Source organism: Talpa occidentalis, unplaced genomic scaffold (genome assembly GCF_014898055.3).
Source record: "Talpa occidentalis isolate TD23 unplaced genomic scaffold, MPIMG_talOcc4v2.1 talOcc4.15, whole genome shotgun sequence".
In the NCBI taxonomy this organism is placed as follows: Eukaryota; Metazoa; Chordata; class Mammalia; order Eulipotyphla; family Talpidae; genus Talpa; species Talpa occidentalis.
In genome coordinates this window covers 10,992,035-11,104,846 of record NW_023601543.1, presented here as the reverse complement: position 1 = coordinate 11,104,846, position 112,812 = coordinate 10,992,035, and the positions used below count along the sequence as shown (strand labels likewise).

The 112,812-nt window shown below is 45.0% G+C and overlaps 4 protein-coding genes, 1 long non-coding RNA gene and 1 pseudogene across 9 annotated transcripts; 3 read left to right on the top strand and 3 right to left on the bottom strand.

Annotated features, from left to right (window-relative positions):
- Positions 1-207: 207 nt before the first annotated feature.
- On the bottom strand, positions 208-1,622 carry ETDB (embryonic testis differentiation homolog B). Of its 2 annotated transcripts, none has more exons than XM_037511898.1 (3): positions 1,554-1,622; positions 1,298-1,367; positions 208-573 (listed from the first exon to the last, which is right to left on the bottom strand). In XM_037511898.1, the coding sequence occupies exon 3, from the start codon at positions 520-522 to the stop codon at positions 340-342; it is 183 nt and encodes a 60-aa protein (XP_037367795.1). In that variant the 5' UTR covers positions 523-573; positions 1,298-1,367; positions 1,554-1,622; the 3' UTR covers positions 208-339. The 2 variants fall into 2 exon arrangements, with proteins under 2 accessions (XP_037367795.1, XP_054551518.1); XM_054695543.1 differs by lacking the exon at positions 1,554-1,622 and adding an exon at positions 1,464-1,540.
- Positions 1,623-7,332: 5,710 nt separating this feature from the next.
- Positions 7,333-21,066, bottom strand: LOC119245870 (zinc finger protein 449-like). 3 transcript variants are annotated; one of them, XM_037511896.2, is made up of 6 exons: positions 20,824-21,066; positions 17,263-17,710; positions 15,286-15,490; positions 12,724-12,786; positions 10,199-10,336; positions 7,333-8,151 (listed from the first exon to the last, which is right to left on the bottom strand). In XM_037511896.2, the coding sequence occupies exons 2-6, from the start codon at positions 17,614-17,616 to the stop codon at positions 8,120-8,122; spliced, it is 792 nt and encodes a 263-aa protein (XP_037367793.1). In that variant the 5' UTR covers positions 17,617-17,710; positions 20,824-21,066; the 3' UTR covers positions 7,333-8,119. The 3 variants fall into 3 exon arrangements, with proteins under 3 accessions (XP_037367793.1, XP_037367791.1, XP_054551517.1); XM_037511894.2 differs by lacking the exon at positions 7,333-8,151 and adding an exon at positions 8,174-9,920; XM_054695542.1 differs by lacking the exon at positions 7,333-8,151 and adding an exon at positions 9,736-9,804.
- Positions 21,067-38,554: 17,488 nt separating this feature from the next.
- ZNF449 (zinc finger protein 449) lies at positions 38,555-58,200 on the top strand. Of its 2 annotated transcripts, none has more exons than XM_037511892.2 (5): positions 38,555-38,606; positions 46,694-47,141; positions 48,862-49,066; positions 54,726-54,839; positions 55,038-58,080. In XM_037511892.2, the coding sequence occupies exons 2-5, from the start codon at positions 46,788-46,790 to the stop codon at positions 55,919-55,921; spliced, it is 1,557 nt and encodes a 518-aa protein (XP_037367789.1). In that variant the 5' UTR covers positions 38,555-38,606; positions 46,694-46,787; the 3' UTR covers positions 55,922-58,080. The 2 variants fall into 2 exon arrangements, with proteins under 2 accessions (XP_037367789.1, XP_037367790.1); XM_037511893.2 differs by lacking the exon at positions 46,694-47,141 and adding an exon at positions 46,549-46,633 and having other exon boundaries at positions 38,565-38,606; positions 55,038-58,200.
- Positions 58,201-65,570: 7,370 nt separating this feature from the next.
- Positions 65,571-65,830, top strand: LOC119245871 (small integral membrane protein 10-like protein 2A). Its single transcript, XM_037511897.1, has one exon. The coding sequence runs from the start codon at positions 65,571-65,573 to the stop codon at positions 65,805-65,807; it is 237 nt and encodes a 78-aa protein (XP_037367794.1). The 3' UTR covers positions 65,808-65,830.
- A 175-nt stretch (positions 65,831-66,005) lies between these two features.
- On the top strand, positions 66,006-68,898 carry LOC119246516 (uncharacterized). The gene is made up of 3 exons (XR_005125511.2): positions 66,006-66,110; positions 66,918-67,186; positions 67,637-68,898. It is a non-coding gene; the product is annotated as an uncharacterized LOC119246516 (long non-coding RNA).
- A 23,064-nt stretch (positions 68,899-91,962) lies between these two features.
- Positions 91,963-95,017, bottom strand: LOC119246445 (ribonuclease P protein subunit p40-like; annotated as a pseudogene).
- Between the last annotated feature and the right edge of the window lie 17,795 nt (positions 95,018-112,812).

The window sequence follows — 112,812 nt, the reverse complement described above, 5'->3', positions numbered from 1 at the left end:
CTTGAGTGGCCTGGAACTACATAGCTATTGCTTTGCTTTTAGTTTCAATTAAAGGCAGAAGAAATCTGAAGTGCAGAGTGGTTTCCCCCCCACCTCCTGTGTCTGAGAACTCCTGCAGAGACCGTCAAAGTCAATAGAATCCCCTTTCCATGCAACCCAAGAAAGTCATACTGGTGTAAAAACATAGCAAACCAAAACTGAGTGAAAACACAGCTTTTATTTTAATAGAAGGAGTTTGTTATGCGAAACCACTTTGGGGGGTTTCCCTAATGTGGGGGTAGGCGTGAGCAGGTAAGTTGTATGACTTCCTGGCAAGGGCCACCTCCATCCTGGTCTGGCTTATGTCATCATCCACAGCCATTTTGACAGATCAAAATCACTTCGCTGCCTCCCCAGCTGGCGACTGATTAAAAAGTTCAGCACATTTTGGGAGGCCTGGGCACGTTTTACGTGTTTATCTGCCGTCTTGGTGATACTCGGCGTGGGCGTGTTGGGGCCGACCTCAGAGTTTGCTTTATCCATATTTAGTTGACCCTGCGGAATTATTTTACCGTAGAGCACAGCCACGAAAGCCTGAAAAAGATGGTGAAACCAATTAAGCCAGGGGACCCAGCTTCTTGGCCTGCCACCTCCCTTTCCCCTCCCCCCAACCCTTGCTTCAGCAGCAGTCCTAAGACATTGTTTCGCGGCATTGTCTGATTTGCAAGGCTGACCTCATCACTCCCTTCACTGCATCTCATGCAAGGACTTGGGTCTAAAATCTCGCTTCACCTCCACTGACATATTTTTGATTCCTGTTGCCGGTAGATTTTCATATACCGTAGATATGACCGGCTCACCATCATGGCTATTCTCATGTTCTCTTCTATTTAATTGGATCATCGGCTCACCTCAGGGCAAAATCCTCCTGAGGTGCATGACCCTGCTTGCACTGAATTCATGGATTTATTTGGGGAAGAATTGATAGGATTACAAAAATCAGTCTTCCTATCCAGCGCCAATTGGTATTGTTAGGGTTGAAACAGGAAACCCATAAACTAAATTCAGGCATACACTGCTGAGGGGAGCAGCGGGCGAGACAGGAGAGGTCTCCGGCGCCATGTGGCACCCTCGCGGGCCGGCCGGGATCAAACCAGCGCTGCAGAGGCTGCAGACAGCTTCACAGCGCTGCGTTCAACCACCTGCGCCACCAGGGGAGGCCCTCATAAATAAATTAAAAAAAAATAAAAAGGAGTAATCTCAGAGCCATAGATAGCCAGATGTGGATACAGAGATTGAGAGGAGTAGAAAATCCTACCTGAAATCTACTTCCTTTGCAGATCTCTCTGGGCGATTAGGTCAGGAGGCCAGACTCACTGACCATTACCCTGTGGAAACACAATGAACACTGGTGAGTAATTTTGACAACTCTTCCTCCAGGAGAAGCTGTAGTGGGAGAGGTCAAACCAAGGAAGACCTCTGACCCCGAGATAGCTGGGTGTCCAGACAGATACACAGACGGTACCCAAACACGGGTAATGTCATCAAACCTCTCTTCCAGCTCCCCTACTCACAATGCTGGGTCCTCAACATGGAGTCACTCCAGTGCTTGTGACCAGAGTTTGAGTGTTGCCACGGGGACGACTAGGTTCTGAAGGCCATTGTGACTCCCTGTGATTCCATTTGGTGCTGACCTAATCAGGACATGGGACCCAGGGAAATGGTGGGGGGGGGGGGGGGGGAAGAGGGGAAGCTTTCCTCTCCCATTTTTTTTTTTTTTTTTTGCCTTCCCTTCTGGATCAGTTGCTGCACCTGCAGGACTTGTGGTTGTCAGTGGTCAGGGAGGTAATAAATCTAGATACAGAAAGAAAATGTGCCACCTTTATCTGCTCTCAGCAAGCTCCTTGGGCTGACGAACTCTGACCCTGCTGTGGAATGGCAGGGCGAGCACTGCCGTTTGTCCGAATTAATAAAAATAACAGCACATGCAGAAGGATGGGACCGCAAGACACCCCGTGGATTGGAAGTGATCGAGGAAGAGTTGCATGAGTTTGGGGGGGTGTGGAGGGTGATCTCTCACTCTGGTGTGTTTTCAACCTTGCTGTTCTTGCGTTAGTCCACCCAGTCTAAGGAGACCTGGCCCGGCGGGTAGACAGTGCAATTAAAAGTCCACTCACCTGGCAGTTTGGCTTCTAGCTCTGTTTCTAAAATGCGTAGCGATTTCCATTTTTTAATTAAAAGTTGACTATCTCTTTTTCTAGTATTTAAACAGCATGTTTAACTGTGATGCTGACTGGCACCTGCTCTATCCTGTCACTTCAGCTAAAAGAAGCGTCTTCTGTAGTTCACATTCATAGCGGTAGATTTGCTGCATGGACGGATGTTTGTTTCAACACTGGCAATACCTCCGTTGAGTGTCACTGCCTTACCGTGACCATGTCCCGTTTCCAGGGTACCAGTCCACGCACTCTTGTCAATGGACAGGGTGAGCAGATGGCTGCATTCTAACAGGTACGATCCAGTCACCCTTTCACCTTAGCGTGTGAGCTGATGCTCCTGAGGACAGGAAGGGTCCCGAGACAAGGACAGGGCAGGACTCCAGGCAAAGACTTGGCAGAAAAATTGCCTTTTGATCTTGCAGTTCCCATGCCCTGCTAAAGAAGAGATTAAAAACCTGATGACATTCCTTGAGGACACCCGCTGCATAAATAAATTGCCTTGGCAGGCAGATTTCACTGATATCCCGCAGCCTGGGCATCCTGAGCTATCTTTCCAGGGCTTATCAAGTTGGCTGTTATGGGGAAAAAAGGGGTTACTGACTCAGAAAAGAAAAGGGAGTCACAGATCCTGAGACCAGACTGCTTTGAACTGGAGCTGCAGGCACATAGCTGCCAAGGTATGTTCACTCTGGAGATGGTGACGAGCCCTGCACAGCCACAGAGCTGCGGCTGACGGGTGCCCACACCCGGATGGGCAACAATACTGGACTTTCGTCAAGTCCACCCTCCTTGCTTTCTCAACCAATGAAATGTCATTCCTTTGTTCTCAATCTCTAGCCTGATACCCATGTAGATCCTTAACCTGGGCACCGCAGAGTCTCTCACTCCCAGAGAGTCTCTGTAGAGTTCTCTTCCTTTGCTCTTTTGCTAACCCACAATGCCCCACTCCTTGCCTGCCCTCACCCATGTCTGCGGAGTCCTCTGCTCAATCTTGCTTGAGCAGGTGGTCTCAAGAGCCTCTCCAGGTGTGCGAGGGGGCCGCTCTATTTTCAGCGGGTGGAGCAGCAGACAGGGCCGAGCTCTCCCCGGGCTTATCTGCCCATGTCTTTGCAGGATGGGATCAGGCTGCGGGACCCTGGATGCCCGGCCTTGTCTGGGGCACCCTCGACAGCAGGCGCACCGTATTGCTGCTTTCTCAACATTGGCAAGGGTGGGAATATCGTTCATCTGAATCCTGGCTTATCTGAGATTTCTTAAAGTCTCGATAACAACTGAGCCACTTGTCTTTGCGTAGCGCTTGGCACTCTTTCGGATACCCCAGCTATTTGTAGGGTACAAAAATGAAAGACTCCCTAGAAAAATGAGCATACGGAGGTTTTACGTCATTTTGTCCAGTGCGGTCCTTTGACTGTTGGGTGTGTTTAGGAGCGTAGTGCGCACATGCCCACCTGTCGTGGGACGTGTGGTTTCAGCAAGAATGCCCAGAGAGGGTCCAACTCATAACTCGCACAAGTACTTCCTCAGCTTTTCCTCATTCATTTACTCACATCTGAACGTCAGTCAGCCTGGACTGGATTTCGGCGCACAGGCCGAGAGAAGGAGCCAACCTTGTTCCCTCACCGCTACCCACTCGTCCTGCGTGGATGCAGCAACAAGGTGTGTGTCTCTCTCCGTCCCGCCAGACCAGCTCTCCCGCTTCCCTTGTCTTCCCTGCAGAGCTAACAGACTGTGCTTTTTCACACGCCCAGGAAAGAGTTCAGTCCAAAGATGACATCAGCGCTGCTGACCACCAGGTGATGGCAAAAGCGCGCTGGCGTCCCGCAGGCTCTCCAGAAGCTTGTGTCTGGAGGGTGGACATGCTGCCCGGCCCACTCCCCTTCTGTCCCCCTGTGTCTCCGGATGGGTGGCCCTGTCCTCCGCCAAAGAGCAGGACGCTGGTCTTGCAGACACGAGGGTGCTGCCCTCCTCGGCGCGTCCACAAACGGCAGACGCCGTCCTTCTCCTCCGCCTCTGTTTCCTTCCGTCGGCCAAGGGACCCGAGACTGGCAGGCACCGGTGTCCGTGTCACGAAGGGGCTCATGCCCGGTCCCCGCAGAGCTGAAAGCCAAGGTGAAGAGAGGAAGGAAATGGAAGCAGAAGGAAATGCCCCCTCTGCCCCAAACACCAAACCCCCCAGGCACCCCAGTCTGCTGGAAGTCCCTATCTCCTGGGTGGTGACTGGCAGGGAAAATCAAAAGAATTGAGAGAGGGCGCCTTTGACAGGAGGCCCGGGGCAGGCATTCCTCTGAGAGCTGGTGTGAATTCGGGACCACAAGAGGTCGGAGGACCTAGATCGAGCTCTCAGACGAGGAAGCCAGTGGCGGTGGCGACAGGGCCCAGATCCTGGAGCTTCAATCCACAGTGCCATGAGAGGCGGGACATGACCATGGGATGGGCCCGGAGAGCAGGTGAAGGCTCTTGGAGCCCAGGACCGGCCACCCCAGGAAGAGCCTAAGTGGCAAGTCTAGCATTTTGATGGAAAGAAATTAAAACACAAAAGATCCCAGGTGAGGTTTTGTCTGGGTGACGCCCCCGAAGAAGGAACTCTCAGGGGCAGTCCTGGCGGTGGGGCCAGGGCTGTTGTTGATGCATATGCACATAACGCCGCAGAACTGCTTTTCCTTTAAAGTGTTTTGTTTCGCTTCATAACTTTATGGCCGCCTTTCTGGAGCCCTCAGAACCTCACCGGCACTGGCCAGACGTCAGGCTCCATTCTTTTCTGCCTGAGCCGCCCCCAACACCACCCCCCAGTCCCCTAGGCTAGTGATTAGTTCGTCTTTTCACTTGCTAATCTCTGAGCAGTGCAGGGAAGGGTTTCCCAGCCTCTGGGTCTGGAAGGGTAGAGAGAGGCAAATGAGCTTCCTCCCCCCACCAGCAACAGAGGGATGAGGCCATTTAAAAAACCACTACAAAATTATCTTGACAAGTGTTTGCACCTCAATAAACGAAGCTTCCGCCAGGAACTTTGGCACAAGAATTTCCCCGCTGAGAGCTTCATCTCATAGAAATGCACCAGGCAAGTGGGCAGCATTTTGGGATAAAAATCTAAACATCCAGCAACGTGGAGCTGCGACTGTCTAAGAGGGCACGTCCACTCAGCGGGGCCATACGGCGCTCTCACTCTCTTGTTACAGAAACATGTTTGCCATCACTATAGGCAGCTTTCATGCAGTTTTTAATGCAGTTGTGCAATGCTAAATGTTGCTTTTAAAATGATGGCTCTATGTTTGTCCGTAAAACACATCAGGAATTTCTAGACTGCTTTCAGTTGTCTCTGAACAATGGAATTTTGAGTGATTTTTAAAAAGATTTATTTTTATTTATTCATGCATACAAGAACTGGGGTGTAGGCCAGAGGTGCGGGGGGTGAGAGGATTTACCAGAGACAGAGTGGGGAACAGAACAGGCGGACCTACTGAGATACACCGCTGAGGGGAGCAGCTGGCGGGACAGGAGAGGTCTGCTGCGCCATGTGGGTTAGCTCTGTAGCCTGGGATCTAAGGCATGTCGCCGTGGGCTGGAGATAGCTTGATAGTGCTGAGACTTTAATCCCTGTGCCACCAGCGAGCCCACCCTCCCGCCCCCGCACCCCCTCCCCCGCCCCCTGCCCCCTTGGGTAAGTGTTTGCTGCCATGTGCTGAAATGTTTTTTCTACTTTTTCAGAGATAAACCTGCCATTTTTGTAATTGAAAAAACCATCAATTAAGGACTATTACAATTCCAATGTTCCAAAAGACAAAAGCAAACACAAACTTCCCTATTGCAGAAAATGTAAAGCCCTGGTTGGTTGGTTGGTTGGTTGGTTGGTTGGTTGGCTGGCTGGCTTTAGAGCCCTCCCCAGTTTGAGTTTTCCTACTTCATCCCTCAGGGCCTGATCTTGAATCCTATGGTTTGCTCCCTAGTCTCCTATCTCTTGTTTGTTTTTCCCCTGTCTTCCAGCTCCTGCCCACACCCACCTTTGCTAGGTGAAATCTCATCTTTCACAGCTCAGGTCAGTGCTGACATCCCCCTTTAGATGCCCCTATGGTCTCCGAATCTGAAACTTTCTCCCTTCTGGGATTTCCTACAAAAACAGTTTTGAACTAGCTTTTGTAACCATTTGTCAGAGCTAGCTTCCTCAGCTATTTTTCCCCCTATTGGCCCCCATTTGATTGTGAATATTGTGAATTCCTGGAGAACAGGGGAAGCTTATTTGAAAAATTTGGATACAAATGGTATCAGTCAAGTAAATGCTTGGGCAATACTTTTGCATGCGGTTAATGACATCCAAAGCTCGGGTATTGTTTTTCCCATCATCTGACATCTATAACTTATATGTCACATAAAACATAGTCCTAGTAGTTAAGGACAGTGGCTTGGAAGCATTTATTGAGAAACATTGTTTTAGGGATATAAGTTCCGATTTTAATTATTTTGTTGTGCTTGAAAAATAACTGCTTTCTTTGACAGGTGGATGCTCTCTCTAATAATCTTGGTGTAGCTGGGCCAGCGGACTCTGGTGCAAAAGTTTTCATTGGTTATATTACATCTGTTAGGAAAGATGCCATCTAGATTCATAAGAAATTCACTCTCGATATTTTTGAATGTAGGATCTGTATTTCCAACCTCAAATCATTTGAGTGATATCGTTTAATTGTCTAGATTAGATTTCAGATACTATCTCAGGGGTCAAACGAAGACAAGCTTGGTCTTTAAGAGGATTTCAGCACTAGAACAATTTCGACCCGGACTTGGCTGCAGTCCTTGACTCTTCAGTATTTCAGTTGGACCTTTGGAGGGAGATGGAATGTACTGCACAGTGACAAATACCTCAAATACTTCAAATCTCCTGCTATCAATATATTCTCACTGAGTGCGTTGCTTGTACCTGTGGGCATGCACGCAGTCACTGTTCAAGTGTACTTTGTTTACACTGAAAGGTCTATTTTGCTTATGCTCTTTGAGTCTAAGCAGCTGCTAGGTAGCCTGGGTAGCAAAGCGAAGGGAGCTCAGTTGTCCAGGCTCTTGGCTCTTTTACTTTCCCTGTGGGTACAATCCAGGAGACTGAACTTGTTATAGAGCAGCCCCGATACTAAACGGGTTTCTGCCTGTGGGTCCTCACCCGCGCGCTTTAAAGGGACTTATGAATACTCTACTACAGACACATGCAAAAGGGTTAATAAAAGGTTTATTTACAAGAGAAAAAGAAATAAGGAAAATATACAACTCAGGGAGAAAATAGGGAAATAAAGTCTTTAATGCGTCCTACCCGATCCGACGACCAGGAAACCCAAAGTCACTCTCAGAGCTGGCAGGATGCTGCGAGCTGGCGGAGAGCCAAAAATGGGGGATTCCCCAAAGCCCACGTGTCTGCCTTTTTGTATCCACCTGGCTGCTTAACCCCACCCTCAGGTCCCAGCCACCTTCCCTTTGGTGATGATGGGATGTGGAGTTCCCAGTGTCTTTGACTTTGACCTAGGGTGGGGGTGGAGTCCACAAAGCCTATATGGAATTAGCTTTGGGACATCCTTTTTCCCCTAACAAACTGAGCTGTGTCTTCAGATGGGCACTCTGTCAGGTCTGTTGGGAAGGTGCTTTATGGGGCTAGGGTGGACCAGTGAGACCAGATGAGTAACCCTGCTGAATGAGGATGGGGGCTGTGGAGGGAGGGTCCAGGTTAACTTCAGAGAGAGCTCTTTGTTTGACATCCTGGTTTGCAGAAGCTAGGAGTCTCCTATGTCCTCAGCCTCCTGCTGTCCCTGGTGACGTTGATCGCTGGTGACTCTTGACAACTGCTATAATGTCCTCCTGAGCACCAAACACGCCAATGACATGCAAGACACTGAGTCACAAGAATGCACTCTATGGTCAGCTGTGTGCCCTACTAGTGGGCTGCATGTTTGCTATGGTCTAGCATGTAAGTCTTCAAGAAACTCTAAATGAAATTAAAGCAGAAACAAAATGAACTCCATTTATTAATGACAAGGTATTACAATCAAGAATTGACAGGAAAATATCAACATCGGCCAACTTGGGGCAAAGAAGAAATAAAATGACCACCACAGTAGCAGACAGTTGCATGGACAACTCTACCACGCCCTGCATGGGGAACAGGTAACTTTTGAACTTAAATGCATTGGGCTAAATAATGCATGGGCATGGCAGAGGCTACAGAGGAATAATCGTGTCAAGGACGTGGTCATGACTCACTTCAGGGAAGCATCTGCATGTTGCTGACAATGAGTCAGTGGGAATGAAAGGGGAAAGGCATGTACTTTGCAGGTGAATAAAATATTGCACAGACGCAGGTCCATGGGGCGGCTCCCCGTGACTGGGACACTGGCCCTAGACCTGAGAGGAAAGTCGCCTGTGCATGCGTCTTAGTTACACGTGCGCTGTAGTCAGCTAGGGACAAGTACACTGTCGTCAGCTAGGGAGAAAACATTTTCATCAAAATGATTCAACGTGATTCCTCTAGACAGAAAGAAACCAAATGCAGGGCAGTGGCAACAGCTGGCAGCTACTTCAGGATCTACACACCTTGGCAGATGGGTTTTAAAGATACCAAAGCACAAAGCCATTCTTAGGCAGACACAAACCAAACTGTCTTTCCAAGACAGCCTGGAGCAGGTTAAGGCTTTCATGAATGAGTTTCGATTTGTTGAGCTGTTTCCCTCAACAAATTCTCTGAAAATTCTTTTCTAAAGTGAACTGCTGACCTGGGCATCCCAGAGAGGAAGAGGAGGGCCAGCGTTTGAATGGAGGGGAGAGGGCACAAAGGACTATCAGGGAGGACTATCTGTGCTTTGGTTGAGGGAGAGTTGTGGGGAACACTCCGAGGGCAGATATCCTGTACTGTCACAGTATTAATAAAATGTTAAATAATGGCACTCTGTTTAAAAAAAATGTGAAAAAAGTAAAGCTAGCTGCTTGGGCATATTAGGGCTGCTTTCTTTCAAAAGCACGTGAAACAATGAGCAAATCTCTATGACTTTTCCCTTGCATGCTTCTTCAAATGAGAAACAAGGCTTGCTTTGTGTTTATAGGTATTGCCACAAGACTCACATTCATATGGCCTCTCTCCTGTGTGTGTTCTATAGTGCAAAGTAAGACGCATCTTTTGCGAAAATTTTCTCCCGCAAATGTTACAAATGTTATGGAGTTTTCTACCTGTGTGGGATTGCATGTGTCTTACGTAATTTGGTTTATGGCATATAATTACCTTACACAAATGGCAACTGTATATTTTTCTATCAGAATGTATGATCCGGTGCAGCGCCAGCTCTCTCCGCTGACTGAACCTAAGGTTACAGAGACTGCATTCATAGTGTTTCTCACTATTGTGAATCCAGTAATGCCTCCTGAGATCTGACATACGAAGGAATCTTTTCTCACAAATAGTGCATTTGTGAGGGAGCTCTCCAGAGTGAATCTTCACGTGCCCCTTAAGCAGTTTCAGGGTAGCAAAACATTTCCCACACTGGACACATGAGTAAGATTTCTCACTGGGACAGCTCTGCTCAGGGGCTCTGGGGCCGCAGGGTTCTGGCACCTTGGCGCGCTCAGCTGTCTCTCCTAGACAAGGGTTCTGAGAAGGGACAGGCACTGTCATGTCGCTGGGTGGCAGCTCTGTGGGGTGTCTCAATGGATTTTCAAGCTGCTCCGAGTTTCCAGGTAAATTGGGACCAAGGAGCACATTCCTGTCTACAGAAGCATAAAATGGATAAATACTTTGCATGTTTTACCCTTTGCACATATTTTCTTCATTTTCCCTCCCAATAGCCAAGCCTGAGGGCAGAAACAGAAACTGCAGATGTCACCATCCTCCAGGGAGAAAGGCTAGATAGGGGCTAAGAAGAGTTATACCCATCAGCTAGTGGGAAGACAGAAGGTTACCAGCGACATCCCAAACCACATTACCCTGGGATTAAGGGGAGTTTTTCTTTTCTTTCTTCCCCAACACCCGATGGCCCCTCACCTACCTACGCCGGTGCCGTAGAATCCTAGTTTCACGTCATGAGGATTGTGTAGTTGCTCCTTTGGCCAAGGCTCTTCTCTGTCAATTACTGGGAACCTCAGCTCAGGGTCTGGAAGGCGGTGTGCTGGCCACTCTGGGGGTTCTGGTCACAGGAAAGGCAGGAGGAAGGGGGGTGGGAGTCAACACAGGTGTCTCCAGAGTCAAAGTTGTGTCTGGGACATGTGGCCTCTCAGTGCCTACCTCCTTCCTTCTCAGGTAGGAGTCCCTCAGAGCAGGCTCTCACAAGCCTTTTGGCTTTGGTTTAGTTTTGAGGGTGTAGACAAGAGCACATTGAAGGGAGGGGAAGTGCTTTTGTGCTGAGCTCAAAGCTATGATGCTCTTCCACTCTGAGGCACGAGAGTGACCCATTCTGGGCTGAACACACCGAGTTCCACGTCTATCTCAAGAACGGAATGATTTAAACTCAGAGCCAGAACACAGAGCCAAGCTTCCCCAAATGTTGTCCTTTCCAACAGAAACACTCTCTTAGTGAGTCCCAGGAGTGCAGAGAGAGAGGTAAAGAGCGGCTCTAAGGAACTAGAATAATCTCAGTAAGAGATATTCAAGGAAACACAGCAACAGAACTAACTGGCAACGAAGACATCAGAACCTCTGGTTCAGCTGAAGTCTAGAAACTGGTTCTCTCAAAATAGCCCAAATACCATCAAGCACCAATTCTCACTGTCAGTCTGAGGTCCGGAGTGAGGAGTTTGGAACCTCATGTGTCTGGGCCTCACCACCCCTGTGCTCACAGACAGATGGCCTCTGTGGCTGCGTCATCTCCACGCCCCTTCCTGGCCTTCCTTAGCTCTGCCACGTTGACCAGTCTGCAAGGAAGTGTGGGTCGGATTGATGGCAATGCTGCGCGATGTTTATAGCACAAGCAAAACCAACTAACAAGTTTGTTTCAACCGCTTATTTTGAATTTTCATGGAGAAAAGGCCGAATGGATCAGATGAAGAGAAATGAAATGCATTTAAACCAAAAGTTGCTGAACGCATCACTTTGTTTTTGTTTGGGTGTCATGGCTCAGCTTGGAAAGACAGCATGGGAGACACCAGCAAAACTGGAGACTATGGCTCAAAAGAAAGCTGCTTTCGAGGTACAGTGGGAGCCAACTGAAAGACTGGAGGGTGAGAACCAGCATGAGGGGAGCAGAAACCCACAGGCCAGAACATCCCCCAATAAGGGAGACAGGAAAGCCAGTGTTCAGGATGGCAGGATGTGTTCCTGTGGTTTTCCCTCCTGCGCCTAGAGCCTGGACGGGAAACTTTTTTAAAAAATTATTTATTTATACAAGCACTGGGTACAGCCAGAAGGCGCGAGAGGGTGAGAGATATCACCAGAGCCAGAGCAGGGAACAGAACAGGCAGACTGACGAAATACACTGCTGAGGGGAGCAGCAGGCAAGACAGGAGAGGTCTGCCGCGCCATGTGGGACCCTCGCCGGCAGCCGGGGATCGAACCAGCATTGCAGAGGCTGCGGGCAGCTTCGCAGCCCAGCTCTCAAACGCTGCGCCATCAGGGGAGGCCCTGGACTAGTAACTCTTAAGGCTGCAGATCTCATCATACGTGGCTTAGACACCGGCTGCCCTTTGGGTGGGAAGCAGCCAAGATGGGAAGACAGAGGAGTTCAAACAGCCCTAGAGGCCCAACCTCGCACTCAGAAAATGAAACTGGGGGCCAAACAGGCAATTGGGCCACGGGGCCTGGCCAGAGTCCGGCTGCTCCTTTCTGTGCAGCACTAGCATGGGGGCACCCACAGCTTCCACCTGGTCCTCACCCAGCTAGCACCCTGGATGCAGCTTTCAGAAGCCGGCCCAGTCCTGAGCTTCCACCTACATGTTAGACTCATGCCCTTCTTATATGTGAAACATCCTCAGGCTCCACAGCCTCGGGTGCTCTTACCCACCACTCCCCCGACAATCAAAGCTCTGCTCCTGGCTCTCCCAGTGCTTTGCTGTCCCAACCTGTTCAGTAGCCTGTATCAGCTAAAGCATGGGGATGAATATGCAGACACACTGATAATTCCAAATTGCACCAAGACTGATAATTCCAAATTGCACCAAGGTCCTGCTGATCATTGCAGGCTAACACACAAAATATAGACTTTCAAGAAAGCTGTGCACAGATCTGGAGATGTAGGTAGCCCGAGAGTGGAATATGGATGACATTGTTTTGTAGGACTGGGCTATGACCAGAATAGATACATCCTGCTTCCTGTGGGTTTGTCCTGTTTGTCACCTCCATCCAAAAGAAGACAGAGCCCACATCTGCTACAGGCCCAGCTCTTGCCAGAGAAGGCACAAAGTATGGTGCCTGGAGACATTCAGTCAATGCAGAAAGGGAGACACAGTCATCATCAGCGATCACACTGAAAGTGTCTGAGATGAATTCTCTGGGGACATGGGCCTACCCAGCCAAGGTAAGCTCCTACTGAAGGACAGGAAGGGACCAAGGCATCCTCTCCAAGGAGAGGGGGCGTCTCACCTGTGCCTGTCCCCACGGTTGGCCAGCCTCCGGGAGAAGAGACATGCCACTGGGATTGGAAACCTGCAGAAAAGAAAAGCCATAGGTAAGCCCTAGAGTAAGAATATCTACTGGCTTTAGGAGCAAATGGGTCAAAGGGTGTAGAATATCTATTGTGATGTGGCTAGAGAGGGCACTGCAAAGCAAGGAACCTGGCAAGGTACCTGGAAGTGACAGGTCAGGAATTCACATACAGTGGCCTTTTCTGATCTGGTGTCTGCCAGTGTCTGCAGGGAACCCTGTGCTTCTGCCTGTGTGTAACCACTGCCGATCAGGCCGCCACCCTAAGGCTTCCATTACCATGTATTCTACAGCTCTTGACTTGCACATCTGTCTCTCCTGAGTTGCACCTCCACAATGGATCCATCTGCACTCCCAATTCCTCATGCTCAAATCTAGCTCACCAGTTCTGAGCCTCCTCCTGTTCTCTGTGTCAGGGAACAATAGGCCATGTCCATGGCCACTGGCCGGCAAACAGGATGCCAATCTTCACCATCTCTTCCTCAACACCCCGGTGACCAGTCCATCACCAAGGCCTATCCATGCCCAGGCTAAATATCTTTGGAATCCTGCCCTTTCTGTGCCATCACCACCACGTGACCCTACTCTAGGACATCAGCTCCCACCTGGGTGATCGCAGCCGCCAGCCCAGCGTGTCCCTGTATCCTGTCTCACGCCTTCCTGGGCAGAACGGTCATGTAAAAGGCAAAGCCACTGTTCAGCTTCCCCTCCTTAGGAGCATCCAGGGGTTCCCCACCTCCCTGATAATAAGCATAACTTCTCAACACAGCTGACTAAGTGTGCTAAGTACTTCTTCCCAGTCCAGGATCCTCTTCTCCCTCCTGCCCCTTGGATGGCCCCTCTGCCCCTACCCCCGCAGCAGGAGCTCTGCAAACTGCCAGGTCCTTCATGACTCTGGGCCTGTGCACATCTGTGCATGCTTCCCACACCCTCTCTCCTCCCACTCCTCCACTCAGCAGGCTCACTGCAAGTCTCCCTAGAGGATTCCACCCACATGCCCCCTTTTTCAGGTCTTCTACCCCCTTTGCCAAAAGCTGGCGTGGGGCCCCTCCTAGGAGGTCCCATAGCATCCCACCTGTTCACGCGTCCTTTCACAGTCTGTCTCCATCACATCCCGTACCCACTTACAGATCTGAATTGACCGCAGCAGCTCCAGTTCCAGGACGCCAGGAACGGGTCATCTTTGTGCTGTACTACTGACCCCAGGGTCTGTACTGTGCCTGGCTCTCAGCAGGTGGGGATATTTAGCAGTGAAATGAATAAGCTTTAAATGTGCGAAGTGGCAAAGTTGCTAGGCCCTGGTTGAGCTACTTATGGGTGGATGAGATCAATATTTAAAACTTGGACTGTTCTCAATATGTTCCTTTTGTATGTCCCTTTAGTTTTCTTGCTACTTCAGTCTGCTGAAGGTTCCAACATGTGGAAGCTGTGGCAGAGACCGTAAAGGGAGGGGTTTTGGCCAGGCCTGGGCCATGGCTTTTATGGGAGGGGGCAGGAGCTGGGTAGAGACAGGGATCACGGGTAGCAGTGAAAGAAATCCCCAGCGAGAGTGAAAGGAACCAGCACTATTGGGGCCTGCTGCCCCTTTCCACCTGACTTCCTCCTTCTAGTCCTAAGCCAGGCCTGCCTGCAGAGGTGCTTCCAAAAGTGGTGTGCAGGGTGTTCACCTGGACAGCTGGTTAAACATGCACCCCAGGGGGTCCTGACAGGACAGTGTGCTCAGTACTTGCAGAAACTCTGTTGGAGGTTTTGATGGAATGAGATAAGGAGTGATTGAACCCTCTTAAATGATCTGAAAAGAGTAATGGAATAAAGAATTAACTGTGAATGGGGCTCTTGGGGCATAAAAGCACCTGAGGTGCTCGGCAGCCCCAACATCGCTGGTGCCACTGATCAAAGTTTGCTGCAAAATCAGCCCTTCCCCAGACTACCCATCCTGCCATGGCTTTCTTAAAACCTTGTGACATTCTTCTCAGGTGTCCTAACAGGTCAGTGGCTTAAGGGGTTCTTAATGTCCTGCATCTAACAGTCCTGATGCCCAGCTAGTCCCACAGCGATGTCCCCCTCCTCTATCAGCAAGGACCATTTTCAAGGCTTAATTGGTTCTGAGCCCAGCCCCAGCCTTGAAGAGCTCTGGAGCTCTCACAACAGAAACCAATGAAAGGAATTGAATCCTGGGCCTCCCCGGTGGCGCAGCGGTTGAGCGCTGGGTTGCTAAGCTGCCCGCGGCCTCTGCGGCGCCAGTTCGATCCCCGGCTGCTCCCCGGCCACCTGAGGAGGGTCCCACATGGCGCGCAGACCTCTCCTGCCCCCCGCTGCTCCCCTCAGCAGTGTACTTCAGTCCTTCTGCCTGTTCGGCTCCCGCTCTGGCTCTGGTGAATTCTCTCACCCTCCCGTGCTTCTGACTGTACCCAGTGCATGTATAAACAAACAAACAAACAAATAAATAAACATGCCTCTATTAAAAAAAAAAAAAGAAAGGAATTGAATCCCTTGTCTTACCCGGGTCTGGAAAGGGCTGGCATTCCCCAGCAGCTGTGTAGTTCAGCTCCTGAGGCCCTGCCTGTGGCATCCACGCCTCTGCCATTGCAGCCTCCGGGGCAGCTCCCATCACTTGGAGCGGGGCTGAGTCCAGCTGCATGTTTGGTGGAATGTTTTCCATTCCCACTGGTGCCAGTTCTTCCAAGAACATTTCCTGGCTATCGATCTGGGGGAAATGCCAGAATTCGTCACTGTAAAATCAACACCAGCACTGCCCAGGGGCATTTCATGCCAGCCACCCTGTCATGTTACATGTGGGGGTAGCCATAGGATGAAAACATGAAACACTTGAAATCAATTTGAACATGTATGATCTAACCCAATATAGCTAGCAATCAGAGCTTAAGAATGTAATGTTAGCAATTATTGAGAGAGTTCCCCTACTTCATTCATTACACTGAATCTTCTGAAATGGGGGACACTCAGAGTAGAACTCACTTTGAACTAGCCACGTTGAAAGGGCTCACGAGCCCCCCTTGGCTAGAACTACCATACTGGGCAGTGCCTGACTAGACTACACTGTAAAATCTCACAGGTGAACCAAACCAAGAAGGCAGACAAAGGCAGGAAAACCATGAACTCCTTCCATGCTAGGGGTACCGAATAGTTCGTGAGTCTCCTGTTCAGATGGTCTAACGGGAGAGCCCCATCAACACACAGGCTGTGTGTCCCTCATGCCCACCCAGAAGCACTTCCTTCTTGTCCCAAAGAGTTTACCCTGTGCTCAGCTATGGCCTACCGCCAAGAGAGGCTGTACTAGGTAGTACCGAACGCAGGCCAGTGCCCGTCCTCATGGGGTACTGGTAAAAAGAACCTGTGAACAACCTCACTGTTGCTCATAAACTTAAAATTCCTTTCTTTTGAATAATTTTTGCATAACTTGACATTCACAGGAATGATCCTCTGTGGAAGTCAAAGGAAACCTACCCTACGTGTTAATAGTGCAGACGGACCAGGAGCTACTTGCCACTTTGGAAATCACGTGACCAGCAGCGACCTGGCTCGGAGTGGGGCTCCCTCAGGTTACAGGCAGCCTGGCACCTTCCCAGGTGTCATCATCAAGTGTGGTCATCCTCCAACTTGCTGAATGCTTGTTAGTTCATAATCAGCTGCCAGCCTCTTCCTGCCTAGATATCCATTCAGACTCTACTGGACTCGGGGCTGGCAAATTTCCTCATGTACAGCCAAAGTAACACTAACATTTTGTAGGGGGAGGGGCGTGCATTTGTTCTGTTGCTTCTCTTTCCATCCCGTTTTGAAGCAACTTCACAGTAGGAACACAGTCCAGTAGTAGCAAAGGGCATATGAAACAGGCCAGGACTGAATCTGGCTCCCTAGGTCTTAATATCAAGAGTTTGCATGCATGAGACTTGTAGGTGTTGGATCTGTGAATTTCATTTAAGGATATTTAGGGGATATTACACCATATTTGTTAGGGTACAGATTTTTTTTTTTGGATTTTATTTTATTTTTTTTCTTTTATAGAGGCATGTTTTAATTATTTATTTATTTGTTTGCTCCTTTGTTTTGTTTATACAAGCATTGGGTACAGTCAGAAGTGCGGGAGGGTGAGAGAATTCACCAGAGCCAGAGTGGGAGCAGAGCAGGCAGAAGGACCGAAGTACACTGCTGAGGGGAGCAGCGGGCGGCAGGAGAGGTCTGCGCACCATGTGGGACCCTCCTCCGGTGGCCGGGGAGCAGCCGGGAATCGAACCGGCGCTGCAGAGGCTGCGGGCAGCTTCGCAACCCAGCGCTCAATCGCTGTGTCACCGGGGAGGCCCCAGGGTACAGATTTTGAGTAAAAAGTGAGACGCACTGACCCATGTGCTCATTTTAGAATAAGAGAAAAATGCAAAGACAGTGAAGAAATGTTGGGGTTCAGACTGTACCTGATAATAGTCCTGGTCTAATTGCCACCAACCTGCTCTCTTTTCCTACCTGCCGCTCTGGTGTCTTCATTTCCCGCTCCAAGATTTCTATGAATGCCAACATCATTTCTGTAGGTCGTAGGCCAAATGACCTCACACGGGTCTCTATCTCTGGGGGCAGAATACTTAGGAATTGCTCCAGCACTAGCTGCTCCAGGATTTGTTCCTTGGAACGCATCTTTGGCTTCAGCCATTGGCAGCACAGCTCCCAGAGTTTGTTGAAAGCTTCATGAGGCCCCGCTGCTTCTCTGTACTGGAACTGCCTGAAGCGCTGACGGAAGACTTCACTGTCAGTATCATGTTCCTGAGACAGGGAGCCCTGATTCAAGGAGGCCTGGATCGCACAACCCAGGGCCACAGCCATCGCCCCCTGCTGGCAGTCTACAGTTTCTCTGGGGCCTCAAGTCTCAGACTCCAATTTCTTTCTTTCTTTAGAGGTCAGGGGGAGCCACCTACAGCTGAGGGCAGGAAGAAATGAGAAAGGAGAAACAGGAGTGGTTACCAGAGGGCATACTTACCCCCTCAACCTGCTTACTTTTCACCAAAGCCCTAAAGCAGCCGCTCATTCTCTTTTTGGTGGCTTTGACAATCTGGTTTCTCTTCCTAGAAAAATGCACACACACAATTCTGCAGCCAGTTTCAAAAACATCCGCATGATGCTCAAGACCATACACAGACCCTCTGGAACTGTGCTGTCAGATACAGTAGACATTAGTTCCCTGTGACACTTTCAGGTTCAATTCATCAAAACTGAAAACTCAGTAGCTCAGTCACATGAGCCACATTCCCAGTGCTCAGCAGACATTCTTGCAGAATTCTCTAGTGGACAGCTCTTCCAGAATTCCACGGACCCCCGGCTAGAACCCCATGACTTCCATGACCCCCAAGGAATGTGCCGGCCTTACCCCCACTCCCAGGCTAGCAGCAATTCTCTTGTGGTTCTGAAGATTGCTAAGCCACAAGCGAAATGGGGCAGCAATGCACACAACACTGGTGAATAACCCTGAAAGTCCATGTGTTAGGGGGAAAGGATGTCCTAAAGCTAATTCCATACAGACTTTGTGGACTCCACTCCCACCCCAGGCCAAAGCCAAAGACACTGGGAACTCCAAATCCCATCCCCACCAAAGGGAAGGTGGCTGGGACCTGAGGGTGGGGTGAAGCAGCCAGGTTGATATAAAGCCAGACACGTGGGCTTTGGAGGGGGTCCCCCATTTTGGCTCCCCGCCAGCTCGCAGCGTCCGGCCAGCTCTGAGAGTGACTTTGGGTTTCCAGGTCGGGGGATCGGGTAGGACGCATTAAAGACTTTATTTCCCTATTTTCTCCCTGAGTTGTCCATTTTCCTTCTTTCCTTTTCCCTTGTAAATAAACCTTTTATTAACCTTTTGTGAGTGCCTGTAGTGGAGTATTCATAAGTCCCTTGTAAGCGCGCGGGTGAGGACCCACAGCCAGGCAACCCGTTCAATATCAGGGCTGTCCTATAACACATGTAGCTCTGAGCAACTCTGAGTACCTTCAGTCACAGACTCTTAGGCTAGAGCCCTGCTCTGCAACAGCAGCAAATGATCAGCCCCTCTTGCTTTTCCCCTGGTGCCTGCACTTCAGCCAACATCCCTTGACCCTCATGCTGCAATAGCATGCCAAGGGGCTGTGTCATGAGACAATGACACAGCAACTGGGCAGGCAGTGGGACTCTGGTCTGCGTTCATAAGGAAGGACATTTATCCCACTTATCCTGCTCTGTACAGGGGCTGTTCTAACCCCCCTCGGGGTTCATTTAGCCCCACCCAGTGTCAGGAGGTGAGGACTAACTAGAGGTACAGAATAGAGATGAGGGGACTGAGGTCTGAGCTCAGGGGAACTGAACACATCGTCCCAGGTCACAAAGTCAGTGCCAGGGAAATGGTGATGAGGTTCGATCCATAGACCCCTGCAAGGCTCGCTCTCTGAACAACAGGCAGATGTTCTTAGTTCAACTCAGAGGTCACAGAGCTGGTCACATGCATGTGTCCACAGGTGACAAGGCGGGACCTGCCCACCTGCCATGGGTCCTCTCCCTGTATTTGTTGAAAAGCTCGGGTACTTGTTCCCTTTCCTGGAGTGGGGACAAGTGAAAAACCCTCCTGACTTCCCACCCAATCATGCACATCCACTCTGTGTCCCCATATTCCCCTTCACCCGGACCTTCTCCTGGACTTGGCAGCCGATTGATCTTTTAGACATGATAGCCTTTTGCAACCCAGCCCTAATGCTTCCATTTGCCTCCGGAGCATAACCCCAGCATCTACTTCATAAAATGCCCGCCCAGGGGCCTCCCTGGTGGCACAAGGTATTGGGACGCAGCTATGAGGCTTTCCACAACCACTGCAGCAGGAGTTCAATCCACGACCAGGGAGCTACCCACATGGCACAGCAGACCTCTCCTGACTAGACCGCTGCTCCCCTCAGCAGTTTATTTCAGTCAGTCTGCCTGTTCTGTTCCCCATCCCCAGTCTGGCTCTGGTGAATCCGCTCACTCTCCTGCACATCTGGCCTGTACCCCAGTTCTTATATATATAAATAAATAAATCTTTAAAAAAAATGCCCTGCCCCAATCCACATCTGACCCCATGGAAAGTGAATGTGCCTGGCACAGAGAAAACGCTCAAGAAAGTCCATTGCTTCTGAGGATTGGTTCCTAAGAAGCTTCTTTTCCCTCTGCTGAGACGCCCACGGTGGCTGGAGGGTGTCTGGGGACCTCGTGGTTTGAGCTGTGGCCCCACCTTTCATCCGTGGCATGCTCACAGGGGCAGCCCTCCCTTGAGGACCCAACCGTCTCCTATGTCTGCCAGAGCCTGACCCTATAGGCTTGTCTCCAGGGGCCCTTTGGCAAGAAAACTTCCCCGCGGGGGTGGATGGCTTCTCTCCAAAGTTTGCTCAAGGCACCCGCATTCACAGGCCCAGGAATTAAGGTGTGTGAAAAGAAGGGTACTGGGGGAAAGGCAGGGGGCCAAGTCCCTAAAAGCCTATACACCTGCGAACAGCGGGTGCTGCGGAGCAGGTGCGGTGTTGGAGCGCTCCTGGGGGGGATTTCCCGCTGTTTGTAGGAGGGCCCCCTGTTTTGTAACGCTCTGGGAAGTGCTGGCTGTTCCCAGGGGGAGTTTGAGGGGCCCTAGTTGGACAGGGTCGGGGTGAAAGGTTGCTGTTATCTGCGCTCGCTGTCCTTGTCAGTACAGAGACCTTGTCAGACCGCAATTTCGGTGGCCTGGGCATGTCAAGCCTTCCTGATACCTGCGCAGTGTGGAGGATGCACAGGAGGCACTGCACGTCGGGCTCTCAAGTTCCTGAGCCCGTGCAGGACGGAGGCTCAGTGCTGACTCTCTAGTGGAGCCCTTTGGCAAGGCGCCTCTCAGTCGGGCCCTGTGGAAAGCTAATTCATGCGGTCCGTGGACCCTACCCACGTTCATCACTCCCGTTGGCCCCTGGCGCCGGGTCTGGGGAAGAGGCGCCAGTGCTGGTGACCCTCGCCAGTGGAGGATCCCCACTACTTGCGCCCAAGCCCCAGGAATGGACAAGGCCCCGCCGTTCCTACCGATGTTCACCGCCTCCAGGGAGTTCTTGCTTCCTGATGCTGCAGGTCTCACCACCCCTTGTGCGCCGAGCTCTCCCGTGTGTTCCTGGTACTGGCAGCCCGAGGTCCCGACTTCAAGCCACTAAGGCAGAGGCCCTATTTTCTGCCCGGGAACACCAGGACCCGCACAGGGCTAGGGTTCAGGTGCAAGTTCAGTCTGAAACCGAGATGTAGGGAGAATTGGGAGCGCTCTAGGTAATAGCCTCTGCGCTGCGGGAAGGGTAAGATTTCTCGGGAGAAGTCGTTTAAAATTTAGATTTCTTTACCCCACCCCCACATCCGGAGGTGATGGCTCTGAGGTGGTCTCAAATGAGGTCATCTCAATAAAAGCTTTGTGGATTTTGTAAGGTCCTGGTTGCCATGAATTTTGCATTTTTTAGTTTTTTGGAGGTCTCTTGTGAGACTTGAGAAAATTCAAGCTTGAGAGAAATAATGGGCCGGGTAGAATGATTCTATTACTTAAATTACTAAAATGTCTCAATAATTTAAACATAAATTTATCAAATGGCCTGGGGATTCCACTCCTTTGTAATATTCAAGGCAATGCAAAATATATGTCCACACAAACAATTATACACAAATAGTAATGCTACTGTGTTCACAATAGCTAAAGAGGAAATAACACATATGTCCATCAGTTGATTATTGGATTAAAACAGGGCCATAATATACAATGAAGGAGTATTTGACCACACAAAAGAATGAAGTAGTGATGCATTTTACAGCATGTGTGAATCTTGAAGACTTACTCTATGTGAAAGAATTCATGAAGGCAAATTGGCAAATTCATGAAGCCAAAACTGAGATTATTTGTTACTGGGGCTGGTGATGTGGCTAATGATGTTGGGTGATGATTGTTGATCGATACGTGTTTTCTTTGGAGAGTGATGAAAGTGTCTAATATATGTGATATTTGTTGCAGAGTTTATGGATATACTAAAAATCACAATATTTTACATTTAAAAGGTTGATATTTATGTGTTTTAAATTTGTCTTAAAGTTCCCCTGAACCTTTATTGCCCCTGTTTCAAAAAAATTCTCTGCATTTCAAAATATCTTGTTTTTAACTGAAAGTTCTCCTTTCACCTGATCATCTCAGATGATCTCATAGATACTTTGGACTCAGATGAGAGATTCCCCTGCCTTTGAATGAATGCCAGGTCCGACGTACCAGGAGCCCGCAGTTCCCTGTGTGTAACATTCATTGCAAGGTCCCATCATTGCTCCATCCACTCATTTGCCTCAGCCACTACGGGGGTCAGGCTTGCAGGGGAAGTTAGATGGGTGGGATGGGGGCATTTAGGTGAGGGCACAAGGAACCTTTGGAGCCTCTGCTGCCAACTGTGAGCCAGCTCTGGGAAGGCAGCCTGGCATGCATCAAATGCAGCTGTGGTAGCAGCCTGTTACGGTACTGCCTGGAACCAACCTGACTGCTGGAATCCCAACAGAGCATGGCTACATTGACCTTGGATTTAGGAAAAGCTCTCCCAAGAACCCACCTAAGGGCACTCTACCTGCTAGAAAACTGGTTTTGATGGGCACCTTTCTCATCACCACAGACTCCTTCCAGCAGGCAGGTGCTATCTACAAAAGTAGGCAGATAACTTCTGAATATTGGCATACTGGTATTCCTGCCCACTCCCCACTCATTTACCACCTGGGCGCCACCTTCTATGCTTGCAAATGCTACCATTGCAGAAAGACACAATCCTAAGGAACATTAATTCTGCTTACAATATGGGGTTACTTCTAATATTCCACACCTTAACCTTAGAAGAAGAATCACACAAGAGAGAGTTCAGCTTTAAGACATAGAGCAGAAAGGATGGCTGGGGGGTGAGGATTTCTGCAGTTTGCAGATATTTAACAAACAATAGCCAGATTTTTTGAGACCTTCTTGAAGAAGTTAACTAAATTTGCATTTAGCCAATTAAGATATGCTCTATTTTACATTTCCAGGCTCAGGCTCTTGACAAGTTTTTCCACTTGAATATGTGTAGGAGGAGTAGCAAGCTTCTCTGTATGGAGAAGCAGCAGGTTATTCCATATGAGAAGCAGGAGGGAAGTGTTGCTGCCCTTTTTAGAACTGAATATTTCTTTTAAATAGTCCTCATTGAAGGACTATTTGTGACTGATAGTATAACAGGTTATTTTAGCTTCTGTTCTGTGAAAAGAGTAAAGGATTCCAACAAAGGATTTTAAGGTAGGTTTTTTTTCTTGCACCCATGTTGTTGATTGCTAAATGTAATGGCCTGATTATGACCCTGAATAAATGTGTCTTAAAAAAAGCCCATTTATTGTCAATTTTTCTTGTGGTGGAAGAATGCAGTCCGTCGAATTTCTTACTATTGAGTAATATATTTAGTAATTTCAAATATCTAAGTATCTTATGCCCTACATTCATTTCGACCTTTGTGCTCTATTCAAGGCCTTGGAAAAATAAAAGGTTGGTATGGGTGCATGTGTAATATTTTTACTTGCTTTTTTTGACTTAAAAATTCCTGCTCAGAACAAGTTTTGAAACACTTTCTCTGTTCATCAGTCTTTGGCCAGCTCTGATATGGTTCACCAATATATTGTCCAACATACAATTTGGGTCATTTCTGTCCTCTCTATACCAAGATGTATCATACCTTTAAACTAAACTAAACTAAACTAAACTAAACTAAACTAAACTAAACTAAACTTTCTTTCTTAAGAAAAATGTAGCTATGTGGCCATTATTTAGAGACTATAAATCCAGTTTTGCACCTTGTATTCCGAAGTCACTCTGCTGAAAATGGCAAGACTCAGCCTGGATACATAGAGGGCTCGACCTCCAGTTTTATTTTCTGTCCTACTTTGCAAAAAGTGACTTATAGTCAAAAGAAATTAAAATGTCAAAATCTTAAAAATAAACAAAAATTCTCCATAACATCTCTAAGTGGAGGCATTCATGAGAAATACTGGAAGTATAAAACCATGATGAGCAAATAATGCCAGCTGCAGATGGAGAAGAAAAAAATACTTTAGAAATATCACCATATTTAACCACCCTTATAGTAATTTATTTCAAAAGAACATTGATGGATGCTAAAATCATTGGGTGAAACACTGCAGGGGGAAAAAGACATTTACACACGCTCAGATGTTTTATTTATAATAAAGAGGAAATTATCCATGAATTATGGACAAATCTTGTGACACTTTAATGTTTAACTTCAGCCTAAAAATGAAGAAAAAAATCAGACTAATCTAAATTTAGAGATATTCTGCTTGGGGTGAACTTTTCAAAAAACATTGCTATGGTGTAAGATGAAATGCTAGAGAAGAGTGGATGTGTACTAGATTAAATTAGACTCTGGAGACATGGCAAGTAAACGTACTATATACTATAAGCTCTGACTAGAAACAAAATACGAAGGATGATATTGGGACATTTGGGGAATTTTGATTGTGGACTGAGAGGATACAGTTGTTGCTAAAAAGGTAAGTGTGTGTAAGAGAGAAAGATACACACAGAGAGAGGATCAAATACAGTAAAATGGAAGCAATTGCTGAGGATAGGTAAATGGCATCTGGGTGTTAATTGTACTATTCTCTCAACCTTCCTGTTAAGTTTGTCAGCATCAACACCTGAAAGTTGGTGGAAAATTCAGTGTACGTAAAAGGACAAATTCAGGTAACTGAGGTAGAAGTCAGCTCAGTCCACAGACAACTTCTATTAGCTTAGGAGTCACATCTGGGGCTCCACTCTGGGCCTTGAGCTCTGGAGGATGATTTATGACCTTTCAAAATTGTGTCTTCAGCATCTTGGCACAATTTCCAGAAGAGATGCCAGTAAATGTATAAGGGAGTATGCCTTCTTCCAGGTATGCTCCCAAGGAGTAAGGGTAGAATGAGTTCTGGTGTCCTAGGCATCACATCTTCAGGCTTTTGTGTTTCTAGAAGAACCAGATGACTAGAGCTGCATCAACAGATTGCCTGGTAGAACTGAGTATCTTTGACTGGAAGTCGTCCCCTGGCAATGCCCTTTGGGTCTCCCTTCCCTTTTTTGGCAGGAGAGAACAAAGCTTGCAAGGCTCTCTTTGCTGTCCTTTTTTTCTCCTGTCATTGACCTGAGAGAGCCAATAAAACATCAAGTGGTTGATGTTCTTCATGGTCCCCTCCAGAATGGGACCAGGTTTTCTGTTGCCACTTTTTATCCTTGATGTGATGGATTATGTTTATCAACCTTCAAATGTTGAACCAGGCTTACATACCTGATTTATGTTTTCAGCTGTGAGAAATTCCCAGAGTTCTTCTCCCCACTGTTGGCAACCTTGGATATGACTTGATTTGCTACCATTGGCTTGATCAGAAGGCCAGACCATTGTCAATACCCCAAAAGTCTGTAATAATTTGCAGATTCAGGGCCTCCCTGGTGGCCTAGGAGTTAAGTCTCAGCAGTATCACCACCACAGCCTGAGAGCCTGAATTCCATAGTGGGCCCGGGAGCTAACCCACTTGGCACAGCAGACCTCTCCTGACTCGCCCACTGCTCCCCTCAGCAGTGTATTTCAGTGGATCTACATGTTCTGCTCCCCACTCTGTCTCTGGTGAATCCTCTCACTCCCTGTACCTCTGCCCTACACCCCACTTCATCTACACAATAAATAATTTTTAAAAAATTATAAAAAAATTAATTTGTAGATTCAAGAGATTGTTGGCAAAGGCATCTTAGTATTAAGACAACTGCCTAAAACTCAACCAAATGTGCTGACTCTTTATTCCCACCCTTTTTGGAGACTTCTTAGTCAATCTCCATCATTTATGCTTGAGGTGATAAGGTCTATGAACTCTTTACTTTTCAGTCGGTTGCTGCCAAGGTCCTTATTGTTAAGCCAAGGGTTCTCTTGTAGTGGCCCTGCACTCCTGTGCTCTTGGGGTGGCCAGCCAGGCCCACCTGGCTGGGTGCAAACCTAGCCACTTCCCTCCCTCCCCCCACACCAGCCCCACCCCAGGACCTGGGCTGAGAGCACAGTACTAGAGGAGCCAACACCACCCCTGGAAGTCCAGACTGGATGCCTGCACAGAGCCTGGATCTGAACTCCACCCCTAACTTTCAGATGTGGGAGAAGGCTGCTGGGAAGGGGTGTGGCAGAGCCGCCTTTGTTTTAGGAGACTTTAAAAGGGAGTGAGGGCCCTGGGCTTGCTATTTTTTCGTCAGAGCTCCTGCAGAAGGCAGTTTCTCCTCCCACCACTTGGATACACACCTTTGAACCTCCCTCCTCGCAACCCAGCAGAGGGTAAGCTCCCCTTACCTCAGCAATGGCAGGCCTCTGCCCGTACCCTGCCATCCCAGTGGTGGCACCTTGTCCCTCATCCTCTGCTCCACTAGTTTTTCCTCTCTCTCTAACTCATTGGTTAGAATAAATTATCGTTATTAGCTGCATCAAAAGCCCTTTTGTTTGCATTTGTGGAAGCAGGCAGCCAGACCCAGAACCTGTGAGAGAGGTTCTGAGCTGATGAAAGCTTTTAGACCCTTTGCCCTGTAAGGGTTCCAGGAGAGGGATGGCCTACTTCAGCACTGTGGCATTTGACAAGAGAATGAATATAGCAAAAGCTCTCTCTCCTGCAAGTGGGATGTGACTGAAGGGCTAGCTTTCCCTCTACCATGTAACAGAGAGATCTTTGTGTCTGTGCCAAACTTGTTGGGTATCCCTTCCACAGCTCAAGTCCTAATGGGTGTGGAGAGTTATAGAATCAGGGCTATTTCCAGGAGACCCTAGGATGTGGCCACCAATTGCCACCCTTATGGCACAAAGCCTGGGGCAAACCACTTGCAACAGAAGATCAGGGGTGACTTACGGCTATAAATTATAGGTGGCTCAGAGACTGCCAGGGGTATGAAAGATAGTTTCTAAAAGTTCTACAGCAAATGGTGTCCAGTGGGATGGCATGTACTTCTAGGAGTGCCTGCTTGTTATTGTGTTGCAGTCTGGACAAATTATATGGTCTTGTGTTGGAGGGTTCCCAATTCAAAGTGGCCTTATTTGAAAGTATCAGCATAAATGGGCTTAAGCAAAAATTTTATTTATTTATTTTAAAAGATTTATTTATTTATGTATACAAGCACTGGGTACAGTCAGAAGCGTGGGAGGGTGAGAGAATTCACCAGAGCCAGAGCGGGGAGCAGAACAGGCAGACTGACAGATATACACTGCTGAGGGGAGCAGCGGGCCGAGACAGGAGAGGTCTGCGCACCATGTGGGACCCTTGCCGGGCAGCCGGGATCGAAACAGCACTGCAGAGGCTGCAGGCAGCTTCGCAGCCCAGTGCTTAACTGCTGCGCCACCGGGGAGGCCCTTAAGTAAAAATTTTAAATGAGGAATATGTCATCTCCAGAACCCCAACATGACTAGATTTGTTGCAGTTTTTTTGTTTGTTTGTTTTTAATGTTGTGGGTACTGAGAAGATATGTTTCTAGCTGTTTCAGAGTCAGAGCAGATATGAGGATAGAAGCAGTGGGTGTAATGATGGGGAATGTGGGCAGCCAATGGAAGCTAGAAAAAGCAAAATGGTGGATTGTGCCCTAGAAGTCAAAAGGGTAATAGTTCTGCTGCTCCACTATAGACTGGTGACTTTCACAACAGTAAAATCATATATTTTATTATTTTAAGCTACTGGTTTGTGATAATTATTACAGCAGCAATGGAAAACTAATACAGGGGACTTAATGGGTGATTTTTGGCATCAAGGTTGAGGAGATCCACCATGATGTGTCATTTATTTTCTCCCAGTTTAAGAAAGGTCAAATTTTGACTATTAAATGGAAACATAGTAAAGGTAATTGCCACTCCTTTAAATAGATCATGCATAACAGGGCTCAATACTTTAAAATCTTGTTTTAATTTGTATAAGACTTCCTTAACTATTTTGAGCAGGAGAAGGGGAATTTCCATAGGGCCCCATTTTGTCAAAGCATTTGTAATTGCCAAAGACATAATTTTAATTTTTCTAAAAAATCATTGGTTGGAGCATTCATGCCCACTGTGGGATATTTTAGGGCAATGTGTACTGTCACTATCAAAAATTTACACAAGACTAAAGTTCCCAGGTACAACTGTACTTTGAAAAGCCCCAGTACTGATTAAGGCCGTGAGTGTTTACCAGTTGGTACATTTTAGCAGATATTAAAATTAATTCCAAAGCCATAAAAACTAATCACCATGGTTTATTCTTTTTTTATGTATATATATTATTCTAATAAATGTTAGATTTCCCATTGGGTTAAATTGTGGACCTCCCGTTCAGCTTTTAATTTATTCCCACATATCCAAGTTTGTTTTTTAAGGTGAGTACCAGATATATTTCAGAAGGTCCCCTCTACCCTGCTCATATTTATAACTTTCTTCTTCTAGAGTTTCAAATTATTATCATAGATAGGGGCTTGCCTATTTATGATATGTCCCTACCATAGACAGGAGCAATGACTTCTTTACTGGGTTTAAGAATTCTAGGCTTAAATCAGGTTTAAATTAACTCCTTGGTTGGACCATAGGGGATCAGTGAGTGTTTTCCCCTATAATCCTGAGGATCAGGAGCTCTGTTGCAACAGAAAATTGACAGAACAACAGCAAAGGCATTTGGTAGGGTCCTAATGAGCCATATGCTTTTAAAAGTGTGAAGTCAGTATGCCACAGAATAACTACTCTTCCTCCCCACAAGTCACCACCCACAGGGATTGTATATTGCAAAGGAATTACTCTTTCCCTTGAGTGTTCTGTGTAATGGAGGCCAATGTGTGGTTGAGATTGGTCAACCACACATTGATCATAGGGTGAATCTAGTGTCAGTCATGGTTAATGCTGGAATTGAGACACACGATGCAATTTGAGACACACAGATATGTCTGTAACGAGACACATGACCCAAGATTATTTAAAGGAGGACCTCGAACCCCATAACTCTGTCCCTAAATGATAATTGTTGAAATTTCCAAATTAGGTTAGTTAAATCAATAACCGAGGCTTGGTGGGACTCATCACATGCAGGACAAAATTGCACAGCTCAAACAGCAAGTTTTCCAATAGGCAACAGGGCTATGTGCACCCTTTCAGTTGGTAGCTCAACAGTCAGGAAGCCAACAGTGGCGCTCATTTTCCAGCTATCCTGCTCACTATATCAATAGTTGTTGCAAACCTCAGAGATGCAGTGGATGCCCCCTCCTCTCAAAATTTGGTTTGGGTATCCAGACGGATAATGCCACGCATGCACCAACAGTGTTTTAACAGACTGACTAAACACATACTGAGGTTTTCTGAGGAGAGCAGCACAGACTTCTCAAGATGGGAATTAAAATCTATCAGCAATGAAGCTGTTCGCAGTCTCTGCAGCGCGGGTACAATTCCTGGCCAGCCAGGGAGATACCCACATGGCGAGGCAGACCTCTCCTGTCTTGCCTGCTGCTCCCCTCAGCAGTGCTTTCAGTCTGTCTGCCTGTTCTGCTCCCTGCTGCCTCTAGGTGAATCCTTTTACTCTCCCATGTCTCTGGCCTGTACCCCAGTTCTTGTATAAATAAAAATAAATCTTTAAAAAAGAAAAAAAAATCTATCAGCAATCAAACATCAAAAATGGGGTAAGATTCTTTATTACAAACATTTTCTTTTTTTTAAAGATCTATTTATTTATGCATACAAGAACTGGGTTGTAGGCCATTGGTGTGGGGGTGTGGTGAGAGGATTCACCAGAGACAGAGTGGGGAGCAGAACAAGTGGATTGACTGAAATACATTGCTGAGGGGAACAGCGGGTGAGATAGGAGAGGTCTGCTGTGACATGTGGGTTAGCTCCCTGGCTGGGCATTAAACTCATGGCTCAGTGGCTAGCAATAGCTTGACAGTGCTGTGTCTTTAACCCCTGAGCCACCAGGGAGGCCCCTATGAATATTTTCTTGGCAAACTCTAGGGTAAGAGCGATTAGGACTGCACATTGTAGATAAGAAAATAAGACTTGGAGAATACAACACAGGTAGTTCATATACTGGCATTTTATAGACGTCAACAAGGGATTTGGACACAAATTTACTTTATGTCAGTGCATGTGTCTTTGATATGAGGTGAAGTGGGAAATGTTTGCATTAACACAAGTTGATTTCCAAAGCAAAGAAGCTGGATTCTTGAAAAATAACAATATACAACATACACAAAATTAACAATATGTCACACCAAATGGGTGCACTATACAATTACCCTCTATATTTCAGGGTGTTACTGCTATTGTTTTAAGCCTCATTCCAATTGGACATGAAACTGACTTTATGTCAGTTCTCTTACTGCATTACTTAGAGATATATTTTCTTGCCTGAAGACACACATGTACCTTTCTGCCAACTATGGACAGAAAATGAAGGTTGGCATGTCTGTAGCCTATGGAATCTCATGATCTTGTGTCTGACTTGGGGTATACCTTCAGTATCCTCAGCAGCAGTGCTTCAGACTTACATGCCCATATTGGCCTTCATCTGGGTCACAGGCAGACCTGGGATCCCCAGTTCCAGGGAGAGCTGGAATTGAGCTCTCGATATGCTACAAAGAGCAGTTGTCCTAGCTCTCTGGGAGTAGGGTGCCTGCTGAGTAATTATAGCTGAGGTTCTCACCAGCAGATGCTGTCAGAACTTTCAGGGGGCATAAATGATGTGTCCTGTCTTATGTGAACACAGTACTTACATAGTCAAGACTCTAACCATCAGTCATGGGGTAGAAACCAGCTTGAGATTCAGGGAACCTGTCCCTTCTAAAACTGTGAGCATCACAAACTTTGCCTTACTCTTCCAAGACCTCTTCTTTGAAAGTGGGGTGGAGAGGAATGCCATTAAGTGGGTGAACTTTGATATCCAACTGATATCACTTAAATCACAGAAGTTGGCTGAGAGGACCACAGTGGTGAATACTAAGGCCATCTGATCACTGTCTGCTTGCAGACACTGTTCTGAGAGGTTTAATAGTAACATCTCATTTAATCCTTATAAATACTTAAGGGAGGAAATGTTATCATCCCTACTTTACAAAAAGAGAATCTGTGGATCAGAGAGGTTAAAAGAGTTCTCTGTCATCACACAGAACTAGAAGTAGAAATCAAACAGCCACTTCTGTTTGTAGAATCATTTTACTAATGTGGGAAAATGTTAGTCCTCCACATAACTATTGCCCAGTAGGATTGGGGTTCAAGTCTATTCATTTTGTGATGGCAGATAAAGACCCTACATTAACTTGCTGTATATGAGTATTTTAAAGAATTATTCCTTTATTGTAAGATTTTTATTTGTTTTATTTATTTTGCGTAGAAGAACTAGGGTGTGGGCCAGAGGTGCGGGGATGGGGGTGAGAGGATTCACCAGAGACAGAGTGGGGAACAGAACAAGCAGATCCTCTGAAATACACTGCTGAGCAGAGCAGTGGGCAAGACAAGAGGTCTGCTGAGCCACGTGGGTTAGTTCCCTGGCTGGGGATTGAACTCAGGCCGTTGCGATGGGCCTTTGCCATGCTAGTGCTGAGATTTAACCCCTACGCCACCAGGGAGGCCCTGTATATGAGTATTTTACCCAGACCATGGGAGTTATTTTGAGCAGCTACATTTCCTAAAAGAAAAACAACTGGTCTGGAAAGAGGCAGGAAGGATTAAAAAAAAATCTCTTTTTCCTCCTTCCACCTTAGTGGAATCTGGCCCTTAGTCACAAGGCCTGATTGGTTAAGCACCAAGAGGAATGCCAGTGACTTCACAGTGGCCCTTAGAACCTTGTGAACACATGCAATGGCAAGATCTGAAAAACGGACACCAACACCGTCTAGATGACTTTGAGTCTGGGCTGAATAGGGTGAGTGAGAGGTGCTGAGAAAGGGAGCAGGTATTACATATATTTAGCTATCATCACCCAGGTATCCAATGTCAGAGCTCTTCCTTGGATTATGCAAGATGTCTCCATTAAAACAGCACCTCTGGGGGCCTCCCTGGTGGTGCAAGGGTTAAGCCTCAGCACTATGAGGCAATCTGCAGCTAGGGAGATTGAATCCCGCCCAGGGAGGTGACCCACAGGGTGCAGCAGACCTCTCCTCAGCAGTGTATTTCAGTCAGTCTGCCTGTTCTGTTCCCCACTCTGTCTCTGGTGAATCCTCTAACCCCACCCCACCCCCACTCCCACCCCCCAGCACCTCGGGCCTATACCCCAGCTCTTGTATGCAGAAATAAATAAATCATTAAAAAATAAAAACAGCACCCCTGGGAGAAATAGTCCTAAAGTATTCAATGTGTTTCAGAAGGTTCTCGGGGCAATGGTCAGTGACTGTGGTCTTAAGATCCAATCAATCAGTGAAAGCTGCAAGGGAAATCAGCCTCGGGTAGGATTTTGTACTCTTCCTTGATCCCTAGGTCCAGCCTTGACAAAAAAATTACTGCTTTTTAAATACTAGTTCATATAAACAGGGTGTCAAATTTCAGGGAGGGACCTAAGAATGGAGAACAAGTATCACCCCCCCCCACTTCTCTCCTGAGTGAGAGCTCTTCAAGTCACAGCCCTCCAACTCCATTTGCATAGTGGGTCTCTGTTTGTTTGTTTCTTTGTGGGTGGGGTCCCTTTCTTCTGAACCCCAGTGCTTTCTCCAAGAGGAAACAGGCTCAGCCTGGGTCAACCTGCCTTGGTGGTGGTGCCTCTCTGTTTTAAATCTATGCTTCGGAGGAATCTTGTTTTATATAGTGATTTCACAGAATTCACTGCACATATTTTCACATTCTTGGTATAGAAAATACAAGAATTAACATTTTTATGGATTCACTGATAAGGGCTCCACTGCTCCCTGCCTGTTCTCCACCATCTCACACCCCTATATGGGAGGAACTACCATTAGCAGGTGGCTGTAATTCCTCCAGCTCTTATTCTTTGCTTACAGAAGACTCTGTGAAGACAGGTAAATGGGATGAGATACATATTGTTATATTTTTCCCTTTGACAACTTATGTAGCTAATTTTTGGTGGAGGGTTAGATGGTCAGTCTAGTCTCTTGCTGCAGTCAACATTCTGGCACATGAAACTGTACCAACATATTCTTTAGGGTAAACAAGAATTAGAGTAGAATTGCTGAGTGAAATACTATGAATACTTTTTCTCCAATTGGTTTTGTCTTGTTTTTGATGTTTTATTTATTTTTCCCCCGCCACCACCCCTTACATGCCTTTGTCCTTTTCCCTCTCACTTCCCTCTTAAGACCAGAGTGAGTCCTCATGTTTGTTATTGATGTGCACTGGTCTTTGAAGGTGTCCCAAGTACTGAACCATCTGCAGCATAAATGTCCAGTCTCTGCTTTTATCATTCTAACTTGTACATATTGTTTTTCAAGTTTCTTCAACAACCAATTCATAGTCTTTCCATATTGGTAGATGGAGGACCCTAAGTCCTTTTCTTTTCTTTCTTTTTTTTTTAAAAGATTTATTTATTTATACAAGCACTGGGTACAGTCAGAAGTGCGGGAGGGTGAGAGGATTCACCAGAGCCAGAGCGGGGAGCAGAGCAGGCAGAAGGACTGAAGTACACTGCTGAGGGGAGCAGCAGGCGGCAGGAGAGGTCTGCGCGCCATGTGGGACCCTCCTCCAGTGGCCGGGGAGCAGCCGGGGATCGAACTGGCGCTGCAGAGGTTGCAGGCAGCTTCGCAACCCAGCGCTTAACAGCTGCGCCACCGGGGAGGCCCCCTAAGTCCTTTTCAATCACTGCATCTTATTTCCTGTTTATTAATGTACTATAATTTATTTATATAAGAAAATTAGAATGAAAATATGCCAATGGAAGAGAAGAGAGATTCTAGATCCAGGCCCTTGTATATGATAGAATGAAAAGAATGATAAGATTGCATTTCAAATTAGATGATGCCCCAAGGCAATGTCTTATGACTGCTGCTGATATAAGTATGTGTGTCGTGGAGAGATAGCAGGGGAAAGAGGCCCTGGCTCCATTGGATGAACGGTTTCATCATCTTTTTCAGGTTTCCTTGGCTGTGTCCTCTCCCTGAAGTCATCTGTGGTGTCAACTAAACATGGATAAAGGACACTCTAAAGTCGGCCCCAGCATGCCCAAACCAAGCACCAAGAGGAAGGCAGATGAATACTTAAGACGCACTTCAGCCCCCCGTAATATGATGAACTTTATAGTGGGGAGGCAACTGGGGAGGCACAGAAATGATTTGGAGCTGTCAAAGTGGCTGTGGATGATGACAAGAGATTCACCAGGGTGGCGTTGGCCCTTGCCAAAAAGTCATATAACTTACCTGCTTATGCCGATCCGTGTACTTGAGACTCCCAAAAGTGCGGTTTAGAATAACAAACTCCTCCCTGGTTTCAGCTGCTAAAATAAAAGCTGTGTTTTCACCCAGTTTTGGTTTGCTGTTTTTACTCCAGTACAGCTTTCTTGGGTTCCATGGAGAGGGGATTCTATTGACTTTGACAGTCTCTGCAGGAGTTCTCAGACACGGGGAGATGGGGAGACCACTCTGCACTTCAAATTTCTTCTGCCTTTAATTGAAGATAAAGCAAAGAAATAGCTATGTAGTTCCAGGCCACTTAAGGTCCCAAGACTCTTCCTCCTAGGCTGGTGACTGAAGAATTACAATTCAGGAAACACATGCTATATAGCAAGTTACAGCCAAGTCTGTTGAAGGAATTTTGTTTTGTTTTGTTTTGTGTTTGTTGGGTGAGGGACTATATTTATGTGCAAGGAGTGCAAAGAGGGAGACATATGGCCAGAATTCGAGCATTACACTCATTGGCTTGAGGATAGGGAGAGATTTCTTGGTGGATACTCATTGGTCAGGAAATAAGTGTTCGATTTCTATAAATCAAGTATTAGGGGAAATCAGTTGGAAGTTCTTAAGTTCAGTTGTTCTAAAAATTCTCCAATTCACATCCTCTGGTTCCATTTTAGATTTTGAAATCCTTTCACACTATGAGGGAGCATATCCACTTTCCAGTCCTCTGTCATAATTTAGTTCACAGATATATCACACTGGTCTATGATATTGATGATGATAAACTGATTGGACCTAGCAAACAAGAAGCAGCAAATACTCTGAGTGTCCATTGGCTCCAGCTTGAAGCTCAGTGATTGTCATGCTGTTTCCAAATACAAGGAACCTCAGAAAGCATTCTGTTCCCAGCCCATTGTTTGTGACCTAGGATCCATCCTGCTGTCACTTATCATCACAACAAGGCACAATGGAAAGGATATGTCTTCAACAAGAAACCAGTCTATTCCTTTGGACCCAAGAAGAGAAAATGATGGTGTAAACTGGGGGCGGGGGTGTGAGTTCATGTCTAAGGGGTTGTTGAAAATGGATGCATATGATTGTGGTGGAGAGTATGGGGAGAGGGTCTTTTCCAGTGCACACATTTCTCCCACAGATTTTAAAAAAATATTTATTTATTTATGCATACAAGAACTGGGGTACAGTCCAGAGGTCCAGGGGGCAAGAGGATTCATCAGAGACAGAGTGGGGAACAGCACAGGCAGACTGAAATTTACTGCTGAGGGGAGCAGCGGTCTAGTTAGGAGAGGTCTGCTGCGTCATGTCAGTAGCTCCCTGGGGATCGAACTTGTGCTGCAGTGGATGCGGATAGTTTCATAGTGCTTCCTCTTAACCCCTTGCGCCACCAGGGAGACCCTCCCATAGATTTTTTTTTTATGCACTTCACTCATCCCTCCCCCACTCCCCACCTTTTCCAGATGCTCCCATAGCTCTCTGCTACATAAGCTAACTTGAGAGGCACTGGGGACAGTAGCCTTAAAGCCTCAGTGCCAAACTTTCTCAGTTTCACCAGACTGCTGACCCAAATATACCAGCTAAGAGTTTTAAGCACTAATTACCTGTCAACAGTGTGATCACATGTATATGCTGCTCTCCCTCTAATTCTCAAAACAATCTCAGACGCCATTTTGCAAAGGAGGGGGGTTGACATCCAAAGAGGAATAGGAACATGCCTAAGTTATATAGCGGGGAACAGATCCAGGATTTGAACCCCTGTGATTTAAATCCAGAGCTGACAATGGTTATTGCAGCAGTCACACTGCCTCTTTGTGGAAATAGGTACTCTTCACTGTTCCCTCTGCGTCCTTGGGAGGAAATCTGGAGTATGATGGAGCTGGAGGGGATAATGCTAGGTGAAATATGTCAGAGAGAGATGGTGTCACTAATATGTGGAATATAGAGGAACCAAACTAAGGGTCAGATGAAGAAAAGCTTAAAAACCAACACTTGAAAGCTGACAATAGAACTGAAACATCCACAGGGAGGAGGGGAGGGGAAGATAAGAACAAAGAGGGAAGGACGCACAATGGTCTGTGGTGGTGGACTATGGGTGAGTTGGTGGTGGGTGCTCTGCCATTTCAATACCTGGCAGGGGTATCCTAATATTACCTCAGAAAGAAGAAAGAAAGAAAGAAAGAAAGAAAGGAAGAAAGGAAGGAAGAAAGGAAGAAAGAAAGACAGCGAGATAGAGAGTTGTTACCAATTGCCCATCTTGGTTTCCCTTGGCCAATAAAAGGAAACAGAGTTTGAGAAGGAAAGTAGTTTAATTTGACAACAAATTGAGGAGTTGAGGAAGGCAACAGACTCATATCTGAAAAACCACAGTCCTGCTCTTTGGTAGGGAGCAGCAGTGTTTATCCAGAGTTACAAAGAAGTAGAAGGGGAGCATGGGCAAGGGTTAGTATGTTCCATTCTTGTGATGCAGGCATCTGGAGATTTCTGAGGAGATTAAGGCTGGCACCAGCTTGCTTTGCTATCACCTGGTGGTTAACAATTTTGATACTATCATCTTAGGGAGGTTCTTTCCCCTTGGAATGTAAGAAAACAAGATCATTAAACCTAGAGGGTAAATAAAGAAGACAGGAATGCTTATCTGGTGGGACAGGAAGGGAGACATGTCCTTTATTCCTGTAAGAGAGAGACACAGAGACAGAGAGACAGAGAAAGAAAAGAAAGGGGGGGAAGCAGAGGAGGAAAAGACAGACCTTGAGAATGAAAATTCCAGGCTAACTACATAAAGTGACTTGCCCAAGAAAGGTCTATCCAGGACAATCAAGAAAATCAGAATGGGGAAGTAAGACAGTATGATGTCCCAAACAGAAAACATAAAATTAATCTCTCCTTTTTGCTCCCTCCTGTTGCCTCAGTCTGGCAAGCGCTCTCTGCATATGCTCTGGAGTCAAGATAAAGCAGTGAACAGATCCAGAATTTGAACCCCTGTGATTTATCACAGGATTTATCACAGGGGCAGCTGCTGTCTTCTTTGGAGCTTGGTGGATGCAGCTTCTGTACCCTGCTGTGGAACTCCTGGGGTTGGAGGGTCAGAAACTGCTCCAACACCAGCAGCTCCAAAATCTACTCCTCGGTGCGCATCTGACGTCGAAGTCACCCATGGCAAAGCTCCAGCAGCCACTGGAGTGTTCCCCCAGGACTAGAGCCTTTTGGAAACTGAATGCTCAGAAGCGTGGATGGGATGCGTTTACGCTGGGCCCTTGGTCGCGCAGGGGTAGCTCCTGGCTCCAGGTGCAGATACTCCCGTGGTTTCACAGCCAAGAGCTCTTTTTGCTCCAGGAAACCCGGACCAGACACCATCGTCAGTCTCCCCGACCATCTTGGCCCTGAAACCGGCTACCAACGTCAGCCAAGTTACCTGGCGCCCTTTGCGCCAAAAAATAACATTGGCAGGAGTCGGCGTGCCCGGGGTTCCAAGTCCCAGCCCAGGAGCCCAACTCTAGGCCCTGCGGAGCTGTCTCCGGAGCCTTGCCCTCGCTGACTTGGGGACCGTGGGGTGCCTGCCTCTGGTCTTGGTTCCACTAGGGCCTCCCGGAGGCACAATTACAGGGAGCTCCCTCCTCTCTGTCTTGGACCCTGGTCCCAACGACTGGCCCTGGTCCCACCTAGGAAGTCCCAGCACTAGTTTGGCGTCCAAAGACCAGGAGGGCTGGCGCCGGCCAAAGTGAGAATTACGTTTCCCGAATGACAGCATCGCATCAGGCCAGGCTACGCCTCACTGGCGACCACCCAGAAGGGACAATTTGACTCCAGGGGACAGGAGCAGAGAGGGACCAATAGGAAGACAAGGGGCGGGGCCATCCGGTGAACCCAAAGACCTCGGACAACTCTGGTAGCTGCAGAAGGCGAAGATGAACGCGCGGGGTCGCTGGGGGGCGGCTGCTGTCTTTAAGAAAATAAGCGAGCTCATGGCTTCTGACCCACTAGCGGAAGACCGGAGACTGAACCCCCAGAAAGCTTATTAGAATGCGAACTCCCGAGCTCAAGCGAGCTTCAGTGCGTGAGGGTGTCGGGGTGGTGCCCAGAAATTTGAGTATTTAACAAACTCTCCCCCCAAAATTCTTCCTACACAGAGAGCGTGAGAATCAGTAATCCCGTCATTAACAGATTTAAGAAGAATTTAACCCGCTCCCGTAACTCGAGGGTTGATGGGAGAGAAGCTCTCACCCGCATCAAGACCTAGAACACGCCCCGCCAATCCCTGGGGAAGAGATTTAGGACCGGAAATGGGGTGACTTCCTAAGCCACAGAATCCTGCAGCAGGCCAGGGAAAGTCACAGCCTCTCCACGTCAGCAGCCTCTGGGCCCGGACGGCTGGGCGGACGGCGCGAGGCCTGACGGGAGGTGTAGTCCGCCGCGAGCCCGCGCGCCTGCGCCCTGGGTAGTTGCACCCGGTGAGCCTGAGAGAGCCGTGGGCGCTGAGACGGTGAGTCCCGGAGCGGCCAGAGGGCGTGGCCGTCCCTGGGGCGCGGGCGCGGGTAGCGGGGCTCCCTTCGCCCGCTCGGGCTAACGCTAACGGGCTGCCTCCAGTCCTGACTAGGCGGCGGGTGTGGGGAGGAACGGCGGGCAGCGGGCCCCTGTCCGGCCCGGATCCCCTCCCCACTCCCGGCGACCCGGCCGGGCCTTCCCGAGGGGCAGCTGGGCTGGGAGCGCCCCACCAGGCTGCAGGATGTCCTCGCCTGGGAGCGCTCGGGGCCGCTCCCGCGCGCCCAGCACCCGATTTTAACCAGCTTGTAGGCTTTTAGGGACGTGCCCTCCTCTTTTCCCCCAGTACCTTTCTTTTCACACACCTCGACCCCTGGGCCTGTGAGCGCGGGTGCCTTAGCAGACTTTGGAGAGAAGCCATCAGGCCCGCGGGGAAGTTTTCCCAAAGGGCCGCTGGAGGGAAGCCCGCAGGGTCGGGCCCTGGTAGATACAGGGAAGGGTTTGGGTCAGTCAGGGGAGGGCTGCCCAGCTGTGAGGCTGCCTTGGATGAAAGGTGGGGCCACAGCCCCAACCACACGATCCTGGGTGCCCTCCAGCCACGGTGGGGGCCTCGGCTGGAGAAAAAGAAGCTTCTAGGAATCAATCCTTAGCAGCAGTGGTCTTTCTTGAGCATTTTCACTGTGCCAGGCACATTTGCTTTCCATGGAATCGGATCCGGATCCGGATCCAGGGCGGGGCATTTTATGAAGTAGATACTGTGGTTATGCTCGGGAGGCAAAGGGAAGCACCAGGGCAGGGTTGCACAAGGTTATCCAAGTCTAAAAGATCAATCGGCTGCCAAGTCCAGGATAAGGTCCGGGTGAAGAGGAATATGGGACAGAAAGTGGATGGTGGGAAGTCAAGTGGGTTTTTTACTTGTCCCACTCCAGGAAAGGGGACAGGTACCCGAGCTTTTCAACAAATACAGGGAGAGGACCTAAAGCAGGTGGGCAGGTTCCGCCTTTGTCACCTGTGGAGACATGCATGTGACGGTTAGGGATAGAAATTGACTCTCCCCCAGCCCCCTGAGAAGCACAGCTGCATCTCTGCCACCCCACAGTACAGCTGGGCCTATTGCTCTGTTTCAAGGACCAGATAAGGTCTAGCAGGTCTGGGAGGCCTGGGAAGAGTCTTAACTACAGTTTTCCCCAGACTCCAAAAGAGGGAAGGAGGGAGGGGGAGTTTCAGTTAGTCCCCGAATTGGAAAGAGGGATGGGAGCAAAGAGGGACCCCTCTGAACCCAGAAAGGAAAATCCTTGAAAACCTACCGCTTTACTGGTTGGCAGAAGGGGGGGGGGGGCTCTCCCACTTTCTTGAGATGCCCACTGCTTGCAGTTCTCTGTCCTATGGCTTTCTAATAAACTTTGTTGCTGGCTCTATCCTGGTGCTTCGTGAAATTCTTTTCTTGAGAGACACCAAGGACCCTCGGGTGTCAAGGTCCTCAACATGTGACAGCTGTGAAGGGATGTTTGCCCATGCATTTTTCACCAAATCCCCAAATTAAGTCCTATCAGCATTCATTGAAAGCAAAGGACAGTTAAGTGGTGAACTAAGCTGTGCCCTGCTGGTCCTTGCTCTCTTCTCCATTCTCCTTTTTTTCCTCTGGCTTTCTGTTCTACTTCTGACCATCTCAGGACATAATCTCATCTTACACTTGGATGGTAGCTTCCTGGTTTTGGGGTAACAGGAAAGCCCACACCATGCAGATTCAAACCTCCTTGGGTGGGACCTCACAGTCCTCTTGGAAGGCTGCCAGGGGTTACATCCCTGTGCTGAGCAGGAGTCCCTGAGGCCACTCTGTTCACAACCCCCTTCTTCCTTACTAACTACCTTAACCCCTCTGCCCCTGGTTTGGATTTCAGGGAATATGGGGCCCAAAAATCCTCTCACTTGTTTTCCTACAGGCATATTTGGAAGGCTGGTGTCAGAGATGGAACTGTCCTTTCTGTGTTTCCACCAGTCTCTCTCAAGCATATTTTCTTGTGGCTGATTCCTTTTGAAAAGTTTTACAGTCACCTCCATGACTCACATCTTATCACTCTGCTCCCTGGCCTCCTCTCACCTGTCATCTTTGCCTCTGCCCTGGCAATCTTGGCACTTAAATCCTCTTCTCCTTTGTTCCATGTGAGCCAGTAGAATTCGAACAAGGCATTTCTGGAACAAAACCTTCTTTCTCTTACTTAACTTTCTTAATGCCCAGAGTCATGGTATACATCCAGGAGCCCCTTCTCTTATAGTGGGACATCGTCTACACAGGTCTTATCTCTCTGGTACCCCAGGTAGGTGCAAAGAGTGGACACCAAAGCTTAAAGGGATCCCCTTGAATGTGGGGCCAGGCAGAGCCCCCTTGCATGCAGGGCCAGATAGGGAGAGAAACGACTTGTCTTTCTCCTTCAGCTCTGGACAATGATCCCATCCCTACTTTTAGGTAATGGGAAATGTTTTATTTACACCAGAAATTTACCCAGAAATTTACCCGTGGGCTGTATTATTCACCATTAATCAGTTAAATTTAGATTCTTTCAAGAAAAATTCATCTTTCTCTATAATGTGGCCTGGCCACGAGACACATTGAAGGATGGTAAAACGACCTGAGAATGGTATCTGAACTTGAACACTATTTTATCATTGAATCTTTACAGCCTAGGTTGGGAAAGTGTTCAGAACTGGCTTATGCACAGTTTTTTTGTTTTTTTTTTTTAAAGATTTACCCATTCATGCATACAAGAGCTGGGCACAGGCCAGAGGTGTGGGGGGTGAGAGGGTCCACCAGAGACAGAGTTGGGAACAGAACTGGCAGACTAACCAAAATACACTGCTGAGGGGAGCAGCAGGTGAGACGGTAGAGGTCTGCTGCGCCATTTGGGTTGCTCCCTGGCGGGCCGGGGATCGAACTTGTGCTTCATAGGCTTCGGATTGCTTCATGGTACAGTGCTTAACCCCTTGCGCCACCAGGGAGGCCCTTATGCATAGGTTTTGAGTGGCAATCAGGTATTGACTTTAAAATACAAACTCGGTAACAAACATTTGGGTAAAAATCTTTTGGGGTTTGAGACAATTAAGAAAATATTTGAAGTCACTTTTTTCCGAAAATCCTACTTCTCCCCTTCACTTTCCTCTCAGTTCCACTTCCTTATGGTAAAGATAATAAAGCCCCATTATTGTGGTGATCCAGGCAGGAGGCATGAGTGTTATGATACTAATCATTTATTGGAATGTAACATCCCAGGAGAAAAAACTTTGCTACAGAGACTAAAGAAAAAAAATCAAAAACAGAGTCTTTAAATTCAAACTGCTAGAACTTTTTATCTCGACTTTGCACTTTTATCATGAGTTAAGGATAGTGGTTAAAAAAATTAAAAATCCATATAGCAAATAGGCACGGAGAACAAACCAGGAATAAGAAGGTATTTTCTGGATTAAAATATAAGGAACAAAAAGACATGAGGTTTATTTTGGTAACGAAAAGAAGCAATATAGCATGTCATAAAAGGTCCATGAAAGTTGATAAAAGTTTATGGAATGAGGGTAAGAAAAAGAAAGATTTCAAATATTATGATTTATTGATGTCAGTTTCACTGGTTTGAAATTCTATCCTAGGAAAAGCTAAAACTGTAATCATTTAGGTATTATGTCTTTCAATCTAAAGGAATAATATAACAGTTCTTATAATTGTTTGCAATTTAAGAATTAGAAAACCAAGATTTTAAGAGTTAAAAGTTCTAATTAAAGGACAAAAATATTTTAAACTATTGTCAATAAACTTTAAGTAATCTTAAAATCTGGGACTTCAGCTAAATTGTCTTTAGGTAAAGTCTCATCAGCAAGAGTTGAACTTTATTAAAAATATATTTGCATTTTGAGTCATTGCTGCTCTGTTTGACTGGATAATTAAGTATGGTTTTGTGGTAATCTGTATGAATGTTTAAACTTCCCCAGAATCAGAATACTAAAAGTCTTTAATTAAAAAGGAAACTATTGGACATCCGACAGGAACTCCTAGGTAACATTCCCCTAGGAGGAAATTGTTCCCTCCTTGTGGGAAAGATAATAAGCAATGAACTATAGGGAAAAACTTCAGGGAAGCATTGTCACATAAGGAAAAATATTTAATGTGGCTGACTATTAATAAAAATGTCCAAAAATTATATCAAACTTCTTTGAAAACCTACTACATTCTGATATACTATTACTGGTCATTTCTGAGTCTTGTTCTGAAATACTGTATGCCACCAAAAGTTGAACAAACTTTCTTGTCAGTTGCATTATAATCAGATCTTTAATTATGGGCATTTTAAAGTCTTATGCCATTTACAAAAAATACTTATTCTAATGTTTTGTTTTCAGAGCATTTTGCAGGAAAAACACTTTGACTTTAAAATTCAGATTTATCATGGATCTGAAAATAAAGTGCAAGTTATAAAAAGGAACTGGATGCATAATAGTTGCTAACAACAGGTTAAAATAAAGATGAATCTAAATAAACTCTAAAAAATTAAGAAAACTTTTTCTTCTTTTTTTTTAAGCTATGACCTACAGCCATGGTTAATTACATTTTTTTGTAAACAGACCTGAGCCTTTGCTTTTCTCTCCCTGACACCTTAAAACTTTCACTAAATATTCTGATATCTCATGGTTATTTGTTTTTGTTTTTTGCATAAATCCAGTAAGATTCTTTCTCCCCTCTCTATAATAGACAGCTGGAAACATGGTGTTTTACCAAGGCTTTGTCTGGAATATTATGTTTTCAGGAAGCAGATTAATTTCAAAGCCAACAAAGAAATAACCTGGGACCTCGTTAAGGAGTATAGCTGGTCTATTGGGAGGTTAAAGAAGGTCACCTTTGGCAGGCTCAGAAACTATAGGACATCTTGGAAACCTCAAGAGAAGAGAAATTTGTGCAAAGATGCTGGTATTACAGACAAAGTGTGATGGTGAGACCTTGGCCTGGTCTTAAGCCTTAACAAACTGGCTGTTTAAGGGCTCTCAATCTGAAGTTCCTTATAATGAGGTACAGCAAAGCAAAATTTAAAGGTCTGCATGGTTATTTCTATTCTTGCTGAATTTATGTAAATTGGCCAAGCATATTTAAGATAGACTTGGCTTGCAAATAAATTAATTTTGTTGTGATAAAACTAGTGTGAAGACAGAGAGAAAACTATATTTCAGTAATATACATTTTTTTGTAGACATCAAGTTTTCATGCCTCTTAAATATTTTGAGGTTTTGTAAACCTGTAAACTAGACAGGAAATTCTTTGCACAAAAATCTAGTTATATAAAATAATCAAATAATTTCTACGTTGTAAAGTTTTTTTTTAAGTTTTTTCCAGATTGGCCATTGCCCCAAATTTCTCAAGATTTAAAAAAAAAAAAAACACTTAAAGGCAGAGGACTGTAGTGGAGGCTAAATTATTAAATCATTCTCAGATTTTAAAGAACACAAGAAAAGGGCCTCCCCTGGTGGCACAGCGGTTGAGCACTGGGCTGCGAGGCTGCCCGCAGCCTCTGCAGCTCCTGTTCGTTCCCCGGCCTCAGGAGAGGGTTCCACAAAATAAATAAATAAATAAACAGACAAACAAACAAATAAATAAATAAAAGAACACAAGAAAAAAAAATGATTAACTTTTTCTCTTTGAGATTTGTATTTACAGACAAGTAATACCAGCAACCTTGAGCTGAGCTCCAGGGTTGTGTGGAAACTAAAAACACAGAAAAAAAACCCAGCCTCCTAGAGGTGGGGCAGTATTAAAACACTGAATCCTACTCTGGACTCCTATTATAAGCAGTCTTTTCTAATTGGTTTGGATAAATTAATGGACTCATTTAGTCTTGTGGCTACTGTTAGTGAAATATGCTTATCACTTTTGATCTTTGACCCTTGCTTCTTAAATCACTTAGTCCCCTTCTCTAAAAGGTTGAAGTTCAAGTGGTGTCAAATCCATGGAACTGGCTTACAAAATAGTCATCTTGGGTTTATCTTTTGAATGGTGCCTTTTAAATTTATTAAGTATCTCTTTCAGGATGCATAGTATAGATGATTGTCTTACAGGACCCTCAAACTGCCCCACTCTTGATGGGACCTAATGTGAATGCCCAGTTCTTCAGTTAATATCCTAGGGAAAGCCTAGGGACCTCAGAGCAGGGCCCACAGGCAGGGACACTGCCCGTTCCCAACAGGAAGAAGCTTCAGCAGATTAGACCTAGTCCCTTCACACCTCCAAAAGATTTTGGTCCTTTGTCTCCGGAGGGGGGAATGTTAGGTATAGAAATGGGTTCTCCCACACTCCCCCAGAGGAGCACAGCTGCATCTCTGTCATCCCACAGTCCAGCTGTGCCTATCGCTCTGTTTCAAGGATCAGATAAGGTCTGGGAGGCCTGGGAAGTCTTTTTTAATTTTTTTATTTATGCATGCAAGAACTGGGGTGTAGATCAGAGGTGCAGGAGGGTGAGAGGACTCACCAGAGACAGAGTGGGGAGCAGAACAGGCAGACTGACTGAAATACACTGCTGAGGGGAGCAGCGGGCAAGACAGGAGAGGTCTGCTGCGCCATGTGGGTCAGCTCCCTGGCTAGGGATCGGCCTAGTGCTGCATTGGCTGGCAGTAGCTTGATAGTGCTGAGACTTAACCCCTGCGCCACCAGGGAAGCCCTACCTGGGAAAAAAGTCTTAAGTACAGTTTCTCCCAGACTCCAAAAGAGGGAAGGAAGAAGGGGGAGTTTCACTTAGTCCCCGAATTGGAAAGAGTGATGGGAGAAAAGCATGCAGAATGAAGAGGGAACCCTCTGAACCCAGAAAGGGAAATCCTTGAAAACCTACCACTTTACTGGTCAAAGCGGTTCTCCCACTTTCCTACTGACTGCCCACTGCTTCTTGCAGTGTTTGGGCTTATCATTTCTAATAAACTTTGTTGCTGCCTTTATCCTGGTGCTCTGTGAAATTCTGTTCACTAAGGACCCTCAGCTGTCACGGTCCTCAACATGACCAGCTCTATGACCACAGGGAGGGCACTAAGGACATCTGCATGTTGGTTGGAGACTTGAGCCTTGCAGGGGTCTATGGATCGAACCTCATCACCATTTCCCTGGCACTGACTTTGTGACCTGGGACGATGTGTTCAGTTCCCCTGAGCTCAGACCTCAGTCCCCTCATCTCTATTCTGTACCTCTGGTTAGTCCTCACCTCCTGACACTGGGTGGGGCTAAATGAACCCCAAGGGGGGTTAGAACAGCCCCAGCACAGAGCAGGATAAGTGGGATAAATGTCCTTCCTTATGAACGCAGACCAGAGTCCCACTGCCTGCCCAGTTGCTGTGTCATTGTCTCATGACACAGCCCCTTGGCATGCTATTGCAGCATGAGGGTCAAGGGATGTTGGCTGAAGTGCAGGCACCAGGGGAAAAGCAAGAGGGGCTGATCATTTGCTGCTGTTGCAGAGCAGGGCTCTAGCCTAAGAGTCTGTGACTGAAGGTACTCAGAGTTGCTCAGAGCTACATGGACTTTCAGGGTTATTCACCAGTGTTGTGTGCATTGCTGCCCCATTTCGCTTGTGGCTTAGCAATCTTCAGAACCACAAGAGAATTGCTGCTAGCCTGGGAGTGGGGGTAAGGCCGGCACATTCCTTGGGGGTCATGGAAGTCATGGGGTTCTAGCCGGGGGTCCGTGGAATTCTGGAAGAGCTGTCCACTAGAGAATTCTGCAAGAATGTCTGCTGAGCACTGGGAATGTGGCTCATGTGACTGAGCTACTGAGTTTTCAGTTTTGATGAATTGAACCTGAAAGTGTCACAGGGAACTAATGTCTACTGTATCTGACAGCACAGTTCCAGAGGGTCTGTGTATGGTCTTGAGCATCATGCGGATGTTTTTGAAACTGGCTGCAGAATTGTGTGTGTGCATTTTTCTAGGAAGAGAAACCAGATTGTCAAAGCCACCAAAAAGAGAATGAGCGGCTGCTTTAGGGCTTTGGTGAAAAGTAAGCAGGTTGAGGGGGTAAGTATGCCCTCTGGTAACCACTCCTGTTTCTCCTTTCTCATTTCTTCCTGTCCTCAGCTGTAGGTGGCTCCCCCTGACCTCTAAAGAAAGAAAGAAATTGGAGTCTGAGACTTGAGGCCCCAGAGAAACTGTAGACTGCCAGCAGGGGGCGATGGCTGTGGCCCTGGGTTGTGCGATCCAGGCCTCCTTGAATCAGGGCTCGGTGTTTCAGGAATATGATACTGACTGTGAAGTCTTCCGTCAGCGCTTCAGGCAGTTCCAGTACAAAGAAGCAGCGGGGCCTCATGAAGCTTTCAACAAACTCTGGGAGCTGTGCTGTCAATGGCTGAAGCCAAAGATGCGTTCCAAGGAACAAATCCTGGAGCTGCTAGTGCTGGAGCAATTTCTAACCATTCTGCCCATGGAAATAGAGACCTGGGTGAGGGAACATTGCCCAGAGAATAGAGAAAGAGTTGTGTCACTGATAGAGGACTTACAGAGGGAACTTGAAATACCAGAGCAGCAGGTGAGAAAAGTTTGGGGTCTTGGTAATTAGACAAACAGAAGTAGGAGAGACATCTTGTATTAGATTAGACATGCTATAAGTGAACCCCAAGATTTCCCCTCAATTCACCTCATTTTTACTTCAGATGGAGTTAGCAGTATGGGCAGTGATTCTCAATTAGTAAACTCAACTCCTTTTATTTTTTTAAAGATTTATTTACATTTATTTATGCATAAAAGCACCAGGCTATAGACGCAAGGTATGGGGGGGTGGGTGAGAGAATTCGCCAGAGAGAGAGTGGGGAGCAGAACAGGCGGATCTACTGAAATACACTGCCAAGACTTTAACCCCCGCACCACCAGGGAGGTCCTCAACTCCTCTTCTTTAACAAATATTTGATAATATCTTCTTTAGTATCCTGAAAGTTGATTATGGATAATATAACCTACTTAGCTACAGAAAGTTGAAAATATCAATATAAGTGCTTTGTGGTCTATAGTCCAAATGCAGCCCAAGGCCTGTTTATAGCCCATAAGCTCATAATGGTTATGAACTTTTAAAAGTTTGATTACAAAAGGAAGAGGAAAAACAAAACAGGCAATAGACCAACATGATCTGTAAAGCATAAAATATTTATTCTCTGGCTCTATGTAAGGAAAATTGCCAGTCCTGAATCCAGTAGAGTCTGGATGGATATCTAAGCAGGAAGAGGCTGGCAGTCGATTATGAACTAACAAGCATTCAGCAAGTTTGAGGATGACCACACCAGAAGACTTGATGTCACCAGGGAAGGTGACAGGCTGCATGTAGGCTGAGAGAGCCCCCACTCGGAGCCAGGTTGCTGGTGGACATGTGATTTCCAAAGTGGAGGTTTAAGCATTCCTGTGAATTTCAAGTTTTGCAAAATTTATTAAAAAGAAAGGAATAATTTTAAGTTTATGAGTGACAGTGAGGTTGTTGACAGGTTCTTTTTACCTGTTGAATACTGGGGGTGGTGTGTTCCACAGTCGTTAGGGACCTCAGCGGTTCCGCACTGTGAATTATAATCCCATGTCCAGCCCACTAAATTCCAGTGGCCACCCCCAACATCATAGCCCAAGTGCCCCATGAGGACAGACACTGGCCTGCGTTCAGAACCACCTTGCACAGCCTCTGTTGGGGGTGAGCCATAGCTGAGCACAGGGCAAATTCTTTGGGACAAGGAGGAAGTGCTTCTGGGTGGGTATGAGGGACACTCAGCCTGTGTGTTGATGGGGCTCTGCTGTTAGACCATCTGAACAGGAGGCTCCCAGACTTTCTGGACCCCCCTAGCATGGAATGAGTTCATGGTTTTCCTGTCTTTGTCTGCCTTCTTGGTTTGGTTCACCATGTGAGATTTTAATCCGAGTGGTCTAATCAGGCACTACCCAGTATGGTAGCTCTAGCCAAGGGGGGCTCCTGAGCCCTAGCAACATGGCTAGTCCAAAGAGAGGTCTGCTCTGAGTGTCCCCCCATTTCAGAAGACTCAGTGTAATAAATGAAGTAAGTGAACTCTCTCAATAATTGCTAACTAATTACACTCTAAAGCTATGGTTGCTAGATATATTGTGTTAGATCATACGTGTTCAGATTGATTTCAACTGTTTCATGTTTTCATCCTATGGCTACCCCCACATGTAACATGACAGGGTGGCTGGCATGAAATTCTCCTGGGCAGTGCTGGTGTTGATTTTACAGTGATGAATTCTGGCATTTCCCCCAGATCGATAGCCAGGAAATGTTCTTGGAAGAACTGGCACCAGTGGGAATGGAAAACATTCCACCAAACATGCACCTGGACTCAGCCCCGCTCCAAGTGATGGGAGCTGCCCCAGAGGCTGCAATGGCAGAGGCGTGGATGCCACAGGCAGGGCCTCAGGAGCTGAACTACACAGCTGCTGGGGAATGCCAGCCCTTTCCAGACCCGGGTAAGACAAGGGATTCAATTCCTTTCATTGGTTTCTGTTGTAAGAGCTCCAGAGCTCTTCAGGGCTGGGGCTGGGCACAGACACCAATTAAGCATTGAAAATCGTCCTTTCTGATAGAGGGGGGGGGACATCACTGTGGGACTAGCTGGGCACCAGGACTGTTAGGTGCAGAGGCATTAAGAATCCCTTAAGCCAGTGACTCTGCTTAAATAATGTTTCTAAGAATCATTATTTTCTTTTCAATATTTTTTTCAGTGTAGTAAAATACATACAACCTTAAGAATTGCCACTTAATGATTTTTGTGTGTACAGTTCAAATATATTGAAAACATTTTTAATGTGAAATCTTTACCGCTGTCCATCTTCATAGCTATTTTCATCTTGTCAAACTGATACTGTATGCCCATTTAATCAAGAATTCCCCATTCTCACCTTCCCTGTATTCCCTGGTTACCACCATTCAATTTTCTATCTCTATAAATTTGACTGCTCTGTTTATCCATTAAATGCAGTCTTACAGTATTTGTCTCTTTTGTGACAGGCTTATTTCACTTAGCGTGGCCACCTCAGTTTTTTGATGTGGTAGCATATGTTAGAATCCGTCCTTTAAAGTTTGAAAAATATTCCACTCTGTGTGTGTGTGTGTGTGTGTGTGTGTGTGTATGTGTGTATCATATTTTGCTTATCCACTTTTCATCAAATATACATTGGGTTGCTTCTAGATAGGCTATCATGAATATGAGTGTACAAATATCTTTTTGAGACCCTACTTTTACTTTTTTGGGTATATAATCACAAGTAGAATTGCTGGATCATATGGTGATTTCATTTATAATATTTGAGGAATTTGCAGTCTTTTCCACAATAGTTGTACCTTCTCAGATTCCTATCAACAGTGTACAAGGGCTCTAGTTTCTCTACATACTCACCAATACTTGTTATTTGTTTGTTTGTTTTTTAAAGATGTATATATTTATGCATACAAAACTGGGGTACAGACCACAGATGTGGAGGGTGAGAGGATTCACCAGAGACAGAGTGGGGAGCAGAACAGGCGGATCTATTGAAATACACTGCTGAGGGGGGCAGCAGGTGAGACCGGAGAGGTCTGCTGTGCCATGTGGGTTAGCTCCCTGCCAGGGGACGGAACTCACACTGCGGTGGCTGCTGATAGCTTGATAGCTTTGAGACTTTAACCCCCGCGCCACCAGGGAGGCCCCCTGTTTTTTTTTAAAGATGTATTTATTTATGCATACAAGAATGGGGGTACAGGCCAGAGGTGTGGGTGGTGAGAGGATTCACCAGAGACAGTGGGGAAGAGAACAGGCAGATTGACCAAAACACACTGCTGAGGGGAGCAGCAGGCGAGTCAGGAGAGGTCTGCTGCACCATGTGGTAGCTCCCTGGCCGGGGATAGAACTCATGCTGCAGTGGCTGTGGTTAGTTTCATAGGTTGCGTCTCAACCCCTTTTGCCACCAGGGAGGCCCAGGTTTTTGTTTTTTTGATAGTAACAATTTTAATGGATGTGAAGTGCTATCTCATAGTTTTGAATTGCATTTCCCTAATGGTTAGTAACATCTTTGCTTGTACTTATTGGCCATCTGTAATCTGATTGGAGAATGTCTGTTGAAGTCCTTTGTACACTTTTGAATTGGGCCATTTGCTTTATTGTTGTTGAATTCTAGATTTCACCATATTCTGGATATTAATCCCTTATCACATATATGATTTGCAAATATTTCCCCCATTCTTTGGGTTGCCATTTTACTTTATTGATAGTATCTTTTGATGAACAAAACTTTTAAATTTTCATTAATTACCCTGTTTAGGTTTTATTTATTTATTTATTTATTTTTGCCTATGCCTTTGGTGACATCATTGCCAAGTCCAAAGTCATGAAGCTTTTGACCTCTATTTTCTTCTAAGAGATTTATAATTTTAGGTTTTACTTTTAGGTCCTAAATCTACTGTGAGTTAATTTTGTATATGGTGTTAAGTAATTGTCTAACTTCACTCTTTTGCAGATGTATATCCAGTTTTATTAGCACCATCCATTTTCAAGACTGGCCTTTCTCCTTTTTTTAAATTAAAGTCTGAAATAACATTGGTTTATAACATTATATAAATTTCAGGTGTACATCATTATAATTCAACTGTATATTCTACATTAGAAAGTATAGTTTCCATCCATCACCATAAAGTTTATTCCCTTTGCTCATTTCACCCATTCTCCCATCTCTCTAACCCCTCCGGGTAACTACCATTCTATTCTCAGAATCTAAAAGTTTTATGTTTTTTGTTAACTTTGTTTTTTATTTTCCACATATGAGTGAAATCATATTGTATCTTTATAGGATACATACTCTTTCCTTCTATCTTTAATGTTCTTTATCATTGACTTCTTACAATTTTTTTATTTACTATTCACAATTGGTTTTTTTACTTATCTTGGTATGGATCTTTTTGCATTTAGATAATTGGGTGTTCTGCTAGATTTACGAGCTTGTATATTCAGTTCCTTCCCTCGGTTTTGGGACATTCTCAGGTATTATCTCTTTAAGTAAAATTCTCTGCTCCCTTCTTTCTTTCTTCACCTTCTGGGATACCCATTACCTTATGTTCATGTTACCTTTCCTTATGAAGTTGGATAGTTCTTATAGAGCGTCTTCATTTTTAAAAAATCTTTTTTACTTTCACCTGAGTAATTTATAGATTTTTGTCTTTGAGCTCACAAATTTCTCTTCCTTATAATCTGTTCTCTTTTCAATGCTTTCTCTTGCATTCTTCTTCATCTCATCTATTGGAATGCTGGTAGAGGTTGTGTTGAATCTGTAGATAAGTTTGGGAACTATTGCCATATTAACAACATTACATTTTGTGATGCATTAAATGGGATACTTTTCCATTTATTCAGATTGAATTTAATTTTTTCAAAACTACTATTTTATAGTTTTCTGAGTATAAGTTTTATATGGCTTTTGTTAAATATATTCCCAAGTATTTTATTCATTTTATGTTATCATCAATGGAACTGTTTTCCTAATTTCATTATATACATTGAAAGTATATAGAATTACAGTTGATTTTTGTGTATTGATCTTATATCCTGTATCTTACTTAATTGTTTATTAGTTTGAATTGTTTTAATGGATTCCTTAGGATTTTCTATATTGAAGATTATGTTACCTAAGAAAACTGATACTTTTACTTCTCATGTTCCTATATGGATGCTTTAAAATTACAATTTTTGGGCCTCCCTGGTGGCACAGGGGGTTAAATCTCAGCACTATGAAGCTATTGGCAGCCACTGCAGCACAAGTTTGATCCCCGGCCAGGGAGCTACCCACATGGTGCAGCAGACATCTCCTGTCTCACCCGCTGCTCCCGTCAGCAGTGTGTATCAGTAGATCTACCTGTTCTGCTCCCCACTCTTTCTCTGGTAAATCCTCTCATCCCTCCCCCACCTCTGGCCTGCACCCTAGCTCTTGTATGCATAAATAAATAAATCTTTTAAAAAAAATCACAATTGCCTTACAAGGGCAACTGAGCCCCTAGTATTCACGACAATACTGAACCCAAGGTAGAGCATCCATCCCACAATGGAGACTGAGTGAAAAAAAGCCACAATTGCCTAGAATTTGGTAGCTGGGCCTAGTATGAGGAATTCTGAAGTCCTGTCCCTCCTAGGAAGATACCATTCTGAATAGAAACTAGGAGCGAGGGTGCTCAGGGCTCTTGGCTATTCCTGCCTAGAATAGAACTGGGAGGATGGTTCAAGGGTTTTGGTTGAAAGACCTAAGACTCACTGTTCTAGTGAATTGTACATTTTTCAAAAATACATGGTTGTTAACTTGTTATATGACCTCAAGGCCATTTGAGAGACTTTACTGTTTGGTCATTTTTTTTTTAAAGATTTATTTATTTATCCATATATACAAGAACCGGGGTACAGGCCAGATTCGTGGGAGGGTGAAAGGATTCACCAGAGACAGAGTGGGGAACAGAACAGGCAGACTGACTGAAATACACTGCTGAGGGGAGCAGCAGGCGCGACAGGAGAGGTCTGCCTTGCCATGTGGGACCCTCGCCGGCCGGCTGGGATCGAACTGGCACTGCAGAGGCTGCAGACAGCTTCACAGCACTATACTCAACCGCCTGCATCACCAGGGGATGCGCAACTGTTTGGTTATTTATTTACAAGATTTATCAGGAAGTAGGTCTGCATAGTTTCTTGTGATATCATACCAGAACTCTAACTCCCTCACTACATTTAAATCATAAGTCAGTATTTTACACCTAAGACTTTGGTACTCTGCTTCTTTCAAGTTTCATTTTACTTCCATTTTTACTTTATGGCAATTTTCCTTTGATCTGTGGCCTCCACTTTGTTTGACTTGGGCCTCCATACCCTTTCATTTGACTCTTAGCCTTGAAATTAAAAACCTAAACATTATTGTGAATTTAGGCAGAATTTTATTTAAAATGCATTTTTGCTTCTTAAATTTAATCGATATTTGTCTATTATCCATGAAAATATAAAATGAGGTATTTTAGTCCACTATGTTTTGAAATTTAAAATTTCTCCCAATTAACAAATTAACTTGCTAATATTAAAAATACTGGTATTTAAATATCATCCTACACTTAAATGTCAGATCAATTATTTCCAACCCACACTTCATTGCAGACCAAAACACTTTGCCAAAGTGAGGAAGGGGCATGGGAAGAGAACAAAATCAACAGAGACTATAGATGAGAGGGGTGGTAGGATACATGGGGGCAGTGAATGTAGAAAGTTTTTGAGGTTGTCCTTAGACTGACAGTGAGATATGCTGAGTTATTTGGGTTAATTTCAAGAAAATCCATTTCTGGATTTCAGAGGAAACAAACATAAAAACTACTTTTGCTGGTTTCCAACTCAGTGAATTTTTTTAAAGATTTATTTTTTTATGCATACAAAAACTGGGGTATGGGCCAGAGGTGTGGGGGTGGTGAGAGGATTCGCCAGAGACAGAGTGGGGAACAGAACAGGCAGATTGACTGAAATACACTGCTGAGGGGAGCAGCAGGTGAGTCAGGAGAGGTCTGCTGTGCCATGTGGGTTGCTACCTGGCTGGGGATTGAACTCGTGCTGCAGTGGCTGTGGACAGCTTCATAGGTTGCGTCTTAACCCCTTGCGCCACCAGGGAGGCCCTCCAACCCAGTGAATTTTAATTTGAAAATCTTAACTGAAATAACTCCAGTAAAAAGTTTCATAACTCTTTCTCTTTACTTGGTACTCAACAGCAGCATTTCTCAATTTCAATATGCTAAAAGTTTATGAAGATTTACATCACATTTTAGCTCTTTCTAAGTAAATGTTATCAAAATAGATACAGAAGTAATTTAGTACATTGATTTTCAGCACAGAATTGATTCATTCTTCTTCCAGAGATTAGAGAACAGCCTTGAATTGAGCACAAAAGGATGTTTTCCTCATTTCTGTTGTGTTCTTATCTTTTAAAAAAAGACTTGTAAAAGATTTCAGGTAAAGTAATAATAGTTGAGGAGGAAGTAAATATTAAGCAACAATATGTATATATCCAAGATATCAACATGAACTTTGGAAAACCCTTTGATAACCCAAACTGCCACATTTCTCATCTTTATTATGACCAGGATATCTAATACCAAAGCTTGATATGAGCTTCCCATTGGAGAATAGAGAAGAGGAATGGGTGAAGGAACTACAGGAGTCCAAAGAAATTAAACAATTACTTGACTCCAAAATAGGTAAGTAATTGTTCACTGATACTGGGGAAGAAAGATAAGAAAAATTCAACTTTAATAAAGGTAAGGAGTTCTGCATATTCTTACTTTTTGGCATTGCCATATTTTTACTGATGGTTTCATATGCCTTTTCATTTTCCCTCATATTCCTTCCTCTATGGGACACTGACATCTGCAGCTTTCTTTTTTTCCTTCCCTCAGGTTTTGAGATTGGAATAGAAAATGAAGAAGATACTTCCAAACAGAAGAAACTGGAGAATTTGTATCCATTTATTGTCACTTTAGAGGGGAATGCTCTCCATGGTCCTATTTTGCAAAAAGACTATGGACAGTTAGAAAATCAATGGGAAACCCCCCCAGAGGAATTACCCACAGATATAACAAAACTTGTCGATTATCAGAGCCCCTCCATAGGAGAGAAACCTGAGAGCTCCAACGTAGAAGAACCTCTCAACCCTAGACCTCATAAGAAAAAGATTCCAGGAGATAAACCTCACCGATGTTCTCAATGTGGAAAATGCTTTGCTCGGAAGTCACAACTTACTGGACACCAGAGGATCCATTCAGGAGAGGAACCTCACAAATGCCCTGAATGTGGGAAAAGATTCCTTCGTAGTTCAGACCTGTATAGACACCAACGACTTCACACAGGGGAGAGACCCTATGAATGCACAGTATGTAAAAAGCGATTTACTCGGCGGTCACACCTTATGGGGCACCAGAGAACCCATTCTGAAGAAGAAACATATAAATGCCTTGAGTGTGGGAAAAGCTTTTGCCATGGATCAAGTCTTAAAAGACATCTAAAAACTCATTCAGGTGAAAAACCTCATCGATGTCATAACTGTGGGAAAAGTTTTAGTAGACTAACAGCCCTTACTTTGCACCAGAGAACCCACACTGAAGAGAGACCTTTTAAATGTAATTATTGTGGGAAAAGCTTTAGACAGAGACCAAGTCTTGTTATTCATTTAAGAATTCATACAGGGGAGAAGCCATACAAGTGTAGTCATTGTTCTAAGAGCTTCAGACAGCGAGCAGGCCTTATTATGCACCAAGTCACTCACTTTAGAGGACTTCTTTAAGAATTGTTAGGAAAAACAGGTCCTACAGAAATTGACACTAACTCAAAAACATCTTTACTACAACAGCCTGTTTGTCTTGGAAGAACCTTTTTGTTTTGGCTTATAAGAACAGCTTTTTCCCTATTTTTAAAACCAAACTTCCAAGGCATATGAGTTCAAGAGTATCTACCCACCTACTCTTGTAACTTTCCTAGCTAGATTTGATTTGTTCTGTCTCCACAACTATTATTTTTTATTACAATGAATTTTTTTGTGTGTTCTAAGCCAATTGTATCATAAATGTAAGTATAAATCATATAAATGATGACAGTCCTTTCCAGAGTAGGGTCAATACAATAGGTGATCATGTATATCTGACATGTCTATTATAGCAGCACCATAATTATTCTGCTGTCATTATTAAAGGTAAATTATATTAGTTCAAAGTTTTATCATGTCCCAAGCAGAAAGAAAGGAGACAGTAGATTTTGTCAAAAAATAAAAACGTGTCAGGAGCACAAGGATGAAGGTGGTGTTATTTTCCTGGTAAGAACTGGGTTATTTCCATGGAAATTTTTTGTTTAAAGAAGTTGGGATTTTAACCTTTTCTTTTGAATTATGCAAAGTTTGATAGTCCTCTTAGTTGGCTGTCTGTGGTGATGCTACTTAGAGCTGAATCTTAATTTGATGGTTTGTTTTGTTCACAATAAGTAAGCCTATGTGGAAGAATCCACTTGACAACTGAAATCCTACAAGTAGAATTTCATTTAATTTAAACTGGCTAAGGAACTGGTGTCCTGATTTTTTACTCTCCTTTGGCATTCAACCACTTATTTCTCAGTGCTTTATAAATTTTATCCATTCTTTAATTCAGTGTTTCCTTAAGTGTGCACCACAGAACAATTTGTTGTATGAGATTTTCTGCACATAAGTTTGGGGATCTCTTCCTTCTGTTCCCCTTTCTAGATTCACAACTGCAGAACAGCTTTTGAGACTCTCTGAGAGGTCTCCAGTAAAGGGGAAAAAGCACCTTTTTTGGCTCATTGTTTTGCAAATCTATTCGACCTCAGAACCATTTTTCATGCACACCCAATAATAACCCACAAAACTAGTATTCTGCAAATATTCCTTGAAAAACACTGCCTTAAACAAATATTTCTATGGCTATCAGTATAGTCTTGATGTTAATCCAGTTGTTTCAAGGGTGTTATGAAAAGTTCTTTAAACATATATACTTTTATGTAATACACACACACATCATTTTAAGGAGGTGAGGGGTCACTAATTCAGGTAATTTACAAGTTGCCCAGTGATTCACACCCTCTTTGAATTTTACTTATAATCAAAATCTCTCTCTCTCTCTATCTCTCGCTCGCTCACTCGCTCGCTCGCTCTCTTCCTCTCTCTCTCACTCATATACATATTGCTATTTATATAAATATTCTCATATAACCGTGATAGTGACTCAGATTTCTGTAGCAAAGAAAGAATTCTCTGTCAGTTAAAGCTGTTAATACATGAAAATATTCATTCAGCCTAGTTCCTTGTTATAAAATACAAGCTATAGGACATTCAAGTATTTTCCCTTATAAAGATACCAGTCATCCTTTCCTTAAATTAGAATTAGGGAAAGTATATATTTTTTCTATTCCATTGAAGTTCTTGGAAGTGATATTTAATATAAATATTTTTGAGGTATCTACTATGTGCCTAACAAGTCCTGTTCTAGGCTTAATGGAAATTAGTGAAGAAATTAATTCATGGGTCAGGTTCATAAAGAGTTTGTAATATCTTTAGTTAAACCAGAGTTGGGAAACAAATAAACAATGCAAGAGAGTTTGTAATTAAATGCCAAATTATATCACATGCTAAAGCCAGGATGTGTCTTTAATTCTTGTCATCCAGGTCCCTGTATGATGCTGCTATAAATGTAGGGTTAAAATTGAGATCCCAGTAGCAATAAACATGTAACATGGGAGGAGTCTGAATGTAGAGATGAAAAATACCGAATGTAATGGCTTCTCTTTTCTCTCTTGTGGAATTGCATTCAAACCAGAACAGTGCCTTAAAATGGATGTGCCCAACTGTCTGTATCTATGCAATACTTTAATAAAATGTAAATGTGTATGTTCTTCCTGCTTCAATCACATTAACTATTTGTTTGAACAACTAAGAGCTGCTTCCTTGAACAGTTGCAATAAGCACCACAATTGCCTCCTGCCCCACCCTAAGTTGGAGCTTTAGTGCTGGGTTTATGCATCAGTTTTAGCATTGAATCAGTCAATTTAGTTATTAGTAGGTTAGTTACAATTATAGTATGAGTTGCATTCCTCCCCAGCTCATCTTTATTTTTTTTTTTTTTAAAGATTTATTTATTTATTTATACAAGCACTGGGTACAGTCAGAAGCATGGGAGGGTGAGAGAATTCACCAGAGCCAGAATGGGGAGCAGAGCAGGCAGAAGGACCGAAGTACACTGCTGAGGGGAGCAGCGGGCGGCATGAGAGGTCTGCGCGCCATGTGGGACCCTCCTCCGGTGGTGGCCAGGGAGCATCTGGGGATCGAACCAGAGCTGCAGAGGCTGCGGGCAGCTTCGCAACCCAGTGCTCAACCACTGCGCCACCGGAGAGGCCCAGCTCATCTTTATTATAAATACACATCACATCACTGGATTTTACAAAGTAGAGAGCACGTATTATTCATTTATTTTTTATAGTGCCCGATATATAATAAGCAGTAGTAAATATCTATAACATTGAATCAAGAAATGTGTGACGCAGTTCTTGGAAACTTATAGTTGAACATTGCATGGATGTGTCTAATTAATTTCTGAGCATTTAGAATAGATAAGAAAAAAATACAGTACCTACATTGTATGTCATACATCCTTAATGACCTTTCAGTCAATGATGGACCACATACTTGAAGATAGTCCCAATAGGCTATATCATATAGCCTAGGTGTATAGTCGGCCATCTAGATTTATATAATCACGCTTTATGATTTCACAGTGATAAAAATGCCTAATGGTGCATTTCTCAGGTCACATCCAAGTTTTTAAGGATGCAGACTCTACCATGCAGACTCTAAAATATGTTTAGGCCCTGCACAGTGTAAGCTTTTGATGTCCACCACATTTTATTTTAATTCTTTGTTGTTTAATGATAAAAACTTTTTTTAATATGTTTTAATGTTTTATATATTAATATTTGTGAAATTCTTACTACTGAGGGATCATTGACTTTTTTTTTTTAAGATTTATTTATTTATTTATACATACAAGCACTGGGTACAGTCAGAAGCGCGGGTGGGTGAGAGAATTCACCAGAGCCAGAGCGGGGAGCAGAGCAGGCAGAAGGACTGAAGTACACTGCTGAGGGGAGCAGCAGGGGGCAGGAGAGGTCTGTGCACCATGTGGGACCCTCTCCGGTGGCCGGGGAGCAGCCAGGGATCGAACCGGCACTGCAGAGGCTGCGGGCAGCTTTGCAACCCAGCGCTCAACCGCTGCACCACCCGGGAGGCCCAATAAAAACTTTTAAAGATTTATTTATGCATACAAGAGCAGGGGTACAGGCTAGAGATGCAGTGGGTGAGAGGGTTTACCAGAGACAGAGTGGGGTACAGAACAGGAAGACTGACTGAAATACACTGCTGAGGGGAGCAGCGGGCGAGACAGGAGAGGTCTGCTGCGCCATGTGGGTAACTCCCTGGCCGGCTGGGGATCGAACTCGTGCTGCAGAGGCTGCGGATTGCTTCATGGTGTGGTGCTTAACCCCTTGCGCCACCAGGGAGGCCTAATGATAAAAACTTTCAAGGCTATGGACTCTCCTCTAAATATGGCTTTGTTCACATTCCAAAGTTTTTAATTTATTTTTAAAAAATATATTATTTATTTATTTGTAGAAGAACTGGGTTGTAGGCCAGAGGTATAGGGGAAGGGGATAAGAGGATTCATCAGAAACAGAGTGGGGAGCAGAATAGGTGGATTTACTGAAATACACTGGTAAGGGGAGCAGCAGGCAAGACAGGAGAGATCTGCTGCACCATTTGTGGGTTAGCTCCCTGGCCAGGGATCAAACTCGGGCCACAGGTGTGATAGCGCTGAGACTTAACCCCTAGGCCACAAGGGAAGCCCCACACATTTCATAGTTTTTAATATATGTTTGTATTAGTCAGGATTCTTGAGAGAAATAGAATCAGGAGATTTTAGAAAGATAGATAGATAGATAGATAGATAGATAGATAGATAGATAGATAGATAGATAGATAGATAGAAAGAATAGAGAGTATATAGATTGATCGATCCAAGAGATTACTCACAGAAATTGGCTCACATGATTATGAAGATCAAGAAATCCCACAATATGCCATTTGCAGGCCAGAGGAAATGGAAAACCAGTGGTCTAAGTAGTTTGAGGCTAAAGGCCCAGAAGCTGAAGCCCACAGGTGGATGTCCCAAAGTCTAGAGGCCAGAGAACCAGGATTTCTGATGTTCAAGGGCAGGACATCCCAACTCATGAAGAAAGTGAGGACTCTCATCTGCTTCTTGTTTTATTCTCACCATCAACAGATTGGATGATTCCCACCCACATTGGCGAGGACAAATCTCTTCTCAATCTACTAAAGACAATACTAATTTTTTCCCAAAAAATACCCTCACAGATATATCCAGTAATAAGATTTTACCAGTTACCTAAACATCCCTTTGCACAGTCAAGTTGGCACATAAAATTAACCATCACGGTATTATTAATGATTCCAAAATTGTTATTGCGGTTTTCATTATAATATTTGACCCAAGAGCTGTATAATATTGCCATTTTCCTCTTAATTTATGGTTTTGCTATATTATGATAAAAAATAAGGCTCATTCTATTTCTGCTTTTAACATTCTTGTAGGTACTTTTAAGACTTTACATTTGATAAAATTTGGTAAGTATACTAAAGACCCTAGAACATAAGGATTCTACTTTTAGGGTACAAATTTACAATACAGTCCTACACCTCTCAATTACTTTAATGTCTTTAGGAGCAACCTTGGTGTTTGGGAAGGGGTAATGACATAGAAGAGATTGGGTTGCCCCCCCCGCCAATTCTGCCTTTCTGCCTTTTTACACTCTGTTCCCTTAGTAAGAGGAGGGGTGTTTGGTATATGTTCTATGAATATTAGCAGCTAAAACAGGAGGCTAAAGTACACAGGAGACTCCTAGCTTCTCCAAACCAGGATGGCAAAGAAAGCGTTCCCTCTGCATCCACAGTTGTCTGTCCTGAAGGCAGAGAGAACCTGCAGGGGTGCCTAAGGTCTCCACAACAGTGGCCCTGCTGAATCAGTAGGATTGGCTCACAGTGTGCTGAGGAGGCTGTTTAGGCTACAATCCAGGTAGTCAGGGGGCAAACATCCAGGTGACTCGGCCCCCAAGAGGCCACTGTCACCATGGGGAGGAGAGACATCCCACCTTGCCCTCTTATACCTGCAGCCACTGTAACCAGCATTAGAGGAAGAGTCAGGCTCCTCCAGGACACTGCATAATCTTTCTTCTATTATTTTAAAGATTTATTTATTTATGCATATAAGAGCTGGGGCACAGGCCAGAGGCATGGGGGGGGGCAGTGAGGGAATTCACCAGAGACAGAGTGGGGAACAGAACAGGCAGATTGACCAAAGTACACTGCTGAGGGGAGCAGTGGATGAGTCAGGAGAGGTCTGCTGTGCCATGTGGGTAGCTCCCTGGCTGGCCAGGGATAGAACTCATGCTGCAGAGGCTGCGGACAGCTTCACAGGTTGCATCTTAACCCCTTGTGCCATCAGAGAGGCCCCTCTTCTATTTTTTTAAAGATTTATTTATTTATACATACAAGAACCGGGGTGCAGGCCAGAGGTGTGTGGGGGTGTGTGTGTGTGAAAAGATTCACCAGAGACAGAGTGGGGAGCAGAACAGGCAGATCTACTGAAATGCACTGCTGAGGGGAGCAGCAGGCAAGATGGAGAGGTCTGCTGCACCATGTGGGTTGCTCCCTGGCCGGGGATAGAACTCATTTCACAGTGGCTGGTGATAACTTGATAGCACTGTGCCTTTAACCCCTGTGCCACCAGGGAGGCCCATGATCTTTCTTCTAGAAACCATCTTGTTTCTAGCCCAGTGATATGGGCTGAAGAATCTTAGAAATAAAGTTCACACTTAAGCTTTGGGGCTGCTGTTTCTTTGCTAACAGATATGGAACAGACAGGAAGATAGCTCATCTCTTAGTCTCTCCCAAGCATTAATAATCAGTTTATTTAGCTCCTCCCTCCCCCCACTTCTGGGATTTTAACTACTGGAGCTGCAGGGGCTTGGGGTGAATTCTTTCCTAAGCAAAGTGATATATAGGTTAGTTCCTATATAGGTTAGCTTCCTAATGCAAGCCTTTTCCAGCTTGCATTTCCATTTCTGCACCTTCTAGTGTGATGATCTTGTTCCTTCAAGGAGTAAACAACACATGCTTTGAAGTGGACTTGTAGGCTTTGAATATCTTATTTTTGATGGAAACCACATCGAATAACCTTATACAGAAATGGTGTGCTTGTGGGTCACAGGCTAAGATGGTTTAGAAACCCCTGGATCTGACTGCTCTTTGTTTTTTTCCACTTATTTTCTGCGGTCTTTATACATGTAAAATTAGAAACATTAACATCAATAAAATCTGTAAACATTTTCTCCTGTCAATCTGTCTTTTCTCAGTTTAATTTAAAGGCCTCAAGTAAAAATCTTAAAGCTTTTTCTTCCTCTACAAAATCAATAGAAGTACAATAGGCATTTGACTACATATAACATTCATTCAGGATAAAACTCAGTAAACCAGAAATTAAAAGGTACTTCATCAATCTACAGAGTGTCCACAGAAAACCTACATCTAACATCAACTTAGGGAAATGCAAATTAAAACCAATGGAATGCCACTTCACTCACACTAGAATGACAAAAAGAAAAAAAACCCAGTCATTGAAACATTTTGGTGAAGATGTAGAGAAATTGAATCCTCATCTAATTGGTGGGACTGTAAAATAAATCGAACAGCCACTTTGAAAAACAGTCTGGTAGTACCTCAAACCGTTAGCATATGTTAGTTAATTGAAGTTAGCATATGACCCAGAAATTCTACTCCTAGGTATATACCTGTTAAAGCTAACAATTAAGTGGGTATCCCTCTCCCTGACTCCAACTACAGGGCACAAGCCAAGAGTCTGGATTCAGCGGGTCTGATCCTGAAGAATCTGTGCCCAGGAGAAATGCCGTCTTTGTGAAAAAGCAGCATTTTGGAAACCACTGCCTCCAGACAAATCAGTCACTTCAAAGAATGCCAACTCTGCAATATGTAACCTTGCTAAAACTCCCAGTTCCCAGAAGATAAGACTTATTTACTTTATTTAGATAGGGTAAATTTTAACAGCGCTCTTTGTTTTCCTAAAAGCATAGACAGCATCAGAGAGATACATTAACTGAAGCCCTACAAGGATTTTTCTTGTAAGAAATTCCTGAAATGCTACAAGTAACCTCCTTGTAACTGTATCTAATTCCCACTGAGAAGCTCAGAATTCAGGCACCTTTCCAAGAGCTGTCTGGCGGCTGTTCCCGGGGCTCCTCCGTTGATTTTTCAATAAACTTACTCCTGCTAGCCTCAATTTATTTACGCTGACAAACCCAACATAGATGAAACATATATATACACAAAAACTTGTATCAACATGTTCATAGCACCATTAATCATAATAGTAAAAATATGGAAGCAACCTGAATATGCATCAACTGATGGATGGCTTAATGAAATATGACCCATCCTTACAATGGAATATTATTGGACAATAAAAAAGTAATGAAATAATGATGCATCCTGCAACATGGATGAACCTTAAAACAGTATGCCAGGTGTAAGAAACCAGTCTATCATACATGAAATATGATTCTATTTGTATGAAAAGTACAGAACAGTCAAATCTATAGTGATAGAAACTAGATTAGAAGTTGCCTATAGTCTAGCTCACCAGACAGAGAGAATTACAAAGAGCCCTCCTGTGGTCAGGACCAACCTCAAGACTACCCCTGTGAGGGGGTCCAAATTTAACAGGATCAGACAATCGATCGAGTGATTGATGTTCCAGAGCATTGTCAAACCCATTAGAGCAATCGGCCAACAGTTAGTGAACCTGATAGCTGGGTGTGATCACAGAAGGAGACAAAGAAAACATTGCTAAAGCCACTGTCATCCTGGTGTGACTGTGCATACGCTCAAGTCTGCATACTCCAAGGGACATCAGTGGCTTCGCAATGGGAAAGAAATGCTTTAAAAAATTACCCAGCCAAGTCATTAATCCGATAAACAAGCAAACAAGAAGTCCACATGGTGTCCATATCTAGACCTGCTCTAATATATTTTCCAAAGTGTCCATCTTTCATCAAAACATCACAGGGAAGGTGATGTCAGTGAAAATGACAGAGTAACAATTTTTGGAAATTCTCTCTTCCAAAATGGCAATAAGAATGGGACAAAGGGCCTCCCCTAGTGGCGCAGAGGTTGAGCGCTGGGCTGCGAAGCTGCCCTCTACCTCTGCAGAGCCGGTTCGATCCCCAGCCGCCGGCGAGGGTCCCACATGGCGCTCAGACCTCTCCTGCAGCACCTGCTGCTCCCCTCAGCAGTGTATTTCGTCAGTCTGCCTGTTCTGTTCCCCGCTCTGTCTCTGGTGAATCCTCTCACCCTCCAGCGCTCCTGACTGTACCCAGTGCTTGTATAAATAAATAAATAAACCTTGAAAAAAAAAAAAAAAAAAACCTCATTTGCTTTCCTCTAAGTTGTATACATCTCTCCTCACCTTCCCCTATGAAGATATTATATAAGCTGTCAGATCTGCCTATCTGGGTATTCATTTTTTTCCCCCACTGTGATGCCCCTCACAGAAGCATTTTTTAAATTATTACATTTGTATGTCTTTTCTCTTGTTAATCTGCCTGTTGTATGTTTATTTCATGGACCGAGAGGCTGTACACTATGTATAATGAATCTAGGAGGATAGATTGCTATAGAGGTAAAGGAGACAGACAATGAGGCAATCCACCAATAAAGAAGTTCAGCTGACCAGCAAACCAGCACAAAGAAAAGGCGCACGTGTAGCTTCGGGACCCTCGGGGCAAAGGTACCCGAGAAATGCGAATGAAAGAAAGGTCCCCGGGGTGGGCGGCCGAGGCTTCTCTGGACACAGTGCGGGGTGGAGGGGGCGGGCGAAGCCCCCCGGACGGGCCTGCGCCCCGGAGGCAGCAGGGCGCGGAGACCTCGCACCCTCCCTCGGCTCCGGCTCCGGCTCCGGCTCCGGGCGGGACGCTCCGCAGAGGCCCTCGCCGGGGAGCCCCGCCCGCCGCCGGCTCTGCGGCGGGGATCCCGGGGGGGGGCTCGCCCGGGGCGGGGGCGGGGGCGGGGGCGGGCCCGGGGCGGGGCGGGGCGTGGCTGCTCGGGGGCGGGGCCCGGCTGGCGGCCGCCGGGGGCGGGAGGCGACCGGCGGGCGGGGGCGGCGGCTGCGGGGGCGGCCGGGGAGCGCGGAGGGCGCCGGGCGGGCGCGTCGCTGGGGCCGCGCGTGCACCTGCCCGCCGCCGGCGGCTCTCGCTGCGCTGCGGGGTCGGCGCGGCCTGCGCGGGCCGGGCCCATGGCGGCGTCCGCGGCCCTGTCGGCGGCCCTGTCGGCGGCGGCGCTCTCGGGCCTGGCGCTGCGGCTCTCGCGCTCGGCCGCGGCGCGCGGCTCCTACGGCGCCTTCTGCAAGGGGCTCACGCGCACGCTGCTCACCTTCTTCGACCTGGCCTGGCGGCTGCGCGTCAACTTCCCCTACTTCTACGTCGTGGCCTCGGTGATGCTCAACGTCCGCCTGCAGGTGCGCATCGAGTGAGCGCCGCGGCCCGGCGGGGTCGGGCGCCGGCGGGCCGGCCCGCGACGGCGGGGGCGCCGGCATGAGGGGCGGCGGGGGCCCCGGGCCCGCTAGCCCCGCGGGGGGACGCCGGCCGCCCGGCCCCGCCAGGCCCCCGGCCGCGGCCGCGACCCGCCCCCCTGCCCGCGGCCGCCGACGGACCCCGCGGGAGCTCGCGAGACGCGCCCGCCCTGGGCCCGGGAGCGTGGCTGGCGGCGGCCGACCTGTTGCCCCGCGGGGGACCCGAGAGAAGAGATTCCGCCGCCCGCGCGGGACCGACACCAGGTAGGAGGCCAGAGCCCGGGCGGGCGGCCGGAGGCGGCCCGCGCTGCCCCCCAGACACCTGGGGCCCTCGGGGGCTTGGGGGGCGGGTGTGCGACGGGCCCCAGCGAAGGCCCAGGGCAGACACAGGCCCCGACGACGCCTTTGTTGCGGTGGCGAGGTGGAGTCCAGGGGCAGCTCCTCGCAGGCGCCAAATGGGGAGTTTCGCCCTCGTCTGGCTGCCCAGGCCCTGCCCCCTTTCCCCAGGGCCTGGCTGGCATCGCCTGAACCTGGGCGCAGGGAGCGAAGTGGCCCCGGCGGCTCCAGGGAGAGCCCTGGAGGAGAAGCGAGGCCGCCACCCTTTTCCACTCCCCCAGCCCCCCTCCCCGCCAAGAAGGAGGAGGTGTTCCTGGCCAAGCCCCAGCTCTGTCCCCTTCTCAGCCCTCAGGTCCCCGGGCTCGCTGCCGCTGCGGGCACAGCCCCTCCCCAGACTGCCTCCTGCCCGGTCTCTGGGGCCAGCGGAGGGCGCTCTGCCTGCTCCTGCCGTCCCTTCAGTCCCTTTAGCTCCCCTCCCCCTTGCTCTGTCTAGTCTGGGCCAGGCTCCTGTCCCCTTACTCCCTCCAGCACCTACCCCTGCCCCCGAGGATGATGCCGTCCTTGGCCCTGGGCTGGGCAGCTTCCAGCAGCCTCCTGAGCGCCTAAAGGGCTTGGGGAAACAAGGGGCCTCCTGAGCCACCGCAGTGCCTAGGCTGGGGTGGGGATACACGTGGAGAAGAGGAAACAGGGCCGGGTGGGGTGACAGCTCATCTCTCAAGTCTCCCTGTTTTTCAGGAACTGGTGTTTATAGGCGGTGACTCGCCCCTTCTCAGAGTTGTCCAGAGCCTAACGTCTGCCCAAGGGGCGTCTCTGCTCCCACAGCTGCCTGGGGAGCAGCTGAGTGAAGGGCCTGGTGGAGGAGGAAAGGAAGGATCTTCCAGGCAGAGGCCCCCAGGGCTGGGGGAGCCCAGCATGCACTTCTGGTTTGGGGAAGGACGTCTCACCTGGGCACCGAGGTCTCCTGGCAGCGCTGCGAGGGAGCTCTGTTCGCCCACCTGATGAGGGTAACTCAGGGCTCCGGGAGGGAAGAATTTCCTCCTACCACACACATACAAAGTAGTAGAGCCTGTGTTCCCCCACAGCCGCCCGGATGGGGGAGCTGTCCACCACTCCTGGGGGGCCTAGGGAGAGAGGAGTCCAGGGTAGGGAATCTGGGGAGCCAGCTCTCCTCGCAGTAATGTGGGCGGTCCCAGGAAGAGGGGAGGACAGGCTGAGCTGAGCTGGGCACAAGAGACATGGGTGCCAGGCCCTGGGAGCTGAGGTCCTCCACAGACCTGGCCTCCCCGCCTACCCCAGGCTGGACCAAGGGCTTCTCAATGGAGTGGCACAAGCCCTTGTTTGGGTGGTGGGGTCGGGACGTGGCTCCTGGTTCCCCATAACCACCAGGGTGAAGACATAAACCTGGGGTGGAATGGGCTGGGACTCATGGCACGACCCCCTCTCTCTGCCCCCAGGCTCGGCCCCCCAACCCCCAGGATCACACGGGACACTCTCTAGATGGACTCGGATTGGTCCTGCAGCCCTGGGTGTGCTGCTGACTGGAGGAGCAGGATGGCCAGGAGACACCCTGGCCCTCAGCACGCATCCCAGCCCCACGGCTGCTCTGGCACCGGGTACTCGTGGCTCTCGTCCTCGGAGTTGCTGGGACTGAAAATCAGGGGCCTGGTCAGCCCCAGGGACGGAGCGGCCCAGTCTGCTACCATCTGCCCTCCTGGAGCCAGGTCCCGGGTGAAGAGCTGCCCGCCCCACCCCAGGGACTGCGGCCTGACTGGGCACCCCTGCAGTTTCACCCCAACAGGACCTGATGGCATTCTTTACTGGTGCCACGTCTCCTGGGAGCCTCCCGTCCTGGTGGCCCTCGCCCACCCCAGCCCTCTCCACCAGGACCCCTCTGGGAGCCTGCCAGCCCCCTGCCTCTACCCAAAGATCTCTGGGGCGGCCTGAGAGCTCGTGACCCCAGACTGCAGGGAGAGAGGGGTGAAAGGCCTCCTTGGGGCTGATGCACAGATGCGCCCCTTCCAAGCCCAGCTCTCACCTTCCGGGTGACTCTTGATCCCCAGCTCCAGCATGTGTGTGTGTGGGGTGGGGGGGGGCGAGCACGTGTGGTGCAGAGGGGAGGAAGCTGTAGACAGTGTGAGCTGCCCTGGGTTCTAGCCCTCCCTGGGCAAGGGGCTCAGCTGTTGCTGGAAGGGGCCTAGGAGACTTTCCCAACGGGGAGAAATGGGTGTGAGAGCCTCTGGGATCCCAGGCCTGGGAGACCTCTTCCCCCGCAGAGCAGCCCCACCCCCTGCCGAGGGGACTGGAAGCCCCAGTGCTGTGGCTGCGGCTGTCTTGCCTTCAGGGGATGGCTCGGGGAGGGGCCGGGGCCTGGTCCTTTGCAAGTGTTCCTGCCACTGCTTTTCTTACCATTTTGGCCTTGAGTAGTTGACTTGCTTCAGCTTCCCCACCTGTCCCTTCTCTTCCCTGGGGGCCCCTGCAGCTGGGTGGCTCCCCGTGCACTTTGTTGTTTGCAGTCTGTTTTCCAGGCACCGGAGCTTCTGCAAAATCAGACAGGGACCTGAAATGGCTTTGAGGTCTCTGTGAGATTAACTCTGTGCTCGTCTGCACAGCCGGGGCAGACAAATGTTCTCGTTTCTGGTGGTGGTAAATCTTGTGACCTCTCTAATTTAAGAAAAAAAGTCCCTGAGTTCAATAAAATAAATAAAACAAAAACGGGCCTCCTGTTTCTGGTGTGGTGCAGCAGCCTTGGAGGAGGGACAGGGTGCAGTGGTAAGGTCACGGCTAGGAACTGGGGGGGATAAGGGGGCAGGAGCAGGTGATGGTGTCTCTCTCCCAAGTTCCAGGATGCTGGATGCTTCGCTTCCCTAATCTCATCAAAATCCACTCAGCCACCTAATCATTACCTCTGTTTTAGGAAGAAACTGAGAATCAGAGAGAAGTCTGAGCTAGAACCCCAAGCACAAGCTGCTCTCAATGGCCCCTGGAGGGGCCGGGAATCATGCTGGAGGGCAGTGGAATGTGCAAGTTCAAGATAGCCCTGTCTTTACTGAGTACGGGCCAGGAGACAGATAAGAAATGCAGGGCTGGGGCCTCCCCAGTGACCTAGGAGTTACGTCTCAGCAGTGGCCTGAGTTTGATCCCCAGCCAGGGAGCTACCCACATGGCACAGCAGACCTCTCCTGTCTCGCCCACTGCTCCCCTCAGTGTGTTTCAGTAAATCTGCCTGTTCTGCTTCCCACGCTGTCTCTGGTGAATCCTCTCACCCCTGCACCTCTGGACTACACCCCAGTTCTTCACACACACAAAAAGAAAAGCAGGGCTTCGAGGATAGAACTGAGATCTTCTCAAAATGGGGCTCCCCAAGGGGATCAACTGGGGTCACGCTGAGATGAACCCACCTGTCTTCTCCCTTACCACTGTTGGGGAGGAGAGGAAATTTCCTTGTGCCCATGGGTTCTTCACAGGCTGGTCCAGTAATCAAATTAATATCAGGTAGGTTGGGAGAAAAATTTATTATGTTGGGGGATCTACATAGACAAGTGGATTCCAGTGGCAATGAGGTGAAATGGTAGATATTATGAGCTAAGGGACATCAAAGAGTAAGGGGACTCATCACAATAAAAGAGCGACTTGCGTGGCAAAGATCAGATGCTCTAATGGGATGTTTGCCCTGCTATATTACAATATTGTGATTTATAAGAAATATTTTGATCACTCAGATGACCAAAATACATTTCTCATATGTATTTCATCTTGATTCACAATCCAGACTCACAGCTTCTAAAAGCCTGTATACTTCTCTAAGTGTTGAGGGTGTAAAAGTGTCTTTTGCTATGTTAATGAAGGTGACTTTTTGGAAAACGGTGGATGGGGGTAAGGGGGAGGAGCTAGAGGTTAAGTTCAATTGCCAAAGGTCAAAGTTAATCACACCTACCTAATGAAGCCTCTTTGAAAGCCCAAGAGCAGGGGCTTCAGAGAACTGCCAGGTTGGTGGGCATGTGCAAATTTGAGGGAGGTTGGCACACCTGAGGAGGACGTGATCGCGCCAGCCCTTTCCCCACACCTTGTCCTGTGCATCTCTTCCCTCCGGGTGTTGGTCCATACCCTTTAGAACCCTTTGCAATAAATTGGTGATCTAGTGAGTAAACCAGTGTCCTGTGTTCTGCGTGCTGTTCTAGCAAACATATTAAACCTGAGGAACGTGTCTTTTGAGACTCTGATTTATAGTGGTGGGTCAGAAACACAGACAATAATCTGGGCTTGGGCCTCCCGGGTGGTGCAGCGGGTTGAGCACAACGCTGTGAAGCTATCCACAGCCTCTATAGCACAGGTTCAATTCCTGGCCAGCCGGGGAGATTCCCACATGGCACAGTGGACATCTCCTGTCCCACCTGCTGCTCCCCTCAGCAGTGCTTTCGGTCCGTGTGCCTGTTCTGCTCCCCACCCTGTCCCTGGTGAATCCTCTCACCCTCCCGCACCTCTGGCCTGTACCCCAGCTATTGTATAAATTAAAAAAATAAAAAAATCTTTAGGGGCCTCCCCTGGTGGCGCAGGCGGTTGAACGCCGCACTATGAAGCTGTCTGCAGCCTCTGCAGTGCAGGTTCGATCCTGGCCTGCTGGCGAGTGTCCCACATGGCGCGGCAGCCCTCTCCTGACTCGCCCGCTGCTCCCCTCAGCAGTGTAGTTCAGTCAATCTGCCTGTTCTGTTCTCCACTCTGTCTCTGGTGGATCCTTTCACCCTCCTGCTCATCTGGCCTGTACCCCAGTTCTTATATGCATGAATAAATAAATCTTTAAAAAAAAATAACCTGGGCTTGTGATGGGCTCCTGACATCTGAGGACCTGTGATCTCTAGTAGCGTGGTCAGAAGTACGGGTTTGCTAGGACTCATATTTCGAGTTGTATTTGCTAGGACTTGTATTTGATGCCTATCTGAAGTAATGGCATCCATCTTGGGAGACAGCCCTTTGCTTGTGGAATCTAACATTATCTCTTGGTAGTTATTTCTTGGTAGATAGTGTTGGAATCGAGCTGAAATCTCAGACATCCTGTTGATGGCTGAGAATTCCCTGTCAGTGTAGGGAAACTTCAGCACCCCCAATGCAATTGACCTGAAGGATACCAACAGTACTTATACCTAGGCCTTTCTCCTAGAAAGTTTATTACTTCTGGTAAAAACCCTGATTCCAGGTAATGCCCTTGTGAGACTGCAGAACCTCAATGGACTTCAGTTCAAAATATGCCAGTGGCATGTCTTGGGGCAAGGGACCTCTTCTAAACATGTTGGGGTGGCCTATCCACCCCCTCCCCTGCCCACCTCTAGAGTCTGAATGGTATCTAAGCAATTGAGTCAGGGGAGTGCAAAAGAGCAGGTTAGTAGGCAGTTCCAGGAGCACAAGAGTGGATCTACACAGTGAGAAATATAAAGAGGTCAGAACCCCACCCACACTCCCCCAAGGGAAACTGCTCAATTTTGGGTGATTTTTTGCTTTGTGTTCATGTCTTTCAGCTATGGAAAATTAGGAACAGATGACTTTGAAACGTCCTCTCCCCACTCACGTCTGTCTTACCATGTGTGCATATTTTCCTGTGTCCAAAGCTGCGCAGGATGTCAGGGAGAAGGGGTTTTCTCTAGGTTGTTTGTCTTTTCTGCTGTTTGCTCATGTAAGGGGAGTCACCATGTTCCCCACCCCACTTAACAATGGGCGAAGCTGAGGAGCCAGATGAAGCTATATAACCTGGAAGACAGGTGAGCTCAGGGATTCCTCTTGTTCCTGCTGCCTGAATTGCACCCTGGGACTCCTGGAAAGGAGACATGGAAGGACACACATGCAGACACTTAGAAGAGACACATGGGTGAGAGATACGTGGCAGCCAGTATCTTGATGTGGTATCTCCTTTTGCCCAGCTTTCTGGGACCTGCTTCAGAGAACCTCTTTCCTACAGTTCCCCGCTAGAAGATGCCTTACACTTGTGGCAAGCTTTCAGGTCTCAGCGGCCCCACTTCAGGCCAACCTTGCTTGGGCATTTGCCCATGAGGGTCTGGATAATTTTGGGTGTTTTACTAGGAAATGAATACCCTCTCTTCTCTCTCTGGCACACTTTAAAAAAAAAGATTTATTTTTAGTTATTTATGCATACAAGAACTGAGGTATAGGCCAGAGGTGTGGGGGGTGAGAAGATTCACCAGAGACACAGTGAGTTGCAGAACAGGCAGATCTACTAAAATACACTGCTGAGGGGAGCAGAGGGTGAGACAGGAGAGGTCTGCTGTGCCATGTGGGTCAGCTCCCTGGCTGGGGATAGAACTTACGCCTCAGTAGCTGGCAATAGCTTGATGGTGCTGCAACTTTAACCCCTGCTCCACCAGGGAGTCCTTGGCACACTAATTCTTTAAAGTTTGCTTTGCCTTTGTGCACACGGATGGCAAGACCCCTTTAGAGTATATAAGTTTGGGGATCTCAGGGTACCCCTCTGTCTCCTGGTAACATTTAGGGTTTGGTTGTTGTTGGGGTTTGGTTTGCTTTTTCTTAATTTTTATTTGTTTTAACCAATGATGCAGTGAGAAGTGTCACTGGGGATAAATGCTTTGGAACCATTTTGATCAATTTCTCTATCTTCCTAAAAGGGGTCAAAACATATGCATGCTTAGGGGCTTTGACACCTCCCAGTATGGTGGTACAAAGGTATTCCAGTTGGCAATGAGTGTTCTGAGACAAGGGTGGCAATTTTGGGTCACAATAGATGTTTTAAAATTTGCTGTTGGCTTTTGTTGCCTTAAGCTGTGTGCGTCTCTGCCAACATCAATGTAATCTTTCATTTAACCCATCACTTTCCTAAAATCCTTCCATCCCTATTATCTCCATTTTATAGCTAGAGCTAAATCCAGTGTCCAAGTGTCTCCAGGACTAAAGACCTGGATCCATTCCTTCGTCTCCTCCCCTTTACCTGTACACAGGTCTCACCAGAGGTTTTTAAATCTCTCAATTGGATAAGCCAGAATCATTTATTTAAATATTTTATTTTGCATGCCTTTGAATACATATCTGGATTAAAATTTTTCATATGCCCATTGGCCATTTGTCTCTCTCATTTCAATTATGGGGAGTAATTTTATTAATGATGTGTAATTGACGTATACCTTATGTAAACTTAAGGTTTATAATGTGTTGTTTTGCTACATTTATATATTGCCATATGATTACTACTGTAGCATTACCTAACACCTCCATCACCTCACATAATTATCATTTCTTTTTTGTGGTGGGAACAGTTAAGATCTAGTCTCTTAGCAACTTTGAAGTTTATAATACAATCTTGTTGACTATAATTACTGTGCTGTGCATTACATCTCCAGAATTTATCTATCTACTGGTTAACAATTTGTAACCTTAAATAACATTTTCCTGATTCCCCCACCCTGCCCCCTGGTAATCACCATTCTACTCTCTGTTTTTTACAGGTTTAATGTCCTTTTAAGATGCCAAATAATGTGTTATCATAGAGAATTTGTCTTCCTTTGTCTATCTCACTTAACACAATGCCCTTAAGATCCATCAATATGGTCACAAATGAAAGGATTTCCTCCTTTTTTAGCTCTTGAGACTGGTGCTGCAAGAACCTGAGTGTGCAGGAGTCTTCATACTAGCACTGGGGAGATGATCATATTAAGTTGATACCTGGACTAGTGAAACCTAATAAAACATTATTTTGGGGGTATTATTTTGTCCTTCTGGATGAGAAGGACCAATGAACAGTAGTTCTTGAAGCTCAAAAGTTGGGTTTTGTAGTTAAATGGACTTGGGTTCAAGTCCCAACATTGTCACATCCTGGATATGCCATCTTGGAAAGACACTTTATCTTTGTTTTTGTTTTTGTTTTTTACTTCATTTTTTTATTTTTTATTTTTTAATAATTATTTTTTATTTTTTACCTCACTGTTCATTTTTATTTTTTTAATATTTTATTTTATATAATTCTTATATCATTTTTCTTTTTTGCACAATGTATGCATTTTCATTTTGGTTATATTCCCCATACAATTGCACCCCCACTTATTTTGACCCTAATCCTTCCTCTCCCTGGCACCCCCTCAGTGAAGACACTTTATCTTTGGTACATCAATTTCCTCACTTATAAAATGGAAATAATAACATTCAACATCAGACTGTTTTGAGTGTAAAGTGAGTCACTCAAACTACATAACACAGAGCATTCAATAAATGGTAGCTTCCGTGTGTGTGTTAAAATGGAATCTCACATCAACTCGTAGGATTATGACTTTCCAAGTGAAAAGCTCACACAGTGGGTGTCTATTCTATTTATAAACATAGGACTCTCATCTTTATTCGGACAGAGGTGGACTCACTACCAAATACTGGAAGGTGATCATAACCATTTAAAATGTTTTTAAACTTGTTATAATTTTAAAATTAAATTTTAAAATATTTTAAATCTCTTATCTGCCTACACCCACACACAGAGCAGATGCATTGCATTCATAAGCATTCATCTATTTTATCATTTAAGTATTTTTAAAGTATCTAGTACAAGCGGGCCTCCCTGGTGGCACAGGGGTTAAAGACACAGTGCTATCAAGCTATCGCCAGCCACTGCAACATGAGTTCGATCCCCAGCCAGGGAGCTAAACCACATGGTGCACCAGACGCTGCTCCCCTCAGCAGTATATTTCGGTAGATCCACCTGTTCTGCTCCCTACTCTGTCTCTGGTAAATGCCCTCACCCTCCGCACCTCTGGCCTACACCCCAGTTCTTGTATGCATAAATAAATAAATCTTTTTTAAAAAGTACTACAAGCTTCTACTGAAATCTGTCCTAGGAATTCTTAGTGGTATACAAAATTGTTTCTTACAAGAGTCTTAATTCATAATATTCTGAACTAAATTCACCTTGATAATCTGTATTTTCTTAAAAATAATAACACAGTGGCATTTTTACATGTAAATAACTGAAAGGGCATAGTATATGTTTTCAAGTGTAAAAAAAAAAATCAATCTCTGAAGAGAGAAGGATTCCAACTAGCTTCGCAAGCACACACTAGTTACCCTTCAGTTGGCTTCAATCGTACCCGCTTCCAATTTCACATCTTCTAAATCCCCATGGATATTTAGATGTTGTATCCATGCCATCAATTTTCAGATTTCCTGTGAACTGAACTGAAGAACTCAAGTGTGGCAGAGACAATCTTCCCTAGAACAGCCTGTTATTTATAATTTATCTAGTGTATGTTCATGCCAATCCTTGGCTTGGATCAATAAAGCTAAATACATATCTCGTTGCATCTGATAATTCAACAAAGGAAAGCCAGGATTCCTGGAATCATCTGGGTGTTGCTTTACACAAATCTTTGTGGTTCAGATGTTTTCTACATAGAACAGTGAAGTGATTTGACCTGTTGCTTCTTCATCAAAGCAAGCAAAAGCATGTCTGATGACGTCTTTTGAATCTGTGCCATTTAACTTCTCACCGCACGGCGCGAGGCGTAAGATACGGGCTCTGGGGGCCTCGTTCATCATGGCATTGAGGTGTGTATACATCAGTTGGATTTTTCCCTAGACAAGCAAGCATATCATACCAAATGTTCTTGCTGTGAGGCTGTCTTTTCCAATGATTCATGTTGCGGGCTCTTTGGACTCCGGAATCTGTGACCGGTCATGCATGGCAAACACGTTGCATACTGTGTGCGAAGGGCACTTCTTGGTGACCTTGGTCTTTGCCTTTTTGCTCGACATACTGGCTGTTTAATTCTGGGAACTGTCCTTCACAAGTAGAACTCATCTTGTCCAAACGCAGTCTCAGAAATGAACACCGAGCCAGAGATTACAGAAATTGTTTCACTCAACAGCTCCTACAGCCAGACACCAGAACCCGGTTTTTTTAACTTCTTATAAGTTGGATATGAAACAAGATTGACAAAATAGTGGTACTTTTTGAAACTGGATAGTGGTTACATGAAAGCTGGTTATACTTTTCTTTTAAATTTGGCTTTTGTTTGAAAGGTCCATAATAAAAAATAAGTTAAAATATCCCCTCCCCCTAGAGGACTATAATCCAGTGGTTTTTAAGCTCTTTAAAAACAAACAAACCATTCTTTTTTTTTTTTCAAATAAAATCTTAAGTTGATTCCATACATGTAAAACAAATCAAAGGGGAGCTGCTCTAGCTGAGGCGAGGGTGAAGGTGGGGCCGCTGAAGTCCTGCCTTCCGGTTTTCCATTGACACCAGCAGAGGGAGCCCTTGAACCACTTTTGGAATCCTCTCTGCTTGCTTTGCACTCCAAGTGTGGTCCGGGGACCAGCAGTCTCAGGATTACCTGGGAGCTTGTGATTCTGAGGCCCCTACCCAGATCTCCTGAATCAGAACCTGCATTTAACAAGATTCCCCAGGGATTCAAGTGCACTTAGAGTTTGCGGAGCACCGCTCTGTGGTAGCTTGAGACTCCAGTGGTAGAAACCCACCAACAAAAGTGAACTTCTTTATTTTACAAATGAATTAGGAAGGCTCCTTGTGATGGGCACAAAGTCATACAACCAGCGGGTCGGAGAGCCAAGGTTAGTAGCCAGGTTGCATAACTTTCAGCTCAGATATTTCTGCACTATTCTTGTCAATTGCACTCTGTGGCAGATTCCACCAAGGTCACAGAAGCCAGGCTGGTGTTGTTTCTGGGACCAAGTCTCAGCCTTTTATGTGTTACCCTTAACAGGGTTTCTGTATCTAAATCCATGATCATGTTCCTGCATCTAAATTCATGATTTGCTTCCTCCTCCCAACACATTCCTCACTCTAGTTCTTGCTAGAATCTGTCTTTGAGGAGTCTGACAGCCTAATGGGAAAAGGTCTGGGAGGATATATGCCTTTGGCATTGTGCAGTCCCTGGACTGGTTGGTGCTCAGGACAGGGATTCCTGTTTCTGGCAAGGACTGCAATGAGCAATGTGGAGACTACTGTCCACTTCTTCTGCTTCTTGGCTAGAGTACTCTTCGGATATGCGATCACCAGCTGCGTCTGCTTCTGCTAAAGTTGCCAGGCAGGGACAGTTGCCACTGACAGCAAACATTTTCAATCCTGGTCCTTCTAAAGAATATTTTAAAATATAATGTACCCCGTAATACTCTTCAATAGAAAGCTTTATTCTCTTGATTCCCGATTCTATGACCACTCACTCTGAGACTGGGAATGCTTGATGTAGCCCTGGCCTTAGACCACAATGGGTAAAATAAGAGGTGAAGTTCATGGTGGACTGCAGAAATGGATTCTATGAATCCATTCTTTATATCCTGTTGCCAGCAGCAGGCTGGCATTATATATTGAATTGGACTTTCCATAAACATCTGAAAGGCAACAGTCTACCAGCAGATGGAGGTGTGGAGGGAAGAAACTAATCCCAGAGCTTCTTCCCTCCCTCTGGGCTTCATTCTATGAAATCCAAACCTCTGAGTCATGACAGCTTTGCCTCAGGAAGCTCAGAACCCACCGAGTAAGAGAGGCTGCAGAGGAACCTTCTGCCTAGAACCAAAATTATATTTTTCTCAGCATGAATGAGGAAGTGGGTACGTATCATGGGAGGTGCACTCTACATTTTGAAGTGACTTGAAGATTTTTTGGACGTGATTTGCTGAAGATGAATGATTTATGTTAAAGAATTGTTGAGAGCATCTCCAAAGCTCACATCCATGCAAGTCTCCAACTGTGGAAGCAAGAAAGAAGGCTGGCAAGATTTGAATGTTCATGGGGTAATTTCTATGCCTTTTGTGGCCAAAAGAAGTCTGTCTCATGTACAGCATCCATGACTGCAAGATACGTGAGTCTGCTGGGAAAGAAGACAATGGTCCTTATGCTTGTGAGATTAGTTGGGCTGGGTTATTACTATTACTAAGCTCCCCTGGCTGCTAATCAGCAAAAGGAGTCTTCATCTGTCCAGGGAGGCTTTAAGAATTTGGGATACAGCTGGATATCTCAGGTGTACCTGCTGTATTTCAGCACACAAAGCGAGTGTGATGGGGCATGAACTGCTTTTAGAGTTGCTTATGTGTCAGGCTATTAGAATAACATGCAAATGGCTGCTGAAATCTCTACAGTCCCTGAGGAAGCTGATGCACAAGATCCTTAATAAGATGACTTTCTCCAGGCCCCTGTAAATTAGATGGGACCACCAGTATCCTGGGGTGTGGGGTGCTAACATGTGCTACTGTTAGGGGGAAATGATGTCCTGAGTTAATCCCATATAGGCTTTGTGGACCCCACCCCCACTCCAGACTAAAGCCATCAAGACATTGGGAAAGACAAATCCCGTCACCACCAAAGGGAGGGTGGCTGGGACCTGAGGGTGGAGTTGGGCAGCCAGGTTGGATATAAAAACCAAACACGTGGGCCTTGGGGATCTCTCGCTATCGCTCGCCTCCTGGCTTCACGGCTCCTGGCTCGCGGCCAGCTCTTAGAGCGCCATTTGGGATTCCTGATCTGCGGATCGGGTAGGACTCATTTAAAACTTTGTCTCCCACTTTTCTCCCTGAGCTGTCCATTTCCTCATTTCCCCTTCCCTTGTCAATAAACCTTTTATTAACCTTTCGCGTGTGCCTGCAGTAGAGCATTGATAAGTCCTTTTAAGCGCGCGGGTGAGGACCCACAGTCAGGCACCCCGTTTTGTATCGGGGTTGCTCTACAACAGTTTGGCGCCCAGTGTGGTTTCCAAGTTACACCCGTGGTTGACCAGCCCAAAGTAACATTCCTTGCGTTGGTCACCATAAGCGCACTAGTTCTGCAGGACTCGCAGTATATTTGTCTCAAGTCCTGAAAAGTCTGTTTTTTTCCCTGTGTGTACAGCCCTTCTGGGTGCGTTTTTGACTCAAATATGGCCTCAACCATGAGCCTATACAGTTTCATCCCTAGCCTGAGTTCTTTCAGTTTCCTTCTGGCCTTGAATTTGAGTAGCCTTCTTCCATTAAATATCACCACCAGGGCCTCCCCGGTGGCGCAGCGGTTGAGCGCTGGGTTGCGAAGCTGCCAGCAGCCTCTGCAGCGCCGGTTCGATCCCCGGCTGCTCCCCAGCCACCGGAGGAGGGTCCCGCATGGCGCGCAGACCTTTCCTGCCGCCCGCTGCTCCCCTCAGCAGTGTACTTCGGTCCTTCTGCCTGCTCTGCTCCCTGCTCTGGCTCTGGTGAATTCTCTCACCCTCCCGCGCTTCTGACTGTACCCAGTGCATGTATAAACAAAACAAACAAATGAATAAATAAATAAATAAATAAATAAAAACATGCCTCTATAAAAAAAAAAAAAAAAGAAAAAAAAATATCACCACCAGTTTCATTAATATAAATAATTTGATGAAGCCTGGTGTATGGCACGTGATTTTACTATTGTGTACATACATGGGTGGGTTACAAGCCATCCCTTTACAGTCTGTGCTTCTGGGTGGTTTTTTGGTAATATGTGTAAGCGCCATTTGCTACATTCTTGTTTCTGTGAGAGGTAGATGTTCTACTTCACATACTGAGAATGTGCAACAACACATTCAGGCTCTTCACGTAGCCATGCAACAACAAATCAGGCTTTTAACGTGGCCATACAACAACAACATCAGGCCTTTGATTTAACTATTAAGCACATGAGGGATGAGAACCGTAACATCTTTGAGTCAGTTTATAAAAGCATACAAGATCAAGCCTTTAAAAGTATGCAGGACAGGATAGAGGCCGCCCTCCATAAATTGGATATGGCGGAGGCTTGGCTTATGGCACAGAGAAAGGATAAACCTTCCCCTTCCCATGAGGACTGCCAGCGGGCAGAGTTAGAAGAGGAGGAGCATCATATTTTAAATACTTTAAATACATCAGGACAAAATCCTCTTCCACGTGACAAGGCCCCTCCCGTGCAGACCCCTGAGGCTTCACAGCCTCCTCTGCCCTCTGGGGAGGACACTAAAATGGCGTCTCCTCCCCACACTAGACTCGGCACCCATTTTGGCAGGAAGGATCACCCTGAGGCAGGACAGTTTCCCCTTCGCCAGATGCCAATGGGCGGCTTAAATGAACATGGGAGACCTGCTGGGTACTTTTGATCGCACCATCCATTCAGTACTGCGGACCTCCTAAATTGGAGGAGCTCTGTTCCCTCGTACCGGCAGGCTCCCAAGAGGATGGCGAACTTGTTTGCCTCTATCTTCGTCTCCCACCACCCTAACTGGGCAGATATACAGTCCATGCTGCATACTTTATTAACGCTGGATGAGCAGAGGATGGTATTCAGGAAAGCCAGGGAGGAGGCTGACCGTCTCCACCAACAGGATAGGCAGTCCCCAGAGCCGGAGGTTGTTGTCCCAGAGAGAGATCCTGGATGGGACCCTAACAATGGAGGAACGGCAATGTTGGAGCTGTATAAAAAATGTTTGTTGGTAGGACTGCAGCAGGGGATCCCCAAACAAAAAAACTTTAACAAAATATTGCAACTCGAGCAAGGAGCTAATGAGGATCCATCAGAGTTCCTTGAGAGGATTATTCAACTTACACTAACCACACAGATATAAACCCAGATGCCCCAGAAAATTCTCGTCTGATCACTATGGCTTTCATTACCCATAGGGCCCCAGACACAAAGAAAAAGTTAGCTAAGGTGGACGGTGTCACAGAGATGAGTCCGTCCCAGGTAGTGGACCTGGCATTTAGGGTTTATAATAATAGAGAGGACAGGAGACCGAAACCTGCGACTGTTTTCTTACAAAGAGAACACAGAACAAGGGTCCAGGGAAACAGTAATGGACAGAGACGTGAACCCCTAGGAAGAAATCAGTGTGCTTTCTGTAGGGAAGAGGGACATTGGAAGCACAGTTGTCCCAGGTTACAGGGAAGCGGCAGACGCAATAATTATAGAAGGCAGGATAGAAGACAGAGAACCCCAAGATATGATGATTCACGTAGGGGTTACAGGAGGGAATATAGAAGGAGCACACAGAACCAGGAACCAAGGAGAGAGGAAAGAAGACAAATGTTAGCACAGAGTAGAGGCTCAGATGATGACAGGGAATACAGACAGAGAAGGAATCGAGAGCCCAGCACAGAGGAAAGGAGACAAATGACAGCACAGGGTAGAGCCTCAGGTGAAGATAGGAGGGAATACAGACAGAGTAGAAGGAATCTAGAGCCAAGTGCAGAGGAAAGGAGACAAATGATAGCTCATGGAGAAGGTTCAGATGCAGAATAGAGGTGCCCAAGGGCTCCACTAGATCTAAAGAAAGCCCCAGGAGGAACTGACCCAGAGACGAAGTCCCATTGGTCTTGTGAACCCATTGAGGACTTGAGATATTTGTTTAAGAAACAGACAAAAACTTAAATATTACTGACTTCTTTTCCAGTTATTGTTGCAGGATACCCAAGGACTCACTTTTTCTGAAGAAACCCTGAGAAAACTAACATGCTCTAACCAATCTTCTTCCTTTCAAAGTTTAGGAGACGCGAAATAACATCTAGGATCCTGCATATGCTGCCAGTATTTTTTTTTTTTTTACACAGAAAGGCATTCAATCTTGATTTTGGTGTTTCTTTTTAACTTTTGTTTTTAACTTTGAGATTTTTTTTCTCTGCTTGTTTTTGTTGTTACTTTGGCCTATCAGTGAAACTGCAGTTGTGTGAGATATCCCACGCGTGATACATGGTAACTAAAGAGCTCTTTGTGTCTATATGTTGTATGTCTGTATGTCCTTTCCTTGTGTCCTTGTCTTGACCTCCAGTGATTGACAAATTGGTATACATGGTGCCCATAGACGTTGGAAAAAAAAAGTCTCCAGTTATGAGAAAAACTAAAGGTTATGGTTTCATTGTCAACATTGTGCTACTGAACTAAGCCGGTGCCTTCATAGAGATTGAACATTGTTGTTTCTGTTATTTTTCTGATATTTATGGCAAAGCTTCCCAGAAATCTAAATTCAAGTACAAATTTGGTAGCCTGTCATTTGGCTGATGCAAGGAAATTTTGTGGAACCTCAGTAGAGCTCCTGAGACACTCCACAAAGTTTCTCCCTTTCCTCCTGGGAAAGGCATTAGATGAATTTGTTCTATTTGGCTCACCTAGTAGAGTAAAACTAGAAGGGAAGCATTGTCACTTGGGAAAATGAGTAACACCTTGACCTGATATGAATGTAAATTGTCATTGATGATTGTCACCTTGTAATATTGTATACTTCAATTGCTTAATATCTACAGGAATTGTTTCTGGAAATATAGGGAGAAAAGGTCTCAACAGATTCCTATTGATGGAACTGTTGAGAGTAAAACTTTTCTACTAAGGTCTGAATAGACTTGGAAATACACCTGATATTTACTAAGTTTTCTTTGACATGATACTGATGATTTTTTTTTTTTGCATTTTGTTCTAAATCCACAAAGTTTTCTTGTTTTGATGACCAGGATCTGCAGCAAGGTTGCAATTTTTTTTCCAACAAAGCTAACTTGTGTTTGCATTTTCTCTCCCCTTGATACCAACACAGCATAAAAATAGTGGTAGTAATCTTTTACTACTTAGCTCAGAGTCTGTTTTTGCATAACTTCCATAGGGATTTTGTTTGCTTAAACTGAAAAAAATTGGACATAAGTTTCATTGTGTGGCTTTGTGTGGAGCTCTTCCAGAAAGCTGAAACAGCTGAACCAAGAAGAGGAGAACCTACTTGCTTTGTTCTTAGGGTTCCAGAGACCTCCAAAGAAGGTGAGGAAGCTTGCCTCCATTGGCAGGACTGGACAGCCCAGCCAACAAAAAGTCCCTGGTACCCTCGAAAAGAGGAAAGCCCAGGTGGAGTCTCATGAGACCAACTTGTTCCTGAAGCCTACACGGACCGGATGTCAACAGTTCGCTCTGAATCCTATATGGAGTATTCCAACAAAGCCAGCTAAAATTGCTGCTTAGTTATTCTGCCCTGTGATTTTATGCAAAAATAGGCAATATGGTTTAAAAGTAGATTTAGTTTGCAAACTTTTGCTATGCTGTTAAAAATTTGGGATCAAGGTTGAGAGAATTTGTTTTTACATAAGTTGAACCATTTTAAGATTTTTTTCCCTGTGATTTTGACATATCTGCTGTCTTGTTCTGGCTAATGCCTCCAGATGTTTTTCTTTCGGCTTGGGCCGATGAACTGTTTTTCCAGGAATGGAGGACTTTTGCTTTCCACAATGGACAATACCTGGAGGGATTCGTTTTCTTTCAGACTGGAACCCTGGAAAATTTTCATCTGAGACTGTATCCCAGCATCCATATGTTTGATCTTCATCACCATGGAAATGGTGGCAAAAAGTGAAAGGGGGGAATTGTTAGGGGGAAATGATGTCCTGAGCTAATCCCATACAGGCTTTGTGGACCCCACCCCCACTCCAGACTAAAGCCATCAAGACATTGGGAAAGACAAATCCCATCACCACCAAGGGAGGGTGGCTGGGACCTGAGGGTGGAGTTGGGCAGCCATGTTAGATATAAAAACCAAACAGGTGGGCCTTGGGGCCTCTCTGGCTCGAGATCGCTCGCCTCCTGGCTTCACAGCTCCTGGCTGGCGGCCAACTCTGAGAGCGCCATTTTGGGATTCCTGGTCGGCGGATCGGGTAGGACTCATTTAAAACGTTGTCTCCCACTTTTCTCCCAGAGCTGTACATTTCCTCATTTCCCCTTCCCTTGTCAATAAACCTTTTATGAACCTTTCGCGTGTGCCTGCAGTAGAGCATTGATAAGTCCTTTTAAGCGCGCGAGTGAGGACCCACAGTCAGGCACCCCGTTTTGTATCGGGGTTGCTCTACAATACTACCATGAAAATAATTATCCTCACTACCTGGCCACTCCCCAACAACTACCAGGAATAAAAGATTGGGTTTCCATGGATCCTAGAAGATATTTATGAGAACGAATTCCATTATTGCAAAGCCCCTTAAATGTCTCAGATTAAGGGTTCTGTTCTGAATGGGGCCATGGCAGGGAAAGAGGCAGGATTCTGGGAACACATTATCTGGAGCCTGTGCTCTCAGGATGATATCAAGGTTTCAGCCAGGGTTGCAATTTTCCACTGAGGCTAAGGGTCCTCTCCCAAGCTCACGGGTTGTTGATAGAATGCCTCTTCTTGTGGTTTTAGGACTAAGGGCCCTGATTTCTTGCTGACTGTCAACCAGGAGTCATTCTAAGTTCCTAGAGACTGCCCACAGCTCCTTTTCAAGTGGCCCCCATAAGCACCCACAGCACAACTATCTGCCTCTTGAAAGCCAGCAGGGACAAGTCTTTTTGAGCTTTGCCTTCTTTTAAACGCCACTGTGATTACACCAGCCTCACTCAGGAGCAGCTCCCTTTTGATTAACTCACATTCAGCCCATTAGGAACACAATCAGAGGAGTGATATACCCATCATGCTCACAGGTTTCTGTCCATACTCAAGGGAAGGGGAGTAGGGCACTTCAGGCGCCATCCTAGAATTCTGACCACTCCTCTGACAGAACCCAGTTTGGAAAGTTCTACAAGCTAAGGAAGGACTGGTGATCCTTCCCACCTCAGGGAATGTAAAGACACCATACCTGTCAATAATATTCTCATTATCCAACAGTCTCAATTCTTCTAGTGGGGTCACTTCTAAGGATCAGGAGGGACAGCACTGAAAACGAGGGCAAGTCTGATCCTGGAAAAGCTTGGTGGTTGCTTCTCAGCTCCAAAGGGCACACAGCAGTTTGTCCACTCTCAGTGAGAGCGGGCAAGCCTGGCTCCTGCCCCCCACCCCCGCCACCCAAATCTCCTTGTACCTCTCCATCAGAGCTCTTGGGTGTCCTGGTGCATTGCCAATGAGAAGTAGTATTTTGAAAAGAATCTTTTTTCCTGAATAGTGGTTCTCAAAAGTGGAATTAAACTATTTAGTAAACCATATTGTGACCAGATATGCTATCAGCCAGGCTTTGTTCTTCCATTTCTAGAGCACAGGTAGAGTAGATAGAGTAGTATTCTTAAGTGTCCTCAGATTTTCAAGATAGTAAATGAGCATGGGCTTCAACTTAAAATCACCAGTTGCATGAGTCCATCCTTTGAAGCTTCAAAGACATTGATTCCTCTTCTTGGCTACGAAAGCCCTAGATGACATTTTCTTCCAATATGACTCTTTCATCTACAATCTGAGGTGCTTTTGTCCAAGAAAAACTGTTTGAATCTCAGTAATGACAGTAAGAACAGTTTTTTAATTTGGACTGGTTCCCACCCCCTTCTCCCTAGCTTCATAGGAACCTTATAATCCAGCCATGTCACAATTACATAACTATGAAAACCATCAACCAGAAAAATGAACCAAAAAAGCCAAAGAGGAAACACCGCGATGGCCTACCATTAATAGTGATTATCAATGAGTGGCCTTAACCAAGAAATAACCACACTGTAGTCAAGAGAGCATTTATTCAAGAATAGGCATTGTGACCCAGGTCTTCAACCAAGGAGAAATCCTAAGGTGTATTCTATCGGGGTCATGGCAGAGGAGAGTTAAAAGGTCAAGCAGGGAAGTGGCCTGCATTTAGGTCATTTGTTGTGAAACTTTTGGATTGGCTGACTAGAGTCTTCAGACAGAAAGCTGCAGTGTGGGGCTTTTATAACCATCAGCAGATGGTCTCCTGTTTCCTTCTTAATCGCTGATAAGTAGAGAATAAGAGTTTCTGTTTTTCATAATCATTGATAAGGAGAAACCAGAGAGCTGGTATTCTTCTGTTGTTGACAATTAGGAGAAAACCATGAGTTGACTTAGGCTGCTCTCAGCAACCTACCCAGAGTTCTCAACCTGGCAGTTAGGGACAAGATGGAGTCTGATTGATTGAAAGCAGGTTCCACAGTGGGGAGTGAGATTTGAGAGACTTTTGCTTTTTCACTATATAGCATTTAAATTGTTAGAGGAGTGTTGTTTTAAATGTAAATAATGCTGATAAAGATAAAACAGAGGAAGAGAGAGTCTGAAAATGATTACAGATGGCAGATGGAAACTGTACAGGACTACTTATGACTATCCCTAATATAAGACCTTGTAAAACACAGACTCTTTTTCGTTGGTATGCTATCTTTAACATTTCATTTTAGTGAAAGCCAAATCATGTTCTAGGAGCTTTTATAGACTCACAGTTTGACCTCTGGTTACTGACTGTACTTGGCCCATGAAGTTCTAAGTTGGTCAAGTATAAATTCTACCATGATGGTTTCCAGGGACATAACCACAGAAAGTGGGGAGAGATTACAGTATGGGGCATTAGCCTGCTATGGTAATCTTTGCAAAAGTACCCATGAGTCAACTCAGCTATAATCTTAAAAACTAACTAGAAACCATTATAAGCAGCTTTTGGGTCCCAATGTTGTAGCTGAAACCTGAAACTACTTTTGTCAATGCAGAATAATGTATCCTATGCCCAAGAGGTACATTAACAGGAAGACTGCAGGTAGCCACCTGTTGTGATAACATCCCCACAATTTTTTAGAAGGTCCTTTGTGTGAATGTGCTCAGGGGAAAAACCTGCCACATACACACACACTCACACACAAATCCCCCAACTTCCACTCCAATTATCTGTGTTTTGGCTGAGATAAGGAAGTAACCTGTAGGGTTCAAATTCTCCCTGTAATTTTGCAAGGTATCTCTGAGGAAGGCCAGGAAGTAACCACTGTGATGAAAGCCCTCACAATTATCTGTTGTCGGTGGATGGGATTCAGGTGGTCTTTGATGGCCTGATATTGTAGATGTAATATTGTGCTAATGTGAATTTGAGAGTGTCCATTGTTTTTATCAGCTTCCGAAGGTGGCCTGTGGCCAAGAGAAATATAAGATCCACTAATGTAAGGGTTTCCTGGGTTGATACTAGGGAGTAACAGACCGATAAAAGACATTCCTTCACCTCCACTTCCCCCTCAGATTCTTCAAAGACAGCTCTGAATCTGAGGTAATCCTTGCACCTGGGATTATTGAGACTGTACCCAGGCAGAGGATGGAAACACTAAGGGAAGAGCAGGAGGCAGGAAAACATGACAAGTCAGAAGGGTGTTTTCAATTCCTGACCTGAAAGGTCTTCAGATAGAAAAAGGATCTGTCCCAATTTTGAGGGTAACTCTAGTCTTGACCGGGCAGAGGGATCTAGAGGACAGAGGACTCTAGAGGACAGGAGACTTAGAGGGGAGGGGATCTATAAGAGAGGGAACGTAGAAGAGAGGGGACCCAGAGGAGAAGGAACCCGGAGGAGAGAGGATCCAGGGGAGGGGGACCTAGAGGAGAGGGACTGAGAAGCTGTTTGTGGGTGTGATGATGAAGCAATGAAAACTGCCATAATAAGAGCCATAATATTGATACATGCAGTTTCTAGTTGCATTCAGGAGAGTTGTTCCTGGAGCCCAGTCAAGATAGAAGCAAGGTCCAGAACTGAGGGAGATAGCCTGCCCAGCCTAGAACAAAATAGGCTCAAACAAGGCAGCAGCTTAGCATGTAGGGGAAGCTGCATGGCATTCCAAGTGCAGACCTCTGTCGTCAGCTTACTGCGTGCACTTGGGCAAGACTCTTCACCTTCTGAAATCTCAGTTCCTTTTCTGCAGACTGTGATTTTTGGATTTATGACTATCACGTACATGTATCATTTCGGGTTTCAGGTTTACAAACTTTGTTTATGTATCCAAAACTCAGAAAAGTTAGGAGCTAATTTGAGCTAAGTAAGATGTGGCTAAGTTGATCATCTGCATATCATCCCTACCTGGGGCCCTGAGATGCCTCCCACTGTAGCAGACTAGATTTTGATGTCTCAAAATTGCTAACTCAGAGTGTTCAGATTTGAATGAAATGCTAGACAGGAAAAGTGCTAAAAGTGGACTGCTGCTTGGAGCTACAGCCAGAAAATAGCACCCGAAGAAGAGAAGTAGATGCCTCTGGTGGAGAAAGCAGAATCAATCAAGGGGAAACTAGAAGAAGATCCTGTTTCAAAGTGTAGCTTTATTCCATGGATCAAAGAAACTCTGTGGGACTAGTCTTAGTCCTATCCCTTCAAAGCTAAAGTTTATATTCATGGAGCATTAAATTTCAGCAGCAGTTGATGAAATTTATACGAACAGTTTCTTATAGTACTGACAGCAATGTTCATTTTGGGAAGCAGTTTTCAAATATTTCGTAACCATGAAACTATTTGTACCTTCTGACATAGCAACTTCCATTCGGGGGAACTCTGTCCTAAGGAAATGGCCAGAGTGACTGAAAATGCATTGTGCACAGATTGTCATCCCGGGGCCACTGATCTCAGCAGAATAGGAGAAAATGAAGCACAAAGTAGCAAGCACAAAATCACTGAGACTCATTTTCGTCCAACCCGGCCCCACTTCCCCAGCCCCCACCAGTTGTCCAGCCTCCACACACACTCTTTTTCCACTCATTAATTTGCAAAAATGCTCCCTAAATAATGTTGCTATCTCGTGTGCATTATGCCAAAGATTCCCCTTTCCTAAAGGAGACAGCCCAAACTCTCATCTTTGCTTTATATCAAGCTTCACGTGCAGTAACTTTGGGTGACAGGCCTTCTGCTTGTCCACTTAATGGATTTGGAATCTCATAAATTAAAGATCTACAGGTAAAGGTTACCATTAACCATCTCCAATAGCCCCAATGCTGGAGGAGAGTAAGATCACACAAAACCTGTAATATGATTTCCATATAGAAAGGCACGGGGGTTGGGAGTCATTTATGATATGCCGCAGGTCCAGTTCAGATTGGGAAGTAAGCGAAGACAGAAAAGGACTAATTAATCAATTAGTTAGTTAGTTAGTTAGTTAATTGACTAGGAGGACATGGAAGGGTCAGGGAACTGAAATCTGGTGAGCTTAAAATATGAAACTAAAACAACAACAAGCTAGTATGTTTTGGGTCGAATTGTGTCCTGTGTAAAAACAAGATGTTGAAGTCCTAATCCCCAGTACTTCAGAAGGTGACCCTATTTGGAAATAAGGTCTTTACAACATTATTAAGATGGGCTAAATCCAGTGAGACTTTATAAGTCCTATAAAAGGGGGGAATTTGGACACAGAGAGAGACAAGTCTAGAAGGAAGACAATATGAAGACCCAGGAAGAAGACTGAATATGGAGGATTGAAGTGAGGCCTCCACAGTCTCGGGACCACCAAAGATTGTCAGCACCTACCAGAAGCTACAAAGAGGCAAGGGAGGAAATCCTTCAGAGGCTTCAGGGGAACATGACCTTCATGACACTTTAATTTCAGATCTAGCCTCCAGAGCTGTGAGACAATAAATTTTTGCTATTTTGAGCCAGCCAATTTATGGCTCTTATTGCAGTTCTATGCTAGAGAGCAAAAACGAGGCATGTGGAGAGTAAAGAAGTCAAAGAGTTTGAAAGATAAGAATTGATTAGAGGGTAGACTCTAATTGAGCCCAGGCCCCTAAAGTAGATAGGAAATCTTGACGGGGTATACAGAACACTCAGTTCCTCATTTCTTTTTCAGGGGAAAAAGAAAAAGAAAAACAGATTTATTGAGGGTGATATTAATTAACTGGGGGACTTCATTAAAGCTGCTGAATTCTCTCTCTTTTTTTTAAAGACTTATTTATTTATGCATACAAGAGTTGGGGTACAGGCCACAGGTGCAGGGGTGGTGATGGATGAGAGGACCCACCAGAGACAGAGTGAAGATCAGAACAGGCAGATTGACTGAAACACACTGCTGAGGGGAGCAGCGGGCGAGTCAGGAGAGGGCTGCTGCACCATGTGGGCAGCTCCCTGGCCGGTCGGGGATTGAACTCATGCTGCAGTGGCTGCAGATTGTTTCATAGGTTGCGTCTTAACCCCTTGTGCCACTAGGGAGGCCCTGAATTCTCTATTATATCAACCCAAATCTTGCTGATGTTCCGATAGCACCCCAAAGTAAAACAAAGATTCCATGTGTAGGACCTCCTCCATGGAACCACTTTGAGATCAAATGAGAACTGTATATAGCTTTCACCAAACACTACTATGAGGCCATTTTATGTGAGACTGTAATGGTAAACAGACTCATGGTTCACCATGGGGTGACTTCCTTTGGCTGTCACTGGGCAACAAATCAGGATGGATCCATCTGCAGCCAATTACACGTTCTCTAGAAAAAAGTCCCATACAGTACCAGACTCCTGGCAGAAACTCTTCACTTTGTTGAATCCATTTTCACCTTTTGGAATTTCTTCAAAACAAAAACATACTTTTATGCAATCAATTGGCTTCTAAGTAGTTAAGACACTCATTATTGTATGAGGAGTGTCTGGTTTTGTTTTATAAAGCTAGGGTGTCAGGTGACCCATTTTATTGACCTACTTTCAGTCTAAATAGAAATTGTCAACTATAAAAATCTCTTCGTGTCAGTTGTAGAGATCCCGCTTTCAAAACCAATGAATTAAGGAAAATTATAACTTCAGATTTCCTCATACTCAACAACAAAAGTCTGTTGGGCATCGACTCCAGACATGAATAGCATACAGTTCCTGCCCTCCATGAGACATGCTACAGTCTAGCTGGGGAGAGGGTACATGTAAATAGAAAATCATGCAAAGTAGCATAAGGATTATCTTCTTGAGTCCTCTTATAAGGATCCTATGAGGGAGCTACTTTTTTTTTTTTTCTGCTGCATTCTTTTTTTTTTCTTTTACAACTTTATATTTTTTAATTTTTTTATTTTAATTTTTATATTCCCCATACAATCACACCCCCTTATTTTAACCCAATCCCTCCTTTCCCCACCCCCCAACAGTGTATCTTGGTTTACAGTTGTTTGTTGATTTTGATTTTTTCTTTCTTATAGTTATTCTTTTTCCTGGTCCCTTATTTAGCTTTTCTAGATTCCTGCTATGAGTGAGACCATCCGGTATTTTTCTTTTTCTTTCTGGCTTATTTCGCTGAGCATGATCCCTTCCAGCGCCATCCATGTTGCCGCAAATTGCATGTGTTTATCTTTTTTGAATGCTGAGTAATATTCCATGGCGTATATGTACCACATCTTCTTGATCCAGTCATCTATTTTTGGGCATTTGGGCTGTTTCCAAAGCTTGGCTATTGTAAACAGTGCTGCTATAAACATAGGGGTGCAGGTGTTCTTTGGAATTGATGTTTCTGTGTCCTTTGGGTAAATACCTAGGAGTGGAATTGCTGGCTCATATGGAAGCTCTGTCTTTTGTAGGTTGAGGAATCTCCACACAGCTCTCCATAGTGGTTGGACCAGTTTGCACTCCCACCAGCAGTGCAGGAGAGTTCCTTTTTCTCCACACCCTCGCCAACATTTGTTGTTGCTAGTTTTTTTAATATGTGCCATTCTCACTGGTGTAAGATGGTATCTCATGGTAGTTTTGATTTGCATTTCCCTGGTTACAAGTGATGTTGAACATTTATTCATATGCCTGTTGGCCATTTGCATTTCCTCTTCAGAGAAGTTTCTTTTTAGCTCTTCTGCCCATTTTTTGACTGGATTTTTTTCTTTGTTTTTGTTGAGTCTCATCAGCTCTTTGTAGATTTTTGTGATCAGTCCTTTATCGTTAGTGTTGTGTGCAAAAATTTTCTCCCAGTCGGTGGGGTTTCTTTGTTTTGGTTACTGTCTCTTTTGCTGTACAGAAGCTCTTTAATTTGATGTAGTCCCAGCTGTTTATCTTTGCCTTCACTATCACTGCTTTGGGTGATGTGTCTGTAAAGATGTCCTTGAGGTGCATGTCATGTAGTGTTGTGCCTATATTTCCTTCTATATATTTTATGGTTTGCTACTTTTTTTAAAATTTTCTACTTTTTATGGTGGACAGTTTTCATGAACCCCAACAACCATCTGGAGTCAGTAGTCCTGACAGCTCACTGCTCCCTTCAGCAGTGTATTTCAGTCAATCCACCTGTTCTGTTCCCCCACTCTGTCTCTGGTGAATCCTCTCACCCCCCACACCTCTGGCCTGTCCCCCAGTTCTTGAATTCATAAATAAATAAATCTTTAAAAAAAATCTCAAAGTTGTATAAATATTCTCCTTCTTAGGGAAAACCATATCCATTTTCTCTCCAGGAGACAGGGCTGTCCCCAAATCCTTGAACCCACAGCGTACCCCAAGGATATAACTTGGGTTCATCAAAGTAGTGTTAGCTGTTTCAACAGGAAGCAGGTCTTCTCTGGAAGGATGAAGCCTGTGATAGGGCATAAATATGCCTTTGCTTCAATGTTGCTTGGCTGGGACAACAACAGGTCAACAGGAAGTTATTAGGTCTGTGCTGCTGAAGACGGCTTCCAGACTCTGCAGGAGCTGAGTAGCGCTGGAGGACTCCCCAGCTGCCTCCTCTTGCCCCCAGGGGCCCGTTCCACAGCACCTGGTACTGCAGATCCATCGCTGTGCAGATCTATCACTGTGCTCAGGTTTTGGCTGATGCTCTTGAATATGCTAACCGGAAAAGTATGACATCAGAGTTGATTTTTCTGCACCTGTCTGATGCCAAGCCAACAGACTATCAACTTTCAGTTTGAAGGATGAAGATATTTCATACTTCTTAGAATTTGGGTGAAAGGCTAACTCCATCAAATCAATGAAAACTATATTTCATGATTTTTCTGCTTGAATCCTGAGATGGACGACACTGAAGCCCAGTTTCTTCATAAGTGTCTTTACCCAGTGACAAATTAATTTTTCCTTGAGCAGCAGGGCAACTGTGCTGTCCTCGTCCATGTTTGTGGTTGTGTGGGTGCACAGCACGAGCCTACCCTGATGGAAATATTATGAATTGTTGTGTAATGAACTCACAGAGAGGTAAATTCTTCACAAAGTAATAGGGTCTAGTTTACATGACGAGGTTTTTGTTTCTCTTGATAGCACCCCACATTCGGGAATCAGAAATGAAACCCAGCCATTGTAATAGTGCATCTCCACCAGGTGGAGGGGCTCCAGCCGAAGTTGGGCATCTCCCAGACCAGCAAGTGCTCAGGAACCTCTCACTGTATGCCCAGGGTGGTTCAGCGCTCCCCCGGGAGCTACTATTATTGTGGGCACTTTACAGATGAGGAAGTCAAAGCACAGAGAGTTTAAATAAAGTGCCTGAGACAATGTCGCTATCAAGTGGTACCTCCAGCACTTGAGTGCAGGTAATTTAGTTTGAGTCCACACTCTTAAGACTACATTAGAGTGACAGTGAATGACTCTGAATGGCCTCTTGGGTGTCCTTGAATGAGGACAAGAAGATGGACACTTGAAAGAAAATACTTTTGAACATCAATTCACATTCATGTCCTCAGTAGCTTTATATTATGGATAGGTTTTTTTTTTTTTTTCAAAATACCCTAGGTTTATATAAAAGGTCAACTAGTACTAATCAATTATAAAAATTCCTGACATAGGATAACTCTAGGTCATCCACACTTCAGTGGAGCCTCTTTTCCTCTCTGGCTTCTTACCTTAGTCATCTCCGTTATCATCCTCTGACTATGCTGTGAAGGTCTGCCATATGGCTGGTTGAGATAATATTACCACAAATAAAGGGCGTACAAACTTACATTTACATTTAAAGAACAACAGCTATTATATCTTGAACACTATCATAGATCAGCCTGTTTGTATCTATTATATCATTCTTCATCAAGTACCTACGGAATTAGCATTATTATTACTCCATTGGACAAGTGAGGAAACTGAGACACAGAGAGATTAAAGTATATACAGCTACATTTACTCATTCATTAATTGATTTATTAAAATCTTCATAAGTGGGGCCTCCCTGGTGGCGCAGCGGTTGAGGGCTGGGCTGCGAAGCTGCCTGCGGCCTCTGCAGCACCGGTTTGATGCCCAGCCAGCCGGCGAGGGTCCCACATGGCACACTGACCTCTCCTGCTGTGCCCGCTGCTCCCCCTCAGCAGTGTATTTCATCATTCTGTCTGTTCTGCTCCCCGCTCTGGCTCTGGTGAATTTTCTCACCCTCCCCCGCTTCTGACTGTACCCAGTGCGTGTATAAATAAAATAAATAAATCTTTAAAAAAAAATAAAATCTTCATAAGCTCAGGAAAAGTAGTTGATCTCAGAAGATATAATAATTGCATATTGTTACTTAAGAAAGTCAATTTCTAGATTAGACTGACTTAGTAAATAGGTATTATTATAGATACACAGGCCATATCTGTGACATAGTATCTCACATTAGGTAGTAGCTGAAGTTACTCATAATTATATAGAGACATAGTCTGTATCCAAGTGTGTACATAGTTGTGCATGTATATTTGTAACTTTCAAGAATCTAGAGCATGCTGAGACAAAATCTGAGAAAGCCACAATTTATAATGACACACTTCACCAGGAGAGACTTTAAAGATTATTAAAGATCTAGAGAAAAAGAAGTAACATTACTAATATCTAAAAGTACAGTGAAACCGTAGTTAACCATGGCCAAATGAACTTCAATTCCTTATTATAGTTATGTAATCCTGGTTACACTTTATTTCTGCCTAAAAGTTAAATATTAAATAATGTATACACAAATTCTCACAACCAGCATAAAGTCTGGCACACTTAAGTATTCAATAATTGTTATTGAATGAACATATACCTTACATTTGGGTAGATTTTTATATATAAAGTTTTTGCATACCTGTCTAAATTTGCTACATACAAGTACCTCCTTCCTTTTTTTTTTTATTTTGAGTAAAGGAAATTTGACGTCATAATCCTGAGACCTGAAGGATGAGTAAGAGCTAGCCACGCGAGGGGCTGGAGGAGGGAAGTGGCATTACCCGTACAAAGAGTGGCATTGATAAAGGCTTGGAGAGAGACTCTCTCCTGTTCACAGTACTGCCAGTGGTTCAATCTAGCTGAAGGGCTGAGCATGAGGGGGAAGGAAAAAGTGTGGTAAGAGCACCCAAGCGGAAGTTCAGCCCATTGTGTGTAGAAGAGGGGAAGGAGAGAGGTCAAAGAAGACAACAAAGACAGTGATAGTTTGAAAATATTTCAGACATCTTTGCATTGTGCATGTACCCAGCACATAAGAAGCACTTAGGAATTGATTCTCAGTTGACCATTCTGCCACTTCTCCCCCCGGTGGTTTAACAGATCCATGTAAGTCAAGGGATGCCATATCAGTTATGCTATGGTAACAAACTGCTATAATCTGTGGTTGACTACAGCAAAAGTAGTCACCTGTCGACTTGTCCATTGTCAGTCCAGGTGGCACTCTGGGGCAGCTTTCCTTCATGTGATGACTGCTGCTCTGACTTTGTGGCATCTACATCTCTACATGTTTCCTCTGTCTCTATGGGAGGGGAAAAGAAAGTGGGTATTCTCATGTTGGCAATTAAATGTCATGAAATGTTTCATTTCATCTCACAGTTCATTGACCAGACTGAATCACGGTGATGTAGAATCTACATGGGGATGTAGAATCTTCCAATGTGCTCAGAAGGAGTAGGGAATCAGCTGGTCCAACTAGGTAAGTACTAGACTTCTCTTAAACAGACACTTATGTTTGTGTGCCAAACTGATCTGTTGGCTATTGTATTCAGAATCAACTACTGAAATGATTGGCTTAGATGATGTTATTACAGTTGTTGCATTTCCCAATTGGAAATCATGCCACACCCATTTTGGGGCTTGAACCAATGTTAAGTCATCTGGCAAAGTGATTATATTACTTGAGCCACAGTATTAGTGATGCTGTTATCACCATTTGGAAAATGTGATTTGTACATAGTGTGAATGAAACAGCCAAGTAGCAAGCCAGGTCAGATCTACTACACTTTCTAGTCTTGTTATCCGAAAAAGATTTTCTTCATCTGTGTCTTTTGATGGGTGATTCAGCTATTTCTTTGTATCTGGCTAGTGATATAATAGTCTGGCTAGTGTGATAATAGTCACACCTATTATCAATTTCTATCATAGTTCCTATATATAAACTATGAAGTAATAAATATCAGACATATGTCTTGGTGTGTGTTCCCAGATAGGGCACATGGCAGGCCCTGAGAAATGGTCTAAAGAGCATTGTGAAGATGATTGCGGGTTACATGGAAAAACTATAGAGGCCAAGTAACAGTAACTTCTTAATTTGCCCAAAATATAGATGTTTAGCATATATTGATTATTGAAACAATAATTATTTGTTCCATCATAGTTGAGAGGTTTAAAAGCTTGAAAAGGATGATAGTATTGAAAAGGATGTAGGTCCTTGCACGTTCCTGCTAAAAGTGAAAATTTGTATAAAATTTTTGAAATGCACCTTGACAGTATCTACTAAAAGATAACTTGCCAAACCCTATGATCCAATATTTCCAGCGCTAGAAATTTATCCTATAGAAATATCAGGCTCATAGTAAATATTGGTGGAACTGACTGAATAAGCTAATGAGTTTTCTTTTACAGGCCCACCAGTTTACATGGCTGCCAGCAAGTGGAGGTAGTCTCTTTCAGCTCTTCTGCCATCCAGTACACTTGCTTATCAGAGCCACAAGTGGAGCAACTCCCAGCTTAAGAGAGTTTGGTAAAGTTGATAGTGCTGAACTCAGAGTCTGGTAACCTGGCCTTTTAGCCTCACTAACTAGGTAGGTGACTTCAAGTCTGTTCCTTTACTTTCTCGATCTGTTTCTTCAAAATGAAGGAAAAGGGTGGGAGGATTTCTAGAGTCTGCCATTCTAGGATTTTCATACTCTGCAAACTCAAGATAACCAGAGCTATGAGATACTTGGATCTCTGCCATAATCATTTCTCATCTATTCTAGAATGTACTTATGATAACAATATGGACAGAGGCATTTCCTTAGAAATCCTGTCCAAATGTTCTTTCCTTGTTTGGATGTAGCAAGACATACCAGGGTCCAACTATTCCAACTCTTTCTGACTAGTGCTGACTCTCAGCAGGAAACTGGGTAGTGATCTTTAGAAGTGGAAGGAAGAGGAGGACGAGGGGAAAAAAATTAGTTTGAGAGCCACAGGATCCCAAAGCCTCTAACAGTGGGAAGGAACACTGTTGAATTTATTTTAGAAATCTGTTTCTTCTGTATAAGTGTGTTTTAAAAAGTTCTATGGGGGGAGGGGAGGATTAGTTTACTTTTGATAATTAACATTATAATTCTGCTATTTAAATTTATAGAAACCATAGTTCTGTATTTATCTACAGAACATGGTTCCTGCCTTTCCAGTGGGGAGTATACAGCTGAGGAGTGATGGTTCCTGGTGAAGGTCCAGACAGCAGGAATCCAGAAACTGGGGCAAATAGTGCAAAGTTTACAGGCCAGGGCAACTAACTGCAGGTAGGCATAGGGAAAAGTGAAATTCTTACATCTAGATCAGATTTTATTATTTATTTTAAAAAAATATTTATTTACTTATGCATACAGGAGCTGGGGTACAGGCCAGAGATGCAGGGGGTGAGAGGATTCACCATAGACAGAGTGGGGAGCACAACAGGCAGACCGACCGAAATACACTGCTGAAGGGAGCAGCGGGCGAGACAGGAGAGGTCTGCTGCACCATGTGGGTTTCTCTCTGGCCGGCCGGGGATCAAACTCGTGCTGCAGAGGCTGCTGATTGCTTCATAGTGCGGTGCTTAACCCCTTGCGCCACCAGGGAGGCCCTAGGTCAGATTTTAAAGGCAAGAAAGGACAAAGGGCTGCCAAGTTACTTGGCAAAGAAATGTGCATAATTACAGTGTTATATTTGATTAATAGATTTAATGGGAATTGCACTTAAAGTTTTGGTACTTATAAAGCTGTAATAATGGAGCATATTCTTTTGATACAAAGCTGAACTTGGTGTAGAAGTCTGATTCCACCTCCAAGGGAAACTCTTCATCCTTTTGCCATTATCTAGCGGCAGAGGGTGCAAATTATCAGAACAATGATGAAATGGCATCGGGATCACCTCTGACAGGGAGAATAACAGGTGGGAAAAAAGTGTTTTCTAGTTACAAGGAACAACTGTTTTAATGTGTGTGTGGGGAGAGAGAGAGAGACTTACGATGTGCAGCATTTAGGGAGAAAAACAGAATCTCATAACATAAGTGAAATAAATCAGACTTCAGCCTCTACACAATATGGTCGATTGTCTTCCATTTAATGCACACATGTAGAAAATTAAATGACAGAAAATACACACAATATGTTCACAGTGGTTGTGATGGAATCATAGGTGAGAAGCAATTTCTATTTTCTGCTGTATCATTTTCTGCAGCTTCTCAATTTTCTGTGGAACTTGTAGTACTTTTACGATGTAGAAGTAAAATTAATGTCAAAGCCTATTATGTTAATAGAGAAAAAAGCAGGTGTGGATAAAGTTCTCTGGATCCTTGAAACCTATCTTACTCTCCAATTCCCACAGATTCCAGCACTGTGTTGCTGGTTAAAAAGACCATTTGGGGGCCTCCCTGGGGCACAGGGGTTAAAGTCTCAGCACTATCAAGTTATCAGCAGTCACTGTGGCATGAGTTTGATCCCTGGTCAAGGAACTGAACCTTATGGCAGAGCAGACCTCTCCTGTCTGGCCCAATACTCTCTTCAGCAGTGTGTTGCAATGGATCCACCTGTTCTGCTCCCCACTCTGTCTCTGGCGAATCCTTTCAACCCCCCCCACACCTCTGACCTACACCCCAGTTCTTGTACGCATAAATAAATAAAATAAATCCTTTTTTTAAAAAAAGAACACTTTGGGCTAAGAGTAGGCCTGCTTTTTTCTCCCTGGCCCACCCCAATTTCTGCTTTGGGTAAGGTCAAGGGGATCTGCCCATAACAACAGGTGACTCTGGCCTGTCATCATAACAGCCACATGAGATGTAGGGCTTGGGGGGCAATGTAGAAAGACTTGCACCACACTGGAGAGCTGCCCCCTGTCCTGTTCTAGCTGAAACCACTAGTCTGCCCAGGAAACCTTCTAACCCCTAGAGGAGGAGAGGAAGGAGATGCAGGGGTGTTCACACTTTGGGGATGATCCCAGTACATACCTAGGCACACAGGTGAAGAAACAAAGTATTCACAATGATACACTCTGACCCCCTCCCTAGGCTTGTGACTTTTATGGGGCTCTGAACTCAGAAGGGCCCCCACTCTTGGTTCAAGGCCCTGACATTTGCTATTTGAAATTCTTAACAATTTTGTTTTTCAACTTGTGTTTTGCAAGGGAAGTCAGATGGAAAAATGTAGCCTGCCTGTGAGTGAATGAGATTTGGGCATATGTGTGTCTGCTGCCTTACTTGCACGTAGTATTTGGGCTGTCCATGAGCACAGGCCTCCAGGGGACCCACGTGTGGGAGTTCAGCAAGATTCAAGTGACGACAAGATGGGTGTGTAGCATCAACAGCTGAGTAAGGCCGAGGGTGAGGTTAGTGAGTGGTGGAGGTGACAAACCTGAGATGTCACACTTTCCTTTCAAACCAGAAATTGTTTCCAGCACTGAATGAATGCAACAGAGTTATAAGAAACACAAAGTTGATTGTGTTTGATTGTTACTTTCTTGGATTAGCTAATCACTTCTGCTGGAAATGATGACATAGAAGGAAATGGAAAGCTAAAGCAACCCTTTTCATTTTACCCTGTTTTACTGCTCAGTAAGCTGAAGGTTGGCCTTGTTGGTAGGGTGCTCGTGTATCAAGAAGGGAAATGAGAACTGTCAAATTAGTTTTGCGTAGCATGTCTAATCCATATATATACCTGCATAAGCCACACAGCATGAATCATATCATTCTAGTGACTCTGCGTGTAAGTTAAATGCTCTTACATTTGCATTTTAAACTAGCCTGGCAAACATGGAGATGTACGGGAAAACTCATGCTAATGATGTCAAACATTTTTTTTTTACTTAGGATGATAATAACTAGTCAATAAAAAAATGTGACCAGTCAAGAGAGAGACTGTGAAGTAAGAAAAAAAGCTTTATATTTGATTGCCTTTAACAACACTTTTTCCTGCTTTTTGATCAAGGAGTTTTACATTTCCATTTTGCACTAAACCCTGCAAATTCTATAACCAGATCTGCTTATTATGTGGGAGGCCCTCTGATGTTCCTGGCTGGTCTCTATTTGTAAAGGTTACTTGTGATCCACTAAATTGATTTCATGACCCCTAGAGGACTGTGATGAGCAGTTGAAAGAACTCTGCCCTAGAGGTTAGAGTGCATGGTTAATATTCCCCTAAACATTTTTCTCCTCAACTAAACCAGAGGGCTTAACAGTAAGGCCCCGGGCCAATCGGGGGTGGTAGTGTTTCCTCTCGAGGGAGATAATCACAGGTATCAGAAAGTCCTGCCAGTCCCTGCAAGACCGCTGGATTAATTATTGCCATAGTTTCTAGAACCAATGAGATGGATAATTAGAACAATGGTGAGGATTTAGATTCTGGCTTATAATCACACTCAGGTCTGAGTTATAACCAAAAATCTGTTTTTTAACATTATCCAGAGTGATTCTGAGGTTCACTTAAATTTGGGAAACACAGTTTTAGGTGATGGGAAGCCACCAAAGGTTTTTTTCTCTTTTAATTGAAAATTGTTATTTTCCAAAATATCTCCTTGTTTCAGCAACTTAATAGAATGGAGTTAATTTAAGCAGAATTTTAATTTACTACACATGTTTTCCAAAGAGCAATTAAGTGTTCTTATATTTGAGTTATGTTAAACAATGGGAAGTGGTCTGTGTATTTGTGAAGTCCATTTGACATTAAGTCTAGTTATGTCTCTGTGGTCGGTTCCCACAGTTAACAGATGTGACTCGATATCAATTGTAGATTTTTTTACTGCTTTCTCATTGTATCCCCAATGTCTTTTTTTCTTTTATCCATGTGTAGCACAATTCTAACCCATCATCCACGTGGTGCTTTTCAAAATGGAAAATGTCTTTCTGACAGCATTAAAAAATAATTAACATTACAGAAAAAAAATTAAACTTCTTCATAGGTCACCTACTTTCCAGAAAGAATTTCTGTTAAAGCTATGATGTATGTACTTCCAGACATAGTGTGCATTTATCCAAGAACGGAATCAAAAAATACCTTCTGTTTTTGTCATTTAATATGGTAAACATCTTTTCATGTCAGTCCTTAAAAGAGCTACTTTGTCTTAATGACTATATGGCACTTCACTTATGTATATGCTATAATTTACTTAATCAGTACCCTTCTGAGAGACTTAAGTTTTAATCCAGTATGTTGTTAATGTGGCTTTTTTGCCTTTGTAATAAAGATTTAAACATTTAAAAAGATAAAACCATGATTATACTAGAAAAAATATAGAACATTTTTATAGCTATGCATTAGGGAGAGTTCCTTAAACCATGAGAAGAAACCCGGAAACCATAAAGAATATGCAATCAAACTTGACAGCAAAAAAGTTAAAACTTTTAATTGACACCATTAACAAAGTTAACACATGTCTTAACAGATTGGATTAAATCATTACAACACAACAGAACTAATAGTCATACTGTAGTAAGAAAAAACTCATAGAGAATCTTAAGAAGTATTCAAAATTCAGGGCCTCCCCGGTGGCGCAGCGGTTGAGCGCTGGGTTGCGAAGCTGCCCGCGGCCTCTGCGGCGCCGGTTCGATCCCCAGCTGCTCCCCGGCCACCAGAGGAGGGTCCCACATGGCGCGCAGACCTCTCCTGCCGCCCGCTGCTCCCCTCAGCAGTGTACTTCGGTCCTTCTGCCTGCCCTGCTCCCCGCTCTGGCTCTGGTGAATTCTCTCACCCTCCCGCGCTTCTGACTGTACCCAGTGCTTGTATAAACAAAAAAAACAAATAAATAAATAAAAAAAAAGAAGTATTCAAAATTCAATAGGAAAATGGATAAAGGATATGAGTCAATTCATGGGAGAGGAAATAAGTGGCCCATTAACTTATGAAAGTCTGTTCAACTGCACTAATTAAATAAGTATAAATTAAAGCAACATCGCAGTAGCATTAATGGTACCCTGATTTGGCTAGAGTGTGGGAAAATGGGCACTGACACACTGTTGTAAGGGTGAAAATCGATGCGATAACATTAGAATTACAATTTTACACTCCTTATTAATATTTAAATTGTCCACACCCTTATGATCCACTGTTTGCATTTGTAGAACTCTAATCTGTAAGAATGGCACAAGTGCATATAGACATTTTCACAATACTCATTGCATCACTATTTGTTAGCAAAATGTAGAAATAGTCAAACATTTTCCAATAGGGAAATGGCTAAATAAATTACAGAGCAATATTATGCTACTTTTAAAATAAACAAAGTAGATATGCATGTACTCTCAAGAAAAGATAACCAGGAAGTAACGTTAGGTAAAAAATAAAATTGCATAACAGTATATGTACTACAATCCTATTTTTGTAAAATTTCTTAAAAGTATCTATTGTACATGTATATAGAATATATGGCCCTGTGTGTATGTGATATACACTCATACATACCACACACAGACATATACACCTAGAATAATGTCTGGAATCTAACATAGCAAATGCTAACAGTAAGGACTTCTTGTGAGTGAGACATTCACTTTTTTTACACTCTATATTATAATAAATCTGAATTTGCTTCAATAAACAACAAAGCATTATTTCTTAAATATAAATATTAGAATACATACTTACTGAGAATATATATTCCAGAATATGTATATGCATATATATATAGATATATATATCCATTTGGAAGATATGTTTTTGTGAAAGTTGCATCTGCAGAGAAACAAGTGTTAAGGAAAAGGATAGAGGGCAGACACTGTAGAAAGGAAAATCTATCGGACCTGACAACTAATTATATGTAAGTGGAAAGATAAGGATGAGTTGAAAATAGCTCAGTCACTGAAAGAACTTGGAGATACCATTACCTTGGGTAGGGAAACCAGAGGGGCTAATTTTGAAGGGGAAATCATAATCTCAGAGTCTAGAAAGATGTATTCATTATTTATTACTACACAATAAATTAATATAAAACTTAGTTGCTTCAAATAACAACAATTATGTATTATTTCTATGGTTTCTATGGGTTGAGAATTCAGACTAGGTACAGAAGGGAAAACCTGTTTCTGCTTCTTGATGTCCCCCTCAGCTGGAAAATCCAAAAGCTGGGAGCTGGAATCATCTGATTGCTCTTTCACTTATGTGATGACTGATGCTGGTGTCAGCCGGCAGCCTAACTGGGGATGTTGACCAGAGCTCCAATATGTGGCTTCCTCATATGCCCTGGTTTCCTCACAGCATGGTGGCTGAATTTCAGGAATGAGCATCCTGACAGAGATAGAAAGAGAGAGAGAGAAAGAGAGAGACCCAGTTGGAAGTCACATTTCCTTTTATGACCTTGCCTTGGACATCTCCCAGCATTGCTTCTATTCACGCCATTGACCAGTGCAGTCACAATCCCCTACCCCCACCCCACACCCAAGGTCAGGAAGCATGGACACCATTTCCCAATGGGAAGAATGTTAGTCACATTGTAAGAGCATGTGAGTAAGATAAATACATGAGCACGGCCATCTTGGGAAAATAAGATCTCTCATACTACATCATACTTTAAGATGAATTAGACTATGAGTGACTCAACAGAGTATCATTTTCAGAAAGATTTGCATTTTCCAAGAACCCGATAGTCCCCAATGTGTTTACTTATATGAATAAGTCACTAAAGGTGGGGAGGCTACATTAAAGATAGGGAGCATGATTTGAGGACAAGTGCTTTAGTATTTAAGATTAAAAAATTCAATATATAAAGTCTTACTATAAAGGTAAAAAAAGACCCAGAGATTTTTAAAGATTCTCTATAGTCTGGTTCTTGTCTAACTCTTGGGCTTAATCTCCAATTATTCCTTCGCTCATCCCACCTTAAATACAGACATATACCACATAACAACGTTTCAGCCAACTACAGACTACATATGTGATGGTGGTGGCTATGTACATTGTCTGGGTGTGTGGTAGGCTAAACCATCTAGGTTTGTGTAATTAAAACTGTATGACATTTGCACGAAAAAATAGCTTAACTACACATTTCTCAGACCATATCCCCATTGTTAAGCAATGCATGAGTGTGTAAGTTATGCCACATTTCTAGAAGCACATCAAACATACTATCTTAGGTCAGATTCCTTAGAAGCAGAGCCTGAGACAAGGATCCAGGTCTTTGCACTTGTCTGAGAGAGCTCTCAGGAAAAAAGAGTGAAGAAAGCAGGATAGGCAGGGAATGGACCTAAGGAAGACATGGTCTCTCTTGAAGTCTAACGGTGTAACTTTGGCTGGATCTCTAAAGCCGTGGAGCATGAATGACACCACAAGGTGATCCCATCCTGAGGCAAGGGGGCTGTGTTGATCTGTCATTGGCTGCAGGTTGGGGGAGGGGAGACGGGCAGGCTGCCCACGTGGCTTGGTGCCTAACCTTGGGCCAAGGCAGCTCTCATTCCTGAGGACAATTTTCAGGAGAAAGGGGGGCGGGCAGCTGTGAATCCTCAGTAGTCCACACTCATAGCAGCTAGAGATGATTTCACTGGCCTTGCAAAGAGCACCAACAGGGTCATCATGCACGTGAATCTGTTTCAAGGCTTCAGACAACTGTGGCTCCTATAAGTCCTTTATCTTGGGGGTACAATGACCTCTCTTTTTCTTCACTGTTATCACCTCTCTCAGGAGGCTTTCCCTGATAACCAGCTAGCTACAGCCTCTCGTCCTGCACTTGCAGGGAACCCTGTGCAATTCTATCTCTGAATTTACCGAATTGTGTTGAAAGTAGCTGTTTATATAACCAGCCTTCCCCAGTGGAGTAGAAGCTCACCAAAGCAGGAAGCATGTCCTGCTCATCTCCTTGCCCCAGGCAATTAGCAAAGTGCCAAGCAGAGCAGGCCTAAGTAAATATCTGGTGAGCCAAACACTAAGTAAGGGACTTCTGAGGTGGCAGTGCAAGGCCAACCAGCTCTACTGTCAGAAACTCTTCCATACTGATGCAGGAGGAGGGAAAATGGAGAAACTAGTGATACATTTGAGACAAATTGAGTGATTTATGACAAGTAACACAGCTGCAGGAGTTCTTGCTATGCCTAAGTGCAAGTGGAGTACAGCTCTACTATTGTTACATTTCGATGGACATGTACGAACATGGTTTAAATGTTGTCATTTTTTTCAAACAGCCTCAAGAAAAAAGGCAAGAATTATGAAATCCATTATTTAACAGGAGTAGAAATATTTCTTTTCTGTATTAGTGGAAATGGCTTGGTGTAAGAGCTGCTGAAGAATGTTTTAGAGCACTAATCTTCCCCAGAGGTGAGCAGGGAAACTAAAGGCATGTCAGTACTCTGGACTAAGGGCCTCCGCCAAGGGGAAGGAGTGAGGTGAATCTGAGTAAGATCTATGAGGTAAAAATTTACTAGTAGAAGACAGTCTGATGTATGTGTGGGGAGGAAAGAGACTCAGGATTCCAAGTTTCAGGAGGCAGGAGAGGCTGAAGCTGGTGGTGACCTACCACCACCATGTCACATACTCTCTGGGTATAACGTTACCCCTGGAACTTTGCAGACAGAATGAGGATGCCCTTGCCTTTTGAGTGCCTGACTCTTCCATATAAGGAGGGTATGGGGCCCTCACCTCAGGGCGGTGAGGTGGAAGGAGAGGACACCACAGAAGATATGAAGGGGGAAACTCAGCACAGGCTCCTATGCCCTGATGTGATAGGAAGTTACTCAAGTGGCAAAGCCTGCTGGGGAGCTTGGCTGGGGGCTGCCCTGTGCCAAATCTCATCACCAGGTGTTTTTTTTTCTTTACGCTTGGGCAGCTCTCAGCGTTACCATGTCTATAAATAGCTATACTACTTGCTGTGCCTAGGCCCAGGACAGAAGGGAGCAGCTGCAAAGGATTGTACCAGGCTTTGTGCTAGGTTTAATTAGCAGATGCCTGGATCTCAGATATCCCAGGTTTCCTCTTGGGGTGCTCACCTCTATTTTCTGGGCAGCGCCCCATCAGAAACAACTCTTACAGCCAACCTCCTGTCAGGTTTCAGAAAGAGGGTTCTCTGGGCAAAGGTAAATCAACAGGTGTCAGTAGGCAGACCACAGCAAACCCAGGTACCACATAAGTCCACTAGAGGGTTTACCCAAGGTGAACGTTTTAGGGAATGAGAGGGTTGTTTATGGGTACTGCTGGGGTTGTACCTTCTGGCCCCTCTGCACCTACTTCCATGCTGGGCTGCTTCTAATTGGTGTCTGTGCTCTCAGGCACACACACATCCTCTCATTCTGATATTGTTCATGCAGATTTGGGAAAGAGAGCTTGGGCTCTGGGGTCAAGGAGCTGACTAGCTGTCTCCTCTGGCAACATTGGGAAGAAATATAATAGGCTGTTGTTCTGAGGTAAGGGGTATAAAGTACCCTCACATAGTACTTGAGAAATGAAGCACTCGTAGCTCTAGTATATTCCCCCTACATCAGCCTGAGAAGCTTCTCCCTTGCTCTGCAGCTGTTTTTGCTGCTTTACTTAGCTGGGCTCCTAGTTATTTCTACTTCGATGTCCCATGGGAGATGCCAACTCACCTTGTCCACTGGCACACAGACTGACCCTTTCCTCTGCTTATGTTTCTCTATAACATTCATCACACACTGACACACTAGGCATTTAGTAGATGTTTGTTTATCTGCCCCAAAGGGCAGGGGTTTTGCCTTGTCTTGTTCACCAACGGGTACATATCTCCCTCCTGGCATGACTGACACACAATAGATGCTTGATAAACATTTGTTGAATGACCCTCCCCTAAATGCATCTCTTTCTTTGCCCCCTATCTCAGAGAGTGGCCCCGCAATTTCTTTATTGCCCAAGCCAGAATATTAGTCCTCCTGGACCCCTCTCCTATCCTCATATCCGACATTCAGTCAGTGGTTAAAATCTGACTGTCTTACCTAAGGGTACCTGGTGCTCAAGCACTTCTCTCCATCCCTTCTCAGCACTGCAATTAAATCCACTTAGATTATAGAAATTACTCCTAACTTGCCTTCTGGATTCCATTTTTGCCCTCATCAACCCATTCTCCATGCTGAAGATAGGATGATATAATCAAAACATCATCTGCTGAGAATCCTTCAGTGGTTCACCATTGCTCCCAGGTCAAACCCCAACTCCGTGGATCAAGATGTTGTATATATTCACAATGGAATACAGCTCAACAATCAAAAAAGATAAAACTCATGCCATTTGCAGCAACATGGATGGCGCTGGAAGGGATCATGCTCAGTGAAATAAGCCAAAAAGAAAAAAGAAAAATATTGGATGGTCTCACTCATAGCAGGAATCTAGAAAACTTAAATAAGAGACCAGGAAAATGAATAACTATAAGAAAGTGAAGGTCGGAATCAACGAAAAACTGTGAACCAGAGACACTTTTTGGGGGGTGGGGGCGGGAGGGGAGGGATTGGGGTCAGAATGGGGGGGTTGCAATTGTATGGGGAATATAAAAATAAAATTTATTATTTAAAAAAAAAAAGAAAGAAGCCAGACAGAGAAAGATAAATACCAAATAACCTCACTTACAGGTGGAATATAGAAAAAACACACAAAGGGTCAAAGAGTTTAAAGCCAATCCTTGAAAGCTGACCACAGACCTGTGGCTTTAACAGGCGGGGGAGAGGACTATGAATGGGAGGGAAGAGCACACTGGACTGTGGGAAACTATGAGTGTTTCGGTGGCGGTGGGTGGTGGTGGAGCTACAGTGACTACACCTGAATGGGGGAATACTATACTGTCAAAACACTAGCCAGGATGTATGACAACAATACTTCAATAACAATAAGTAACATTTTTAAAAAGAAAAAAAAAACAGGTAAAATCTGAGAAACTATCAAAGTCAATAGAAGCCTCAGTGGACATGAGGACTAAATGTGATGTGGCATCCTGGAACATAAGAAAGATAGTAAGCGAAATGCAAATCTGCATAAGAATGAATACTAGTAACACTTTATCGTATGGGTTCATTCATTGTAACAGATGTGCCATAGGAATATAAGATATTACTTGTAGTGGAAACTGGGTACAGGTATATGGGAACTCTCTGTACTGTCTTCACATTTTTTTCTGTAAATTTAAAACTATTATAAAAACTGAAGTTTATTGAAAATCATAAATTAACTCCAACTCCTTAGCAGGGCCTGCTAGTCCTGCATGGCCTGGCTCTGTCTACCACTGCAAGCTCAGGTCTAGCTCCCTCTCCCCATCCTATTCCTTGGCCCCAGTCTCCCACATTCCTGAAATACAGAACTTCACGTTTCTTCTCCTGGGTCTCTTTCCATCTCTTTCACTATCTTGCCCACCTCAGCATTCCCTGTCTGAACACTCTACCGTCTCCCCTGCACCGTTCCTCACCCCCACCATCTCCTCCCTCCTTGGGCCAGTTTCTACATTTCCCGATGGTGACAGCTTCTCTGTATCTCTAGCATCTTCACTCCTCTAGGAGTACCTCCTTCTTAGTGCTCCCCTAACACCATGCATTTCCCCTCTCATAGCACCTAACAGAATATCACATCTACCCTTGATTATTTTCTCCGCTAGAATGTAATCTACAAGTCCTAGATTGTATCTATTCTTGCTTTTATTCAATATTTATACAGAGCTTACTCTGTGCTAAGCAGGCATACAAACTATAAAATCTCTTTGGTCTCATTGCCTGTCACACAAAAGGTCCACCAGAGAAATATTTGGCTAAAAGAAAGATTGACTAAATGAACAAAGACAGTGGAAATAACAAAATCCTTTGTGGGAGTGGCTTGGGGTGGGCACGGAGACAGAGATTAAGTTTAGGAGTCAGAGAAGTTGAAAGCAAATAGTCCTGGGGGTTAGGAAGACGCCAGGATAAGTGGCAGGTGATGAAAGGCAAGGTGGTGGGGGGAAGGGATAGCTCAGAAAGGCGAGTGACAAATGGCTCTGCAGTCAACCAAGAAAAATATAGAACAGGTCATTGGATTTGGCCAGGAGCTTGGCCCTGGGAACCTCAGAGCAGTTTCCAAAGAGTGCTGGGGAGAGAAACCAGATTGCAGGGGCTTGAGGAGGGGCTGGTTGGTAGAGAAACCAGCTGTGAGAGTGCACTTCCGTAAGCCATAAAAGGGGGAGTGGGGAGGGTGTAGTAGCAATTAGGTTAGGTAAGGTCTTTTTCAAGATTTGGTGATTAGGGCCTGCTTAAAGGCGAAAGGCAACAAATCTTTGGAGAGCGGGAAGTTAAACCTGCCCTCGCCAAAACAGAGGGTCTGGTGTATGGCAGCAGACTACACTGTGGACAATTACATGAAGTGGAATCAAAGCGTGAGCTGCCACATATTGTGAAGGGAATGAAAGCCTGGAGATGTGCTTGGTGGGAATTCCTTCCCAAGAGATGGCTGGTCACTCCAGACATGAGGCAGAAAGGTCTGGAATGGGAGAGTATGGTGAGGCATTAAAGTGACTTGATTTAGAGGCTGCCAATGAAAGGAAAGCAGATGAAGAACAGAGACATAGGGGCGGGGGTGTGGAGAGGAAACCACCTCAAGAGCTCAGCAGTCTAAAAAGCATGAGAAAACTGGAAAGAAGATACGATGGTTAGTTCAGGTCTTAGAGCCGCACTGAGAAAAGAATTCTGTTAACTGGCCAGAGGCATGGCAGTGAGGGGGGTCCTGAAATTTGGAAGCAGTTAAAGATTTGGCTGAAGGATCCATAATGAGCAGTGGTCCAAAGGAGAGCCATTTCATAAGAAGCATGAATGGAACAAAAGGGAAGCTGCAGGGTTTCCTGAGAGGGTCTCAGCTCAAGGACTTGGTCTGAAGAAGCCTACTGGGGCTCCAATCAAAAAAGGCCCTGCAGCCCAGGGACCAGGGAGCTGCGCAGGTGGGGCTGGCAAGCAGGGGTCAACAAGGCAGGCTGAGGGACCCAAGGAAGGGAAGACAATGAAAGAGTGACAGCCACAGCATAGTCAATGGTTTCTTTCAACAACCATTGATTGGGCAAGCACTTCACAGCAGGCATTGGTTAGAGGCTCTGCCTGCTCTCCGGGAGGGAGTTGACTTTCCAGTAGGGGACACAAGTCCAAAGCCTGCATTAACCTATACAAGACAGAGCTGATGCTCTGTAGCAGAGAAAGATGTAGAAAGAGTGGGGGGGGGGGTGGTGAGGGGAATGTTAGTATTGATCTGTGCCAAAGAAACACAATAAAGAGGCCTATACACACTCTAGCATAATAGAGAGTTGACTTTCCCCCAGGAAGTGAAAAGGGGCTTCATGCTGAGGATTTGGGGTTTATTTTAATTTGAATAAGGCCCTACTAACTCCACCAAAAGGTTATTTTTTTGTATATTGTCACTTTTGTAGTTTTATAATAAGACATGGACATTTTTTCAGATTCCATATTTGCATCATGTCAATTCCGTTTGTATGCATGCCAAAAAGGATCAATAACCTGCCCTGTTAGAGAAAATATAAATGAATGCATTAAGAGGCATTCACCTGCATGGGGAGTCTATTCCGAGGGCAGTCCTGGGGGCCTGCTACTCTCTGGAGCTGTGCTCCTGAAACCTTTGTGCTTCCCTGATGCAGCTAAATCCGTTTGAATACTTTGTATGTTCTTTTTAATATAATCTATTTTCCGGTGATAAAACTGTGGCTTCCCTAATGCCCGTAAATCATTTTTTGAAATTGTTTCAGTAGTATTCACCTTGGAGAGATTTTTTTGAATACTTTGTATAATTTTTAACACAACATCTTTCTGATTATGAAAGGCACACTCATTGCAGAAAAGTTTGGGGAAGTATAGAGAAGTGTTTTTTTTTTGTCATCTTTGTGAACTGGAGCTTATTCTTTCTCACTCTCTCTTTTTCTCTCCCTCTCTCTCTACATAGACACACATATATGTGCATATGTATAAACTATGATATGCCCCAGTTCATAAGTAGTTCTATATGTATTCACAAGAAATATAATAGGAAACCTTGTACTTCTTCAACCAAAGAACCAGCCAATCCACCCCTTGCATTTAGCTGGTGGCTGAAAGTGACCTATTATCCCTTGGACTTGACTTCAACAAAAACCGTGAACAGAGTTTGTTTCCAGTAAACCCATTCCCACCAAACATTAGGCAGAATTCTTAGATGCCTCTTGATTTCCACACCATGGAGTTAACTCCTGTGTGATCTTCTCTGAGTGTGGGTACAGCTTGTGGCTTGCTTCTAAGGAAGAAAATATGGCAAAGGTGGTAGAAAAGGCAGTGGGTATCACTCTCATGATTAAGTAAGTTACACTCTGTGGATTCCATCTTATCAGACTGGAGTGAGAGATTTCCCTCTGGCCCTGAAGCAGCAAACAACCACACTTTGGAGGGGGCCACGTGCCACGTGGCAGGGAACCTCAAGTGCTGGCTGACTTGAGGGCTGCCTCCAGCTAGCGACCAGCCAAAGGAAATGAGATCTGCCTACCACCTGAATGAACGTGGAAGCTGACTGATTCCCAGTTGAGCCTCCAAATGAAAACGAATCAGCGAACCCATGGATTGAACCTTGTGAGACTAAGCAGAGAATCCAATTATACCATGCTCAGACCCCTGACTATGAGGTAATAAATATGTATCCCATCTTAAAGCTGCTGAATTTATGGTAATTTGTTACATAACAATGGAAAACTAACACGCTGGCCCCACCAATCCTTACCTTTAGCACCTTAGCTCATGTAGGCATTACCCTTCTCCAATAATATTGTATCAAATGAAAATAGAGACTTCTAATGTCTTTCCCATCCTTATTTTGTCATTAATTCCCCCAAACTGGCCTGAAATACACCATATCTCCAGCTAAATTTTAGTTTGCATGATCCCTTCCATCCCAGAATGCCTCCCTCCCCGCTTTGTAACTCATCCATGAAATTTTCTGAACTTCTAAGCACTGGACCATTGATTCCATTGCACTTTTCATTTGCTACTCATACACTTCCTAATCATATACTGCCATGTGGCTTCTTTGGAAATCTTATTTGTCTGAAAATGTTATTGAATGTGTATATAATATAAAGGATATATAAAATATTATATATGTATAATCTTTGTCATCAGTGAAATGGTACAGTCATTGAAGGTCCGGATTCCTTGTTGTGGATAGCATACTGCTAGGAATACACACCTCCATATTTAAAAATTGTATTATAGGAAGCAATCAGCCCAGTGGGCGTTGGTCACTGATGGAGCCTCTACACAGAGCCAGACGTCAGAGCCTCCCTCATTGTTACCCTAATCTCACCCAGCTGCGCTTCCCTTTACTGATAATTTTAATATAATGCCATTGCAATCCAAAGATTAAACAAGGCTAATGTTGGTGCCTTGCACTTCCTATGTGCTCAATAAATGGGAGTTGAATCAGGTTCTAGGGTGGCAAAATCTCTGTAGTGTAAAGGCTGCCCAGAGACAACAGTGGGTGGAATCATCGCAGGCAGGCCAATAGTTTAGAGTTCAGTGGAACTGAAGAAGTTTGTACATACAAAAGTCTAGTTTAGGTAACTGTTTATGCTTTAGTTTCCTCTCTAAGTAGATCTATGTGGAATGCAAGACCAGTAACTGACTTGAGAATACCGATTAAGAGTGGGGAGGGATGTAAAGGAATGTGGGTAATCTTGCCAGGAAAGAAATTTGCCGCTTCTGAAATGTTTTGGTCTTAGGCACTGGCAGGATTGATCGATTGCAGTTA

Bases quoted from the DNA above. Each gene is read 5' to 3' on its own strand.
- ETDB (XM_037511898.1), bottom strand. From the start codon at position 522: ATGGATAAAGCAAACTCTGAGGTCGGCCCCAACACGCCCACGCCGAGT.
- LOC119245870 (XM_037511894.2), bottom strand. From the start codon at position 17,616: ATGGCTGTGGCCCTGGGTTGTGCGATCCAGGCCTCCTTGAATCAGGGC. The intron at 12,787-15,285 runs GTAAGACAAGGG...TCTTTTCTGCAG, and splicing joins CCAGCCCTTTCCAGACCCGG to GTTTCCAATCCCAGTGGCAT. The intron at 9,921-10,198 runs GTAGGTGAGGGG...ATGCTTCTGTAG, and splicing joins ATTCTACGGCACCGGCGTAG to ACAGGAATGTGCTCCTTGGT.
- ZNF449 (XM_037511892.2), top strand. From the start codon at position 46,788: ATGGCTGTGGCCCTGGGTTGTGCGATCCAGGCCTCCTTGAATCAGGGC. The intron at 49,067-54,725 runs GTAAGACAAGGG...TATTATGACCAG, and splicing joins CCAGCCCTTTCCAGACCCGG to GATATCTAATACCAAAGCTT. The intron at 54,840-55,037 runs GTAAGTAATTGT...TCCTTCCCTCAG, and splicing joins ATTACTTGACTCCAAAATAG to GTTTTGAGATTGGAATAGAA.
- LOC119245871 (XM_037511897.1), top strand. From the start codon at position 65,571: ATGGCGGCGTCCGCGGCCCTGTCGGCGGCCCTGTCGGCGGCGGCGCTC.